Genomic DNA, 144,179 nt, shown 5'->3' with positions numbered 1-144,179 from the left:
TCCTCATTTTAAATCATTTTTCATCCGTTCTTTGAACGGCATGGACATCCCGAATCTAATTTCATTTCTAAACAGATTTGGCACAAAACAAAGATTCGTAGTCCAAGTTATGTCCCGTCAAAGTATGCCCAAAAACCATGTTTTTCATGCAAAACCACAAAGTGCCATTTTCAAAACAAGTCATTTTCAACTCTTTTCAAAATCAATCAAACATGCCAATTTCATCCCTTTTCTTTGAAATCAATCAAAATATATCAAATTCAATATCAAGCCTCCTCAACTCACACATTGAGACTTTACCACAATATACAAAATCACTATCCCATCATTTTAACCCACTTCACCCAAGTGGCTCAAACCCAAACACGTTGACATATCATATACTCTTCCTCATGCCAATTCTCAACAACACCAATTCCAATAAATCATCATGGTATACAATTAATATCATACTCACCATCAACATGGTTCAACCCACAATTCAACCATAACCAATCATCAAGCATACATCACAACATGCATATTTCTCATACATCATACCATCAAGGCATCATTAATCATCATCACATATATGACCACATCATATATCTCAATCATTCAACAACATCAACCATTCAATGCCTATCTTAGGGCCTCTAGCCTAAGTATTTCCTACCATATTACATATTAGATACGGGAAACGAAAACCATACCTTAGCCGATTTCCCAAGCTCAACCGGAGCACTTCCAAATCACTTATCCACAAGCTCTCAAGGCCTCAACACCTCCAAGAACAGATTTTTCACCACCAAATCCCTTTTTAAGCTTTTCAATATCACCAATCAAGCTCCATTATTCACACATACACAACCTAAGCCACAATCATCATACCCATACACAACATCTCAATACCCAAACATCATAGAATCAACAAATTATACTAAGGTTGAGAATCTTACCACACCCAAGGTCCAAGGAGACAAGATTAACCTTCTCCTTCAAGAGAGTTGGGTCCTATAACATCAAAGAGCCCAAAATCTCAATATTTTTTCCCATAAAACTCGAAAATAAGGCTGGAATTTCGAAGAGAAAAACATGACTTACCTCAAGATTAATTGTATGGGTTTTGTAGAGCTCTCCACAGTGAACACGTGGCCGCAAACGAAGCGACAATCGGAACTCTAGATCAAAAGTTATGGTGGTTTGAAGATCAAGTGAGAGATAGAAGGTTGAGAGAGTGTTCTTCCCCCATTCTCTCTAACTTTCAGCGTGTTTTGAGTGTTGTGAGGAGAGAGAGTGCTGAAAACTAGGGTTTTGGTTTAGTTATGTTGGGCCAAGGGCCCACTTTGGGTCCGGTTGGTCCGGTTTGGCCCGTTCGGTCCAATCTTGGTCCGAATTCTATAAAATTGGTACCAAAATTCTCGTCTCAATCTCCTCTATCACATTTAGCCATAAAAATCACATTTTAGGCTTTCTAAAATAAATTCTCATTTATAGGTTAATTAGCCGTTAATTAACCGATTTTTACAGATTCGGTCAGGGCATGATGGGTAAGGAATTGAACTGGTTGGTGGGAAAGAAGTGAGCTTGGGTTTAGGATTTTTAGATTTAATATTAAGAATTAAATTAATATAATTCGTAGTTAATGTTTTTGTATGTTGAGGTATGTAATTCATAGTTAATGTTTTTGTATGATGACCTATGTAATTCGTAGTTAATCTTTTGTATATTTACTTCGTAATTAATTCGTAATTAATCTTTTGTATAATATTAAGCTGATATTAACTGACAAAATGAAAATTTAAAAATACAAACATGACAAAAATAAAAATACAAAAGGCAAATTTAAAAATTCCAACAAAGACCTAGGTACCAGCATCGTCACCAGCAGCACTCGGTCCAGGACGCTGAGGACATCGACTCCGACTATGACCCTGAGCACTACAAAAACGGCATATCCGAGGACCACGCATGTCGCGTGAGTCCATTCCATTCAAGTATCGGGTCAATTTGGGACGACCTTTCAACGTTCGCCTCAAGGCGGGAATAGCGACCAATGTGGGTCCCTCATAAGCAGGCCATGTCTCGGGATCACCTAATAGTGTGAACTCAGATCTATATACCTTACGAATCTCTGTTATCTTGTACACATCATGTACATACAACTGCCAATCGAGACGCTGGTTAGCACAGCAAGTAATAACATGGCGACATGGTAGTCGTTCCACCTGAAAGTGTCCACAGTCACACGCCCGTCGCGTAAGATGAACAACTAACACCTTTCTGCTAATCATTTTGCATACTTCAAACACCTCATTTCGTCTATCAAACCGGTGCACAACTATATTCCCAGCCTGTTGCATATTTTCTTCGATCCGCTGCTATGCAAATACGGAGTAAGTAAATCCAGCATGCTTGCGTTCGTGAGTCTCGGCACTTTTCCGCGTAAAAAGTTCATTTAAGCGATAATATGTTGCTCGGACCAGCAGTACCAACACAGGTAGATTACGGGCACCCTTCAACACTGGGTTAATGCACTCGACAAGGTTCGTCGTCATATGGCCCCATTGATGTCCCTCGTCGAATGTCAATACCCAATGTCTGAGTCCAATGGCATCCAACCTCTTACAGTTGATGTTGTACTCCTCTACCGTTCTTGAATACCCTATATTGACAACAAGTTTTTGCAATTGAGGGACTTTAAATGCCCTTAGGAAGTTGCTGCCGATGTGCCTTCTACAAAACATCTACCATGCTCTTGGAGGTTGCTAGTCACCTCCGAAACGATTTACTGCTACCCGGATTGACTCATGTCGATCTGAGATCATACCCACACCATCTTTTCTAACAACATGCATTCACAGATTCTTGAGAAAGAAGTGCCACACATCAGCTGTCTCCCCTTCCACCAAGGCAAAAGCGATAGGCATAATGTTCTGATTCCCATCTTGTGCAACAGCAACCAGAAGTGTACCTTTATATTTTCCGTATAGGTGTGTGCCGTCAACCTGAACTAGAGGCTTGCAATGCCTGAACGCCCTAGTGCATGGATTGAAACTCCAAAATATGCAATAAAGTATTTTTACACCGTGCACCTCCTCATTCCCGTTGTACAGTGGTCGTGTTTCTATTTGGACAATTGAACCAGACATCTTCTGAACCATGACCAGAGCCACCATGGCAAACCTTGGTAAGAATCCTCCCAACCACCGAAAACTTTGGCTATAGATTTCACCTTGATGGATGGGTCAGTCTCGACTAATGGCCTTATAGCCTCACCTTGATGGATGGGTCAGCCTCGACTAATGGCCTTATGATCCTGTGAAATCGTTCTCATTGTGCACGTGTGCCTACCGTTGTATCTGCGTATCTCCCAACAACTTTTTTTTCGTATCAAGCTGGCTCGAATAAGCCAGTCGCACCCACGCCTATACATATTGTATTTTGCATAGAACGTCTGTGGCTCAGACTCATACACATTGTAGTCAACTCCTCTAAAGATAGTGTATCTTCTAATTACTGCGACGACTGACTTTCTAGAACTGTATTCCATTCCAATCCGGAACTCTCTGTCTTCAGGTTCAGCAACACCTACAGAAAGCAAAAATCATCGTTCATTAATCAATCCAAAGTATAAATTAACAGAAACATATTATTCAGTCATCACGTACCTATGTTTGCATATTCGGGAAATTTCGGTGCATGCATGGCATCGAGATCCAAGTCGCGCATAAACGGTGAAACGTTCATCGGTTGACTGCTCGAGGAATGAACCACTACATTCTTCACTACTGTCTCAACTCCCACATTACCATCCGCGTCTTCGTCGCTGGCTTCATAAGTGGCTTCGAAGTTCTCTTCATTATCACTATTCATTCCTTCGTACACTGCAGCTCTATCATCCTCTATATCTAAATCATTTTGAATCCCTTCTGCCTCTACATTTTCAAACTCAACATACAACCCAATCGTGGCTGTCGCATTTGAGTCTGCTAATGAATTTGGAACATATTCTACATACTCGCTTCGTCAGTGATTGACATGATATCAAACTGTATTAGACCACCAAAAACTACAATAGGATTCTGGTACATAATTCTGCTCACTCTCATTAACATACCATTCTCCATGCTTTGACAGAGACCGTTTTGAAGCTCCGTTAACGTCATGGTGCATGGAACCACAAATGAAAATGGATTCTGGCACACAAACCTCACTCCCTCATGAGTATTCCGTATTATCTCACCGTTGCAATACACTACCAAATTTGTGGTACCCTATATTACACTACCAACACTCAAAGACCACTCAAAGCACACTCTTCTTCGGAATGAAAATAGTACTGAGCTTTGCCTTATATAGAGGTGAGCATTCAACATTCCCCCATGTGCCGCCAGCTTTAACCAACCAGGCGTCTCCACGTATCAGCACGCCCTCTATGTGCTGCCTGGTTCAGCCAACCAGCCCTCGCCACGTGTGCTCCACGCCCCCTGCGTGATGTATGTAGCACACTCCCTGTGTGTTAGACCTGTCATCTGACATGTCCACCAAAATGTAAATACATTCTCTACTTCCATTTCTAATCAAAACATATGGAAGATGATGAGGAGAGGGGTATTATTGAAAAAAAATTGAGTTTGGATAGAAAAACAATATTGAAAATTTAAAAACGTTAAGGATGTGAACAAAATGATAATGGCATTAGAAACAATTAAAAAAAATCCAATCATTTTTCCGTTAAAGACAACAAATTATTCTTTCATTTTTTTGAAAATGAAATTAAGTGATAATGGTACAATCAAGGTTTTGAAAACTAGACCGGACCGGCTGGTCGAACCGGTTCAATCGGGAACCGACGGTGCATGCGGTCCGGTCCTCTCCTTGTAACCGTTCGAAAAAAATCGGTGGAAAACCGACAAATCGGCCAAGAACCGGTCGGTTGCACCGGACCGGTAACCGGCCGGTTCGGATAAAACGGCGCCGTTTTTTAATTTGTAAAAAAAAAAAAAGAAACGGATCCACCGATCCAGTGATCCCTCATGACCCAACCCCCCTTCCCCCAATCATTCATTCATCCATGTTTTTGAGAACTCTGAATGAAAGAAACCCTGGCCGTGTTGCCCTCCGCCTAGCCCTCCATCGTCGCCGCCTAACCCAGCTCCTTAGCGTCGCCGTTTAACCCAGCTCCTCTTCGGCTCTTCATCTTCACTGGCTTCTCGGCATGGACCCAGGTTAGTGGCTTCTCTTCTTCATCTTCACTTTGGTCTTCTTCTTCAATTTTTGCTCCATTTCTGATTTTTCTTTAAGTCTGCTTCGATCTTGGATCAACTCTGCTTCGGTCTTGGTTCAAGTCTTCTTCAATTTTTGAAGTTTTGTTTAAATCTGTCTTGTATTTGCCGATGGTTTGAAGTTTTGTTCTGAATGTTTAAAGGTTGATTCTGGATTTGTTGCTGTTGCTGATGGTCCTTGAAGTTTGGTTCTGAATGTTTTGTTATTCTATTTTCTAATTGCTGTGAATGTTTGAAATTTTGTTACTTTGAAAGTTTGGTTCTGGATCTGTTACTCTGATGGCTTGAAGTTTGCTATGAATGTTTGAAGTTTTGTTACTCTGATGGTTCTTTTAATTTTTTTCTGGTTACTGATGGCTCTGTTTAGTTTCTGAATGCTCGATTCTTCTTCTTACTTTTAATTTCTGAATTTTTTGTTCAAATAATGTTGCTAACGTTCTTCTTCTTCTTCCTTGCTAATGCTCTGTTTAATTTAGTGTCATCACTGTTGAGTCTGTTTCAGTGTTTTGAATGTCTGATACTGATTTGTGATTTTTGAATCTGAAATTAATTAAATCATTGATTTTGTATTGTTGAAATTGTTGATTAAAATGGATTTGTTATGTTGCTGTTGCCTTTTTTTAATTTTTAAGTATGATGTTTCTGAAATTTTTTTGAAATAGTTATTGATTTCAGGGTTTAGAGTAATTATTTATTGCTGGTATTTAACTTTTATTACTGCTTCTTTTTTCTTTCTGGTTTTGTTAAGTTCTATTAAGTTGCTATATTCAAACTTGTACATTGGCCTGTTCATCTTCACTTGCAATAACAAAAAGCTTCTCATTTGATGTTCCATTAACTACCTCATTTTCTGGTACCATTCCTTTTGTTATAGCTTTAGCTGAAGAAATTGGAGGGGCTGGATGAGGAGACATTGATGCCTCAAAAGACACCACCACCATCAACATATCCTTGTTACTTGAAAGATTTTTTAGCACAATAGGTGAAATCATAATCATAATTACATAATATGTTTAAATAATTATCCCAAAAAAAAAGAAACTCACAAGAACATCTTGAGGTTTTGATGATTGATAAATCTTTATGTTGACATTTAATATTTGATATTTCTTTAGAGCTTGTTTGGGTGAGCTTCTAAGAAGATCTTTTTTAGAGTTATCTTTTTTTAAAAGATCTTATTGAAAAGCAAAAGTAATTTTATGTTTGGATATCTCATGTAAAAAGGTCTTTTTATCTATCAATTATGTTTGGGTATAACAATATAAAAGTACTTTTTTGTTTATTTATTACATGAAAAACATCTTTTTTTTAAGGAAAAAAGATCTTTTAAAAAAAGATGTAAATTACAACTTCTCAAAAAAGATCTTTTTTTATTTTACTAGTGCTTTTACTTTTACTATTAGAAGTTTTCCAAACACGTTAAAAAATAAAAAAAGATATTTTTTCATAACAAAATAATGGCGCCCAAACATGCACTTATACTATTTAACTTGAGTTTGTATATTAATAAGATTATATGAATTTGATTGATGACATTTAATGTAGTTTTTTAAATTTGAAAATTATTTTAATATTTATATTATACTATAATTATATTTTAGGATGTTTATTTATAATTTACTTATTATTTTATTTTAAAACAGTTTTTTAGTTGAACCATCGGTTAGACCGATTAAACCAATAAATTAATAAACCAGTAACTAGAACGGTTTGATAATCTGTCCGGTTTTTCGAACCTTGGAACAATACTTTATTTGGAGAGAGGAAAATTTTCCCTATTTCTACATTCCTACGTGAATTTAGTTTGGAACTATTATTTTTATCCGTAGTAACATTACGAGAATAAAAATTATGTCAGTTTTATCCTGACATTATAAATTATGGCACAAAAAAATTTATACAATTAAATTACTTTTACAAAAAAGTTATAGGAGGCCAAAGTCACTGTCGACTAAGAAGACCAGAGTCTATGTAAATGAAAAAAATCAAATAATAAGATTTTTAGTTATTATTTTCATATGAAAGAGTTTAATTTTTTACTAATAATTAATTTTAACATTTGTTATCTAAAATTTGAAAGAATTTAATGTGTATACTTTTATATTTGATTAGGTGTTAAGTCTAGTTCAAAAATAGAAATAATTGTTTTTATGTTTACTATTTAAAAATAATAGAGAATGAGAGAGGAGAGAGAAAGATAAAGAAGAAGAATGAGAGAGAGAATTTGTTAATTTTGGTTGAAAAAAATTATTTTAATTATAATAAAAAATATCTGATGATATATTTTGATTTGTCAAATTACTAATATAAAATATAAATTATAAATTATATATAGAGTGGGACGGACAGAGAGAAATAGAAAAAGAAATAGATGTAAATAAGAGAATGTAAGAAGAGAGTCTACTAATTTTGGAGAAAAATATTTTCTCTCAATTTTAACAAAAGAGTGTGAGATGACACATTTTAGTTATTAAATTAATTAATAATATATAATATAATATATAATATAGCTATATTTAAATTTAAATTTTAATGTAAGTTGAATGCAATTAGAAAATATTATGTTATATATTTTAATTGTCAAATTTGTAATTAATAATTGATAATGATATATAAAAAAGATAGAGTAAGTGAAGAAATGGAAGACATAGATAAAAAGAGAGAGAGGAAAAAAAAACTTTTTAATTTAAAAAAAAATTAATTTTAATTACAATTAAAAAGTGATATGTATGTGACACATTTTAATTATAAAATTAATAATATATAATAAATGTAAAAGTAAAATGATTTTAGAAAAAGTAATTTTATTATACATTTAATTTGATTAAAAATTTTAAAATATTATCTTGTTAAAATCTCCTTTAGAATTTTAACAAGAAGAACACTCATTGCCAAAAGCTTATAGCTTATTAAGCCTTAGTTTATGAATACAAATTATCATGATTATCTGATCCAACCCAAATTTATTAAACGACATATTTTAAGACCAGAATAAACATAGTTTTATTTAGATTTAATTATTTTATCAATCTCAATAATTTTATCAAATTTTTAATTAAATTTTTATAATTTTTTTAAATTAAATTTTATATCATGTCAAATTTTATAATTAAATTTTTACTGTGACAAAAATATTAGATTGAAGTTAATAGAATATTATTTTATTAAACAAAATAGAATAATATTCAATTAAGTGTTAGACATATTTATTTTGTTATGCAGAATATTATTAATTCCAACGTTTTGTCACAATAAAGACTTAACTACAAATTAAAATCTAATATAGTTCAATGATTTAATCGAAAAAAAAGTATAAAAATCTAATTAAAAATTTAATAAAATTATAAAGATTGATAGAATAAATAAATTTTTATTTATATTAAATATATAATTATTTATATGTGTTTATTTAATAATTTAAACTTTTATGATCAGAATGTTTAAAATTTGATCGTTGTTATCTTTAAAAAAATTAATATAATACAAAAAGAAAAGAGACATATACAAAATTTATCTTTTTAACTTTCTAAAAAAAAATTTATATAAAAAATAATAACGTTAGATATATAACTATTTATATATTTTTACTTAATCATGTAAACTTTTAGATTTAGTGATTTGATAATAATTCAATACTTTATAAATATATAATATTTCCTTAAATATAAATATTAGATTTATATGTAATCTATCAAATGTAGCTGTTCTTCTTATTTCATAAAGTTGTAATTATATTCAAATTAAATATTACTCAAGAGATATTATGAGTTTCATACCTTATGTAAGATTTCGGTTTTGGATCAACTGATTTTTCGAACTATTTTATAATTTATTCTACAAAATGTTAAATCATGGCTCAACAGGAATTAGTGAGATAAGTTCAATGATAAAAAAGAAAAATAAAAAATGTTAATTAATAGGTTAAACTTTATTTTATAAGAGTAATTAATCTTTCTAAATTAAATTTGATTAGTAAAAAGTAAACACTTATTTATTATTAATTTATTTTTCTTACTAGAAACTTTTTGAGTTGGGATTTAGTGACGATTTTGTGGGCGTCTAAAAAAAAGTCAATAACCGAAAAATTTGAAATCGGTAGTAAAAAAATTTTTTACGTTGATAATTGTGTCTCAAGATTAATATTAGCCATCCATTTATAATTTATTTCTTTAAGAATAAATCTTAGTTATTGATTATTTTACCACACGGTAAAAGTTATTCCAAACTAAATTTCTGACTAGTATTCAGTAGACGACTCTTAGAGATCTCGAATCCTCTTACTTGTCATCCAAACAACTCATCCCTCTCTCTTAGCCTCTGAGTCGAGATTATCTCAGCCTCTCACCCTTCTCTACTGTGTTTTTAACCCTGAATAACTAACTATAGATAAGCTCGGTACGCAAACGCTGACCAAGTTTCCTCGTTTTCACGTCTCTTTTTCATTAATCCTCAGATCTTGACCACGAAATTCTCAGTCTCTTTTATCATCATAAATTCTTAGATCTTGACTATAATCACATTATTTTATTGTATATGTATCATTTTTCCCCACAAGTTTATGTACTAGTCATTCTACAAACATTTTATGATGAATAAAAATTTTTAAGAGTAAAATTATAAAAAAATAAATTTATTTAGAATAAAATTAATGTGATTCAGTGTAATTTACTTAGATGTGATTAAAAAAATTGAATAACTATGTACCGTAAAAAATTGATATTATTGAAGGATAAAATTAAAATTTATTTCTATGTATCGTTTTTGTCCTCAATGTATTTGTCCTATTTAAGTCCCTAACGTTTCAAAATCGTCTCAATTTTGTCCCGCCGTTAATTCCGTTAACAAATTCCTAACAGCAAGATAACATTGAGTCAATTTTAAAACGTCAGAAATTTAAATAAGACGATTCAAACATCAGAGACAACTTTAAAACTTATTACAAACATAGAAAACAAAAACGATACTTTACTCTTTATTTATTAAGATTGCTTAATTAATTCATTATGACATTAACACTAAATAAAAACTACCAACAAACCTAAAATCAGGTGTTATAAAAAATTTTAACCAACAAACTAAATTTTAATTATCCATTCTACTAACAAATACAATTAATAAATCTATAAAATAAATCTAATTATGTCATAATAAATATAATACTAATTATTATTCACAAGCAGATTAAGAAGATTATTATTATTATTATTATTAACAACGTAAACTAGATAACATTATAAATATATATATATGCATGTAAAACTAACAATCATCTGCATAATGTTAATATTATCATTTATTTACTATAAATAACATTAACTCACAAATATTATTAATTTTATATTTATTAACAAAAATTAAAAAATACTTACATAATTAGTTTGACTAAAATAGTCAACAACATAAAATTTAGGACGATCTACTTCTTTAATTTTTTTTTTAACATTGCGATTGATTTCTTGGATTAGTAAAGTAAAATGAGTTCTGGAAGTTGGGTTGCAGAAAGTGAAGAAAATAATGTTTAGAGGAATGAACAAGGAGAGAAGACAGAGAGGAGCGTGGCTCTAGTCCTTAACCCTTCTTCTGGGTGCATGTGCGACAAGTGGGGGTGGTCATAAATCTGAAAGTCAGATTTGCGGACCACTCTCTCGTCATTCGATCTTTATTGTTTTGTCTCTTTCCGTAGGATTGAAAGGGGTTTAAATTTGAGTCTTAGATTTGGCACCACCTTAATCACTGTTTGATTTTTTTTAATATCTGCTCTGCATTTACGTATTTGATTTGCGGATCCCATAATAATAATTAAAAATAAAATAAATATATAATATATTTATTTTAAGCATTTATAAATTATTTAGATTTTTAGTGTGTTATAGTGTTGCTATTTTATTTTAAACGGGACATTTAGTATTTCAATAAAATTTTATATTTAAGCAAAAAATTTAACTAAGTCTAACTAAGTTGTTATAACAACTTTTCAAATCATGCGCTTCCTTCTTCTTCTTCCTTCTCCTTCTCTGTTTCCTCCTCCTCCTCCTCTTCCAAATTCGCGCACGCAAGTTCTTCTTCTTCCCTTCTTCTTCTTCTTCTTCCTCCTCCTCTTCCTTCCAAATTCGCGCACGCAGATTTCTTCTTCTTCTTCCCTCTCCCCATCTTCTTCTTTTTTTTTCATTATCGTCATCACCAATAACACTAACATTTTGCTAACATATTTATTAGTTCTGATTTTCTTTGATGCCATTGTTAAATAATTTCGGTTCACTTCTTAGTTTATGTGTGTGTTAATTGAAGTTCACTTGATGCTGTCGATAAGTATTGACCAAATTTTTTATTCTTTAAGTAATTTCGGTTCATTTCTTAGTTTAATTGAGATTTATTTGGATCCAAAAATAAATTCGATATATTTTTGTTAATGATTGAGTCTTTTTAACTGTTTGTTCAAATCTAAACTAATTTCAGTTCATTTGTGTACTAATTGAGGTTCACTTGATGCTGCTGATAAGTATGAACCAAATTTTTAGCAAAGAAGAATGAAATTATTCATTATCACTTTATTCAATTGCATTAGATTTCACTCAATTCTATTCAATTAGTTTAGTTTTGAACAAGCAGTCAAAAAGACTCCATTATCAATAAAAACACATCGAATTTATTTCTGGATCCAAATGAACCTCAATAAACTAAGAAATGAATCGAAATTATTTAAGAAATAAAAAATTTGGTCAATACTTATTAGCAGTATCAGATGAACCTCAATTAACACACAAATGAACCGAAATTAGTTTAGTTTTGAACGAGCAGTAAAAAAAAGACTCAATCATTAACAAAAATACATACAATTTATTTCTGGATCCAAATGAATCTCAATTAAACTAAGAAATGAATCGAAATTACTTAAGAAATAAAAAATTTGGTCAATACTTACAGCAGCATCAAGTAAACCTCAATTAATTTACGAATGAACCGAAATTAGTTCGATTTTGAACAAACAGTAAAAAAGACTCAATCATCAATAAAAACACATTGAATTCATTTCTGAATCCAAATGAACCTCAATTAAAAGGAAGAAAAAAAAACGCAGCAACAACAATAGCAATAAAAAGAATGACGATTGAGAAAAAATACGCGAAGAAGAAGAAGGAACGCGAAGAAGAAGGAGGAAGAAAACGAAAAAGAAGAAGGAATAACTAAAAGACGAAGGAGGAGAAAGACGAAAAAGAAGAAGGAATAACGCAAAGAAGAAGAAGAAGCAGGAGGATGAGGAGGAGGAGGAGGAGGAGGAGATGGAGGAGGAGGAGGAGGAATGCAGAGGCGAAGAAGGAGGAAAACCAAGAAGAAGGAAAAACGCAAGTGCAAAAACGAAGACAAAGAAGGATTTGCATTATTGAAACGCGCGTATGTACACGCGGGTGTGATGAAAGTAGTTTTTATTGAGTTTGGACCAACTTAGTTGCCAAAAATACTTAGATGTGTAACTGGACTCTCAGTATTTGTTGTCTTCACTTATTATTAGAAGTGTTTGTTAGAATGTTTAGTATTATATTTACTGTATATTTTAGTTAGTAGTTATTATTCATATATTATATTGTTTTATTTTTGTTATTTAGAAAAAGTTTGTTTAAAAATATTTTAGGAATAAATAAATTTAAAAGTGTGAAAGAAACATTTTTATTAAAATTTTTACATAGAAATATAATTAAAAAAAGAATATTTAATTATGCGAATATATCCGATATCCGATCTAATCTGTGTACACTCTTAATTTGAATTTATGTTCTTTGCAAAAAAAATAAAAAAAACCGTTAAAAATATAAAAAAACAAGCTTATTAAAAAAAAAACAGACCATTTAAATTAAAAAAAAAAGAATTGACTGCAGTTGCCTACCTTATTGGTTCCTAGCGCCTAGCGGTACAGATAATCTCTTGTGCTTAATTTGATAAAATTTTTGTTTTTTAGAAGAAGCTTATAAATTAATTTTTAAAAAATTATAATATTTATGTATAATAAGTTAAATTAAAATAATGTTTAATAAATATAAGTAATAATAATTATTTTTGATGAAATAATTTTTAAAATTTAAAAATATTATAATAAATATAAATATAAATATTAAATTTAAAAATTAGTTAATATATTAGGTTATTTTAGATTTTTAAATTTTAAAAATATAAATTAATTTTAAAAAAATTATTTTAAGTGATTTCAAAAGTATTAAATTTTTTAAAAGTTATAAATATAAACATATTTTTTTTAAGAAAAATATAAGTAACCAACAATATTTTTTAACAATGTTTGAATAATGTAAATTAATAAAATTAAAAAAAATAAATTAATCTTAAATTTAATTAATAACATTAAATTATAATATAGTATGATTGATAATTGTTCATATTATTTAAGATAGCTAGCATTCTCTTTTTTTTATTTCCCAAACCAAATAGAAAAACTATGCCAAAGAGGCATCCAGCATGGAGAAGAAGCAGAAGAGCATTGACGATATCCTCCCTCATGACCTGATTCACAGAATCTTACTGAGAGTGCCTGCCAAGCATCTCGCTCGCCTCAGGTGCGTTTCGAAGCTCTGGTACTCTCTAATTTCCGATCCACAATTTGCGGAATTGCATTTTCATCACTCTCCCGCAGCCACCAACGCAACCATCTTCATAGACCACATAAACCGCACTGTGGCTTACTTCGTTTACTTAGAAGCACTCTTTAGTGACGACATTGATACATCACCCATAAAAGTGGTGCCTCCCCCTTTCAAGAAGAAAAAGCCACCTACTGATTTTGAGTTCCTGGGATCCTGCAGAGGCTTTGTTCTTTTACATCGAGACCCACATTTTCTTGTGGTATGGAACCCACTGACTGGATACAGCAAAAGAATATCCTACTCTCGTATTGCTTCTCGTTGTGTGTACAAGGACATTAGGCTTCCCTGCAAGTTTTATCTGTATGGATTTGGTTATGATGCTTCACAGGATGACTACGTAATTGTTGTAGCTTGGCAGGATAAGGATTACCATTATCACTTGGATTACTTGTCCTTGAGAACCAATTCATGGATTAATCTCGATGCTGCATTCTCCAAACCCTCGGGTGTTTTTGACATCAATTCTTGTGGGTTGTTCTTGAATGGTGCTATTCATTGGCTGCCTCACTCTCCTAAAACTTTTAGGGATGCTATTCTTATCTTTGATCTGAAGGAGAGGACTTTTTCAAGGATATCTGGGCCGGAACAACCTGTAAAGAGTGCATTCTCCTATTCAAATCTCGCCCTACTAGGAGGCTGCCTAGCCTTGTATTATCGCAATGATGTTAGCCATAACACTCACATATGGGTGATGAAAGAATATAAAGTGCACTCATCTTGGACTCTCTATGAGATTCCTTGCAACGTCTATCAGCTATTCTGCTTATCCAGTAATGGTGATATTATTGTAAGAGGTTATGATGAAGTAGAAGTAGGTTACTTCATATATAATGTCAGAGGAGACCTGCTCACACATTTTAAAGATCTTTATTATCCATTCCGAATAACGGATCCTGTGTATACAGAGAGTCTCTTGCCATTCCCTAGTGACATTAAGGATAAGGATAAGAAGAAGATGAAAAAGAAGAGGAAGGAAAACAGTATGTAACTATTCTTCTATGCTTTGCACCAAGTTATTCTTGTTAGTTTTCGTTGCATTGTGATTAATGAATAAGTGATGAGTAATATGTGTTTTGCATCAAATTCCAATCAAATGTGACTTTTGTCTATGGTTGGTGAAATTTGAATTTATCAATGCTTAGGGAATCATTGATCACTGTCTTGCTTCCTAAAGCCTAGTCTTGTGATAAGGGGTTTTAACTTTTAAGTTATTTCTTTTTTTTATTTATTTTCTCAGGTGTAATGCAATGGTGATCTTTTCTGTAGGCCAACAGAATCAGAAAGATGTCAAACAAGGAAAGAGAATTTAGAGAGAATGACTGAACAACAGAGACACTTAATTCTACTGTAAATGAAGTGTAGGATTGGCAAGTTGAGCTGGAAGAAGCTTTTAGAGAATTTTATTTTATTTTGCTTTTGCTTTAGAATATGATTTCCCTTCCAACTATGAATGTGAAAAACTGGAACATTTGAAGTGCAAATAGAGTTTCCCCTAGTTAAATCCAATGTCTTTTTTATATTAAATATAATACTAAATTCTCTTATATTATCTGCTTTATCTATATACAATACAGAATATCACACATCAGTGTGAGATTTAACATGTAAACTAATTGTTAATTTGTGAGTTCAATTTGGTCTTTAGTAGTAAGTATTTCAGTATTTTGTTTGTTGGGATTACAATTGGGATATTTGTGTTGCCCACTTGAATTCTTCATTGTTCATATAGCATGTGCTCACAAGTCTTTCTTTTATGGTAGGTTAAGTAAACCACGTTAAGTTTTCTATTTTCACCTTATTTTTTTGTTGTATCTGGTAATGAAACCCTGTAGCATGTTGATACAATTGCTATAGTGGTGTAAATTTTACATCTTTATGTATGTCCTTCAACTTGATTTTATTCAAGTATTTCCTAGTTTTAGGATTAGCTTTTAGATATATTTTTAAGCTGGTGTGTGGACACTAAGATATGCCATAACCTGCAATAATGTTGGTAATAGAACCCAATTGTGTTAACTTTTGAGTTGTTGAAAATTTGTTAAAAGAATTCTTTTCTTGTTTGATTCGGATATTTAGATGTATAACTATTAGGGAGCTACTCATATACGTCTAAAACGTCTTTTTTTAAAGATGTTTGAATTTCTACCGATTAAAATTATTTTCATTATTATTATTATTTATTTGGTTGAGAGCTGAATGTTTGCTGCAACACTGCGAACCTCAATATCTTATCCGTTTTCTACATGTTGAAACTTTTGCTTTATTGAAAATTACAGAAGGCTTACTTCTCCATATTGAATATCAATTAGGCCGTGGGTGGGTTTGTTTTCCAGGGAAATTTGTGGATTGGTGTGGCTGAGCAAACTCTCTTAGCTGCATTAGGCCAAGCAGCAGTACAGAGTGAAGAACATTCTAAACCACTTGCTGGTATTAAATCTCCTTTGGAAGAGGTAAGTTAATCTCATTGTTAGTTTGTTTTTGGTTTGGTGTTACATGGTGCAAGGAGTTAATCAGTATATACAACTCATTCTAAATACATCACAAGATATGGAGTTTACCTGTGAATAAAAGTTTGATGAGAGCATGTGCAGGTGACACTGTTATGTTCAAATTTTCTATTGTAATAACATTAACTTTATTGAAACAGATACATTACATGGAAGATGGATTTATAGTAGAAATGAGGAGCCGAATACTGGGAAGTTTCCTGATGTTACTGTTTTGGTCTTTCTATTATCAACACTCATTATTATGATTACAGATTACATTGAAATCATTGCACCAACTGCTTCTAATTCAACTTAATTGATTTTGTTATTTGCCTTCAATGAACAGGTTGAAGAAATCAAACCTGTTGAGAGTTTTGCTGATGGTTTCATTTTATTGTCTTCTTTTATCTTGTATTTTTAATATTAGTATAAGGTTAGATGAAGGTCTAACCCTATTTCGGATGAGTTTTTGTATGAATATGACATATTTGACAATTCACACGGACATATTATAGAATTATATTACAAAATTTATAAGTATTGACACAATTAAGGAAGAGAGTAAAATTGTTCTTTCGTAAGCAATGAACTCAATAATGAACTTTTTAAAATAAATATAAATAAGAATTAAGAATTATGTTGAAAATTTTAAGTATTTTTGGAAAAGAACTTTTAAATTAATGAAATTTTAAAAATTAAAAATTACTAAAAAAAATTCTTACAATTTATTTTATATTATTTTTTATACAATGTACAAAACACTAATATAATGTTCTTTATTATGTTTGGATAAATATAAACAAAACTAAAATATTATGCAAAATGATTAAATTAGTTTTGTGATTCTAAATTTCTTACATTAAGTATAAACTAATTTAATAGAAAATGAGAGTACGTGGGAGTAAAAGGAATTACAAGAAGAATTGATCTATAAACCAATAAGTTAAAAATGATATTGAAGTAATAAAATTAAGAATAAATAAATTATCAAATTGAGTGCATAATTCAAGGGATGCTTAAAGATGGCATCATTCAGCCAAGCCATATCCCCTTCTCATCGCCAATCTTTTTGGTCAAGAAAAAGAATGGCTCTTGGAGATTTTGTATTGACTACCTGCTTTGAATAGTAATATGGTCAAGGATCAATTTCCCATTCCCACCGTGAATAAACTTCTCGATGAGTTATTTGGAGAAATTTTTTTGTCAAAGTTGAATCTCAGATCAGGTTATCACCATATTTTGGTGAAGCCAGAGGATAGATACAATATCGTATTTTGCACACATCAAGAACATTATGGATAGCTAGTAATACTATTTGGATTAACAAATGCACCAGCCACCTTTCAACATCTCATGAACGATATTTTTCGGCCCTTCTTAAGAAAGTTTGTCCTTGTATTCTTCGATGACATATTGAAATACAGTCCTTTCACTTCTTAGCACTTAGAATATTTAGAGATTCCACTTCTCAGCACTTAGAATATTTAGAGATTGTGTTGCAAACATTACAGAAAGAATCCTTATTTGCTAATATGTCAAAATGCTTGTTTGCTGTATCTGAAATTAATTATCTGGGTCACACAATCACTGAAAAAGGTGTTCACATGGAGAAGGATAAAGTTTAGGCCGTAATAGCGTGGCCTACACCTGAGAACCTCAAACAACTTCGAGGGATTTCTTGGGTTGACAGGATACTATAGACCTTCATTAAAGGCTACGCTCCTCGTGCATCTCATCTCACGGATTTGTTGAAGTAAGATGCCCTTCATTGGAGCTCAGTTGCTGCTCATGCCTTCGAGTCATTAAAGCGGGCAATTACTTCTGTACCAGTTTTAGCTCTTCCCAACTTTGATAAACCTTTTATAGTGAAAACGGCTACTTCTAGTACGGGATTAAAGCAGTGGGATTGCAAGATAAACACCCCATTGCCTTCTTTTTTAAGAAATTATCTACTAACAAGCAATGCCAGTCAGCATATGGCCGGGAATTCTATGTTGTGACTGAAGTGATGGCCAAGTTCTGTCATTACTAATTGGGAAAGAAATTCATTATATGTACAGATCAGCAAAGCTTAAAAATTCTAGGAGATCAGACCTTGCACACCCCTGACCAGCAAAAGTGGATACACAAGCTCATGGGATATGACTATGAGATTCAATATAAACCTGATAAAGAGAACACTGTTGCTGATGCCCTTTCACGCAGCTTCATGGCTACTTGGTCTTGCCTGAAACCGGAATGGTTCAATACATTGAAGAGCGAAATTGAGGCTGACAACGAACTAAAGGAGCTTCAGGAGAATTATGAGAAAGGCTCACCTAAGAACCCCAATTATTCTGTTCAGAATAACGTGCTGCTATGGAGGAATAGGTTGGTGGTTCCAAAAGGGAGTTCATTGATGCAAACAATTTTGCACGAATACCATGATGGTGTGATTGAAGGTCATTCTGGCATTTCCAAGACTATGGAATGAATTTGCTCTGCCTTCTATTGGCCGAATATGCAGAGAGATATACGAGCTTATGTTCTTTCCTTCTCCACTTGCCAGCACACCAAAACAGAGGCCCGACTACCTGCAGGGCTGCTCCAACCTTTCCCAATACCATCACAGGTGTGGGAGGCTATTTGTATGGATTTCATCACTGCTCTTCCATAGTTTCATGGGTATACGGTCATTATGGTGGTCATTGATAGATTGACAAAATTTGCTCATTTTATACCCTTGAAACATAACTTTGACAGACGTTTAGTGGCAGAGACATTCATTAGGAATATTGTCAAACTCCACGGCTTTCCTAGATCCATTGTCTTGGATAGGGACCCGATCTTTATGAGTCACTTTTGGCGGAGATTATTTAAGTTGCAAGGCACTACTTTATCCATGAGCTCGGCATACCACCCACAAACGGATGGGCAAAATGAAGTAGTGAACAAGACATTGGAGATGTATCTTCGTTGCTTCTGTTTCGAGAATCCCAGGTTATGGTTCGATATGCTACCTTGGGCTCAGTATTGGTATAACACTTCTCATCACAGAAGCATCAAAATGTCCCCGTACATGGCTCTATATGGTCGTGCCCCCCAAGTCTCATTAGAGATGAATTCTCTCATGCTGACGAACCGTCATTACAAGAGTTGCAAACCAATTGGGACACGCTGATTGTACACCTTAAGGCCAATCTCAATCGTGCCCAATAATATATGAAGACGTTTGCAGATAATAATTGTCGCGATGTTGAATTTGAAGAGAATGATATGGTACTGGTTCGTTTACCGCCTTACTGCCAACACTCAGTGGCTTTGAGAAAAAATCAGAAGTTGGGAATGTGATACTTTGGACCATTTCACATTCTCAAGAAACTTAGCTCGGTGGCCTATAAAGTCGAACTTCCTCCAGAGGCTAAAATTCATAATGTATTCCATATTTCAGTGTTAAAGAGATTCCGCGGAGATAACGTTGATTAGTACTTGCCATTGCCTCTACAGACTAGTACCAAAGGTCCTTTACTTGATCCTTCTCGGGTTCTGGGATTTCGCACCATTCTTAAACATGGAAAACTAGAACACCAGGTCCATGTGGAGTGGGAAATCGGAGACACTGCAGAAACATCATGGGAACCAGTTGCGGACATGACTCGACTATATCCTGCTCTCAACCTTGAGGACAAGATTGATCTAAATGGAAAGGGTAATGTAAGAAAGAGAATAACAGAATTTGATAGGAGTGATCACTCTAATTCAAGTAATTCCACTAAGAGAAAGTTAGTTACAGAATAGAGACATCTGGTTACTGACCCTCCTCCTTTGGACGTGCGTAGAAATATGAAAGAACGCATCATAAATACTAAATGAAAGGATTATGCAGGATAACTTGAGCCTAGTATGGTGCCATTCTATCATTCTATTTCTCCCTTTTCTGGTTATATAGAATCCCTTGTATCTATTGTAATTAATTCTTCTCTTCGTTCAGGTCCTCATGCACTACGAGCATCGCTGCGTTTCTACTTCACTTTTTTTTCTTAATTCATACCACTGTTTTATTAGTATAATTTTTCTTCAAGTAAAATGTTACACGAGATTTTGAATTAATTCTCTATACTCAAATGACCTTAATTTAATCCAACCTCCCTGCTTGCCTCCTCCTTCGGTGGTAATCAAGCTCAATTGTGATGCTAGCAATTTGGAGAACCAACATGCAGCTTGTTTCGGCTCATACTCCTTCTAGTTTTTTTTCCTTTTGTTTCTTCAGACATTACAAAAATGTCCTTTTTCATAAATGTACTATGTTCAATTTTAAAAGTGTTTTTGCAGATAAAAAATTCCTTTAGTTAAATTTAAAGGATCTCGCTAGGGAGATAATGGACTATTTGTACAATGTGTACAATGGACTATTGGATTACAAAATGAACATCTCCCATACTATCTAGAATAACCATCCGAGTACTAGCGATAATAAACATCTTCTCAAAAGTTTAAATTGATTTTGGGATTTACTAAGGATCGAACTCTTAACCTTTTGGATCTAGTGTTCTAATACCATGTCATGATACCACTCATCCCAAAAGTTTCAACTAATTGAAAAAAGTAACACTAATGATTATATCTCTAATACTCTCTAAACCTCTATTGTACACATTGTACAAATATTCCATTAGCTCCTCGTACTTTCCCAAATTTAAAATATGTTAAAATGCACCACTATATGATTTGAAGTATATCATGAAGTATAGGACTATAGGTCAAGGATTTGTTGCCCCTCTCCAATGAAGGGGAACCAATAGCCCTCTTAAAAGTGTGTATAAAATTTATCTCATATCTTACTTTAATAAATTGCAATTTCTTCATATGCTTTTTTGTTTTTCAATCTTGAACTTCTCCTTCATTCACCAATTATTGTCCATTTTTTAAGGTTTTTGATCGACAAGCAAAAGTGGATAAAGAAGTCACAGCTAATTAATTAATTAATCAGTTAATTAAAGGAGGATGAAGAGATAGTTGATATGCCTGTTTGCACTTGCCACAACAAGCGAGTATGTCCATTTTTTAAAAAGGCATGGATCACAAATACACACTCTCAATCACAATAACAAGAGAACGACGGCACAATGATTGCAACAGGAACCTGAATACTTATACTATTCAAATATTCATTCACCTAATGATATAAATTTTAGAAAAAATTTTAAGTGTACCGTCGTACCGGTGTATCAGTGATTTTTAACTGTTGATCTTAATTATATATATTATATATTTTTTATAATTAAGACCAATAGTTAAAAATACACCGGTATGACGGTACACTTGAAAATCTTCTTAAATTTTATTTGATTTAGATCATTTTCACGTATAAGGCAATTAGGCTTCTTCAAACATCACTTTGTAGGATTATGGAGTTAACAAACAGGTTTCAATGAAAAGCAGAAGTGACGAGGACAGCAAACTACCACCTGCATTAAAAGAAGAGAAGTTTTATGGTGGCTACTGGCTTTAGTTTTGGTGAACGGTGACTAAAGATGGTATGAATTTGACTTGCAAATAAAACATTGACACATGAAAAAAAAAAATAAGGGATGCTTTCATAAAGTTGTAAAAAATGTCTTTCTTTGAAAGATGTTTTTTGATAATTAAAATTTAATACATATAATAATTTAAATTATGTTATTTTTGTTAAAATTATGTCAAATAAATTAATTTGATCGAAAAATAGTGAATCAAATTTTGAATTTGTCTAAATTAATATCATTTTTTATAAAAAAATGATTATATTACCCCTATTATATAAAATAACTAAAATACTCTTATTATATATATTAATTTTGAGAATCCTAAATTCTATCCCTTTTCTTTTCTATCGTTCTAGGATTAGAATTTAAAGTTTTCAAAATTAATATATATATATATATATATATATATATATAATAGGGATATTTTAGTTGTATTTTATAATTGAGATATTGTAGTAATTTTTTATAAAAATTATTAATTTATACCGGTTCAAAATTTAATTTATTAATTTTTTTGTTAATTAAACTAATTTGTCTAGTCTAATTTTAATAAAAATAATACAGTTTAATTGATTATATGTGTTAAATTTTAATTTTTAAAAAATATCCATAAAAAAAGACATTTTTTGCATCTTTATCTAAGTGGTTCCTAAAAAATAAAATCTAACATCAAAATGATTCTCTTTCTCTCTTATAATTTTTTATAATTATTTTTATCAAAATAATTTCAAAAAAAAACTAAAATAATTTTTTTAATTATATTTATAATTATTATTTTATTATTATTATTATTTTTAAAAATAATTTCTTATAATTATTTTCATGATTATTTTTATTAAAATAATTTTTATTTTTTAAATATTTTTTATTATTATTATTTTTAATAACTTCTAAAAATAAAATCAAAATTATTGTTTAATTATTTTTATTTTTAAAAAATCATTTCTTATAATTATTTTTATTATTATTTTTACCAAAATAAATTTTTTATAATGATTTTTTTTGTAATTTCAAAAAACTAATACCAAAATGATATTTTCTCTCTCTTATAATTTTTATGATTATTTTTATCAAAATAATTTTTTATAATTATTTTTATAAAATCATTTCAAAAAACTATCACCAAATAATTCTCTCTCTTATAATTTTTTATAATTATTTTTACCAAATAATTTCTTATGCTTTCCACTTGTCCAATCTTGACGAAAGTTGTAATTTCACAAATTTGTCTAAATATTTTCAATCTTATACTCAAAATGACAAATTATAGAGACAAATTTGTGAAATTACAACCTTCTTCAAGATCGGATAAGTGAAAAGTATAAAAAATTATTTTGATAAAAATAATTATAAAAAATTATGAGAGAGAGAATGATTTTGGTGTTAGTTTTTTAAAATTATTTTATAAAAACAATTATAAAAAATTATTTTGATAAAAATAATTATAAAAATTATAAGAGAGAGAGAGAAAATATCATTTTGGCATTAGTTTTTAGAAATTAAAAAAATCATTATAAAAAAATTATTTTGGTAAAAATAATAATAAAAATAATTATAAGAAATTATTTTTAAAAAATAAAAATAATAAAAAAATAATTTTGATTTTATTTTTAGAAATTATTAAAAAAAATAATAATAATAAATAATTAAAAAAAATAATTATAAAAAATAATAAAAAAATAATTTTGATTTTATTTTTAGAAATTATTAAAAAAATAATAATAATAAATAATTAAAAAATAATTATAAAAAATTATTTTAATAAAAATAATTATAAAAAAATTATTTTTAAAAATAAAAATAATAATAAAATAATAATTATAAATATAATTAAAAATTATTTTAGTGTTATTTTTTTAAAGTTATTTTGATAAAAATAATTATAAAAAATTGTAAAAAAAAAGATAATCATTTTGGTGTTATATTTGATTTTTTTATTATGTGTCAATATTTTATTTATAAATCAAATTTATACCATTTTTAATCACCAAAACTAAAACCATCATAGTACTCTCTTAAAGTACTCCCTTAAAAGAATTGATGAAAATGCTCTTCAATAAGGGAACATACAAGTTTTGATCTAATACCTCTTCATTTGTTGGCAAATATCTGATTCAATACTAATTCTTGGGCTTTATAGCGCTGTCTTGATGGGATTTGACATTGATATTTCCAACATGCCACTTGGGAAACTGAACAAAAGTAATATTAAAAAAGGTATCTACATGTGCATTCGTCTATCTCAATTAGCTATAGAAGTTTACTATTTTCTTTTATTTGGCAGCATCAAAGTAATAAATTTTTTACTTTATGTTGTTTTGGTTCTTCCTATAATTTGGGTTTGAAGTGTTGACAGATATACAGAATCTCCTAAAAACTAAGAATTCTGACTCATCAACTAGGGGAAGTTTGCTTATTGATGCCAGCAGTCGGTTCTTTACTTTGATCCCATGACACATATTATTAGAGATGAGGGTGATTTGAAGTCAAAAGTGTATATTACCTTCTTAATGATGTTTTAGATTGTGTTAGATAATAAATACATGATACATAAAGTTAGATTGATGTTATGATTTTTAAAAGTTTTGAATATATTCTATCTAACCATTTACATACACTAGAGTACCTAAAGAGTACCTAATATATAACCTTAATTACATGCATACTACATCATGAATAATAAGATGTATAAAATTAAAGTTAAGACATCTATAATAATTTTTCTCTGATTTTAGGATGACAAATTTTGTGGGTATTCTTAGCCAAGGACTTAGAATTGCACCTTCTGAGATCCAGTGACTGGCTACATTGATCGATTAATTACTCCCCATTTCTATTTATCTTATTTTTGTATTTTTATGCATATTATAAAATTATATTACAAAATTTATAAGTATTCACACAATTAGAGAAGCGGTTTTTTATTTAAATAAATTAAAATATTCAATAATTACTGATTATTTATTTAAATACGCCAATTTTTTATATATTTTGTATTTATTTAATTTACAGTAAAAAAATTATCTCATTTACGGTATAGATGAAATATATGTAGTTGTAAATATAAAAATATATTTTTAAAAATAATAAAAAATATTAATATAATAATCTAAATTTTTAGCATGTAATTAGTACTTAAAAAGGTTGGTGGAAGAGATTAAAATGGATATGTTTAATTAATTAGTACTAAAAAAGAGTACATACAAAATTTTAAATTAAACTATAAATCGAATTGAATTGGTTTAAATTTAAAAAATAAAAAACTCGTAGGAGTTTTCAAGTTTCACGATGAGAATAAATACATTAATATACACACTTCTAAAAATTGAAAGATGTAAAGCGTGAAATTAATGGATAAATAAAATGGAAAAAGAATAGAGAGATAACCGTTTTAATTGTGTATTAAGGAGATAAATAAAACAGACAAAGAGTAGGAGATAATGTTTGCCAATTGTTAGGAGAGGTTGATGGATAAATAAAACAAAAGAAAAGTAACCGTTTGTCAATTATTTTATTTATGGTACATCAACTTCATACCCCATCTTTTAATTGGTATAAGTTAGCACACCGTATTTATTAATATTTTAGTCGTGTTAACAGTGTTTCATTTTTAAAACGTACCGTCCATCTTTTCTATTATTTAAAATCTTTTATTTTTAAGAGTTTGATCCAATTTAAATTATTAATATTTTTTATTATTTTAAAAAATATATTTTTATATTTACAAATAGTCAAATACATATATCTTGTTTATATTGTAAACGAAATATATGAAAATTGAAAAAATACACATATCGATACATGTAAAATTATCTCGTTTACAATGTAAATGTGATATAAAAGGCTGGCGTATTTTTGTAATAATTTTTAAAATTATTTATTTCAGAAATTATTAAATATATTTAATTTATTTAAATAAAAAACCCTTAAAGAAGAGAGTAAAATTTTCTTTCTAAGCAATGAATTCAATAATGAACTTTTTTAAATAAATATAAATAAGAATTAAGAATTACGTTGAAAAATTTAAGCATTTTTTTAAAAGAACTTTTAAATCAATGAAACTTTAAAAATTAAAAATTACTAGGAAAAATTTCTTACAGTTTATTTTATATTATTTTGTTGACCGCAAATAAAGAAAAATAAAAGAACATAATAGTTAATTGAAAAATGATGGACTAAAAATCTTTATTATACTTTATATATATTATAATGTCATTACTTATATATGTATGAATGAGTAGTTAAAGCGGTGATATGAATGTATGAGTAGTTAAAGTGATAATATGATAAAATTTATTTTTTCTACTATTTGAATGTAATGTAAATTAAAATAGCATAATCATCCAAATGGACGCTCATATATAAAATACAACTAGTTTAATTTATTTCCTAAATTTACAGATTTAAATATTTTATTCCATATTTTTGTTATAACTTGACATGTACAGATAGATACAGCTGAATGAACAATGTATAAAAAAATGTGATTAAAATCAGAAGTATTAAATTTACGTTAAATAATAAAACAGAACAATTTTATTCAGAAAGACACACAATTCTAATCACAGGTATTATCGTTACTTTTTTTTACGGGATAATACAGGAAAATATATAATTTTTTTATTAAAAAATTAAACAAAAAATATATAGTAATTATCACTATAAATATTTTATAAAATTATAATTAAAATCAAAGTTTAACGATTTTTAATATTAAAAATATTAAAAATAATTAATATCTGTTTCAAGTAATTTTTGGTTGGTTGATCAGTCTTTTTATTCGTTTGTTTAAGTAAGTATTAGGATTTAAACTGTATCTTGTGTATGTAGTAATGTATTAGTTAATAGCAGACTCTTAAATAAAGTTTTAAACTACCGTAGATTAATTCTCAACTTGTCAAATTGAAAAATACCGTAAAAAAATAGTATTTATTTTTAAAGTTTGTCGAATTAGAAAATACCATAAAAATAGTATTTGTCTTAAAAAAAAAATTTTGGTGCAAGGACTCAATTAAAAGGAAAAAAGTATAGGAATCTAATTAAAAATTTCGCGAAACTATAGGAATCAATAGAGTAATTAAACTTATAATTTATTAATATAAAATTATAGATTATGTTCCTATTATTTGAGCCAGCTCGTGTGCTTTCGATGAGTCGAATTTGAATTTAAGAAATAGACTCGATTGTTAATGAGCCAAACCGTGAGTCGAGCTTGAGCTTGGTCTAGCTCGGCTCAGTTTGGCTCGTCTCGGCTCACTTCCAGTTTCAGCCCTAACTAGAACACCATCGTTGAGTATTAGTTTGTGTGAAGAGATCGAAACCATAACAACTTTTGTTATTCAATAATTTATTCCATTAAAAAATGTATTATTATCCTCTAGATTGATAAATACATTTTCTTTCAATTTCTTACACCATTTTATTTGAGTTAATAGTCAAAATCGTTCCTGAAAGATATCCCAAACTCCATTTTCGTCCCCAAAAGATAAATTTAATCAAAATCGTCATCAAAAGATTTAAAATTAATCACGTTAGTCCTTCTGTCTATTCTGTCCCTAACAACGTTAATTTTGCTAACGTGAGACGTTAGTTTTTTTGTCTTTTTGGTCATAGACTGTTAAGCCCAAGAAACAGAAATAGAACCCTAACTACCCAGAACTCCGACCCACCCGTACCCGCCCCGAAAATCCCTCCTCAACCCATCTGAGTAGCTTCAAGCCTCCATTCCCGTCCCGCTACAACACAACCCCGCAATGGTGGTTCTTCAAGCTTCACGCTGGGCACCGTCTCCAGGATTGCTCCAGCGCTCCACTGAGTTTCATGGCTGCAATTTCGTGCACCAATCTATTTTCTTCCTTTGGCGTCCAAGTGAACCCAAACCTATTATCCTCCCCCGCCAACTGTAAGATGTCCAAAAATATTGGATCAATGTCCCCAACCCTGCTCTTCGATTTCAAATTCTGCACTAGAGGTAAGTTATCTAACTTAATAAGCACTTTCTGTAACCCCAAATTGCTTGTAAGTATCATGACGTTTCTATTGCTTCTGCCTTTACTGCTAGGCTAGAGATTGCTCCAATTTTGGATGCTGACCCAACTTGAACACTCAGAGAGAGAGAGAGAGAGAGAGAGATGGTCAGTTTAGAATTTGGATTTGGGTGGGTTGGGGTATGGAAATAGATACTGATGAGAGCTAATGCGAAGGTGTCGATGTAGGTGACGGCGGGAACAATGACATCGACGAGGACTCAAGGAGTGGTAACATGTATCCTATCCGCGGGTACCCAACCCGACCCCACCCGGTTGGGTAGGGTTGCTAACCCGATCCGCAACGGGTAATGTAGGGTGCGGGTAGGGTTCTCGTGTGGGTAGGGTAGGGTACGGGTACATATATTATATACTTATATAAAAATATATTTTAAGTGGATGTTGAGCCAAAAACCTCTCACTAAATGCAAAAAATTCTTAGTCATTAAAAAAAGATCATTAATTGATAATTTAATAAATTTTTTTTTTTACATAAAAGTCAGTTCTATTTTAAATTATCATCAAGTTATATAATAATGTTGCATCTTTTTTTGTAACCCGCGGGTAGGATTGGGTATCCGCGGGTTAAGAGCGGGTAGGGTTAGGGTTGAGATATTCTCAACCCGCGGGTAGGGTTAGGGTTAGCTCCAAACCCTACCCTACCCATTGCCACCCCTAGACGAGGTGCCAGCAACTGTTGGAACTGGCATGGAGGCTGAGAAACGTAGAGGAGAAGGAGAGTTTGTAATTTTCGGGTCGGGTCGTTGGGTTGTGGCTCCAATTTTCTAATGGTTTAAACCTTGACAAAAAAAAACTAACGTGTCACGTCAGTAAAATTAACGTTGTTAGTGATAAAATAGACGGATGGACAAACGTGATTTAAATTTTTCAAGGATGATTTTGATTAAATTCATATTTCAGGAACGAAAATGGAGATCAGGTATCTTTCATGGACGATTTTGACGATTTTGCTAATAATTATCATAAAAAAAACCACATTTTGCTATAATATAATGTGCAAAGTAATTTTTTATTTTAAAAATAATTCTAGTTAGTGAGATAAAATTAAAAATAAATTTTTGAATCGTTTACTCAAATTTAAATTTAAATTATGAGTTGATTAATAATTTTTTTTAATTTTAATAACAAAAATAAAATTACAAAATATTTAATAATTAATTGATATAATTAATTTATTATAATTGATTGAATTTAAGAAATTAAAAAAATTAATTTTTTTTTTATAAAAACATGTAAGGTCAGTTTTATTATTAAGTATAAAATTTTAATTTTTATAATATATAATAAATAATAGATATATAACGACGGATAGATTTTTTTTTAATTCTAAAAAATGCTTTTACCTTCAACGTTTCACTTTCTATCCTTGTGTGTTTGGCACAATAAGATTGGCAATTTGCCTTCAAAAAGTAAAAATAAGAACTTTTTCTTTCTTTTAGTGCTGTATACTTTTCCTGAGGTGATATCTTAATCAAAACGGCACTCTTTTAGTTCGATACACGCTAATATTTTTGTCAAACCATTTACATTCAGTGTCTCTTAATAAATTTTAATCAATTTAACTAGAATTTAACTAATCTATTAATCTATCATAAGAATAATAGCTCAAATAAACTTGAAATTTTGATTTAAAAAAAATAAATTTTAAACTAATTAAACCAAACACCAACTTGATGTATGTTAAACTTCATGTAATATATCATAGAACAAAAGATTTTAGACACAAGGTTAATATTCACAATGGTAATGTTAAAATAATAGTATCTATAATTATATATTTATTATATTTAAAATTACATAATTATTTTAGTAATAATTAATGAATATTAAATAAAGTTATTTTAAACTATTTAGACTAATTTTTTATTATCTCTTAATATTAGTACATTCAGAAATATCTCTTAAAAGCGTTACAAAATAATATTAATTGTAAATTAAACATATATATGTATGCTATCAAGTGTAATTAGTTAAATAAATTTGTCACTTTTGTTTTATAAAAAACCCCATTATTTTTCAAAATAATTATACATACCAAGAAGGGTATTTTCTCTAAAAGAGTGCACTTTAAAATTTATTGTTTATTTCACCACATGGTTAATAATAATAGATGAATAGTCTGTTGAAGTTAGTATTTTTACTTTTTATTAGAGTTTTCATGTTAGAATTTCACCTTTACCTTTTCCGTAATTAAAATATGCTTCAATGTTCACTTTAATCAAAGTAATTAAAACTTTGAAGACTCATAAACTTCAATTTTTTTTATAATTAATCAATTATTTATTTTAGTGAAATTGTTATGATATTTTTTTTTTGTTTTTCACGGATCTAAACTCCATTTAAAGATTTATTATTAGCCAATAAATTATTACTTCATGCAGCAAGTGGGATTTAAATCTCCGATACTTGCTTAACTCAACTAACCCTGCTGCTATGATATTTTTTTTTACCGTAATTGTTATGATGTTTTAACAAGTTTTGCTAGCAAAAAAACGGTAATTGGGCCTGAAGATAGCCCAATTATTTTTGGACCTAAATTTTCATTGCATATATAATATAAGGGACCATATTAGTCCACATTACTTTAGTTATCATACATTCTGTTCACCTAAAAAACAAAGATATCAAACATTCTGACCCAAAGGAAAAAATATCATATATGAAAGTAATCGTTATTCATGACCAAAAACAAAAAAACAGTAATCGTTTTTGTTTTATTCTCCTTTAGAATTTTTAGTCCCGTCTCGATATTAAAAAAAAAAAAGAGAGAAGAATGAAGAGAGTGGTTCAAGTCTTCAAGTGATTAGGGAAGATGATGTGGAGAGGGGTATTATATATTGGGAAAAAATCGAGTTTGGATAGAAAAACATTATTGAAAATTTAAAAACGTTAAGGATGTGAACAAAATGATAATAGCATTAGAAACAATTTAAAAAAAAAAATCAATCATTTTTCCAGTTAAAGACAAAAAATTATTTTTAATTTTTTCTAAAAAGGAAATCAAGTGATAATGGTACAATACTTTATGTAATCTTAGATTATTTCGAGAGAGGAAAATTTTCCCTAATTCTACATTCCTACGTGAATTTAGTTTGGAATGTAAAAGTAGAATGGTTTTATAGAGAAAGTAATTTTGTTATACATTTAATATCATTAAAAATTTTGAAATATTATATTGTTAAAATCTACTTTACCACTCATTCTTGAGTTCATACTCTATCCCTGAATTCTTTTGTAACCTCACCAGCTTGAGGTATCTTGACCTGTCCAATTGTTATTTTGGTGGAAGACTTCCAATTATTTGAGTGCTTGATATGGTTATGTTCTTATTGAACTATATTGTTATGAAATTAGTTTGCTACGGTGTTATTAGATTTCATTTGGTTGCTAAAGCTAATTATTTTGTTCTAATGAAATATTAGAACACAACTTTTAGATTTAAGTATTTAATCGGCCAAAAAAACTAACTAAATGAGCACAATCAATTAGCAATTAATGCAATCTTTGTGGAGGTGTTATAGTATGCAAGAGTTATAACTAATAATCTTATTGCAATCAGTCAAAGCATCTATTGAGAGGTATAAGAAAGCCAGTTTAGATTCTTCTAATGGTGGATCCACTTCTGAGATTAATGCTCAGGTTATTAGTTATTAATTCATTATTAATCTGATCAGCATCATATATATATATAGCTTCTTCACTACATATATATATTGTTTCAGCATTACCAGCAAGAATCTGCAAAACTGCGAGTGCAAATCAGTAACTTTCAGAACCACAACAGGCAAGTTCAATGAATCAATTATTACTAAATAATTGAATCACAGAAAAATTGAACAGTTATTGCATGATGCAGGCAAATCTTGGGTGAGGCTTTGAGCAATATGGCTGTCAAGGATCTCAAAAACCTTGAGACCAAATTGGAAAGAGGGATTAGCAAAATTGTTCCAAGAAGGTATTTATATACATATATCTTTCTATTATTATTTTAGAAACTAAGAGTATATATATATTATTGCTTTCAAATTAATTAATTACTTCATGTTTGTTCTACATCAGAACGAGCTGCTGTTTGCAGAGATAGATTACATGCAGAAGAGGGTAAATGTTTATTTGTAACATTGATTATTATTATTATTTCTTTAGATTATATGGCTTTCAAACGAAAAGAAAAACTCACCATCACCTAATTTAGTAGATTACAAAGAAAAAATAACAGTAAATATGGAAGAATACTTTGTAATTAATGATCTTATTACAACAGTTGATGAACTCAAAGAACCTGAAACGCCATCAAAAATTAATAGTTATTTTGCTTTACATTTTGCCAAATAAAATATTTTACTATCACAAAGGATTAATAATTAGCATGTTCATTTTAATAATTCTATTCCAACTATTCAATTATAACTGTATCAAATGTAAGAATTATGTTTCAAGTGTTAGTACTTATGAATTACTATTTTAGTAATTCTATTTCTTATATGTCTTTTAGTAATTCTATTCCAACTATTCTGTTTCTTATATGTCTTTTAGTACATTTGTGGTGTTTGGTATGAAAGAGTGAAGTTGTACAAGATCACAAGAAAAGAATCACAACAGGTGCTTAGATTACATATGTGAGGTCTTAATAGCTTGGACACTTATGAACCTTGCATTTTGTGGAATCATTGGTGGAACTGTTGGAGGATTACTTAGTTCTGATGGTGGATTTGTTTTAGGCTCTCTTTTCTTGGAGATTGGTGTTTATATAATGAAATTTTTTTTCTTTGCTTATTTTTTGCATATATTTTGGATCATTGGCTATAAAATCATCAATGTACATTTGAATTGTGGATCACAAATTTGATGTATTTATGAATTTTGTTTCTTTTAATTTCTATATTTTGATATAGATATTATGAATATTTTTTATATTTATTGAAAAATTGATCTATGACTCTTTTTATATTTTGTTGAAATATAATTATTTAAAAAAATTAAGTTTTAATAGTGGTATGTGTGAAATTAGTAAAAATCTATAATTAGAAAATCAGTAATAGTGACCGATTTAGCTACCGATTATAGACTTTTAGATTAGCCCTCAGCGACCGATTTAGCAACCGATTTTATCAGCGATTGATTTAGCGACCGAAAAATTGGTCGCTATTTAGCGACCAATTTACTGACAAAAAAAGTCGTCGCCATTTAACGACCGATTTAGCGACCAATATCGTTTGATACTAGTTTGGTAGCATTAATATAAAATCGGTCGCTAAAATCAGTCACTAAAGGTTAGCGACCGAAGTTGGTCGCTATTTTTAAATTAGCGACCAAGGTTTTAACAACCACCAGAATCGGTCACTAAATTAGTCGCTATTCTGGTAATTTCTTGTAGTGTTTGCCACTAAGAGCACGAAAATTATGGTTAAAAAAAGTTAAAAAAATTAAAAAATTGTTTTAATTTTATGGAATAAGTAGGTAAAAATAAAATGGGTGTTATGGTCATTTTCGGATAAAAAGAGGATTAAAATGTGATTTAATTAAAAAAACTGTAAAATTCTGAAATTAATATTATTAGGGATAAAATAATAATTATATAAAATTATTTGGGTCAAAATTATAATTAAAATAAAGTTTTGGGTCTAAATAAAAAGTGTAGTAAAAATTAGAGTAAAATGGTAAAAAACAGTAACTAAAACTAATAAATAAATTAATAAAAGATAAAATGGTATTTTAGATCCTTAGGGGTAAAATTGATATTTATTAAAAATATTAGAGATAACTGGGTCATAGAAAAATATTAGGATAAATTCCATAAAGTTTTGACGCTAAATAAGGTTAAATGAAAAAATTAGAGCACTTAGAGATAAAATGGTAATTTTGGACATAAAATAAATATAAAAATGATTAATTAACTTAATAAGGATAAACAGATATGTTAGGAAAGATACGAGAGTAAAATGGTAAAATTATAACATTAGTGGTAAAAGCGCACTAAAAGCCTAAAGAAAACATAAAAAAAAGAAGTTATGTACAAAAGACAAACTTAAAATTATATAAAGATACTAGGATCAAAATTATTAAATGTGACAAGATTGAGACATTTTAAGTAAAGAGACCAGACACAAATTTTTATAAAAGAAGGACAGAGAAATTCCTTAGAGATAAAGTTTATTTGAAAAGTGTCGCGAAAAAAAAACTGTAAACCCTAGAGCTGCATTTTTTTGTGGACATGACAGAACATGACACTGAGATAGAGACAATAAAATAGAGACACTAAAAATTATTCTTTATGTATTGTGTTTGGATACAATGTATAGACACGAACAAGACTAAAATATTATGCGAAATGACTAAAATAGTCCTGTGATTCTAAATTTTTTGCATCAAGTAAAAACTAATTTAATAGAGAATGATAGTATGTGGGAGTATAGGAAATTACAAGAAGAATTGGTTTATGAACCAATAAGATAAAAATGGCATTGAAGTAACAAAATTAAGAATAAACAAAGTAACGTAAGTAGAAGAGTGAATTAAGCTTCCATTGAGTAAACCTACAGCATATCATAGAGAAGAGAATAGACAATAAGAAGGAAGGAATTATCAAGTTTAAGTAAGAAATTCTGCAAGAAGAAGAGAGCACTTGAAAAAAAAAGAGAAAAAAAAAGAACGCGGATAATTGAAAGGGTAGGGAGAAGAAAGTACCTTTCTGAAAACAACGATGCATAGAAGAGTCTCAAATTAGAAAAAATAAGAAGGGGTAATAGTAGAATAACAAAAAATTATCTATGGACAAAAAAAATTCATAAAAAATTCGTGTCCACCTTCTCAAATCTCGTGTCCATCATTGTCTTCATAAAAGAGTGGACACAAAAATAAAGAAAATTGTGCCGAAAATAATGTGTTCAGTGTCTATGTCTCTGCTCTCAAACACTTTTTAAATATCCACTGTCTATGTCTCTGTGTTTTGTCTTCAAAAACAAACGTAGCCCAAGGTGCTAAAAGATTATATGAGGAGGAAGAGTGTTTACTCTGACGGAATTAGAACATTGCTAAGAGATTATCTAGGAAGAAGGAGTTTCTACTCCGATGAAACCAGAATCATAAGATATGAGGATGTCCACTTTATGTTAAAACCTGTTTCTCCAACAGTTAGCATGCTATGACATCAAGCTCTGTGACAATTGCTAGTTGCCAGAATGCACGTGACTTTATCCATTAGACATGTATGCAGAACGTACGCAGTTGGAAAAACCATATCTAAGACTAGTTCCTAGGTAACGTCGGGTTGCAGGTAGTCAACTGACGCATGAGCTTATGGTCTGCATAGGATCAGACATGCATTATACTTGGTTGCTGCATTTTTTTGCTTATGATTGCTTACTATTATTCTATTGTATACTTGTGACTGTGCTTGCTTGTATGTTAATCACTGTTATAACTTTGCAAATACTTAGACTTAGGCTGCGGATCCTTTAGATTTTCCGTTTAGTACCCAGTTGGAGAACCTTAGGTTCTCACCTCCTCACTTTTTCCCGTTCTGCAAATGCAAATCAGCGAGATCTTCTTTGAGTTTTCAGCCTTCGGACGGGCGAGCAACAATAGCATCATTGATGGACTAGAGAGACTTCTTTTACTTCCACACAACACTTCCGTTTTTCTTCAGCTACCAGAAATCAATGACCAATAGTAGTAGTAATAGTAGCAGTAGTAGTAGTAATTTTTGCCTTCGCTCTGTATAGAATTTTAGAGGACTAGGTACTTTTGTAAATACCTATATAAATAAGTTAGAACATGTCCCAAACTAGGGTGGCTCTTGTTAGTCGGAGCCTGTTAGTATAAATAATGGAGTTTGTAGATATTTTTATGAATAAGTAATGACGTAACCAGGTGTAAACTATGATGTGCGAAATGAGTCTTCAGACATATATGTATAATATTATTATGTTTTCTGCGTTTTCTATGCTTTATGTAAATATTATCTATTTAACTATTATATATTCCATTATAGCTATATATCTGACACACGATTTCAACTAGCGTTACAGACTCATATGTATATATTTAATATAAGATATAGAATTTAAAAAAAAACCGTAAAAAAAGTCTGACAACTAACATTATTTAGTCATACCGTGTTAAAAATTGGATCGTTACAACTTAATTAATCAAATAGAGTTTGGTTGATCCTACCAACAAGTTATACCTGAAATCATTCGCATGAAAACATAAACATCAAAGTTGAACAAATTAACATGCCCGAACTTTAATGAATTTATGTCAATGTTTGATTTCGAATTGAATTATAATACTAAAGGCGTAAGCAGCTTCCATAAACTACGTACCTTAAATGATAAAACATAATAGGTAGCTACCAACACACATTGGCCTTTTGTCGGTAACTACCATAAGACTAAGAGTCTCTAACCCTCTGCATACATACACATGTCATCACATGCATAATAATAAATTAATAATGATAATAATATTGTCGAAAAAAGAAAAAAAATCTATTAATTAAATAATTGCATTATTGTGCTCTATGTAACATATTTTCAAACAATAAATCGATTCTCACTTGAGATTTATGTGTTCTGTGTGTAAACAATATGTAAAAACAACAATTCAACAAAACAAGCTAAGTAGTGTAATGTTGGCTTAATAATTGAGAATAATAATGCTAAACTTACAAATATTTTTTATAATTAAATCTAATTAAGTTAATATAAATTTTAAAAAAAAACTAATGTATATATATATATATATATATATATATATATATATATATATTATGCATTTAATTTTTTTTGTACTATTTCGTTAGCATAAAATTTTTGTTAGAAAACATATAAATTTATTGATGTATATATAATACAGAAATTTTTGTACATAATACAAAAATTTTTACACAAAATATATAAACTTATTGATATAATATAGATTTTTTTTACATAGCACAAAAACTTATCGATAAATTTTTGTAAATATCACATAAATTTTTATTGCGAATGTATTTTGTTGGTTGGAAGAGTCAATATTTTGAGTATGTAATTTTTAAAAAATTTCTATGTTATATACCAAAATTTTTGTATTGTGTATATTTTGTTGGTTGGATGTCAATATTTTAGACATGTGATTTTTTAAAAAATTTTGTGTTGTGCACCAAATTTTATTTATTGTGTTTTAAAATTTATGTATTGTGTATATTTTGTTGGTTGGGTATTGATATTTTGGTTATGTAGTCTTTCAAAAATTTATATACTATGCACCAAGATTTTTTGTGTTGTGTACTAAAATTTATGTGTTATATATAATTTATTAATTGGATGTCAAAATTCTAGTTATGTAATTTTTTAAAAAATTTGTGCTGTGTATTAAAATTTATGTGCTCAGTAGTTTTGCTAAACATGTATAAAAAGAAGAAGAAAAAATAGATAATAATAATAATGATAATTATAAAAGAGGATGAAGAGAAAAAAAAGAAGAAATCAAACAAAAAAATGATGAGAACTGAGAATATATGCATGTTACCTCCAATCCATGAGTGTTGTATTAGATTGAAATCAAGTTATTAGTTGTTAATTATGAAGCATGTTAACATTTATTATACACTACAAGCTAAGTCTACAACAAAATAACATTTTTGCGACGGTTGTTAAACTATCACTAATTCATTTAGTGCTTTCTTTTCAAATTTTCATTACTTCTTATGTTATTTTATTTTTATTTTTTTTTCTGTTACTCTTTTTGCAACAAATGGAAAAATATTAGAATATCAATATTTTTTTAATCAATATTAACCAATATTTTAAGTTAACATCTTATTTTTATACTATTAAGATTTAAGATTTAAAAAATATAACATTTAAAATTTAAAGTTGACCAATTATAATTAAAAATAATAAATTTTATTGATTGGTCATATAATATTGTTTATATTAAAATACAAATTTTAAATATTTATTACATAGAATAAAGTATCAAGGCACTACATAATTAAACACCAACATATTCATTCATGTCTAGCAAGTGCATTGCAAAAGAACGTTTAAATTAGCTGCATTACTCCATATAATCTGAAAAAATAAACAAAACAAATTTTTGAATAACGTATCATTAGAATGAATAGAAGGAACAAGATGACCAAAGTAAAATAATATATATATTAAAAAAGGTAGGGATATAGTCATATATCAAATTATCAATATTAAACTCCAAAAGGAAAATTGAAAGGAAAAAAGAATGGCTAGCAGACAACAATTTCAAAGGACATGACAAATCATTTGCTAGGAAAACTTTGAAATTTATGGAATTCTATATATGTCATGGTCATAGCTAGACTGTTTTTTATTTATGTTTTCTTTTTCTTTTTTCTCTTTTGCTCTTGCTTTATTTATGTTTTGAAAATTTGTAATTTTTACATTATTTAATAAGATTAATGGTCAAATTTATTTTTGAAAAATGGATTATTTGTCAAATTTATTTTTAAATGATTTTTTAATCAAATTAATTTTTAAAAAATTTAAAATTAATCACATTTATCTTTTTATTAATGAATGTATGCCATTAAAAAAAGTTCTAATGGTGATGTTTTGTGCTACAAAATGCGCTTGGTTGCTAAAGACTTCCACCAAATTAAAAGAGAGGATTTTGAACAGGTTTATAGTCTGGTTATTATGCCTACCGCTTTGAGAATTATCTTTTCTCTGGTTCTAACAAATGATTGGGTGATAAAATTAATTTGGGCTGGTCGAGTGGTCATCTCACTCGTCCGCTTAATCAAGTGTCGAGAATTCAAATCCCACCTTGTGCATGCAGCAATCCATTGGCCATCAATAAACCCTTAAATAGAGTTCCGATCCGCGACAGATTAGTTCTTGCCTATCGGGTTAAAGAATACTATGAACAACAAAAAAAAAATGATTGGGTGACAAGGCAGTTGGAATTTGATAATTCGTTTTTCAATGACAAATTGGATGAATGTCTATATGCACCAACCGAAGATTTTATTTCTACAAATTCAAATTTGGTGTTCAAATTGAATAAAGCAATTTATGGTTTGAAATAGACACTAGGGGCCTGGTTTCAAAATCTAGCTAAAACATTAAAATCACTCGGATTTGAAAGTACAAAATCTTATCATTCTTTATTTGTAAAATGTGCTAATTCTTCTGCAGATGATATTATGCTAATTGGAACTTTGAAGCTCTAAAACTGATTTTGATAATCTTATCAAAGAGCTCAGTGACATGTATGTTTCTAGTCAAGAATTTAGGTTAACTAAACTATATTTTTGGACTTTGAGGTTACTTATAATAGAAAGTTAGTTAGCTTTTCATTTATGTTCTAACTACTCGTAACATTAACTAACATCTAAACCAGCTTTTTCTCTAACAAGAGTAAACTAAACACATAAAACATAAAATTTAAGCAAGATTTAAATCGTAAAATCGTTCGATCTATTGGAATTTTTTTTAGAATTGATCGACTAATTCAAAGTCGTAATTTAAATTATTTTTAAGAGCTAAATCAAAATTCTTACTATTATAAAACTAATGATTACTAAACTAAATTTTAGTTCAAAATAAAAGCTAAAGTAAACTATCTGAAAATAATATATGAACATGTTATTCAGATCATTTTTAAATATTTTTTATATTTTATGGTCAATTCAACTGAATTTGAAGTTCAATACAAATTCTCCGATTAAATATATCTTTGTGAATTACTATACCGAAAAACTTATTAATTAATTTGCAAATCATCTTATAATTTATTTCAAGTATAAATGATATAATTTATGTACTATATATATCTAACATCATCTTTTATTAAGTTGGGTAATCCTAATAATTAGTTTATTAGTCCACGCTTAAATAAGTATTGAATATTTAAATTTTATTTTATATATATAATAATTTATTGACAAATAACAAATATTTAAATAAAATTCTGATTAATTCTTAATCTGTCATATTAAGATTAGGAAATAGTGTGAGAACCAAATTCCTTGTCATCCTGTTAAAAAATAATGTGGTTGTATGTCAAACAAAAATGGTGTCATAATCGGATGTTAGCTTGTGAGTTGTGACATTGGAAATTAAAGAGGAAAAGTTTAAAGAACTAGTAATTTTATTAAATTTTGGTTAGTATATAATTATTAAAAGAAAAATAAATAATTTTATATTATTAGATAAAATCTTATATCATTAAAAACATCATTGATAATTATTTGATAATTATAAATCACATAAATTGCTGACTCCTTAATAACACTCATCTTTTAAATATATATGGTACTTTCTAGACTAGTCTACACTTTTACAAAAGTGATGACTAGAAAACGAAATTGAAAGTCCATAAATAATAAATAATAGGTTGTTTGATTAATGGGCGCATGCATGTTTGAGTAATTTGACTGGAAAACTAGTTTCTATTATTATTTTTAAATTAAACTAATGAGATATATATAAACTCCACTAAAATTCAATTAGCAATGCAATTGATTTTCTACCAAAAAATGGTGCCGTTTTTTATTTTGAGAATCGACATTTATTATTTTTCTTCAAAGAAAAAAAATTAATAATTATCTCTTTAATAAATTTGCTTATTTATTTTCCATCCTATATATATTCATACAAAAAGCTTATCATATCATATTATAAAATTCAACTATTTTTAGGATCATATCCAAATTTTTGAGCCTATAAAACTTGTCATACTTAATAATTAAGAAGATTTAATCTTGACAATTTTCAAACACAGGTACAACTAACTTTTGCAAAAATACCGTCATGTTTGGGTGTTTGTAGTTTGTGCTACGTGGATATTTATTTCTCCAATTATTATTTACCATCTAGCTAGGCCCTAGTACGTTCATGTTCATATATTTCCATGTCTAGAATGTAGATTCCTATTTCCATTTTTTCAAACAATTTATTTTGCTTTAATAATAACATACCAATTATTTATTTACTGTATGTTGTCAATACATGTTTGTACTTTTACAAAATGATATGATTCTTTATTTCTTGTTCCGGTAAAGTTTGAGATATTTTGATTTCCTTTACATCATATTTGTCTCATTTTTTATTTTTCGAATAAAAATATTTTATTTTAAAATAATATAATTATCAAACGTGACCTAAAAGTTCTGGTGTGAGTTGGACCAGTTCCATGGGTCGAAATGATGGGTGGTCTCGGGTTTATTCTCCACCGCCACATTTTACAATAACTACAATGGTTACAGCATTTTGAAAAGGCGTGGTTAAAAATTAAAATAATATTTTTTATTTTTTAATAACATTTTATTTTTAATTTAAAAAATAAAAATATTATGAAAATATAAAAATATAATTTTAATTTTAACGATACTTATATAATTATCGAATCATCTTTATTTTGAATCTGCCTTTTATAATATCGCAATAAGTTACAATTACATAGAACTTAGGAGAATTCTTACCCGCTTTAATTAATAATTTGTTATCACATTTTATTCTTGACATAAAATAATTTAAATTGTAAACTTTCAAAAGAGTTTCGGACTAATGCCTTATAATGAGGAGTATTTTGAGAGTATTTATTAAAATTTTTAATAGTAATTTTTAATTATTTTTATATACTAAATATATTAATAACCTAGTTTTTTAAACCAATAACTTATAATTTAAAGTTTTCATAAATATATTACCAATACTTGTTTAAAACATGGTAATTAAACCAAAGTCCTAACGTGGAAATATTTTTTTACTATTAACTCATCACCTACTCACTCCATCGAAGACTTGCTTGAATACATTGTAATTTTTAAGGAAATATTCCTTTTTTACAATATCTATCTTAAAATAATTTTGTTATTGATATTTTAAAATAATTATTTAATTTTAATATCAAAATAGTACTAGTTATTTCTGTTGAAAGAATTTTAATTTAATTGTGACAATGAATAAATACTAATTGCATACAATTATTTACAAATAATTATGTATCTTCATATAGTTTTAAGTGCTCTTATTAACAAGATTTATTACTTTTTGAAGATACATACTTTTTACATTAAACAATTATTTTTAGAAATATAATAGAGAGAATAATAATAAACTAAAGATGCATGTTAATACATGGGTTAATTAATGTTCAAAATTGTTCATTAAAAATTACAATTGTGCTAATTTGATTTTTTTTTTTTAATCGCACTTGGTAGAATAGCCTTCATCTTTTTTTTTTTTAATTGTTGGGTCACAAATTCGATCTAAAGTGATGAGGAAAAAAGACATAAACAATGTCTAATCTTCAGTAATGATTTTTTTCGCATTGTCATCAAGGATAACGATCAATAATAAAATATCACTACTAATCTAAAGAAAATAACAACTAAAAAACCACACTTAATACAAAATCTTAACACCAAATTAAAATCAATAAGAGTTCTTTCATTCAACACTAGAACTACAATAACTCTTACTAGGATATCTCTACTCTTTAGTGCATCATACTATCACTAGTAGAATATATAAGACTACATGTCGTACATTATTGCCACGCTTGCACATCTACTTTATAATACATTTTTGGAAAATCAAATTAAAGCCTTGTTAAGAGCCCTGTGTATAATCACACGAAATACACACCATTCCAAAATTTTCATCATGACATATTTGGATCTAATCAATATTAACGTAGCCTTACTCCACTCAGTGACTTCACATAATTCATGAATGGTGAGTTCTATGGTATCTTTTATTATGGTGCCTAAATTGCCTAATTTTCTTTTAAAAGTAAAAAATAAAATGTTTAAAACAAAAAGTAAAATATTTAAAATTTATTAAATATTATCTATTTACCTTTTTTAGTAAGTTAGGCACAATATCAAAAGCACCATAGCATTCAGCTGAATGAATAACTAACTCTAGTAGCAAATACTAACCGTATAGGTGAAGTCCCATCGTGAACACCACTTTTAGACAATAAAATATAATATGTTTATTACATATCAGGGAGATATGGATCAGCACCACAAGACTTTATATACTACTCTCATTTTGTTTACCCACTATTTTTTTCCAATTATTGATGAATTTAAATTTCTCGCGTGAAGTACATTAAACCTTGATATTATTAAAATTTTAAAAGAAAAATTTCAATTTTTTTTTTAAATTTATCCCCCAATAATTGTCATTAGGAGTGGTAAAGCGGGCCGGCCTGTTCCACTCTGCATAGGTGCGCACTATAAATGGGACATACCATTAAAATAGGTTTAAAATGCTAGTCTGTCTCGCTTTATAGCGGATTGGCGGATCGACAAATTAGTCCGCTTGACTCTTTGTTTTTTTTTTTAAAAATAAAATTAATTAAAATTAACTAAAAAATAATAATTAAAAAATTAAATACAAATAAAAAATAGTCAAATTATAATGTTTTTATTATTTTTTTTAATTTTAATTTCAATAAAATTGTTCAAAATAATATTTGTCAATAGAACCATTTTTATTTTAAAAATAAGTTACATAATTTGAGCATATATACGAAATTGTAAAATAAAATAAATAAAGTTAATAACTAAAAGAAGAATAAAAATAAAAAATGAAAAGAAAAGTATTTAAAAATTATATAATCATTAATTTTGTAGTAATAATTACTCTTTTATTGAATAAAAAAATAAAATTAAAAATTTTTGGCTCGGCGAACCGTCCCACCCTGCCCTGCCAAAATCCGCAAATTTATCGGTGCGAATTTAACGAATTTTTTAAATTTGACGGATTCCAAATCCTAACCCGACCTATCTTTTTTAGCGAATTCAACAAATTCGACCCATTTTGCCACCCTTAATTATCACATTATCCTTTGGCCATCTCACTAAGTATACGTCATCAATTTTAAGAACCACCCACTCTAAACTCACACTATACTCTTCAAGCAAAAATTGGACAAATATTTTAATATACTCTACCAAAATATTAACTCTAAAATCTATATTTAAAAATACATAAAAGTACAATAATATTTTTTTCAATGTTCACAAAATAATCATCTATTGCTATATATTGTTTTGAAATAACATATTCACCACGAGTCTATCAGAAACATCCATTTTCAATGTTTATAGCGGACTATACTATTTGTAATCTCTTATTTAAGATGTGGAAAAATAATTTTGTAGTTAACGACTGATATAAACGCTGCTAAATCAAATATTGTGACTATTTGTGGTAGTGTATCAAATAATAAAAATGTTAAACAAATTAATAGTTTTTATGAAATAATAATTGTCAATTAGATGATAATGTATTAAGTGAAGGATTTATGAAATAATATATAGGAAGAAGGCAAGACGCAAAACCAACACAAAAGGTGACAAAGGCATGTGAGGTCATCCATTATTAATTTGTGTGCCAGGATTTATGGTTTACTATTCATTTCTGAAAAAAAAAAGAAAAAAAAATCACAAACTGCCTCGAAACTTGTGAAAAGCCTTTCCGTGTTTCTTTTAATAAGCCTACATTAATTGAATTATTATTGAAGTGCTATTTTAATTTAAAAAATCGTTTTAGATTTTATTAATAATCAATTCAAAATAATTAAAATTTCATTTTTAGTTATATGAAAGTATTTATCTCCGTCCTTTAATTAATATCATATATAATTAAGCCAAAGATGCAATAGCTGTATTTAGTAGAGGGTTATTATTTTAAGGCTAATTTGGATAACTTTTTTTTTTGTAAAAATAGTTTAAAATATAAGAATTTTTATTAATAGCAGTTTATAAATAAGTTACTTTGTTTTTGAAAAATTATTATGAAAGTATTTATTTTAAAGTTGTATATTAAATAGGAGTAATAAAATAGCTTTTAAAAAAAAAGAAGTCAAATTTTTTAACTTTTTCAAAAATCTAAAACAACTTTTTAAAAAGTTAAAAACATATCTAAAAAATTGTACTAAACATTATTAATGTAATTTTTTATAAATCAAAAGTAAAAAAAAATATCTTTTAAAAATTTTCAAACAGACTATTAGTCATTTAATAATCTTCTTTATAATAATACAGTGATGTAATATGTATAAGTTATTTTGTAATTAAATTTAATTAAATTGGTATAAGTTTAATAAAAAATACATATATATATCACCATTTTTTCGACTATAAGATTTATATCTAGTTGAGAAAATTTTTTAATAAAATTTTTTAAAAACTTTTAAAATATACTTTATTTATGACAATTTATAAAATTTTTTTTGATAGTTAATTCAATTAAAATTTAAACTTTCACTCAAAAAAAATTCTTCTTTTGAATTTTCAAAAACTGAGATTGAGGCAGAGAGAGGAGAATGGCGATAAAATTCTAAGTTCTTTACCGTCGGTATAGTTATCATTGCAGTTGTTATTTTTGCCGTTGTTACTGTCATAGTTGTCGCAAAAAGCTTTTCAATCGAGCCATCTTCTCTATTAACATTGTAGTTTTAGATTTGTTTATTCTGTAGTTACTGTTGTTGCTGTAATTTTCGCCATCGTATCTATTTTTTCGTGTCTATTTTTTTCGTTCTCCCTTCAATTATTATCAGCAAATTTACTGTCGGAGACTGAAATTCGTCACTATTAATTTGTCTTGACGAATTTAATGTCTAATTCACTGGTAAATTTATCGCTAATATTCAATATTAAATTTGACGGTATTTAATATTAATTGTTTGTAATAATTCCTTTACAAAGAAAAACATTTTCTTAATTGACACACCTTTTTAAAGAATTGAAATTACATTTTGTATGTCTTTTTAATTTTTAATTTTAATGTTTTTAACTCTTCCTTTTATGGATAAAAGATGGATACAATATATTTCATATATTTAGATTAGGAATAAAGTAACTACTTAAATGAAAATAATAAAAATATTTTTTATAAAAATATTTTGTTTAAAAATGTGATTTATTTATTTAGTCATATTTTAAATAAAGAGAACACTTTTATAATATATTAAATTTTAATTATATAATCTATTGTCTAAGAATCAAAAGAAAACATTTTCATATAAAAACATATAAAATTTTTTAGTAGTATCCACATAGGCATAATAATAACCTGCCCAAATTAACTCAAACGACAAAGGGCATTATATGAAAAGCCTATTACCATTAATGTAAATACGTAATCGAACATTTGGATTAGACGAAGAAAATTTTGTATTGTATAATTAGATATTTAGATTCAATTGGGTACAAATGTTGACTAATTACGTTAACTTTTTTATGCATAAATTAAAATATTGAGTTATTAACTTTTTTATATATGCATAAATCAAAATCGCCACTAAACTCATAAACCCATTACAATCAGTCGGAAATGTTATAGTGTAAATAGCTATTATATAAAAATTTTAAAAATAGTAACATGCTACATATTAAAATACATTTTTTATTTCATTGGTTATCGCAGCCATTCACTTTTTATTTATTTATTTCTTATTTAAAAAAAAATTAAACTTAGAAGCGAAACATCAATTGATTAAACATTCAGTAAAAGAAGAAAGTTAAAAACTTTATTTGATGTTAAATTTAAGAATAAATATTCAAATTGGTTGCAAATGAATTTCAGATAAAATATTTTGTTCTCTAACAAAACTTTACTATATATATTCTAAAAGTTATAATAAATTTTATTTTAAAACAACTAGGTACAAATAAATTATTTCCATTTAAAACAATGAAAAGACGGATCTGTTTCATGGAATAATTATAAAAAAATCTATAAAAAGAAAGTAAAAATTTATTTGAAAATAAAGTGTTCACTCTAAATTTTTTTAGAAACAAATTTAAATATTTATTATAAGATGATATATATAGCAATATATATTACGTCATGGTGATAGCAATGAATGAAGTCATGGTTACAACGTAAGCCTATTGAGATTAACAATGAAATGAATGAATGCCACTGCACCATATGCTACCTTATAATAATTTGCTTCCTTGTCCATATATAAATTTGAGAACCATATTCATCATCATTCAAAATTCATTCAACACAAAACACAAGCAAGAACTCCATCACATAAGAGATATTTTTCTTTTGTTGATACAAAGTTCAATTTGATTATAAATTTTTCTTCTTCAAATTAAATGGCAAACACCAAGCCATTACTCTTAGCTGACCAAGTCACAAATATGAAACATGTTCCTTTGAATTTCATTAGGCCCCTTAATGACCGTCCTAATCTTCAAAACCTTCAATCCTCCAATGATAACAATGAATCCATCCCCATCATTGATCTTCAAGGTTTAGATGAAGATAATGATGCCACCAACCGTTCTCAAATCATCCACAACATTGGCCAAGCTTGTCAAGATTATGGCTTCTTCCAAGTAAAACTCATATCAAATCCTTTTATTTTAACTTTGTTTATGTTAGGTGTAATTATTCCGCCAAGTCTCTATAATTTCACTAAATTTTCAATTAGGTTTTTATACTTTTTTTCTTTTTGATTGAGTCCTCATATCATATCAGATTTTGTAATTAAATTTCTGTCGTGATAAATAAATGTTAGAATTAACGGAATATTCTGTTAAACAAAACAAATATGCCTAATACTTGACTGAATATTCCTTATAGTTTAACAGAATATTCTGTTAATTTCAACGTTTTTGTCACGGTAGAAACTTAGTTATAAAATTTGATATGGTATAAGAACCCAATTAAAAAAAATATAGAGACCTAATTGAAAATTCGATGAAATTATAAGAACTGAAGGAGTAATTAAATCTCTTTAAATTATTATTCAATTCTATTATTATATTGTTGGAAGATTTTTTCAATAATTTTTTACATTTTTCTTTGTGTTTACGTGTCAACTTAGCCAAGATACACTAATTGTGTATTTGTTTCATATTTTCTTTATTTTTTTTCTTTGTCTAAAATTTTTTAGTTATGCTAGTTCTGATTCTATATCACAGAATTACTTATTCTAAAAATTTACATGAATATAAAAAAAATCACATGTATAAATAATTATGTCTCTAATGATATATAAAATTTAGTAGCCATTATTATTGTTATATACTTATATACGATATATCATTAGTTTCATAGGTGTTGTATTTAATCTTTGATTAATGAATATTATTTCTTTCTCTTCTTCTTAAGATTGTGAATCATGGGGTTCCGGAGGATGTTGTTGGGAAGATGATGAAAGTGGGAAAGGCATTCTTTGATTTGCCGGAGAGTGAGAGGATGAAAAATTATTCAGATGATCCTTCAAAGACAACGAGACTCTCAACAAGTTTTAATGTTAAGACTGAGAAAGTTGCAAATTGGAGAGATTTTTTGAGGCTCCATTGCCACCCTCTTGAAGATTACATTCAAGAATGGCCTACCAACCCTCCTTCTTTCAGGTTCTAAAAAAAAAAAAAAGATAACTTATTTTATTGATAATTCATATAATAGTTTACTAAAATAAAGTATATATATAGTTATAATAACTTTACATATATGTTTAAAAAAAACATTATATTGTTTTATTTAACCATCACTTAACTCAAAATTTTATTTGTTAGTAATTGTTATAGTAATAGTAATATTATGTGTATGTATGCATTTTCTACCCACATCAATCTTATAAATTGTCATTTTTTTGGGAGGGGGCTTGTCCCTCAAGTAATGTACTCATTTTTTTTTAAATTCTTATGTACATTATATAAAAAAATAATTTTTTTCATCAAATTAATTTTATCACTACAAAAATAGTTAAAGAAGAGAGTTGAAATATTATAAAAATAAATAAATAATTATCAATTAATATAAATAAAAATTATATACACCTCACATAGTTGAAAAATTAAAAAAAAATGTTAGAAAGAAGCACAGAAAAAAAGTAAATGAAGAGTTTGAATTTTGGAATAATGAGTATATGAATGATTCTCATGAATAAATAAAACAAACCTAATAAAGTTATTAATTTTTCTAGTTTTAAAGAGCTATAATTAAGAAAAATCAAAATACTTGTGCGTAAGAAAATAATATTTATATATCAACTTGGATATTTCATTTTAATTTTATACACTTATTCTAGGTTTAATTACCTTGTTAGTTTTTATAATTTCACTATTTTTTTTAAATTAAACCCTTGTAGTTTATGATTCATCTTACATTAAATACAAAAATAAATATTTTAAAAATAATTTATATTTTAAAAAAATAATAAAAATACATTATTAAAAATTTTTTAATATAAAAATTCAATTACAAATTTTTAAATTATAAAAACTTAATAAAAATATAAAAACCAAGAGAATAGTTAAACCTTTATTCTATTATTGGTTGTCTTTTAACATTTTTTTCCATCTTTATTAGATTGAAGGCTGAAGATGTTCTCTAAAATAAAAATACAAACAATAGAAGAAAATTTTTATCTTTAATTATCTTCAGAAGTAAACTTGTTTAATCCAAGCATAACATTAAGTTTGATAAATATTTGAATAATAAATTATTTGAATGTGTAACATTTATTACAGAGAAGATGTTGGTGAGTATAGCAAACACATGAGGAAATTATCATTGAAATTACTTGAAGCCATATCTGAAAGCTTAGAATTGGAGAAAGATTACATGGAAAAAGCACTTGGAAAACATGGACAACACATGGCAATAAACTACTATCCTCCATGTCCAGAGCCAGATCTAACATATGGTTTGCCAGCACATGCTGACCCAAATGCCATAACCATTTTGCTCCAAAATCATGTCCCTGGCTTGCAAGTTCTCAAGGATGGTCATTGGGTCACAGTCAAACATGTCCCTAACACATTCATTGTCAACATTGGTGACCAAATTCAGGTTCATATTTCTAAACTTTTCACTCAAGTCTTCAATTCCTATAGCTACCCTTTTGTGTGTTTGTCCAAATACAACTTTTTGATTTCATGAATTTTATAGTGCAAATAATTTGATGCTTACTATTTAATAAATAAGTTTGGCAACTTTACCTACTCATTGGTGGGTGTTAAGTCTATTATAGAAAACTATCTAAAAATGGGTCCAAAATGAGTTCATTGAATTATGAGTTATTATTAAATTCTTATGTTATTTTTATAAAAAAATGTTATTTGTATATTAAAATTAGCCACTAAAACCAGCCACCAATGTATTTTTGTATAAATATATGTATGTTTTAATTTATTTTCCATATGTATTTATATTCTAGCATGTATTTTATACTGGTGGCTGATTTTGGTGGCTGATTTTGATGTACACGTAGCATGACTCTATTTTTATTTATTATCTTATCTTTCTTTTGTTACACTTATCTTTTTCAAAGTTAGTTATGCTTATCTTTCTCTAATAGAATCATCTAGAGATTCTGGTTGTTTTATCTTATTTTAAAATTTAAAATTAATTTAGTAATTAATATAAATAGGTAGCATTGTTCTCTCATATACAGCAATTATCTTTTTCTAAAAATAAAATAAAAATTTAATAGTTATGAAAATACTTTTTACACAGAAGATATTGTATTTTTCATTAACTTAAAATAGTCTAAAATTATCTTCTTTTGCATTAATTTTTTATTTGGTATTTTTTAATTATTATTAAAATAATTTTAAATATAATAAATATATAATTATAAATACTACATTATAAAATTATTCAAATATATAGAAGATATAAAGGAAAATGAGATGATATATATATATATATATATATATATATATATATATATATATATATTAGAAAATTTTAAGGTATCATTATCATATAAAAAATTAAACAAAACTTCCTTATTATGGCATAATGTGTTAGATGAGATCAAATATCATACAAAGCAACATTCCTTATTTATATAGATTTTTTTTACAATAATTCATAAATATGAATTAATTTTGCATAATTTTATTTTTTAGGTGATTAGTAATGATAAATACAAGAGTGTGTTGCATAGAGCACTGGTAAACTGTGAAAAAGAAAGAATGTCCATTCCAACATTTTATTGTCCATCACCTGAAGCTTTGGTGGGCCCAGCACCTCAACTCATAGACCAACATAATAATCCTCCCAAGTACACAAATTTCACATATGCTGAATATTATCACAAGTTCTGGAACAGGGGACTTTCAAAGGAGACATGTGTGGATTTGTTCAAGCTTTAATTAAACTAGCTGCCTTGTAGTTAAGACCTAATTGAAATGTATATTATTATGATTTTTGGTTCAATTTGGATAAACAGTTTAATTAAGTTTTTTTTAAAAAAATAATTTAAACAGTAAATATTTATATTAAAAGTAATTTATATATAAGTTATTTTGTATTTAATTTTTTATTTTTAAAAATATTTATTTTAGAAAAAATATGATAAAAAAATTTTTATTATAAAAAAAGTCATTTTTTAATTTCTTTATATAACTATTTAAATAATTTTTTAAAAAATTACAATTTAATTTTAAAAATTAAACCAAATATTAATACTACTATTTTTTATAAATCAAAAATTTAAAAAATAACTTTTAAATCTTTTCAAACGAGTCCTTAATATATTGCAGTTAAGTTCAAAGTTTGACGATGCTAAGGTAGCGTTTGTTTTCGGAGACAGGACACAGAGACATGGACAGTACATGTCTAAAATATGTTTGGAAGTAGAGATATGGACACGGAACACATTGTCTCCGAGACAGTTTTTCATATTTTTGTGTCCACTCTTTTACGAAGGACAATGATGGACACGGGAATTGGAAAAGTGGACACGGACCTTTTTATAAATTTTGTTTTCCTTTTTGCCCATAGATATTTTCTATTATTCCACTATTATCCCTTCTTATTTTTCCTATAATTAGTCTTGAAATTTTTGAAAGATAAATATTATTAATGGTAAAATTGATCTTTTAAAATGCTAAAAATAATTTATAAGTTGTAATTGATTTTATATAATTTAAAGAAAAATCAGTTTTTAGATAAAAAAATTTGGTTTTCTAAATAAAAATAGAGTTTTATGTGCAAAAACTATTTTTTTTCATGTAAAAACGGATTCTTTTTTAAAACTGATTTTTTATTTAAAATTAATTTGTCTTATTAACCTAAACAAATTTTTTTATTAATCAGATCTATTTTTTTATTAATCTTAACCATATGTATTCTTACATATTAATAATAAATTTAAAAATAAAATAAATATATTTATAATTTTTATTTTAATATAAATACTATTATATATTTTTTTATTAAATTTTTGGTCTTTTCAAATATTTTTTCAAGTTTCATATGTACTCTTACGTACTCTCATTCTCTATTAAATTAGTTTGTACTTGATGTAAAAAATTTGGAATCATGGTTATTTTAGTCATTTCATATAATATTTTAGTCTTGTCCATGTGTATCCAAACATAATAATGGACATTACATTAGTGTCTTGTACATCGTATCCAAACACAATACACAAACAATAATTTTTAGTGTCTTCGTCTTATTGTCTCTGTCTCAGTGTCATGTTCTGTCCTGTCTCTGAAAACAAACGCAGCCTAAGTACAAACGCAGCCTAAGTGATGGATAAGAATTTTTAAAATATTGTGCGTGAATAAATAGCATAGCCAAAAAAAAAGCTACCTCTAAATAAAAACCCCCGACACTTGCTTAAGCGGACTAGTGAGCTAACCACTAGACCAACCCAACTTGGTTTCTATATTTTTATTTCTGTTGGTTACATTATGGATATGATATTTAATAACACTAGTTCAACATTTGCCATTTATTATTAATTATTGGGTCTTAATAAAAAAAATAAAAAAAATTTTTGTGGACATGACTAACGCAACTAAATATGTGTATGTGTCGTTTTGTTTGATTTTGTTCTTTTTACATACTTTTGATTTTTGAAATAAATTTAAAAATAATATATATTATTAATTAATAATTAAAAATATAAATTTGTTTTTGTAATTAAAAGAGAAATAAAAATATTAAAATAAGTTACTTTGTATTTTGATATAAAAAATATTGTTATAATTTATATAAAAAATACCTACTTTCTGTTTTATGGGCAATGGTAGTTTCTTCACTTTTTGGATTAATGTGAACTCCGGCCCTAAATATATGGGCCTAATTTGGGCCATAATTGATCCATCTATATGTAAGGTTTTTATCCATGCTCAAATTCTTTTGATTGGTGCATAACACCAACAAGAAAAAAAAATGGCAAAAACATTGTATTGGGTGAAAGAAATAAAGATTTCAGAAATTTTGTCTAGTGTTCTTGATGATTTGATATGATTAAGTAGTAATTACCTGCCTACTAATGGGTTTAAGCTTTTTTTTTTCTTTTAAAAGAAAAGCTCGCATAAAGTGGAGTAAAGAGGAAAACAACAAGATAAACCAAAAAAAAAAAAAATCAAAACGAAAAATAATAAATATTCCTTTGTCATGTTCGACAGAAATTTTTTTTATTGACTAAATGCAAAAATAATTGAGAAACATAAATTTATTGCATTAAATAAAAAATTACAAAGAAATAAAATTGACATGAAAAGTAGGTTGAGCACTTGATTTTTTATGTTTCTCTTTTGTGCCACTGATAATAAGATGTTTGAGAATTCTTCTTTTTTTTTTTCTAACATGAAAATCTTATTTTATACACGTATATATCTTAATTGAGATATATATTACACTTATGTGAAAAAATAACAATACCGATAATCATCTTTCGGCTAACTTAGCCTTTTCTGTCCTTCAGAATCAACAAAGGGTAGTACAAGAATATTCACTTATTGTCCATCGACTATGCCTTTCGACCTAATCTTAGACCTTAAGTCACCTTCCGTGGACGAACCTTGCGGAGGAACCCTAAGATTTTCGAGGCATTGGATTCTCACCAACGTTTGCGTTACTTAAGCCGACATTTTTGCTTTCGCTTTGTCCACCACTGCTCGCGCAAGTCCTTTCCTCTAAGGCGGAACGCTCCCCTACCGGCAATCGCCTGAATTTCAAGACGTTCTTCAAACCAATCATAGATTTTATTGAGATAGGTAAACCAAAGGAATTTTCTCTCTGAGAACCGTATATTTGAATTCTATAAAAATCCAATACTGGTTGTAACAGAAACGGATATGTTAAATTTAAAATATTTTCTAGTTACTATTATTGAGATAAATAGGACTTAGAATATATATTTTTTGACTAATAAGGTGTCTCCTATAATCGAAATAAAATCCATCGAGTATTAACTAGTAGAATTTCTCGATTAAAAATTAAGCGGATATAATTCTAATCGATTATTACAGAATAAAATACAAATTAAAACCTAAATCTAATGCCACGATTAAATAAATCAAATCAAATCCTAAACCTAAATTTGAATAGAAAAATGATTTGTTCTTTATCAATAAGAACTCCTGCACAAAAATTTTTTATTTTTAAAAAATGAAATATAGTCTACACACAACTCCACTTATATTTATACAAAAAATTTATTTTTTGTTTAAAAATATATAGAAGTACTAAATAAAAATCCAACTCTAAGTTATTTGATTATAAAGCCTCTAGTTTCTATGAATAATCTTTTTTGAAACTAGTTTTACTTGTATCTAATATATATGCTTCACCATTATTGGGTTTGATAATAATTGAATTCATCTTAATTTTTTTTACCTAGCTTTTGGTTGTCTAACTGTATCTCCCATTTTGGCAGATTAATAATTAATTTTTGCGAATTTAAATTTTATTTAAGAATCTGCTGTTAACTAATAAATTATTATATGCAAAAGACAAAATTTAAAATTTCAATACTTCCTTAACTGACTATTCCAGATTAGTTATTGCTTTACCTAGCTACCATGCCGTTTTTCGAAACCGCCACAAAATCAAATCTCCACCCCCTAATAAGCAACGCTTGTGGAACCGCTGAAATTTCATTTTGCGGCAGTTTAAAAGAACCGCCACTATTCAGCGTGTCCCTTTAGTGATAATACATATATATCATCATATACGGTGCCGGCCCGGTTTAGCAGCCACATTTTATTACCTTAGAAATTAGAATAATGCATAATAGATGGTACGTATGAAAGCTACTTCACAAGTCTTGTATCAAAATATTTCAATATTCTTGTGAGCAATGGTAGACAATCCAAAAACTTGAATCATTCATGAATTATAAGGAGGTGAATTCTAGTATAATTAAGTGTGGTTAAAATTAAAGTAATATTTTTTTAAAATACCGTAATCACTGCTAATTATCGTAGTATAGTCATATTAGAAGGACTTTTATAAAAAATATCTATAAAAGAATATAATGGTAATATAAATCGTTTTCCAGATATGACATATGGAATAATCAAAATATCTACATCTTGTTATGAAAAAAAGAAACTTATTTGTTTAACTATTTTTAGTGCCTCAAACTAATAAGTGTGTTTGACTATTTATCAACTCATGCATAAGATTACTTTTCTACATGTTGGTGTTTTAAAATTGTTTGGTGAATAAAGAATTGCCCTACCTAATCTTGAAGTCATGTTTCGCTACATTATTTATTTTTCATGCCACGAGGATTGACTATGTAATATGACGATTTTTCCAATGGACATTTGAATGCTATCACTTCTTTATTTGACTAATAATGTGATTATGCTGACTAGTAATAATAAAAGCAAAATTTGCTAATGAAGACAAAATAAACCAGGTAATTAAAATTTATTTGATACAAATCCTCCATTATATATATATAACCACACAATTCATGAATCAATTATTATTCAATTATAATATATAGATCATCTTTATATTCTATATATATCTAGGAATAACCCATTGCTATATCTATCAATTTTATGGCTCCATCATTAGAGAGCAATAAAAATGTTGTTATTGATGATGAATCCAGTAAGAATCTTCTTAAAGAAGAAGAAGAAGATGGAATGCTTTTTGCAATGGACTTGGGGGTTTTAGTGGCGTTTCCAATGGCTGTTAAGACTGCATTTGAGCTTGGAATCTTTGACATAATAGCCAAAGGTGGTGAACATGCAAAGTTCTCATCTGAAGACATTGCATCAAAGATTGGTAGCACAAATCCTAATGCACCATCAATGGTGGATCGTCTTCTTAGGCTACTTGCAAGTCATTCTTTGTTGTCTTGTTCATCACTTCCTCAAGGTATATACACGAATTTATACATTTATTTTACTCTCATTTCACTGCACCGCCATCGGCTTTTTGTGGCGGTTTTTTATTTTTATTTTGTGGTAGTTTTGATTTACCGCTTAATGATTTAGTGGTGCTTTCCGAAGCGCTATTCTTTAAGTGTCAGAAAATAGTTTTGCGATAATTTTTAACAACTATTAAAATAATCTTCACTAAACAAAAATTGATTTGCAATAGTTTATAACCGCTGCTATAGTCCGGAAGTAATTAGTGTAATACTTATTTATTATATTTGTTTTGTATTATCATAAAAATTACATAAAACTTTTTATTATGTATGTATTAAGAGTTAAGACTGTTAAATATGTTAACCTAATTTGTTTAAATCCATAGTTTAATTAAATAAAATAATGAGATTTATTTGTATCAACTTTATTAACTGAATTCAATTCTTTAAGAGAATTAAAAAGAGGAAAGATATCTTCATGCAAAAGTAAATAGGTTATTAGTATATATGTATGTATGATATTTAAATAAAAAACACTAATTTTACTTTTTTTTTGTCCAAATATAACTAACCAGTTTAAATAAATTTTATAACATCAAATATAAGTTAAACAATTAATTAAACTATTTTTTAATTAAAACTAAAATATTAAAAAACACATAAGATATAAACATAAAAGGATTAACGACAAACTAGATAGGTTTAGTAATTAATCTCAGAAGTTAAACCGTGTAGACCAATAAACTTAAATGTGCTTAATTTTTTTTAATAAAAAATCAATAGAATTAAAAAAAATAAAGGAGCTGGTCCCACGAATTTGATAAAAAAAAAAATACCCTAACTTTATATTATACTTACTCTTATTATTACCACATTTTATTTTCTGGATTCAGTCACCAAAGATGAAGATGATCAAGAACATGGGGTTATTGCATCTCCTCAGAAGACTGTGTATAGTCTTACAGCTGCTTCCAAATATTTTGTAACTGATGATGATGGTGTCAATTTTGGACACACTTTGAGCTTGATTCTGGACAAAGTTGTCTTGGAAAGCTGGTCAGTGTTACAAAAATAAATAAATAAATAAATGCAACGACTTTTATTATTATATACATACTATCATTTTCAGCAAAGGGTAAGAGAGTAGCGCACGTTATTCCTTTATCATAAATCTTGTGGTTAGGAATATAATGAATTATTAATAATTATATTCAGTAAGTTATTTTCAAGATTTCTTCCTTTTTTTTTCCCTCTTTTTGAAAATTTTCTTACATAAATAGAGATTTGAAATGTTATGAAAATTCTTATTTTCTCTTTGATCTATCTTTAAAATTTTTCTCTCACATTTTCCCTTTTTTCTTCCATCACTAAAACTAAAGTCAAAATTACCTTATGAAATAAGAATCTTTTGCATAATAGAAAATGAAAGAATATCTCTATATTCATAAAATAGGAAAAAGCATATTCTTTATTCTTAAGATTTGCAATTTTTTTCAAAAATATCTCTAACATTTAATTTTATTTAATTTTGTCCCTAATATTTTCGATTTATTCAATTTGTTTTAAAACTATTCCTAAGAGCTTGTTTGGAAATCATTTAACATGAGAAAAGAATTCTATTTCCTTTAAAAAAAGAATTCATTTCTATTTGAAATTCAATTTCATGATTTGGAATAACTATAATATATTAATGGAATAGAATTCAAGTTTAAAGAGTGTGAGAGTTGATTTGGAATTTATAAATGAAAGAAAAATGGGAATTAATTCTCAAAGGAATTCAAATCATTCATTTTTAGTTGTTCCAAAGCAAGAACCAGAATTCAACTCTTTAGTGAATTCTAATTCCTAGCATTCCAAACAAGCTCTAAACATTTTCAATTTTGTCTCCAATATTTCAAATGGAATTAACATCTAAGGATAATTTTGATACAAATAAAAAACGTTAGAGACAAAATTGAATATAATTAAATATTAGAAATATTTTAAAAAAAAATCACAAACGTTAAAGACAAAAAAACATATTTTACCCTCATAAAATATTAAATAATTGGGTGGAAATTTAAGTTGACTCGCCTATAAAATGTAGAGGTGTGTTTTTCTTTGTTCTTTTCCCACTTTATTTATTTTCAATTGACATAATGATATCGAATGATTTTTGAATTGAAATAAAGGAGTGAACTGAAAGGAGCAATATTGGAAGGAGGTGTGCCATTTGTTAGGGCTAATGGGATGCACACATTTGAGTACCCAAGTGTGGATCCAAGGTTCAATGATGTTTTCAACAAAGCTATGATAAGCCACACAACCATAGTGATGAAGAGGGTTCTTGAGTCCTATGAAGGTTTCAACAACATTAACACTCTAATTGATGTTGGTGGAGGTCTTGGTATCAATCTCAAAATGATCACTTCCAAATATCCAAATATCAATGCTATTAACTTTGACTTGCCTCATGTAATTCAACATGCCCTCACCTATCCCGGTATAATATATTATTATTATTATTATTATTATTATTATTATTATTATTATTATTATTATTATTAGATCTCATTGCCATTTTTATTTAATTATACAATCTAAAATGCATTATTTAAATTATGATTATATATTATTTTTATTCTTTTTTATTTTTTAATATACTTTTTTATATTTTGTAGGTGTGAAACATGTGGGAGGAGATATGTTTGAGAGTGTTCCTAACGGAGATGCCATTTTCATGAAGGTGATATATATAATATTATTCGATTTTTTTTTTTTAAGTTAAGAATGAGACTTAAATTTGAAATCTCTAGAATAAAAAAATTATACTATTTGAGTTATAGTTTATTGTTATAATATTATAATATTATTCAATTCTTTATGCTGGAATTCTCTATCTAAATTATTTTATTATTTTCTTATGAAAAATATTAAATTAGATATTTTTGTAGCAATTAAAATATTTTTTATCATGTGGTAAAATACTAAAACCAATTACATTTATTATATTAATAAGATAAGTATTTTGTCTTATTATAATAATTTATTATTATAATATTTTATCTAACTTATTACTTTATATAACCTACAAAAAAATAAGGAGCGGAAAAGACAAAATTATATATTTTTCTCATATTTTATATATGGACATGATATGACTTTATTTTTGAAATCAAAAATTTCAGTGGATACTTCATGATTGGAGTGATGAACATTGCTTGAAGGTGTTGAAGAATTGCCATAAAGCCATTCCTGAAGATGGAAAAGTGATTGTTGTGGACACAATGGTTCCGGTTTTGCCGGAGAATAAAACCGCCGCTAAGGTTGCTTTCAAAGCTGACTTATTGATGATGACTCAAAACATTGGAGGAAAAGAGAGAACCAAACATGACTTCATTCATTTGGCCACTCTTTCTGGATTTTCTTCCATCAAATTTGTATGCTCTGTCTCTGGATATTGGGTTATGGAGTTCTACAAGTAGAGACACATATGTATCTAGAGTCCTATATTATATTGGTGAGTGTCTCTGAATAAAAAAATATTAAGTAATTTAGATGTTTGGATACAGATAACATAGAAAAGTTATACATAAATAAAATACTAGATAAATTATCTTAACGCAAAGTCGTTTTGTATATATTCCATTCTCCCCTGTATTAACATATTATTGCCCGTACATATTTTTACTACCATACCACAAATATACTAAAAATTAGTCACAAAATCAAAACTCGCGCTGAACTCGTCATTTCTAACTACGTTTTGTTGGTAAGAAATCGAAACTCACGCTCTAGTTTCCTACCTTAAAAGTTTCATATTTTTTGTTCTAATTATTGAGTAGATTTTTGTATTTTGTTTATTTAGGAGTGATCTAGCATTGAAATATTATTGGATTTTACCCCGAATATACGATCATGAAATATGTCAATAATTAATAGTCAAATTCAATTGGCGAAAATTAAGTAGTATTTTTAATGTTAAATAACAAATGTACAAAATAAAAACTCAGAGATAAAATATTGTCAAACAAAGTAAAACAAAACCATAATTCTTACAGGTCCTGATAGTTATCGTTGCTGTCATCTCCCTGGTCCTATTAAGGTGGCAGTTTAGGTAATGATGTTGGTGCTTGTCATGGATCCTGTGCAAAGGACAAGGAGCTCCCTCCAGCAGTGACGCTACCACCAATACATATCTGGTCACAGTACACCGCCATCTGGTCTGCACTTGCTCAATTTACTCTAGCTCCTACCTGAGCTCCTACCTCAGGGACTCTGTCTCTGTATCGTGAGCATCCCTCGCTGCAATGTGTGCAAGGAACTTGTTATATCTCTCCTTAGCCAGATGCATCTGGTGACTCTGGTTCTAAAGGCTCTGAGTGAGGCTCTGAACCTACTCCTACAAATCGATGTCCTCGAGATTGGCAATGCTAGTGGCCGAGATAGATGAACCCCTCAAGGTGGAGGTGCTGAGGTTTCTCACAAAGAACAACCCCAACTCGTGGCATGATTCTTGTACGGCTCGGATGCGGTTTTGTGCCATACCGCATCAAGATCGACGAAAAAAGCAGAAGAGTTAGTTGTTGCCGCCCCCCCACTCTGTTGACATTGCTGGGTTGCGATCTCAAGTTCTGCGTATAGTATTTCTATACCATATTATATGCAAAAGTAATTAGGATGACAATTAATTGAAAACGAATATATGTTATGAAATAAACCATGACATTTACTCACATAATAATCTACAAATAGCTGATAGACAAATCTCTTCTTATTCTCCTTCAAAGTGTGAGTATACTTGAAGGTCTCTTCCATCACCGCCTCATGATCCAATGACTTAGACTGCACACGTTGAAACAATAGGTTAAATCAAGTGACAATTATTAAAAACCAAAGATAAAACGAACTTAACATACTAAAACAATAGGTATCAGTAACTTAGGTGTATTAACACAACTAAGAACAAAAGAGAGATCATAAAGGAAAAAAGAGAGAGAAACCGAGTCAGAGAAGTAATTGTGAAGTGAGTTGTACAATGAGAGAGGTGTTGCTTTATAGTTACAACAGATTCTAGAACCTAAGGGAACACTACAAGAAAAACGTTGAGTACCATCAGATTAAGTGTCGTAGAATAGTAGCGTCTTTACCGGCGGATTAAGCGTGGAATTCGTAGTGTCAAAAACCCACTTATTGGAATGCTACGTTTTGGTAACCCACAACATGTTACCGTTGGATTTATTCGCCAGAAAATCCGATGGTAATTATGCCTTAAATTCAAATAGTGAACCCTCTTCTCCCTCATTTGAATTTCTCTTTCTCTCTCTGACCCTCTCGCCTTCCACTCTCTCTCTACCCCTCTCATCTCTCTAGCAGCCCTCTCCTCTTCAGAAGCCCCCCCTCCGAGCCGGCTGGCAGCCTTTTCTTTGTCGGCGCTGTTCGTTACCGTTGCTTCTGCCACCACTTCTTCCGCCCTCTTTTTCTCGGCACTGGTGCTCAAGTAATACTTATAAACTTTCCTTTTGTGTTCGCTATTTGGTTTCTGATTTGTTCTTATAATTTTGTTTCTAATTTTTATTATAATTTTGTGTCTATTATTTTGGTTTTGATTTGTTATTATAATTGTGTTCGTTATTTGATTTCGATTTGTTATTATAAGTTTAGTTCTGATGTTATCATAATTTTGTGTTGGTTATTTGATTTTGATTTGTTATTATATGTTATTACAATTTCGGTTTTAATTTATTATCATCATTTTGTGTTCGTTATTTTGGTTCTGATTTGTTATTATAATTGTGTTTGTTATTTGATTCCGGTTTCTATTATAAGTTTGGTTCTGTTTTGTTATCATAATTTTATTTTCGTTATTTGACTCTGATTTGTTATTATAAGTTATTATAATTTTAGTTCTAATTTATTGTTATAATTGTGTTTGTTATTCAATTCTGATTTGTTATTATAAGTTTGGATCTGATTTGTTATCATAATTGTGTTCGTTATTTGGTTCAGATTTAATTTGTTATTATAAGTTATTAATTTTGGTTCTAATTTGTTATTCTGGTTCTGATTGTTATTATAATTGTCTTAGTTATTTGATTCCGATTTGTTATTATAAGTTTGGTTCTGATTTGTAATCATAAGTTTGGTTACGAACTAAACTAATTAGTTAACTGATTAAGTTATTTTGGATATGTTATGACTGTTTGTAAGTTTTAATTCATGACTGAGGTTGGTTGGATTTGTGTGTGTAACACCCCAGTTACCCTAGGCTTTACCCCTAGCCGTAAAGCAAAGGTTAATCAGAGGTTACGACAGTTCTAAGGCTTATACATATTTATATAGAAGGAAATAATATATTCTAGAAGTCTGATGAAGGATTAAGCTCAAAGACAGAATTAGAAAAGTGCAAAACGTTCATACGAAGCTAATGCACAGGATACAAGGTATAGATGCAAGAGAAAAGAACATATATAAATATAAGAATATAATAATCATAGGGAACTAGCCGCAACTTGCGGAGTTTAAGCCGACTAGTTATATACAGACATACGGAATTTGAAAGTTAAAACAGCTTATACAACTTATCTCTCAAGTAAGCCTCTAAGGTCATAAGGTTAAATATACAAAAGTGAGAGAATACTACGACGAAAGTAAAACAGAAATGTACAAGTAAAGAACCATACTCCACTCTGTCACCATGTCCGCAATTTCACCGAGGTGAATTACGACCTGCATCTGAAAAACAACAACAAAGTATAGAATGAGAACCGGAGGTTCTCAGTATGGTAACAGTGCCCAATGATGTAAGATGTAAGGCTCTGGGAGCCGAAGGCAATCCTAAAACTTCACATCACATACTGATATTCAAGCTTAGAACAAAAATAAAATAAATAAAGAACTTAAACCATAAACCGGGTTATCTAAACTTAGGAAAATTCTAACTAATACTAATCACACCGTTGTATCCCACAGTCCTCACCAACCTAACCTTCGTGCGATTCTATCGCCACCGCCTACCTAACCTCCTCAGCACCAAACACTCACAATTAATGCAAACAAGTAAGACACAGATAGTTTTCATATACAACAAGTAATTCAAGAAGCAAGTAGGCATGTTATACAATTAGGCAAACTCAAGTAATCAAAGCAAGCAAGCATATAGAAAATGCATATGATGAATGTCTATACTATTGGCTCGTGATATCACTTGTCGGTCTATGAATGCCAACCCGACACATTCTTTCGGATGTTGCCTTTCTGCCACGTCCGAGGATATAGCGCCTGGCACACTTTTGTTCCGAGAATATAGTGCCTGGCACACTATCGTTCCGAGGATATAGTTCCTGGCACACTTGTATGATCATTCCGAGGATATAATACCTGGTACACTCTTGCGGCAGAGAAGGAAAACAACAACAACATATATTTAATCATAAATAACTCCAAGGATATATTGCCTGGCACACTATCATTCCAAGGATATAGTACCTGGTACACTCTCAACATTCATCAGGATCATTCATTCCTTTTTGAGTCCTCAACTCATCACATCCATTATCAATTCATACTTTTCCATTCCGAACTCATCAGTTCATCAATTTCTCAATTCATTGTCAGAACTCACCAAGTTCACTACTCTTCCTTCTCTCTCAACCAAACTCATCCTCAATACACAAGAAATCTAGACCTTCGTTTGCTAACTTTTCAAAGAAAAACCAACTAAAGCTTCTAAAGGTCCTGCCCATGTTTCAATGCTCTAAAATAAGCCAAAAACTCATACCAATCACTACTTTAACCATTTTCCCAATCACACAACCTTCAAAACCATTCAATAATTCTAAATCCAACCCAATTCACATTCTCCAAATTTTCATTAACCTTATTAACATCAATATGACTTCTCACCATTTTCATCATTAGTCAACTATACCATATCCAATATTTAATATCTCAAATTATCAACTCCTTCAACACTCATCAATCCAAATATCAAATATAAAACACTATAATCAAGCCTCCACCAACACCTTCACCAATCATTATTCTTTCACTATCAATCTTCATCAACAACCTCATTCATGCTTTATACCAATAATCAACAATATACATTCATTCAAATTCAATATACATCATACCTCAACATCATTATTTAACAATATTTACAAAATTAATTCATCAAGCATCATCAACCAACCAACATCAATAACCACTACAAATCCTCATCAATTCCAACAATTATCACCAAACAATAACTAACATTAACTAACATTATAATACATCATTAGCACCAATAATCCTCAATAATCATCCTCAACCACAATAACCAACAATCAAAATCATCATCAACATCCCTCTTCTAATCTCAACACCCACCATCACAACTCATCAATAATCATCAACAATACCAACAACCCTCCACAACCATAACAAATCTCAACACTCATCATCAACCTTCATAAATCACTAAAATACCAACAATCATCATCAAATCATATAATCATTATCATTATTATTCCAATTCCTTCTACACAACACCACTACAACATCAATATCCATCATTATTCATCCACCATAACAACAACCCTCCTCAAAAACAATAAAATGAATAAATCACACATTCTTCAAAATTAAACTCTAATATATACAACTCATAAAATCTTCAACACCATTCACATGCCAAATTACATAATTCAATCCTATCTTAAGGTCAACTAGCCTAAGTGTCCAGAAACATTACATATTACAATAAAAGAACCGAAACCATACCTTGGCCGATTTCCAAACGCACCAGACACAAAAAACGAAGCCACCAAACTTGATCCAAAGCCTCAACCAACTCCAACAAACACCAAAGCTCAAACTAATAACACATATATCACCAAAATCAAAATCTAAGATACACAAAACAACTAAACACAAGAGTTTAGTGAAACCTTACCTTTTTCAATGATATTAGGTATAAAATCCATCAATTACCCGCTACTAGAGATCACTTAAACAAGCAAAACCGCAAAACTTGCTCAAAAACTAAACTAAAAAACACGCAGAACTCTAGAGCACCAAGTGAACATAGATTTATTACCAGGTTTCTTTAGATAGAAAGGAAGATCTCGTCAAGAGCTTCACGTGGCCGCAAACGGCTCGTCAATCGGAGCTCCGAATCAAAAGTTATGGCTCTCGGAAGGTGGAGGTGAATAGTAACCACTCCCTTCTTCCTCTCTTCTCTCATAACCGCGCCCCTCTTTTCTTTTGGGGAAGAAATGAGCTCAAATCTCATTTAATGAGCTTATATATGTTGGGCATTGGGTCCGGTTTGGGCCCGGTCCAACCCGTTAGCATTTTTGGTTCGTTTGGCCCACTTTGGGCTAAAACCTTTAAGATTAGTGTCTAGTTTTCGATTCTAAATTATTTTTATCCTTTCAAAACAATAAATCAACTTTCAAAACCTTATTTTCCAAAATATGTGGTACTGGACAGACTAGAGCTGGTACTGCCAGCTTAAGCGCTAGTATGCATTTTTACAAAAACTTTCAAAGAAGGTACATTTTCCAACTCAAAAAAATTCACTGAAATCAAATTTCACCTTTTTATTTTCAAATTAAAACTTCTAAATTTTGAATCTATTCCGGGCACTAAAACTATTATTTTTATAAAAACGGTTTTGCATGAAAAACTCGGGTTCTTACAGTGTGCACCGTAAAGGTGGATATATGTCAAACTTTAGGAGAGGTTATGCCAAATTTTTAAGAAAAATATAAATGTACACAAAATTTGTATTGTATTTGCTGATTTATGTTATTTAAAGTGTCTATGAATTTTATCTTTGCTATTACATTCTTTTTGTGACTAGTGTTAATTGATATTCTCTTTGCAGACATGACGAGAGGTAGAGGTATTACAGATCGACCACATGGTCGTGGTAGAGGGAGGGATTCTGCTGGAATCCCTGGGACTTCTCAGTTGTTCCACTCTACACCGACTACCCCTGTGACGTCACAGGCAATGGGTGCACAGGACTAACTGTTCATCATGGTCCCTAATCCTAAATACGTGGCTGTTATTGTTGCGCCACCCCTGCAGCCAGGAAGTCGTATGTCTATTTCATCAGATTGGACTCCTCCACTGACACTGCGCCGCTAGAATCCTCTCACAGTCTCACTGATCGCAGCCAGATACCCCTCCACCACCTCCCATCGTCTGTGATTTGGCTTGATGAGACTTCAGCGTGAGTACTATTTTAACTCTTTTATATGCAAACCATTTTAGTTAGTCAGTTTAATTTAGTTATACTCTTTTTTACTAGTTTTAGTAGACTTCGGTTGTTAGGGTAGGTTCGATTTAATTTAGTAGGTTTGAACTGCTTATTGTATTTGATAATTCTTTATTGTTGCTAGATGTTGCTATTTGTATGAATTGTTGATGGTTATAGTGGTTAGTGCATTCTAGTTATAGATGAAACTCTGCCGAAATTTCTAAAAAATCTAAGTTTTTCATTGATAGGCTTGCGTCAAATAACAATGCATGTACACAAGAGAGTGTACTAATGTGATCAAGATATGTACGACCACCCATGGCCGAGCTATAAGAAGATCCCAGCTGAGACCAGAGAGTGATGGTTTAGTGTTAGTTTATATCTTCTATTTTGTTTAATTATGTATTTAATTTTGATTAACTCGTGCTAAATGTTCTTTCTACAGGAGAAATTTATATGGGACAAGATTCACGATCTCATGATTAGGAAGATCTTTGACCATCAGATGGCTAGGCAGCTTCAGCAGATGTTAGAGGACGTACGTGAGCACTGTGACCACCTCACCATTTGGTTCTGTCTGGATATTAAGAAGTTACTATACGTCTATTGGGAGATTGATGAGGGGTTCAAGCATTGCCGTCTCACCAACAGAGCTAACAAGACATTGGCTAACTCATCGAAGTATACCGGTGGGTTAGCAATTTCATGAAGACTAAGGCCGGGCTGGTAAGTAACTTGTTTCATTTTGTTATTAAGTCCGTTTAGTATTAATATAATGTCACTATTACTTGACTTAACCTGTGATGTCAAAATGTGTAGTCTAAGTCGTTGGATCGTGAGGCGACGATGACGGAGGCCTTTAAGTATACCATACGTTGAAGGACAACAAGGAGAGATTTGCCGATCAGCAGGCCGCATATCATTACGTGAGTAAATATCACGTGATATACCATTTTTAAATTAATTGTAACCCTAATAATAAAATGTGTTACACAAAACTCCTACACATAGATATTAGAAGCCAGAACCTAACAATCCCAGCGTACAGAGACGAAGGCAGCAACTCCACGGCACCAGTCGTCAATCTTGATAGGGTTTGGTGTGAGGCCGTATCCGAGTCATACCAGAATTGCGTGTACGGACTGGGATCGTTCTTCGCCGACAACCTCTGCACATCCACGTTGAGACATTCATCCCCTCTGCCACCAGTCGGCCCGTCGATCCTGAAGACGGCATTGATTTGCGGAAGCAGGGGCGTTGCTCCTCACCCAGAGCCTTCACCAACAAGCTCAACAGCTACGGGAGTTTGAGGAGAGGTATCAAGCAATCCTCTCACGCATGACGGACACATATGATCTCAGGCTGGAATGGAGGCGGGAGCTGGAGTGGCTTCAACGGATGGAGTGGAACATGGCACTATACGACAATCAGATGCGCGCTGGTGGCAGCCACGCTACTCCTAGTGGCAGTGGCACTGCTGGAGGAGCACAAACATCACCGCCTAGGCCGCCGCCTTAGCAATAGGACCAGCAGAACGACGACGATAACGACGACTTTCAGTGACTAGGGTTTTTTATACACTGTATGATTGTATAATATCCTCTGTTATTTGAATTTTTATTTAATTCATGCACTTAATAATTTAACATATTTGGCTTCTATTATATAGAATTTGACTACTAATTGTGTAAAAGTTAAATTAAATAAAAAATTTAGAATTTCACTACTAATTTCATAAAAAAATATTAAAAAAATTGAACTTACCGTTAGGTTCTCTAGCGGAAATATCCGACGATAAATATGTGGGAACATAAAAAGTTTGGCGCCAAATTTATCGTCGGAAAAAATTTGCCGATTACTGACACCAGATATCACTACAACATTTTGGGTATATGGCCATGGTTTTTTTTGTCACGGTAAAAAACCGTGCCCATAGACCCTCTATGGTCATAGTTTTTTACCGTGATAAAAAAAAGCTACGGTCGCGGTTTTTGGGGGGTGACCTAAAGGGGTCTATGGTCACGGTTTTTTATCGTGACCAAAAAGGGTCTATGATCACGGTTTTTCAAAAAAGGGACCTAAAAGGGTCTATGGTCACGATTTTTTGAGGTGACCTAAAGGGGTCTATGGTCACGGTTTTTTGGGGTGACCTAAAGAGGTCTATGGTCACAGTTTTTCAAAAAAGGGTGACCTAAAAGGATTTATGGTCACGGTTTTGGGGGGTGACCTAAAGGGGTCTATGGTCACGGTTTTGGGGCTGGCCTAAAATGGTCTATGGTCACGATTTTGAGGGGTGACATAAAAGAGTCTATGGTCACGGTTTTTCAAAAAAAGGTGACCTAAAAGGGTTTATGGTCACGGTTTTTTGGGGTGACCTAAAGGGGTCTATGGTCACGGTTTTGGGGGTTGACCTTAAATGGTCTACGGTCACGATTTTTCAAAAAAAGGTTACCTAAAAGGGTTTATGATCACGGTTTTGGGAGGTGACCTAAAGGGGTCTATGGTCACGGTTTTGGGGGTGACCTAAAATGGTCTATGGTCACGATTTTTCACCGTGACCAAAAGACATCTATGGTCACGATTTTGAGAGGTGGCCTAAAAGAGTCTATGGTCACGTTTTATGAAAGAGTGACTAAAGGGGTCTATGGTCACGGTTTTTGGGGTTGACCTTAAATGGTCTAAGGTCACGGTTCTTCAAAAAAGGGTGACTTAAAAGGGTCTATGGTCACGGTTTTGGATGATGGCCTAAAGAGGTTTATGGTCTCGATTTTGGGAGGTGACCATAAACTACGGTTTTTCAATTTTTTTTTAAAACCCCTCCCCAATTCCCTCCCAAAATTCTCATTCCCTCACTCATCATTCTTCACTTAGGAGTAAAGGGTGAAGATAACACTTGGTCAGACCAAACTGTAATCCGGCTGGTCAAACTAAACCGAAACCCAGTCGGTTCAAATGAAACGATGCCGTATCGCTTAAAGAACATTCAGAAAGCATGCGTGTGCCCCTAGTCCCTAGAGCTTCCTTTCTCCCTTCTCCTTCCTTCTCCCCAGTCCCCAAAGAAAAACTGAAGCCCTAGCCTCTACCGCTGACGCATGCGTCGCGCTCAACCCTAGCCTCCATCGTCGCTGCCGTTCTTCTCACCACCACCGCCCCTAGTCCAGTTGTCTCTCCACTGTCCAACCGGTCACCTCCAACCCCTCTGTACACTCTCGAATCACAAGCTTTTCTGCATCGTTCATCGCATGTTGTAACAATCCGAATTTTTGTAAAATTAAATAATGAGTTAGCTATGATTTATTATATTTGTTGAAGATTTTAATTTTTTTAAAAAAATATTTTACTAAAAGTAATTAAATAGATTAGGAGATAAGCTGATTTTAGATCAATCAAGATTTTTATATAATTTTATTATAATTGAATATTTTACTAAATAGAGATTGAAATTTAGTAATAGAAGAACTATATGTAATTTAATTTAAGTAATTTTTATTATGAACAATTCATGATTTAATTTGAGTTTTTATTTTCAGAAAATAATTTATTAAAAATGACTAAATTGATTTTATAAGTACTTCAAATTTAAATTTAATTAATATTTTTGTCTAATTAATATATTTATTTTATAATATAAATTAAAAATAATTATTTTTACTCAATAGTATATTGATAAATAATATTCTTAAAATATTTTTAGTAAAATATATTTAATTTAAAATTATTATTCTATTCACTAATTTTCTCAAAATATCTATTTTATCCAAAATTTTTTATAAAATTCCTAATTTTTAATTTTAATTTTCAAATTGAAAATTACAAACCCTAAGTCTAATGCCCTAAATCCCTAATTTCCAAAATACAAACCCTCAAACCCCCGGCCCCTCTCTTCAACGTAACACAAGTACACACCCACAGAAACATAGAGAGAGAAAGGGAAAACAGAGAAGGGAAGAGAGGGGGGAAGAAGGAGACGGCGCCGGCGGGACAGGCAGTCGCCGTCACTGTCGATGCTCGCAAGGAAGAGAGGGAGAGTGAGGGCGATCGAGCTGAGGAGAAGCAGAGAGTGAGAAGAAACAAAGAGGAGGAGCCGTCCCGCACTACCACTGTATCACCGGCATTGTCATGCGATGGAGGAGAAAGTCGTCGCCGTCGCCATCGAGCACGAGGGAAAGAGAGAGGTTCGCGGTGGAGTGAGAGGGAGAGAGAGACAGGCGCGAGGGAGAAGGAAGCTCGCGACAGAGATGAGATGGACCTTCGTCATCACCATTGGTGTGGTCGGAGTCGTGGTCGTTGTTGTCGTCGATTGAAGGTACCGCCGTCGTAGTGGAAGAAGCCCAAAGAGAGAGATGAGCAAGGCCCGAAGAGAGTGAGCGTCGCTGCCACCGCCATTGGAGATGAACCCAGTTGTTCTCTTACTGTCGAAGGTATTGTTATCACTGCTCTGGCTCAATTATGTATCGTTACTATTGCTGTTTGGCTACTGCTGAGGTTTTCTACCATCACTGGAGCTGCCAGAGAACCACCGTGGTTGTTGCCTAGGAAACGGAACGAGTGTGGGGATTGCTAACGGAGCTGCCGTATTTGGCGATTTTCGCAATATTCGACATTGAGGTAGGGGATTTATTTTATGTCATTGGGGTTTACTTTGAAGTGTTTCATTCATCCATTAGTGAGATTTAATTTATATGGACATTGATGTTGTGTTGTTTGTAATTGGTGGGGCTTAATTGATCTATTTTAACAATGGACATCATTCTGTGTGTCTATCATGGTAGAAATTCCTTCTTTTATGAATTGATAAAATAGCAGGCTAGGCAGCTTCAATATGATCATGAGTCTTCTTACCATTCCTTTATGGCTGCACTGCCTAATGTTGCTTCATGATTCACTCAATTCAATTTGGGAGTTATGCTTTTGGGTTTTTAGATTAGATTTGTTTGTTTTCTGGTGATTTTTTTTTCAAGTTTACTATTATTCTTGTTGTTGATTGGAGAGAAAAGAAAAGAAAAAAAATTGGATATTTGGTTGACAGCTTTGTATATCTTTTAGGCAGTATTTCATTACTTTTACAGATTGTATATTGTTAATTTGTTATGGATCATTGAAGCTTTTTAATTTTTCAGTATGGAAGAGTTCCTTTTGCTTGGAGTAAATTTTTACAATAGTCTTTTAATTTTTATAAGCCAAATTATTCTCTAAAATTTTTATTAAACAAATAGGTGTGCTATACACTATATCAATTTAGTCTCCAGTTCATTTTTGTTTTATGGAAAATTTAATAGTCTAAATTAACAGAGGTCAAATAAAATAAAGATGTAAAATGAATTAGAGATTAACTTGATTCAATGAATATTTAATAGATAATTTGATCCTAAACCTTAAAATTTGAGGAAGTAATTTAAAATTTTAAAGTTTAAACTACTACTCTTTGCTACATGTGTATTTCTTCGGTTTAAATTTCCTTGTACTTTTTGGCTAGGGTGAAATCTTACTTTATACTGGTGCTTATAATTATTCTCATTTTCTTTCCTTGGCATTATTACACTATTACTAGTACTAGGGTGAAATCTTACTTTGAGCAAATTTCTAACAGAAAACATAGCCTGAAAGTTGAAGCTAATAATTTCATAATTTGCCATCATCCATTTTAAGTGTGGATGACTTGTTCAAATCACAAGATCCTCTAAGGTATGGGTTATGCAATGACGAGCCTTTATGTTTGGGAGAAAAATAATAAGGCTGTATAAATAAAGTGGAGTGGATCTTGCTCTTCATAATTATAGTGATAGTAGTACCGTCCTACAAGTTAGGCTAATAAGTAATAACCGAGTTGCTACAAAAGTTACTGTTTTCCTTTCTTCTATAACTAGCTCAGACTAATCCTTGATGCACTCTAGAATGTGCTGAGGAGATGTAGTAGCCTGCTGCTGTCAGGTAATGTATGGCATATTTGACACAACTTAATAAAATATAGTATTTAGATTTACTTTATCTGATATAATAACTACTATAAACTTGTTGGTTGTGATTATATATGAGACAGTAATTGATTTTGTTAAATGACAGAGTCGTTTAGAGCTTTAAATGAGAAATTCTAAGTCTACATGCTTTGGCGATTGGTAACTTCTTTTTTCTCAAAATAATGCAACCAATTTTTGCTTTGGATACAACTTTTAACGTATATATATTCATAGTTAAAACCTTCTTGGATTGTATACTTAATTATCATACAAAAACCATGACTTAACCAAAATTGAAATTGAAAAGAGATAATTTATAAAGGGGAGCAGATTCAACTCAGCCAAACATTTATTGAGTTTAAGGCATGTATACTAATTCTGAAAAATGTACCCAGGTAGTTGTTTTATTTTAAGTATATTTTAAATGAATAAGCCTTTTGAAAATAATCTGAAGTAATTACATGTTGCATTATGTTTATTTGCAAGTTATTCTTTCTATTAGGCCAAATGCACATAAAATGCAAAATAAAAAAATGCATTGTAGAGGATAAAAGTATTTTCCTATAGTGATATTTAGTTAACTTATAATTGATTTATAAAGTCAACTGCATTAGCATGTGTAGAGGCTGATGTGTTCTTCTATTATCCATCGATGTCTTATTTGTACGAAGGTGAGAACCCTGCAGAGGAAGCCAAGAAAAGCAACCACGTGCAGAGAAAAATCGAGAAATGCCAGAAAGATCGTAAGCTTGTTCCTCATGTTGAAGAGCAGTTTGGTGGTGGGAGATTGCTGGCTTACATTGCTTCTCGACCTGATCAATGTGGCAGGGATGACGGGTAATGCATATAACTATTGCTTGTTTGTGTTGCACTGAATTTTGTCTATTTATTCTTGATCTGTTACTTATTTCATTCCTTCTTGAATGCTGCAGCTATATTTTGGAAGGCAAGGAGCTTGAATTTTATATGAAGAAAATCCAGAAGAAGGGAAAGGGTGCTGCTTGATTATTCTATTCTCATACTTGTATTTTGGATGGGATGGAATAGGTCTCTTATAATGACTTTAGTTATCTACATGTAATATTTTGATGTGTTGTGTACTTTTTGTAAAGAGATTTTATCTGGTATTACATGTAATGGACAAATTATACTCTATTTTGATTTGTGTTGTTTGGATTAAAAACATATCTAGCTTATAATGAAACTTTTATGATTTAGATTTCTTGAATTTCTTATTTTTAGATTTATTTGGTGATTATCATTGTTTTGGGATGTGATTATGCTTTTAAAAAAAATTAAATCACATAAAACAAAACAGGCTATGGTTACGGTTTTCAGGTAGGGTGACCATAAATAGACTATGGTCACGGTGAAAACCGTGACCATAGATAAGACTATAGTCACGGTTTTAAGAAGGGGTGACTATAGAGGCTAATAACGTGACCATAGATAAGGCTATGGTCACGATTTTAAGGAGGGGTGACCATAGATAAGGCTATGGTCACGGTTTTAAGGAGGGATGACCATAGAAGCTATGGTTACGATAAAAACCGTAACCATAGATAAAGCTATGGTTACGGTTTTAAAGAGGGCTGACCATAGAGCTATGGTCACGATCAAAACCGTGACCATAGATAAGGCAGACTATAGTCACGGTTTTAAGGAGGGGTGACCATAGAGGTTATAGTCATGGTCAAAATCGTGACCGTAGATAAGGCTATGGTTACGGTTTTAAGGAGGGGTGACCATAAAGGTTATGGTCACGGTTATAAGGCTATAGTCACGGTGAAAAAACGTGGCCTAAAGTGTCAGAATTTGAAAATTGAAATCGTGACCATAGAAACCGTGACCATAGACCTATGGCCATAAGAGAATAGGCCACGGTAAAAAACCGTGACTATAGGTCCAAAACCGTGACTATAGATCTATGGTCACCCTTTTTACTAGTTATGGTCATGGTTTTTTACTATGACCATAGGCCTTTTTTTTGTAGTGATATTCGTAGTTTAAAAACTAAATCCGCTGCTAAGTTTGTCGGAAGTTACTGGCAAACAACAAAATCTTATAGTAAATATTTACTAGCGAAATTTATACAGTAGAATTAGAACTAACACAAAATCTGATGATAAATTCATTATCAGCAGATTAATTTTATTTTTTTGACGATACTCGACGTTTTTTTTTTTTTTTTTTTTGAAGTGGAAGCTTCCTACACCTAACAAACTCTTAACTGACTCCTAAACTAGAAAAGTAATAACCAACTTTAAAAACAGAAAGGTAAGCAAACAAGCTAACTACTTTTTATAACTAAGTCCGTAGAGACTAGCAATGATTTGAGACGTAAAACATCTACTATGCAATACTCATAACACACATAATACATATATCATCATATACGGTGCCGGCCCGGTTTAGCAGCCACATTTTATTACCTTCGAAATTGGAATAATGCATGATAGATGGTACGTATGAAAGCTACTTCACAAGTCTTGGATCAAAATATTTCAATATTCTTGTGAGCAATGATAGACAATCCAAAACTTGAATCATTCATGAATTATAAGGAGGTGAATTATTCTAGTATAATTAAGTTATGGTAATTAAGTATTGTTAAAATTAAAGTAATATTTTTTTAAATAATTTTTTAAGAAATATTGTTTAATAATAAAAAATATTATTTTAAATTTAATAATATTTTTTTAAAATACTGTAATCACTGCTAGTTATTGTAGTATAGTCATATTAGAAGCAAGGACTTTTATAAAAAATATCTATAAAAGAATATAATGGTAATATAAATCGTTTTCCAGATATGACATATGGAATAATCAAAATATCTACATCTTGTTATGAAAAAAAGTAACTTATTTGTTTAACTATTTTTAGTGCCTCAAACTAATAAGTGTGTTTAACTATTTATTAACTCATGCATAAGATTACTTTTCTACATGGTGTTTTAAAATTGTTTAATTTGGTGAATAAAGAATTGCCCTACCTAATCTTGAAGTCATCTTTCGCTACATTATTTGTTTTTCATGGCACGAGGATTGACTATGAAATATGACGATTTTTCTAATAGACATTTGAATGCTATCACTTCTTTATTTGGCTAATAATGTGATTATGCTGACTAGTAATTTTTGAATATCCGATTAATATATTATTAAAACAGCTAATTATTAAAAAAAAATACAAAGTTAAATGTAAGCAAAAACTTTTAAATAAAATTAATCAAAAATATTTAATAACAAAAAAATTAGTTAAAAATAATTTAAATTTATCTTATTTAATATTAATTAATTTTATTATAATTAATAATAAATATTAAAAAGACAAATTTAAACTGTTTAAATTAATTTTTTATTGTCTTAAGTAAAAGCAAAATTTGCGAATGAATACAAAAATAAATCAAGTAATTAAAATTTATTTGATACAAATCATCCATTATATATATATATATATATATATATATATATATATATATATATATATATATATATATATATATATATATATATATATATATATATATATATATATATATAACCACACAAGCCATGAATCAAAACTAACATACATTATTATTCAATTGTAATATATAGAACATCGTCATCTTCTATATATCTAGGAATAACCCATTGCTATATCTATCATTTTTATGGCTCCATCATTAGAGAGCAATAAAAATGTTGTTATTGATGATGAATCCAATAAGAATCTTCTTAAAGAAGAAGAAGAAGATGGAATGCTTTTTGCAATGGACTTGGGGGTTTTAGTGGCGCTTCCAATGGCTGTTAAGACTGCATTCGAGCTTGGAATCTTCGACATAATAGCCAAAGGTGGTGAACATGCAAAGCTCTCATCTGAAGACATTGCATCACAGATTGGTAGCATAAACCCTAATGCACCATCGATGGTGGATCGCCTTCTTAGGCTCCTTGCAAGTCATTCTTTGTTGTCTTGTTCATCACTTCCTCAAGGTATGTATATGTAGCGGCCATGTATTCCTTTTTAAAGCTTTTAGATTTTTGGATATACACGAATTTATACATTTTTTTTGAAAAATTCTAAACGGGGGTGGAGGTGCTAGGAAGGGAAGACGGGGGAAGGGGGAGGGGGGAGGGGTGGGGGTGGGGTGCTGGGAAGGGAAGACAGGGAGGGGGGTGACGCGGGGTGGGGTGGGGGTGTTGGGAAGGGAAGACGGGGAGGGGGAGGGGGAAAGGGAGGAGGGGGTGGGGGTGACGCGGGGTGGTGGTGGGGGTGCTGGGAAGGGAAGACGGGGAGGGGGTGATGCGGGGTGGGAGTGGGGGTGGGGGTGCGGGGAAGGGAAAACGAGGTAGGGGTGGGGGTGGGGGGAACGGGAGGCAGGGAGGGGGAGGGGGAAGGGGTATTTTTGTCCAAAAAAAATAGAAAGGTCGATTTTAATACGAATAAAAACGTTAAGGACAACTTTAAATCCAAATTAACAAGAGGGACGAATTCGATTCTGGCACAAAATGTTAGGAACCAAAATCGTACTTATCCCAAAAAAAATACACAATCTGGCTCCTAAACTTTACTTTTATGGAACTAATTAGTCCCTATATCAATGTTTTTGTTTTGGCACAAGAGCTAATCAGTCCCATAAAAGTAAAACTCAGAAGCCGGATTGAGTAATTTTATTTGTTAAGGACTCGTAGTTCTTTCAAAATAATTGTCAGGATCAGATTAGATATTCACTCTATTTATTTTACTCTCACTTCACTGCACCGCAGTCAGTATTTTTGTGGCATTTTTTTAATTTTGTGAGGGTCTTAAATTGCTGCTAAATTTAACAGCAATCAAGTTAATTTTTTTTTAAGAAGTTAAAAACTAATTTTGGGATAGTTTTTTAAAATTGTTAGAATAATCACCACTAAATAATTTGCAAAGGTTTATAACGGCGGCTATCTATTGGAATTGGTGTAGTGTTTATCTATTATATTTGTTTTGTATTAAGATAAAAATTACTTATAATTTTTTATTATGTATGTATTAAGAATGTTAAACATGTTAGCCTAATTCGTTTAAATACATAGTTCAATTAGTCTCACAAGTTAAATGAATGTGACCAATAATCTTAAATGTGCTTAATTTTTTTAATAAAAAAATTAATCGAATTATAAAAAATAAAAAGTTCCTAACTCATATATTTTATTTGCTCTTATTATTACCACATGTTTTCTGCATTCAGTCACCAAAAATGAAAATGATCAAGAACATGAGCTTATTGCATCTCCTCAGAAGATTGGGTATAGTCTTACAGCTGCTGCTTCCAAATATTTTGTGACTGATGATGATGGTGTCAATTTTGGACACAGTTTGAGCTTGATTCTGGATAAGGTTTTCTTGGAAAGCTGGTCAGTGTTACCAAAACTTTAACCAACTTTTATTATTACAGTGTTTTAAAAAATGTGACTAAAATTAAACTAACGTTTTTTTATTATTAAGTAATGTTTTTTAAAAATATTATTTTAATTTAATATTTATAATTATATATTTATTATATTTAATATTATTAAATTATTTTGGTAGTAATTAATAAAAATTAAACTAATTAATAATTAATAATTAATAAATATAAAATAAAATAATTTTAATTTTTTGATGGGTTAATTTTTATATTTTTTAAATATTTTTTTTATCATAAATATTAGTATATTACTCGTTCTATTATATATAGATATTAAGTCCCTAACAAATAAGAATCTTTTACATAATAGAAAAACGAAAAAATATCTTTATAGTCATAAAATATTAAAGAGTTTGGTGGAAATTTAAGTTGACCTCGCCAATAAGATGTAGATTGTGTTTTTTCTTTGTTCCTTTCCCACTTAGCTTTATTTATTTATTTTTAATTCGTATGAATTTTTAGGTGACATAATGATGTTGAATGATTATTTATTTTTAATTCGTATGAATTTTTAGGTGACATAATGATGTTGAATGATTTTTGAATGTATGGAAAAATATAGGATACTAATATATATGTGCTAATTTATTATTAATAATAATTAATTATTATATTTTAAACACATATATAAAGAGATACATTTAGAAAATATATTTATGAAGACATTTTTATTAGATACGATTATGAAAAAGATATTTTTATTAGACACATCTATAAAGACATTTTCATTAAACACAATTATAAACAAAAATTGACAGAAATTGATAAAATTTTTATTGGTAACGTAACGGAATTATTTTTGAATTGGAATAAAGGAGTGAACTGAAAGGAGCAATATTGGAAGGAGGTGTGCCATTTGTTAGGGTTAATGGGATGCATGCATTTGAGTACCCAAGTGTGGATCCAAGGTTCAATGATGTTTTCAACAAAGCTATGATAAGCCACACAACCATAGTGATGAAGAGGGTTCTTGAGTCCTATGAAGGTTTCAACAACATTAACACTCTAATTGATGTTGGTGGTGGTCTTGGTATCAATCTCAAAATGATCACTTCCAAATATCCAAATATCAATGCTATTAACTTTGACTTGTCTCATGTAATTCAACATGCCCCCACCTATCCCGGTATAATATATTATTATTATTATTATTATTATTATTATTATTATTATTATTATTATTATTATTATATATATATTTTTATATTTTGTAGGTGTAAAACATGTGGGAGGAGATATGTTTGAGAGTGTTCCTAATGGAGATGCCATTTTCATGAAGGTGATATATACAATATTATTCAATTCTTTATGCTGGAATTATCAAATTTTGGGATAAAAATATACTTTATTCTATAAAAAATTATTCATAATATATAATTTCAATTTTTTAAATGTTATATCGTTTATAGTGAAATATATGAAAAATATTAAATTAGATATTTTTGTAGCAATTAAAATATTTTTTATTATGTGGCTAAATACTAAAACCAATCACATTTGTTATATTAATAATAGAAGTATTTTATTTTTACTATTATAATATTTTATCTAACTTATTACTTTATATATAACATACAAAAATAAGGAGGGGAAAAGACAAAATTGTATATTTTTCTCATATTTTACATTTGGACATGTGACATGACTTTATTTTTGAAACCAAAAATTTCAGTGCATACTTCATGATTGGAGTGATGAACATTGCTTGAAGGTGTTGAAGAATTGCCATAAAGCCATTCCTGAAGATGGAAAATTGATTGTTGTAGACTTAATGGTTCCGGTTTTTCCGGAGAATAAAACCGCCGCTAAGGCTGCTTTCAAAGCTGACTTATTGATGATGACTCAAAACATTGGAGGAAAAGAGAGAACCAAACATGACTTCATTCATTTGGCCACTGCTTCTGGATTTTTTTCCATCAAATTTGTGTGCTCTGTCTCTGGATATTGGGTCATGGAGTTCTATAAGTAGACACACTTATGTATCTAGAGTCCTATATATATATTTTGGTGAGTGTATCTAAAAAAAAAAAACACTCACGTACAAATTAAAATAGTATATAATAAAATAAATGGATAAGTATAATTTTGGTCCATAACGTAAAGGCCGAAAATTTATTTTGTCCTTGGCCTTTTTTTTGCTACAAAATAGTCCCAAAAGTTTCAGTTTGTTTTAAAACAGTCCTTCAAACCAAAATGTCCCTATCATTTCTTCCCCAAAATTATGCAAAGCACCAGTAAAAACACAAACATAAGCACCACCACACCCACCACCACCCACCACCACCACCACCACCACCACCATCATCATCATTATCATAATGGAATCACCATCACCACCACCACCCCACAGAATTCACAGAACCACCACCACCACTCCCCACCCACTGCCACTCCATCACTATCTGCATCACACCAACCAAAACTCAGAAAATCAACATCATCATTGTCATCCTCATCAGAACCCAAAATTCAGATCCAGAACTCAAACTCAGACAATCAAAAACTCAACTTAGACAATCTTCATCATCATCAAGAACCCAGAATCAGCAACAACAATACTCCATATTCCACAACAAATTTCACAAAAAATCCAATTCACAGAATTCACAGAAGAAGAAGAAGAAGCGACGAGCGGCGGTAAGAAGAAGAAGAAGAAGAAGAAGCGGCGGACGACGGTGCGGCGGTGGGATCGGCGGGAAGAAGAAGAAGAAGAAGCGGCGGGCGACGGGCGGCGATGCAGCGGCGGGAAGAAGAAGAAGAAGAAGAAGAAGAAGCGGCGGGCGGTATGCTGCGGCGGTGCGGCGGTGCAGCGTCCCCCTTCTCTCCCCCCTTTTATTTTTTTCTCCCTCTTCCCACCCACCCTGCTTCTCTGTATCTCCCTTTCTTTCTTTTTCTTTTTATTTTATATTTATTTTATTTTAAAATTTTTTAATGAGGGATAATTTGGTAATAAAAAAATATAATTGGTAAAAAGGACGATTTTAAAACAAACTGAAGTATTGAGGATCATTTTATAGCAAAAAAAAGGCTAAAGACAAAATAAATTTTCAGCTTCTACATTATGACCAAAATCATACTTATCCCTAAAATAAAATACAAAAGCTAAGGCACTCCTTGAAAACAAAAACTCCCATATTAATTTCTCTCTCTTTCCGGATTTCCATATATACTTGTAATATGTGTAGAAATAAACACCGATAAAAAATATTGAATAATTTAGATGTTTGGATATAGATAAAATAAAAATAAATAGTTATATCTCTCTATTAGTAGATTATTTTAAAGATTTTAGTATATAAATAAAATATTAGATAAATTATCTTTAACACAAAGTTATTATCTATTTTTGTATTTATACTTTTATTGTTTTATATATATATTTAATACAACTAACAACTACTGTATTGAAAACCCAACAAAACCTCAAAATAAAGTTATTATCTATTTTTGTATTTATACTTTTATTGTTTTATATATATATTTAATACAACTAACAACTACTGGATTGAAAACCCAACAAAACCTCAAAATACCTTCTCTGGCAACATTAAATAGAATTTTTGGAAATAATAAAAAATTTAATATCAAAATTATATAATAATATTTTAATAAAATAAAATGTATACATTTTTTATTTTTAAAATTTATTACTGATATGACAATAAATAAATATTTTATAAATAAAATAATTAAATTATATTTATACCTTTTTAAACAAAAAATTAATGTAAATAACTAAATTATCCATAAGAAAGTCATCTTTTTTTCTTATCTTTTAACCTTATCTTTATTATTTTCACAAATTCCATCTATGCTATATTTGCGACATATATATGATTCCAAGTTCAGATAAAGAAGGAGAATTGTGTTAGACCTTCAAGAGTCAACATAAAAACTTAGTCGAATCTTCGTTCATGACATGGATTAAAGATATTATTGTGCTAAAACTAGGTCATTACTCGGAAGCAACGTGCTGTATGGCTCGCGTACAGTGTCAAATGAACAAGAGCTGCTGCATCGGTGCCCGGGTGTAGTGTTAAATGAGCAAGAGTTCCTGCGTGTTTGTGAATGGACGAGGGTAAATAAGCTAGTTCACAAAGAAAAAGATAAAGATAAAGGTCGGGGTGATATAAGGTTGAGATTTGGGACATGGTACATAGATACTTTAACAAAAAAAATCCATAGATGTGGTGAATACTATGACAAGGAGAAAGATTAACATTGTGTGCATACGAAAAACAAAAATGAGTCGGTGCGAAAGTTAGGGAGTTGGATACCTCCGGGTTCAAACTTTGGTATACAAAAAAGGTGAAAAATAAGAATGTAGTAGGTATTAGGGATGGCAACAGGTCCCCATAGGGGTGGGACATGCCCCCAGCCCCAATATCTGTCCCCGTCCCCGCCCCGTCCCCGCGACGGATGGTAGGGACTCCATATCCGCCGGGGACCTAGGTCTTCGCAGATATCCGCATATTTTTGTAAAAAATAATAAAAATTGAAAAAAATGAAAAAAAAGTAGAAAAAATAAAAAAAGATAATCCTCAATTGTCATTACAAACATAATTTCTATTTTTTTTAGAGACTTAAATAGCAATAACCAACAAACATAAACATCCAAACATATCCATAAAACAACCAAATATTTCATAAACAACTAAACATATCTATAAACAACCAAACAAAGTTCATCACATTGTAAAAACATAATTCTAAATCCTCCTTTCATCCGTAGTGATGGTAGATTTCGATTTACTTGAATCTTATATATAAAAAATAAATTTAAAGTTAAAATCGTATAATAACTCAACAAATACTTCAAAATCAAAATAAAAATTCCATAATCAGATTCAGCATAATCAATCAGCATAATCATAAATACAAATGCTTCAAAATAAAAATAAAACAAATAAAATAAAATCAAAATAAACTAGAAAAATTTCATAATCAGAATGAGCATAATCATAAACATAAATGCTTCAAAATCAAAATAAAAATTTCATAATTAGAATCAGCATAATCATAAACACAAATACTTCAAAATAAAAATAATAAAAAAATTTCATAAATAAAATCTGCATAATTATAAACACAATGCTTCAAAATCAGAATAAAACTTTCATAATCAGAATCAACATAATCAATCAGCATAATCATAAACACAAATTTTTCAAAATCAAAATAATCAAGAAAAATTTCATAAACAGAACCTGCATAATCATAAACACAATGCTTCAAAATCAGAATAAAAATTTCATAATCAGAATCATCATAATCATAAACACAAATGCTTCAACATAAAAATAAACAAGGAAAATTTCATAATCAGAATCAGACAAATGCTTCAAAATCAAAATAAATAATGAAAATAAACAATGAAAATCAGAGTTCTGTGACTTACCCGAGGAGAAGAGGCAACGACCAGTGAAGAGGTGATGACTGGCGAAGGCATGAAGACCGGTGAAGAGGCGACGAACTGTGAAGGCGCGATGACCGACAAACTTGCGACAACGGGAAGATGCGACGACGGCGAAGATGACAGACTCCCTGTTGGTTGTTGCGGTGTGCATGACGGTGACGCGTGACCTGACTGCGTGAGAGACTGAGAGGTGGTAGTGAGGGACTGAAGTGTGGGAAGTAGCGGTGAAGGACTGAGGGGTTAGGAGGTGGCGCTTGGCGGTGGTGATGGTGATAGTGAGACTGTGCCATTCAGCCACCATTCACGTGTCTAAGAGGACAGAGGCAGGGGGAGGTTTGAGGTTGAGGGAGTTCAGATTTGAGTTTACGAATTGTGAGTTGTTAGTACGGCTAGGGTTTTCAGTTTCCCTCATAAGATATATATATATATATATATATATATATATATATATATATATATATATATATATATATATATATATATATATATATATATATATATATATATATATATTAAGGGTATTATAGTCTTTTTACACATTCGGGGATTAAACAGGTCTCCACGGGACGAGGACCTCTATCTCCGTCCCCACCCCGTTTAATAAACGGGGTCCCATCCCCCGTCTCCGTGGGTGGAAAATCCTCCCCGTATCCGCTCCCGGTGTAAATCCCCGCGGATACCTGCTTTGCCGGGGGATTTTTGCCATCCCTAGTAGGTATTATCGTGGATAAGAAGTGAAAGAAGGATGTAGTGGATGTCAAGAGGGTGGGTGATCAGGTCATCTCTATCAAACTTGTGGTGGAAGGAGGTACTTTTCAGATGATTAGTGCATGCATCGTAAGTGAATCCGAACGAGCAATACAAGATAAGGTTTTGGGAGGATCTAGAGAGTTTGGTCCAAGACATACCATTGGAAAATAAAATTTTCTTAGGAGGAGATTTAAATGGCCATGTTGGAAGAGAAGTGAGTGGGTATGAAAGTATTCACAGAGACCATAGTTTCGGGGTGGTCAATACCGAGGATAAAACTATTTTGAAATTTTTCTCAACCTTTGACCTTCTCATCGCAAATACATGTTTTAAAAAGAGAAACGAACATCTTATAACCTATATGAGTGGCATGACAAGCTCTAAAATCAACTTTTTCTTATTGAGGAGATTCAACCGAAAATTTTGCATTAATTGTAAAATTATTACGGGAGAGAGTTTAACAACACAACATAGGATGCTCGTTATGGATTTTCGCGTTGAGCAAAAATTGAGAAAAAGATATTATACGAAAAACCCAAGGATGAGGTGGTGGCAGATGAAAGATAAGGAACAAATAAGCTTTCTAAGACGGGTAGGAGAAGAGACAAAGTGGGAAGGGGATGGAAGTGCAAAGAAGATGTGGAGGGAAATGGCAGAAGTTATTAGAAGAATAGAAAAAAGAAAGTTTTGGTGAATTTAGAGGGATATGACCAAGAGATAAGGAGTCCTGGTGGTGGCATACAAGTGTACAAAAAAAGATAAAGGTAAAAAGAGTGTGTTTTAAAGAGTGGTTTTTGTGCCGTAATATAAATAATTGAGAAAGATATAAGGCTGTTAAGAAATAGACAAAAGTGGCTACAAGTGAAGAAAAATAAGAGCATATGAGGGCCTTTACTAGTTTTTAGGCACGAAGAAAGGAGAAAAATGTATATATAGAATCGCAACGAACCGTGAAAGAAAAACGAGAGACTTGGATTAGGTTAAGTGCAAAGGATAAAAACGGAGAGGCTTTTGCTCAAGATGAAAAAATTAATAAAAGGTGGAGGATCTACTTCTACGAATTACTTAATGAAGGACAGAAGACTTTTCCAAGTCTTGGTCAGTTATGCACAAGGGAAGAAGATCAAAACTTCGACTACTATCGAAGGATTCGAGACTTCGAGGTAAAAGAGGCTCTAAAGCGGATGAAAAATGACAGGGCAGTAGGATCTGATAAAATTCTGATTGAAATTTGGAAGGGCCTTGGAGAGAAAGGCATTAGTTGGTTAACCAAGCTTTTTAATGAGATTTTAAGGTCAAAGAAGATACCATATGAGTAGAAAAAGAGCACTTTGGTACCTATCTACAAGAATAAGGAAATATACAGAGTTGCAAAAATTATAGAGGGATCAAACTCATGAGCCATATCATGAAGTTATGAGAAATGATGATAGAATGAAGGCTGAGACAAAAGACACAAGTAACATAGAACCAATTTAGTTTTATGCTATAGGCAGATCCACTACTGAAGCTACATACCTATTAAAAATGAATGATGGAGAGGTATCGTAGTAATAAAAGGAATCTACATATGATGTTTATTGATTTTGAAAAAGCATACGATAGAGTGACAAGGGAGGTCTTGTGGAAGGTTTTGGAAAGGAAGAGAGTAAGGATCGCATATATTCGTACAATTAAAGATATGTATGGCAGGGTTACAACTAGTGTGAAGACTCAATGTGGTGTAACAGAGAAATTTTTTATTGGTATAGGATTACACCAGGGATCATCTTTAAGTCCATATCTTTTCACATTAGTCTTGGAAGTACTCACAGAGCATATCTAAAAGTCTGTGCCATGGTGCATGCTTTTTACCGATGACATCGTCTTTATGGGAGAGTCAAAAGAATACTTAAATAAGAAGTTAGATTTATGGAGAGAAGTTCTAGAAGTGTATTGAAAATCCCGTTAAATTAGTAAATAATTAGTCAATAAATTAGTTTTTAATAAAGAAAATTAGAAATGCAAATATTATATTAAATTAGGATAAAGCTCATCAAAACGAGAATTTTGACACTAATTTCGAAAAAATGCTCCAAGATTAGACCGAACAGACAGAACCGGTTAAACCGGGCCCAAATCGGGCCCGTGGGCTCAACCGGACCAACCTTTAAATGAACCCAAGCCCCTTCTCTTCCTCATTTCAGCTGGAGCAACGTGAAAGCTTACAGGGAAGAGAAGAACCCTGAAAACCTTACGGTAAATTCAACATGCCGTAACTCCTCCGTCTGAGCTCTGATTGCCACACCGTTTGTGGCCACGCGACTACCACGTCGAACTCTACGTTTCTACCAGAACAATTTTATAGGTAACTCGCTTTATTGTTCTCAGGCACTTCTTCCCCCAATTTTCGAAAATTGAGTGGAGGTATTGAATTTCTTTGCTCTTTGATGTTTTAGGATCCAATTAGCTTGAGAAAAACGTTCACTCTTACTTATGTGAAGCTTGGGTAAGGTGAGGATACCATAATTCCATTTTAATTTTGCTAAATTTATGTTTCGGGTATTAAATTGGGTATATATGTGTTCTGAATGTGTATTAGGTTGTGAATAAATAATTGAAACTTGAAATTGTGAATATTGGAACTTGGAGAAAGCTGAGTCTAGTGTTTATTGAATTTTTGAGGGGCTATGTTTGTTTTAAATAAGTTTCCTTGATCACTACATGGGAATTGGCCAATGTGTGGTTTATGTTTCTTGCATTTAATATATAATGTTTTGTGAAAACTTAGGCTATATGACCATAGGATATGTTGGAATCTATGTGCATATATATTGTTTAGTAGCTAGCTAATGAATATGTTTAATTAGTACTGCTAAGTGGTTGATGGCTTAATGGATTATTGATTAGTCATTTGAGGTTATAAGCATATAAGCTTAGGAATAGTAAACTATGGTTTTGGTGGTTGAATTTGAGAAGTGTTTGTGTAATTGTGGTTGGTATGAGACATAATTTGTTATGGTGGTTGATGTGCTAATGAAGAAGGACATATTGTGTTGGAAAGTGTATGTTTGATGATTAATGACCTAGGAATTGTTTGGATTGAAAATAAGGTTTGAAGGTTGGCAAAAGTTGGTTTTTGGGCCGAATCTTGGCGGGCTATAACTTGACTTCCGGACCCTCAATTTGTTTCCAACTTGTTTTAAAGTGAAAATTAGGTTCGTGAAGTTTATGCCGTTCAAAGAATGGAAGAAAAATAATTTAAAATGATTGAGTTATACCCGTCAGAAATTTCGGTGTGGAATATGTAATTATGCAGGTTTCATTTCCTGATTGTGCAGCTTTCTGGTTGATCCTTTTTTTTGAAGAATGTATGTCCACGCGTACGCATGGCATGGGTTTTTGGTTATGCGTATGCGATTGGTCCTATGCGTACGCGTAAGGAGCTAGCAAGCATGTCCACGCGTACGCATGACCCTCGCGTACGCGTCACATGAGGTACTCACTTACGCGTACGCGTGACAAGGAAACGCGCGCGCGAGCTGCATTTTTACATTCCCACGCGTACGCGTGGCCCTTGTTCCATCAAACATGATTTTTGAGTTTCAAAGCCTATTTCAAACTTCTAAACCTCTATTTTCATTCCTTTAGTCATTAATAATAGTATTAGACCTGATAATCAGATGAAGTTAGGAAATAGGGATAACTTGAAGATGAAGTAAAGTTAAAAAGTGATGAATTGATTATGAAATGTTACGGATGATCATGTATGATACTTGGCTTGATAATCAAATGAATGATCATGTATGATACTAGGCTTGAATGATTAAATGATTTGAGATACAAGATTCCCTGGATAAAGTACCGTGGCTTGTCACCATGTGTACCGGGTTGAAAACTCGATATTCTGTCGACCCTACGACGTAAGGGTGACCGAGCACTTATAAATTTTCGGGAATGGTATCCCTATTGAGCGATTTGATATATATATGAGAAAAATATATGCATAGACTCATGGGGATGTGCATCAGGGGATAGTCCAATGGTTTAGCAAACCGGACTTGTCGGGTTGGCTGTATAACTGACAGATGAGCTCATTAGCCATAGGACAGGCATGCATTATGTGCATATTACTTGAATTACTTGTTTGTGCTCTAACTGGGTTTGCCTAAGTGCATTTACTATGTTAAGTGTATATTTGCTACTTGCAGTACTTGTAACCTTCTTGTGTTTGTTTTTATCTTATTATTTGTCTGTGAAATGCTGACGGAGATGGAGGTATGGAGGAATGGCAATATGGGACTTAGACTAAAGACTAAGTTAAGTTAGACTTAGATACTCTTAGAAAACTACCTTTTATGGCTTCTGTTTAATACTTTAAGCTCTATAATCTGAGTGTCGGCGTTCTAGGATTGCCTCTGGCACTCCCAAGAGCTTCTATCTTATGTGTGTGGCACATTTACCATACTGAGAACATATGGTTCACACCCCATATTATGTTGTTTTTCAGATGCAGGTCGAGAGGCACCTCGTTAGGCGTCTGGACTTCTGAAGCGAAGTGGTTATCCGGTTATTTTGTTGTATAGTGATGTATATATTTGTACTTAGCTTTCTCTCCGCATAGCTTGTTCCTTTTGATTCTCTTAGAGGCTTATGGAAAGACAAGATTTTGTTTATGTATATTTGGGTTTTGGATATGTATATATATACGTGTAAATATCCTCCGGCCAGCCTTGAATTTGCGGGTTGAGTTAGGAGCTTGTTATTCTGTATCTTTGGCACTCTATTCCTACTTTTATTATTTTATGTTTGATAATTATAGTTTTTTTTAGCACGCAAGTTAACTCGTTTCTTGAGCGTTGCACTTTTATTTCGCGATATTTATTTCATCTATTCTTCAAGACTCCTAGTATATTACAATCTTTTTCTGCTATTATATATATATATATATATATATATATATATATATATATATATATATATTATATTGTAGAGGTTGTAATACCACACTACCTTTGTTTTACGGCTTAAGCGTAAAGCTTAGTGTGGTAGGGTGTTACATGTATGGTGTGTGCATGAGCCGTAGTAAGACAGAATATATGAAATGTAAGTTTGGCTGCCGAAGGGAAAACCCTAATATAGAGGTAAAGATTAGAGAAAACATCATACAAAAAGTTAAAAGTTTTAAGTATCTTGGATGCATCATACATGATAATGGAGAGATTGAACATGATGTAAATAATAGGATCTAAGCAGGTTGGTCAAAATGGGGGAGTGCGTTTAGTTTTATATGTGACGAAAAAGTGCCTTTAAAATTTGAAGGTAAGTTCTATCACACTACTATCAAACTGATTGTGCTTTATGGTATAGAGTGTTGGGCGGCCAAAGGGAAGCACAAAAATAAGTTAAGTGTGACAGAGGTAAATATGTTGAGATGGATGAGTAGTCATACGCGATTGGATAGAATAAGGAACGAAGATATAAGAGAGAGAGTTGGAGTAGCACCTATTGTAGAAAAGATGGTAGAATCGCATCTCAGGTGGTTTGGACATGTGAGAATAAAACTGACAGCAGAGCACCCAGTTAGAAAGGTGGATGAGATGGAAGATGGATAAGGGGTGAAAGACAGAGAAAGACTTAGGAAGACTATTTATAAAGTGATCAAACGAAATCTACATGTAAATAGTCTCTCTAAAAATATGATACATAATAAAGTTCAATGACATCGTTTGACTCATGTAACCAATCCCACCTAATAAGACAGAACTTTGTTGTTGTTTGTTTATTGCTTTCACAATAAGAGTGATACTGAGATTTTCAAAAGCCTAAAGGAATCAATTAGCCATGCATTAACCAAAACCTATTCCACAGGGTCAAAATAAAAAAAAAAAGGTATTAAGTGAATGAAAAAAAGTGGAACTTAAACACAATTAACTCTGAGTTGATAGTGAAAAACTTTAGTCAATCAAACCGATCATATTATTTGGAGACGTACTACTATATATACTTGAGGAGATTAATGAGATTGTCTCAGAGAGTGGATTAATATTTATAAAAAGTTACACTCAATTTTTTTTCTGGACATATTACATTCCATATATAGGATAATGTATTTATTGGTCAGAAGCTTTTGGCCTCAAAAAGAAGAATCATGCTGACATCTTCAACAATGTGTTGCAAAGATTATTGAAGTCTTCCAAAGTCAACAGCATCTCAACAATAAACTCATCATCACATTTTAGTTGCTTCCAGTTATTTCTTCATATGTTTCTTTTATTTTCCTCACCAATGCCTCCCTGTTTAATTAGTCCAACAAACATGTTTAAAACACAGACAACTTTTATTCATTGCAAAGTTTTTTCCCCCCTTAAAAAAATAATCATTATATCAAGAAAAATAATACAATTAATCCTAGTTCAGATTTTATATTCTTAAAATGATCTGTATGTAAAATTGTCTTTATATAAAAATAATAGATAAAAAACATTAAATGATTTGATATGTTTGACTAAATTATCATTTAATAAAAATAACTTTTTATAAATAGTCACATATCATAACGATGGGTCAGAACTCAGAAGTGAAGAAGGTAATAAAGGCAAATTATTTTTGAAGTATTAAAATGTCAAATTTAGATGTATAAAAAGAATTTAAATTTATTTTAAACGTTAGAAATAAAAATAAAATTGAAATAAATTAAATATTAAAAATAATTTAAAAACTTTTAGTAAATATTAAAGATAAAAAATATACTTTATTCAAATGCTGCCTATAAACTTCTCTTCCAAAATTACTCTTGTTTTGTAAATAAAACAACACATCAAGAATAATTTGAGAGGAAAAAGAAAAGGTTAACAACATGTCTTTTTGCATTATTTAACAACTTCAAAGTGTTGAATTGCAAATTTTCAAAGTTTAGTATTGGCACATTGCACTTAAGTTAATCCATGCAACAAAGTGTAATATATTAATCAAGAAAAGAAGAATCAAGCTTACCTATCTGGCTTGAATACTAGATTCTTGTAAACAAACAACTGCCAAGAAAGAAATAGAGGATATGAATAACAGGTTTTCCAAATTAGTGAATCCAAAGTTATTATTCCATTTAACAATTCTTATTAATTTTCAATTGTTTAATTCCCTCTTTTTTTTTTTTTTTGGATACTCTGTTTCTGTCTTTAGTGATTTTCACTCTAAAAAGTGTCTTAGGATGTTTTCTTTTTTTTTTTTTTCCCTCTCTTGATTTTGTTGTTGAGTTATGCCTCATCCTGATTATTGAACTAAATTACATACTTCATTTTTTAATCACTTTAATTTGCACCCAAGAAAGTGTTAAAAAGATGGAATGGCACAAACCAAGGGTAAAATAGATTATAAAGTAACTAGAGTCTATATTTTTATTTGATTTGTTAACTGGAATAACAGAAAGAAATTAAAAAAAAAAAAAGGAGTGTATTTGACTTACCCCAGTGTAACCAATGCCTACAACCTCTAAAATCCCAGGGATCAAAGGAAGCTTATCAATTGCCTGACACAAATAATATATAATCATTACTTAGAAAAAAAAATTATCAATTAAATAATAACAAATAAATATTATGATTATTTGTGAATAATGAAATGAAAATAAACAAATAAATTCAAATTGAATTATTTAAATAACTTACTGAGACCAAACCAGTGGAGCCAACCAATGCAATCAAAGCAGCTACCCCTAGTGAACTCACTGCATACTTGTCTTCAACTTTATCCCACTATATATATTTATGCAACAAAAATCATAATTAAATAATAAATAATCACCTTTACCATCTTAGATAAATTACTTATAAAAGAACTAAATATTTGTTAATAGTGTCACACTCAAGAGATTAATGTCAAAACAAAATATATAAACAATAAAATTGCCCTAAAGTTCGTTTATGTATTTATTTGAAAAAAACAAAAAATAGGAACCAAATATTCTTACAGCTTCTTGAACAGTCTTAACAATTTCTGGAGTTTCAGTAGTGGCAATTTCTGATGGTGCCTCTCCTGTGGCCATTGCCATAACATTCCTAGCAATCTTACGGCCTAAAAATTCATCGTCAATTTGACAACATTACCATAAATTCTCCTATGCAAATAAAAAGAAAAATCGAAATTATTCGAATTAATAGATTAAATAAAAAAATATAACATGTTAAACACCCCCATCTTTTAGTATTTTACAGTATTTCTTAACTTCACAGCTCAAAAACTAATTCGTCGTAAAAATCGAAATTCGAACTCTTGACACTTATTTTAATGGACTAATAAACTAACTACTAAACCATATCTTATATAGACATTATTTATTTAATCCAAATTTAACCGACGTGAAACTTTACAAACCATACTTGAAACTTAATCAACATATAAATGTCACAATTCTATATATTTGTAACATTTTTAATTAGTGATTAACTTACAATAAGCATTGGGCTTCCATTGACGAATTTGAGCTTGCAAAGTTGGAGGAGGGAGAGTTGGAAGGCTCACACATTGTGGTGAAGTTGCTGAATTCCTTAGAGCTTTGCCATCAAAAATGGTGGAAGAAGATGATATTGTAAGAGTTGAGGAAGAAGTTGATGCCATTGTTGTTGCAATTTCCCAGTGAAACCTTTTTTTTTTTATTTGTTCTTAGACTATAATAATTTTACCGTGATATGAACAAAAACAATTATGAGTCCACTACTACTACTACTACTATTAGGGAATAATGACTTAATAATAAGATATTGGTATATTTTTCTATGTTTCTAAATTTTTCTTGGTTGGTCTAAAATTTAGTGTTTGATAATTTGTGAAATGAATGTGGAGATGCTTTTCCCACAATATGAAGCTGAAGCTGAACCATTCATTTGCTTTCATGAAGATAATAGTGTGCTGACGTGGCAGCAAGATAGGGCTTTAATGGTATTTCTAATGGATAGGAGTTTCATGGTTGGGCCTTTTTGAAACCCTAAAAATACTGAAAGGATCAAACATGTTCTAATTGCCAACCTTAATTTTTTGTAATTAGGGTTCAGTTTATTATTATTATTATTATTATTATTATTATTATTATTATTATTATTATTATTATTATTATTATTATTATTATTATTATTATTATTTTCCTGGGCCAGCAACCACCAAATGATTGGGCGGCAAGGATGTTTGGATGGGCATTGATGGAAATCTTATGGCCCAATAAGGAATTAGGTGATATCCGAAGTTCTTAACATAGCTCATTCAATTAATTGGGTTATTTATACCTTGTATATTGGGTACGCCTTTTAAATTTTCATTTATAGATGAAGTCCATCCAATCCATGGAACAAAAACTTTAGATTTTCTTTTAACAAGTCTACTGGTGCAATTGAGGCTTTAGTTCAAGTGGGATGACTCTTAATATATAAAAGAATAAAATAATAATTAGATCCTGGATTTCAACCTAAGACTAATAATTAGTTGTTGAAGAAAAAAAAAGTATTAATCAAATCTTCCGCAATAATAAATAGTGTATATCCTTTCGTTAATGGATAGTGCGAATTAGGATTGTTCATAGTTTTGGTTAATCCAAAAACTAAACCTGTTTTTGGTTAGCCAAAAATATAATTTGGTTAATTAACCAAATTGATTTTATGTAATAAAATGGGTTATTAACCGATTAGAAAATTTAAAAATCGGTTTTTAATCGATTATAAAAATAAAAACTAATTTTAAAAAATAACCCATTTTTTAAAAAAATCGGTTTTTTACATAAAAAATTGGATTTTTCAAAAAAAAAGAATTTAAAAATCGGTTTTTACAAAAAAATCCGTTAACTAATTTGAACACAAGAGTTGCATAAAATTTAGTTTTGGTTTTGGTTAACTGATTAAAAACCGATTTTTAAAATTTGGTTTTGGTTAACTACTTTTTAATAATATGGATATGATTTTTTAAAATATTTTATTAAATTGGTTAACCAAAATGTGGTTATAGTTTTTTAACCGGTTAACCACAATTTGGTTATTTTATGAACACCCCTAGTGCGAATAAAATGGAGTTGCCCATGTATTTGGTGCGTGTCATGTTGCTGTCACATGAGTATAAAAATGATATAATTTTGGACAATGAAATATTCATCGTTATCTTTTAAGTTTTCATATAATATTTATCAATTTATCACGAATCATACTAAAATAGGTGAAGTTTCATTCTAAAATTGTTATCTACATAACAATCTTTCATAAATAAATACGCCACAGTAGTTAATGGTACATATAAACACCACCATCAAATTTTACGTGATAAATTGATAAAAAGACATAACGTGTCCCTCATTTATTATCGTGGAGGACTGAATTGATATTTTTTTAGAAATTAATTAGTCTGAAATCAAAATTTTCAGAAACATAATTTTCACTTTTACTCTATATAAAAAAAATGCTTTTTTAGATGCTTCCTTGCTTACAGAAAATTGTATTCCACAAAACTCCACACAAAATATATAAAAATTTTATTAAATTTATTTGTAACTTAAGAAATTTTATTTTATCACAGATAAAAAAAGTTAAATTTCATATTATGGTTTTGTCGATTGTTTCTGTATTTACTAAAATTTTAGTTAATTAAATTTTATGTGGAATTTTTTTTTGGCCAAAATATCAACGAGCCACATAGGAAGTGGATAAGGTTAAAAAACAAATTTGACATAATATAAAAACATATCTTATCATCTAAACAATTTTGCAACTAAGATGAATTCATAGTTGGATTGGAATTAAGTTGTTAGTTAATGTAGACCAATAAAAAAAATTGTTACATTAATTGGGAACTAATAACAAACAAGGTTTCTTAACAATTGGCACACATAGTTAGAAAGCCCACAAAAATAGGCATAACTAACACTAAGAATTCACCAAAATTGGCATTAAGTTTTGCTACAAAAGCAGCAGACAAAAATTTCATATCAATACAAATTCACCTTCCACTATTTTTTCAAATATCAAAAATTGAATCTCCAACAAGGTACTTGTCTTTTTGACATGTGATGTGAATTTCAATTTCATATGTCTTATTCAAGTTCCACATGGTTTAATATTTTATTTGTCTTCCTTAACATGTTTTCCTAATTTATAAATATATGATTGATATTTCCATAGATTAACATATAAACATATGATGATTGATGATCATATAAATATGACGATTTGCAGGAAAACATGAAGTTTATACCTGAAGTGTTATTACTATCATTAACAATTATACTGTTGCAATCAAGCATCATATTCGCACGACAATATGAGAATTCAAATCATATCAAGACGGCTACTTTTTATAGTGAGCAATTTGTATTGGAACCAGGAAAGGTTACGATAACAGATTTATTCGATATTGAGTTTCCAAGAGGACACATCGGAATCAAGAACTTTCAAGCCGAGTTAGTTGATGAACATCGAAATTCTTTGCCATTATATGAAGCTTACCTGCACCATTATTTCGTTTTAAGATATTTTGAAAATGTCACCATGTCACGTCAAGCTAATCAAAGTCAGCCCATATACGGTAAGTATTTTAGAAGAAACGATGGAGTATGCCAGGGTAGTGTTAATTCATATTCCTGGGGGCTTGGAGTTGATGCACGAAAAACTAGCTTAGAACTACCAGATCCATTTAGAATAGAAGTAGGTACGCACCTGAGAATGTCCCAAAGGAGTAGAATGAAGAGAAATGGTTATTCAATATCATGGTTATTGACACACGTGGTACAGAAGACAAAAAAGGTTGCACCGAATGCAGATGTGACCATTATAATGTCAAAAGTGAAGACTTTGTAAGCAAAACCGGTATTGATGGGAAACCAATGTCTAGTGATTATAAAGGAGGAATTTTTTGTTGTGAAAAGACTTCTCAATGCAAATTACAACAAGGATATAATAACAGACAACAGAGAAAAGCTTCCCTTAAATATACAGTAACATGGGTTGATTGGGATCAATACCAAGTACCTATTAAGTTTTACATACTTGATGTTACTGATCAAGTGACATATAATGGCTCCGAACCAATTCATAATTGTATGGTAAGTGACAAGTATATTTCATTTCAATTGAATGCTAAAATGCATGATTCATGTATTTCACATGGTGACATAATTTATCATAGGTAATTAGATTAGCCAAAAAATAATTTTTATGAAATGAAGTGAGTATTAATCTCCTTTTTAGTTATATAGTAAATAATCGATAAGAACTCTTTTATTTGTTGCAGGTAGAGTATTCTATCACTCCGCAAAATACTGATATTGGACATTATCATATTAAAAGGACAAAGATCCCAATGAAAAAGGGTGGTAATCTAATTTACTCTACAGCTCACGTGCATCCAGGAATCGTTAATGCAACTTTATATAGGGAGGTAATTATCAATTTTTCATATATAGTCTTTACAAATATGTATAAATTATTTTGTTAGCTGACCATTCTATATTTGTTTATTAAGTAATATTATTTCTTAATTTTTCATCTTCTTAAGAAGTAAAATATTTTAAAATATTTTTGTCCTTATTTTTTTGCTTTTCTTCAGAATGGAATGGTATTATGTGCGGTTCAACCAACATACGGCACAGGAGAAGAGCCAGGAAATGAAAAAGGCTATGTTGTTGGAATGTCTGGTTGTTATCCGAAACCAGGCTCTATCAAGATTCAGGATGGCGAAATATTAACCGTTGAGTTCATACATGAAAACAAATATAATACTGGACTTATGGGACATTTCTACGTGTATTTGGCAGCAGAATTACCATAGTTGTCAGAATCGAACTGGTGGTCGAACCGGTTAAGTTACTGGGTTACTGGTTTAACCGGTGAGTCACTGGTTGAACTGGTTAACCTGGTATAATTAAATAATTGTATAAATTTTAATTATTTTTTCTTTATTATAAGTACTTTTATTTTGTTTTTATAAAAATAATTATCATTTTTAAATTTTAATACTTTATTAATTAGTTCATATTTATTTTATTATTATATTATTATAGGTGAAAACTCACATACAGTTGTTTTCATGTGAAATTGATATTTAAAAACAATTAGATGATTTGACAAGTTTGACTAAATATCATCTAACGATTTTCAAATATCAACTTCATATGAAGACAACTGCATGTGAGTCTTTACCTATTATTATATACTATAAGTATTTATTGAAAAAATAATATTAATAGATATCATATAATCATGAAAAGAAAAAATAAATTGTGAGTAATAATTTTTTTTGTTTATCTTTTGAATTTATATATATTTAAACAAATTTATGGTTAAATAAATATAATTGATTTAAAATGAGTAACTTTAAAATTAAAATAAATTGAATATAAGTAAAATAAAAGATTTCTATATGTATTATAATTTGTATATATATTGGTAACAAGCATTGCTAGCTTGGTGGTAAGAGTGTCCTTGCTGCAACTTTGGGTGGACTTGCAGAACCGTGGTGCGTCGTAGATTTGCCTTCAACTGGATTGAGCGGTTCGGTTTGGTCCAATTTGACCGGTTTTAGACGGTTCTCTGGGTTTGACCGATTCGTGACGGTTTTTTACTTTAAACGGTCCTAATCTTGGATCGGATCGGTATTGGATCTGGTTTACCAGTTTTTCGATTGAACCGGCCGATTCTGTCTGGTTTTAATCCATTATCTCTGTCACCATATTAATGAATAGAGAACCTTAAAATAAGGTTCACAAATCAAGTGTAACTATATGGTCAATTTGGTGTAGTGACAACAAACAACTCTATTGACTTTTTTTTATCCTTTTGATTTCGTTGATTTTAGTAAGATAAAATTTTTAGATAAATTTATAATTATTGTATATTATATATAATAAATTGGATAAATTATCCTTTTAAATTATTTGACTATCAATATTACTAAATTGTCCTATTTTGACTTTTGTTTTAAAAATGTCTTTATATAAATCGATCTAACTTAAAATGATTTACTATGAAATCATAATAAATCATTTCAAAATAAATTGCTTTACTCTGATAGTATGTTACCTAGTAAATCGGTATTACAGATCATAAAATATTAAAAGGCATGAACCATTATTTTTATATATTCATGGATATCTAGGGTCTTACACCCATTACTTCTCATTTATTTATTTATTTCACTGTTGAATAAGCAATCAAAAGAGTAACTATATGGTAGACAACTATATTGGTTTTCATAATACGAGGTTTTAGATGAATTTATGATGTAAATATTATAAAAAATTCATAAGAAATAATGAAATATTTAAAGACAAGAACCCTCATATTTAATTTCGGTAATACTAAAAAAAAGTCAAAACTTACCTTATTTAGCATTCATTAATTCTTTTTGTTACCAAATATTTCTATTTAATTTTATACATCTTGTAAGGTCCCACATCGGTTGGAAAGGAAAACGAAGCATGCCTTATAAGGGTGTGGATACCTCTCCCTAACTTGACGCGTTTTGACGAGTGAGTGTGGGGGATTTCGGCTATCATCCCTATCGTCAAAGGCAAAACCGTGAGACCTTGTGTGCCAAAGTGGACAATATTATGCTAGCGGGTGGTTTGGGCTATTACAGATGGTATCAGAGCTGGAGCCCAGATCGATGTGCCAGCGAGGGCACTGAGCTCCCTTAGGGGGGTGGATTGTAAGGCCCACATCAGTTAGGGAGGGAAACAAAGCATGCCTTATAAGAGTGAGTGTGGGGGCTTCGGCTATCATCCCCATCGTCAAAGGCAAAAACCGTGAGGCCTTGTGTGCCAAAGCGGACAATATCGTGCTAGTGAGTGATCTGGACTGTTACATATGGTATCAGAGTCGGAGCCCGGATCAATGTGCCAGCGAGGGCGCTGGGCTCCCTTAGGGGGGTGGATTGTAAGGTCCCATATCGGTTGGAGAGGGAAACGAAACATGCCTTATAAGGGTGTGGATACCTCTTCCTAACTTGACGCGTTTTGACGAGTGAGTGTGGAGGGCTTCGGCTATCATCCCTATCGTCAAAGGCAAAACCATGAGGCCATGTGTGCCAAAGCGGCCAATATCGTGCTAGTGGGTGGTGTGTGCTGTTATACATCTTACACATAAAAGTTAAAGTACATTGGAGTAATATAGCTCTATTTCAATATATTTGATGGATTTTTATAACAAACTAATATGCAATCATATATATACATCACAATTATGCCTTATATAAATTTCATTGTGTTTGACATTTCTGCTACATTTGTGATCATACAAACATTTTTAATATTGTATTAATATAGAGCGGACAAATCAACATTAGTGGTGTTCAATCAATTTAAAGATTTTTCGGTCCAAGTATTTTCATCCATTATCTGTGTTTCATGTTCAATGCATTTGCTATAAGTATTTTGGCCGTAGTGATGATTCAATTTTTTTATAGATCGGCACTACTTGAATAAGAAAGGGGCTATTAGCCTATTACTTTTCGGTGAGTGAGGAAATAACATCTTCAATTGTAATTTGATTTCTGTAATTACTTTTCGTTGGTCCAAAGCAATTTGGCACATGAGTAGTACGATGAACTTTTTAGTGTAGGAGATGGTATTAAACCTGTTACGCATTGCTAATTAATTGTTATAGTAGTATTTGTAATCTTCATTGTAATAAATTCTTTGCTTTATTCACCCTTTTAAGTTTAGAGGATTTCTCTTCTTTGACGAATTATCTTATAATTTTATATAAATTCTTTTTTTGCTGTTCTTTCTAAAGTGACTTTATTTTTTTCAATTGATTTTAATTTAATGTATTTAATTTACTCGCATTCTCTTAATTCTTGGTTTTTTGTATTGGTGTTTATGAATGCAATTCATTTTCTGTTAAAGTCTTGTTTAGTACTAAACATTCTTAGGCAACATCTTTTAGGATGAAGTTTAGGAACATATGCATTAATTCATGTAATAACGAACTATACTTTAGCTACATCTAAATATGGTTTAGGAATTATAAATCAACCATTTTTTTTTGTTTCTATTATTATTTTTCATTTTGGGATTGGAGGCCATTTCTCATTGTCATGCCTTACATTTTTCAACCGAACACAATTAATGGGAATAAAAAAAAAAGTTTATAGGATTGACTAGTTCAGCTAAAAATCTACTCATAGCAATAGACCAGAACTAATAGGATTAAATCCTTTGCATTGTAGGGTTAAAATTCATAGCCAAATTAGAATTATCGACATGAATTCCATATTAGCGAGTAAGAATTACTCTAACTGCTCGTGGATGACTTTGGAGGCTTTTCTCTACCTTCAAAACACATTCAATCATACATATAAGAACTTGTGCGTGAGTATGCATAAGAATAGATATCATGGTATATTAGGATTGTGTATTAATTTGGTTATTGCTGTGAGTAAATAATTGTAAGTTATATATGTAGGATATATAAATTTGGTAATTAGGATTCAATCCAAATAATATTGTTACAGGACAAATTAGCAATTTTTCCCCCCAAAACGACATGGACAGAATGAGAATATGCTTGTGTAAAACACATTGAAGAAAAGAAGACTAATAAAGTGTGAATCTATACATGATTGTTATTCTTTGTTTTAAGTAATATGGTTTTCTCTTATTTCTTTTATATTTTTACAGCTATGAAGAGAAGAAGGCTAATAAAGAAGTATCAAAGTCCTAAAAAATCCCTCAAAGATGCTAAAAATGCTAGATTTGTTTCATCCCCTAATGTAAGAGAAAATGCTCATATCTCAATTTTCAATTTTAACCAATTCTTAAAGTGCCATCCCCTAATATTATTTTCTCTTATTTTTTTAATATTATTGTATGTATTAAAAGTAGAAGGCTTGTACAATTTGAAGAGGAAGAAGATGAACATGTTGAACCGAATGTTGTATATGCTAGAGAAAATGTTCATCCCTTAAATGATGAAAATGGTAACTCTCTCCTCTTTTAGCATAGTAGATCTATTGTAGTTATTGCCTCTTTCATTAAGTTTCTAATCCTTTTACTTTGAAGTTATCTTGGTTCGAGAAAAAAACATCTTGCAAGTCATTCTAGGTCAACATCTTCTAAAGGCACGAGTCAAAAAGAGCATATAGCTCAAAGTTCATCTATTCAAAATGAAGTTCATAGTCATAGCCTATCAGATGTTGATTTTCTTAATGTTGAAGAGGTGGATGTGGTTGCTATTTCTCGAAAGAAGTGGAACACCACATGATCTGTTATTATTGTAGGTATATTATTTTTTCTTTTTTTATTTTACATACTTAGAATATTACAATGCCAACTAAAGTGATTCCCTTCTCTTTTATTTTCTCTTTAAATGAGCAATAAGTTAAAAAGAATATATATCTTAGGGTAAAGGATGTATTTTTCCTTTATCATAGTAAGAAACGAGTTCTTACAGAATGGAATGGAAGTGGTCAGCCAATTGGAGAATCTAGTGGACTCTTGGGAGGTGTTTTGGGGCTCATTACAAGTAATTTCAATAATTCATAATATACAAAACTTGGCATTAAGTTGGGATTTTTTGAATATACATCTTATGGGTTATGACTATATAACACCTGTAGAATTCAACTTTTGAAATACATTGTTGCCATTTTGTAAAATTTGTGGGATTGACTTTGGATTTATTTGAAATACAATGCCATTTTTGGAGAATTCAACTTTTGATAATAGAGATAAATTATTATTTTGTTGATAGATATATAAATTATTATATATAATAGAATTTTTTTGTAATAATTAATAAAAGAAAGCTTTGATGTTGGAGAGATAATGACAGTTTAAAACATTCATTAAATACAGAAAAAAAGTTGTCACAAGAATTAGTAATCTAGTGATGGTTCCAAATCGAAAAACTGTCACTAAAAAGCTATCCTAGAAACTAATTACTTAGTGACGGTTTTAAGTCGTCGCTAAAAATGTCATGACGGCTTACATCATGCAATATAAGAAAAAAGCTGTCATAGGATTTACTATTTTAATAACAGTTTCAAAACGTCACGAAATACAACATAAAAAATACTTTAACAAGTGTTACAACTTATTGACGATTTTATACTTCAAAAATCGTCACAAAATTAGCAACACTTTTTACCAACAATGGTCCAAAAATATCACTGTCAACCGTCGATGCTGAAATCTATGATGCTTTTTTTAACCATAGTGAAAACATTTATTGACGGTTAAAACTGTCACCAAGCATAAAAAAGGTCGCAAAAATGCTGTTTTGATATATAATTATTCTTTGATTGAACTGCTTGTCGAAAATCATAAACAGCCAAAACTTACTTTAATTATCAATCATTAATTATTGTAATAATTAATAAATACAAAATAAAACAAGTTCTGACTTTTGTTTTTGTCTTCCTAAAATTACATCGAACATATACATTGCCGGACGAAAAGAAAACAAAAAATATATTTTTTAAAAGTCTCCACTGTGCATACAATTGTTTTTTTCCCGTGTGATTTAACTTCTTCCCAAATCAACTCGTCTTCATGTGCTACATATAGTGCATTATCTCTTATCATAGTGGTATATATGCAAAATTTTAAAATATAAAAGTAAATATAACAAAAAGAATGAAAAAAAATATATTAAAATAAATTGTATCATTTTTCTCTTTCTAAATAATAATCTCTTTTATCTATTTAGAAAATATATATTCTCTTTTTCTCAAGGATTAAAATAACATATACTTCAATTTATTTTGCTAAAAATACCTATTAATAACCATTATAGTTATATATGTAAGTTGTAATAGTTATTTGGTTTATTTAAATAACAATAATAATATATAATTTAATATATATATATATATATATATATAGTTGTCATTAGTGTAATAAATTTTATTTGTTTTAATATTTTATCACATAGCTTAAAATATTTTAAGTCATCATAAAAATACCAATTTAAAGTTTTTATATATTCATGATTATTAATAAAATATTAAAAATAAATAAATTTATTACATTAGTCATGAAATATATATAAAAAATTGAATTAATTTTTTTTGTAATGAGTTAAATATTTAATAGCATGTAATAAGATATTAAAAGCAAATAAAAATTTAGTACAATAATAATAATAATAAAATAATAATAATAATAATAATAATAATAATAATAATAATAATAATAATAATAATAATAATAATAATAATATATTTTATATTATTATTTAAATTAATCAAATAGTTTTCACTTATAATAGGAGTTAAAATAGGTAATAATTAAGTAAGTAAAAATAGGCAATAGTTAAGTTCAAATATGTATATTTTAGTGCAAAAATTTTACACATCAAAATCCTAGACAATCAAGTCTCTTTTTAACTAAGTTCAACCAAGATAAATTTATATATGAGCATTTATGTTATCGTTATCGTTTTCATTCTCGTTGTTCTTCGTCCTCATCCTCCTCCTCTGTAACAGCCCAGACCACCCGCTAGCACGATATTGTTCGCTTTGGCACACAAGGCCTCACTGTTTTGTGTTTGACGATAGGGATGATAGCCAAAGCTCCCCACACTCACTCGTCAAAACGCATCATGTTAGGAGAGGTATCCACACCCTTATAAGGCATGCTGCGTTCCCCTCTCCAACCGATGTGGGACTTACAATCCACCCCCTAAGGGAGCCCAGCGCCCTCGCTGGCACATCGATCCGGGTTCTGACTCTGATACCATCTCAACATCTAGTAATCTTTGACTAACCATCGGCTCGGACTCCACGATCATTAAAACTTGTCGTGCTTCACAAATGATTCATACATATATTAATGATACGCAAGGTAGTTAAAAACTCTACTACTAGCTTATGGTTACCTCGGGTCTGAAGATCGGATTCGACTACACCCCGATTTTTCTTGTGTGGACAGTCTCGAGCTATATGCCCTGGCTTCCCGTACTTGCAACATACGCCTAGTCCAACTCTATGCGGCTCATCTGGAGTAGTCTCTCCATAGCCTTCCTGTAATATTGCTGACTTCATGGAGTAACGTTCTGCGAATTGACTTTTTATAACCAACTCAGGGAAATTGGTTAACCTTTGCGGACTCACGCAGTTGAAGATGTCTCTTCTAAGCCCTTTCTCATACTGAACACACTTCCACGCCTCATAGTCGGCTAGGTTTCCTTGACAAACTCTTGAGAGATGGCACAAGTTGTCAAATTCACGGGTATAGTCAGCAACAGACATATTTTCTTGCTTAAGTTGCATTAACTCCAATTCTTTTGCAATGCGAATCGCATGTAAGAAATATTTCCCGTAAAATTCCGTCTTGAATTTACTCCAAGGGATATTTGTTAACTCCATCTGCAAGGTGTGATATAACTCCTGCCACCATTCTTGAGCATCTCCCTCCAATATGTAAGTCACTATTTCCACCGACTGTACTTTCGGTACATACTGAGTGTATAAGAATCTCTCCACATCTCAAAACCACCGATCAGCCTCCAACGCATTGGCATTTCCGTTAAATTGGGATGGACCACTCTTAAGGAAATCAGTAAGGGGCATGGACCTATAGTATTGACCTATATTGCACGTACCAGCACCCGAGCTTCCATCTCGGGATCCTCGCATCGGTTCAGTCCTAGGATTTTCCCTCCAGTTACCTCGTTCGGATTCGCGAGTCGACATTTGGACCCTGTTCACACCAAACAATTGATATTAAGGTGATCAGTCTCAATATCTCAAGTTTAGTGCTTAAGAGTCTCAAATGCATGCTCACGAACATGTATGCTACTTATATCAGTTAGATATCCTACTAGCACATAGACACATACACAGAGAATGCACAATGGCATATTTAGTCCGTCCTCAGGCTCTATAGGAACGAACTGATCCTATACCATAATGTAACAGCCTAGACCACCCGCTAGCATGATATTGTCCGCTTTGGCACACAAGGCCTCACGGTTTTGTCTTTGACGATAGGGATGATAGCCGAAGCCCCCCACACTCACTCGTCAAAATGCATCATACTAGGGAGAGGTATCCACACCCTTATAAAGCATGCTTCATTCCCCTCTCCAACCGATGTGGGCCTTACATCCTCCCCCTTCATTATCATCATCATCATCATCATCATCATCATCATCATCATCATCATCATCATCATCATTGTCGTCATTGTCATCGTCGTCATCACCATTTCCTCCTTTACCACCACCTCATCCGATCCTCCTCCTTCTTACTCTTCCTTCATTATCATCATTATTGTCGTCATCATCTTCTTCTTCTTTGTTCAATATCACACCATTAGTTTAATAAAAACAAAAGTGATATATAAATTTTCAGTTAATGACACAAAAAATCTATTAAAAAAAGTTTAGACTTTTTAATCAGTAAAAGTAAAACGTGCTTTTTTTAGATGCCCCATTAGAGGAAATTGTACTTCATAAAGCTCCAAAAAAAAATAAAAATTTTATTAAAGTTATTTGTAACTTAGGAAATTTTATTTTATCATAAATAAAAAAATTTGAATTTCACATTATGGTTTTGCTGAACTATTGCCGTATAAAAGCAATACTCTAAATACTGAGCTAATAGGTCATTTTAAAAAAAAAACAAAGAAAATAGAAAGAGGGTATCCAGGTATCAGATTAAGAGATTATAAAAGGAATATTAAATAAACGCAATACCAAGATAGTATCGTATTTAATTTACTAAATAATTTTTATACTTTATTAAGTCTTTTAACTTTCAAATTTTGTGTTAGTTTAAACTATAACATAAATTCATATGGATTTGTTTTTGGCCAAAATATCAAAAGAGTCGCATAAGAAGAGGATAAGGTTAAAAAACAAATTTGACAAAATCTAAACAAATATCTTATTATCTAAACAATTTTGCAACTAAGATGAATTCATAGTTGAGTTGGAATTAAGTTGTTACTTAATGTATACCAAAAAAATAAAAAATATTGTTACATTAATTGGAACTAATAACAAACAAGGTTTTTTAACAAATGGCACACATAGTTAGAAAGCCCACCAAAAATAGGGATCTAGCATTGAGAATTCAACAAAATTGGCATTAGATTCTGCTATAAAAGCAGTAGATATACAAAATTTTCATATCAATACAAATTCACCTTCCACTATTTTTTCAAATATCAAAAATTGAATCTCCAACAAGGTACTTGTCTTTTTGACATGTGATGTGAATTTCAATTTCATATGTCTTATTCAAGTTCCACATGGTTTAATATTTTATTTGTCTTCCTTAACATGTTTTCCTAATATATAAATATATGATTCATATTTCCATAGATTAACATATAAACATATGATGATTGATGATCATATAAATATGACGATTTGCAGGAAAACATGAAGTTTATACCTGAAGTGTTATTACTATCATTAACAATTATACTGTTGCAATCAAGCATCATATTCGCACGACAATATGAGAATTCAAATCATATCAAGACGGCTACTTTTTATAGTGAGCAATTTGTATTGGAACCAGGAAAGGTTACGATAACAGATTTATTCGATATTGAGTTTCCAAGAGGACACATCGGAATCAAGAATTTTCAAGCCGAGTTAGTTGATGAACATCGAAATTCTTTGCCATTATATGAAGCTTACCTGCACCATTATTTTGTTTTAAGATATTTTGAAAATGTCACCATGTCACGTCAAGCTAATCAAAGTCAGCCCATATACGGTAAGTATTTTAGAAGAAACGATGGAGTATGCCAGGGTAGTGTTAATTCATATTCCTGGGGGCTTGGAGTTGATGCACAAAAAACTAGCTTAGAACTACCAGATCCATTTAGAATAGAAGTAGGTACGCACCCTGAGAATGTCCCAAAGGAGTATAATGAAGAGAAATGGTTATTCAATATCATGGTTATTGACACACGTGGTACAGAAGACAAAAAAGGTTGCACCGAATGCAGATGTGACCATTATAATGTCAAAAGTGAAGACTTTGTAAGCAAAACCGGTATTGATGGGAAACCAATGTCTAGTGATTATAAAGGAGGAATTTTTTGTTGTGAAAAGACTTCTCAATGCAAATTACAACAAGGATATAATAACAAACAACAGAGAAAAGCTTCCCTTAAATATATAGTAACATGGGTTGATTGGGATCAATACCAAGTACCTATTAAGTTTTACATACTTGATGTTACTGATCAAGTGACATATAATGGCTCCGAACCAATTCATAATTGTATGGTAAGTGACAAGTATATTTCATTTCAATTGAATGCTAAAATGCATGATTCATGTATTTCACATGGTGACATAATTTATCATAGGTAATTAGATTAGCCAAAAAATAATTTTTATGAAATGAAGTGAGTATTAATCTCTTTTTTAGTTATATAGTAAATAATCAATAAAAACTTTTTTATTTGTTGCAGGTAGAGTATTCTATCACTCCGCAAAATACTGATATTGGACATTATCATATTAAAAGGACAAAGATCCCAATGAAAAAGGGTGGTAATCTAATTTACTCTACAGCTCACGTGCATCCAGGAATCGTTAATGCAACTTTATATGGGGAGGTAATTATCAATTTTTCATATATAGTCTTTACAACTATGTATAAATTATTTTGTTAGCTGATCATTCTATATTTGTTTATTAAGTAATATTATTTCATAATTTTTCATCTTCTTAAGAAGTAAAATATTTTAAAATATTTTTGTCCTTATTTTTTTGCTTTTCTTCAGAATGGAAAGGTATTATGTGCGGTTCAACCAACATACGGCACAGGAGAAGAGCCAGGAAATGAAAAAGGCTATGTTGTTGGAATGTCTGGTTGTTATCCGAAACCAGGCTCTATCAAGATTCAGGATGGCGAAATATTAACTGTTGAGTTCATGCATGAAAACAAATATAATACTGGACTTATGGGACATTTCTACGTGTATTTGGCAGAAGAATTACTATAGTTGTCAGAACCAAACTGGTGATCGAACCGGTTAAGTTATTGGGTTACTGGTTTAACCGGTGAGTCACTGGTTGAACTGGTTAACCCGGAATAATTAAATAATTGTATAAATTTTAATTATGTTTTCTTTATTATAAGTACTTTTATTTTGTTTTTATAAAAATAATTATCATTTTTAAATTTTAATACTTTATTAATTAGTTTATATTTATTTTATTATTATATTATTATAGATGAAAACTCACATACAGTTGTTTTCATGTGAAGTTGATATTTAAAAACAATTAGATGATTTGACAAATTTGACTAAATATCATCTAACGATTTTCAACTATCAACTTCATATGAAGACAACTGCGTGTGAGTCTTTACCTATTATTATATACTATAAGTATTTATTGAAAAAATAATATTAATAGATATCATATAATCATGAAAAGAAAAAATAAATTGTGATTAATAATTTTTTTTGTTTATCTTTTGAATTTATATATATTTAAACAAATTTATAGTTAAATAAATATAATTGATTTAAAATGAGTAACTTTAAAATTAAAATAAATTGAATATAAGTAAAATAAAAGATTTCTATATGTATTATAATTTGTATATATATTGGTAACAAGCATTGCCAGCTTGGTGGTAAGAGTGTCCTTACTGCAACTTTGGGTGGACTTGCAGAACCGTGGTGCGTCGTAGATTTGCCTTCAACTGGATTGAGCGGTTCGATTTGGTCCAATTTGACCGGTTTTAGACGATTCTCCGGGTTTGACCGATTCGTGACGGTTTTCTACTTTAAACGGTCCTAATCTTGGATCGGATCGGTATTGGATCTGGTTTACCAGTTTTTCTATTGAACCGGCCGATTCTATCTGGTTTTAATTCATTATCTCTGTCACCATATTAATGAATAGAGAACCTTAAAATAAGGTTCACAAATCAAGTGTAACTATATAGTCAATTTGGTGTAGTGACAACAAACAACTCTATTGACTTTTTTTATCCTTTTGATTTCGTTGATTTTAGTAAGATAAAATTTTTAGATAAATTTATAATTATTGTATACTATATATAATAAATTGGATAAATTATCCTTTTAAATTATTTGACTATCAATATTACTAAATTGTCCTATTTTGACTTTTGTTTTAAAAATGTCTTTATATAAATCGATCTAACTTAAAATGATTTACTATGAAATCATAATAAATCATTTCAAAATAAATTGCTTTACTCTGATAGTATGTTACCTAGTAAATCGGTATTACAGATCATAAAATATTAAAAGGCATGAACCATTATTTTTATATATTCATGGATATCTAGGGTCTTACACCTATTACTTCTCATTTATTTATTTATTTCACTGTTGAATAAGCAATCAAAAGAGTAACTATATGGTAGACAACTATATTGGTTTTCATAATACGAGGTTTTAGACGAATTTATGATGTAAATATTATAAAAAATTCATAAGAAATAATGAAATATTTAAAGACAAGAACCCTCATATTTAATTTCGGTAATACTAAAAAAAAGTCAAAACTTACCTTATTTAGCATTCATTAATTCTTTTTGTTACCAAATATTTCTATTTAATTTTATACATCTTGTAAGGTCCCACATCGGTTGGAAAGGGAAACGAAGCATGCCTTATAAGGGTGTGGATATCTCTCCCTAGCTTGACGCGTTTTGACGAGTGAGTGTGGGGGATTTGGGCTATCATCCCTATCGTCAAAGGAAAAACTGTGAGGCCTTGTGTGCCAAAGTGGACAATATTGTGCTAGCGGGTGGTTTGGGCTATTACAGATGGTATCAGAGCTGGAGCCTGGATCGATGTGCCAGCGAGGGCGTTGAGCTCCTTTAGGGGTGGATTGTAAGGCCCACATCAGTTTGAGAGGGAAACGAAGCATGCCTTATAAGAGTGAGTGTGGGGGCTTCGGCTATCATCCCCATCGTCAAAAGCAAAAACCGTGAGGCCTTGTGTGCCAAAGCGGACAATATCATGCTAGCGAGTGGTCTGGACTGTTACATATGGTATCAGAGTCGAAGCCCGGATCAATGTGCCAGCGAGAGCGCTAGGCTCCCTTAGGAGGGTGGATTGTAAGGTCCCATATCGGTTGGGGAGAGGAACGAAGCATGCCTTATAAGGGTGTGGATACATCTCCCTAACTTGACGCGTTTTGACGAGTGAGTGTGGGGGGCTTCGGCTATCATCCCTATCGTCAAAGGCAAAACCATGAGGCCATGTGTGCCAAACCGGACAATATCGTGCTAGTGGGTGGTGTGTGCTGTTATACATCTTACACATAAAAGTTAAAGTACATTGGAGTAATATAGCTCTATTTCAATATATTTGATGGATTTTTATAACAAACTAATATGCAATCATATACATACATCACGATTATGCCTTATATAAATTTCATTGTGTTTGACATTTCTGCTACATTTGTGATCATACAAACATTTTTAATATTGTATTAATATAGAGCGGACAAATCAACATTAGTGGTGTTCAATCAATTTAAAGATTTTTCGGTCCAAGTATTTTCATCCATTATCTGTGTTTCATGTTCATTTGCTATAAGTATTTTGGCCGTAGTGATGATTCAATTTTTTTATAGATCGGCACTACTTGAATAAGAAAGGGGCTATTAGCCTATTACTTTTCGGCGAGTGAGGAAATAACATCTTCAATTGTAATTTTATTTCTGTAATTACTTTTCGTTGGTCCAAAGCAATTTGGCACATGAGTAGTACGATGAACTTTTTAGTGTAGGAGATGGTATTAAACCTGTTACGCATTGCTAATTAATTGTTATAGTAGTATTTGTAATCTTCATTGTAATAAATTCTTTGCTTTATTCACCCTTTTAAGTTTAGAGGATTTCTCTTCTTTGACGAATTATCTTATAATTTTATATAAATTCTTTTTTTGCTGTTCTTTCTAAAGTGACTTTATTTTTTTCAATTGATTTTAATTTAATGTATTTAATTTACTCGCATTCTCTTAATTCTTGGTTTTTTGTATTGGTGTTTATGGATGCAATTCATTTTCTGTTAAAGTCTTGTTTAGTACTAAACATTCTTAGGCAACATCTTTTAGGATGAAGTTTAGGAACATATGCATTAATTCATGTAATAACGAACTATACTTTAGCTACATCTAAATATGGTTAAGGAATTATAAATCAACCATTTTCTTTTTGTTTCTATTATTATTTTTCATTTTGGGATTGGAGGCCATTTCTCATTGTCATGCCTTACCTTTTTCAACCGAACACAATTAATGGGAATGAAAAAAAAAAGTTTATAGGATTGACTAGTTCAGCTAAAAATCTACTCATAGCAATAGACCAGAACTAATAGGATTAAATCCTCTGCATTGTAGGGTTAAAATTCATAGCCAAATTAGAATTATCGACATGAATTCCATATTAGCGAGTAAGAGTTACTCTAACTGCTCGTGGATGACTTTGGAGGCTTTTCTCTACCTTCAAAACACATTCAATCATACATATAAGAACTTGTGCGTGAGTATGCGTAAGAATAGATATCATGGTATATTAGGATTGTGTATTAATTTGGTTATTGCTGTGAGTAAATAATTGTAAGTTATATATGTAGGATATATAAATTTGGTAATTAGGATTCAATCCAAATAATATTGTTACAGGACAAATTAGCAATTTTCCCCCCAAAACGACATGGACAGAATGAGAATATGCTTGTGTAAAACACATTGAAGAAAAGAAGACTAATAAAGTGTGAATCTATGCATGATTGTTATTCTTTGTTTTAAGTAATATGGTTTTCTCTTATTTCTTTTATATTTTTACAGGTATGAAGAGAAGAAGGCTAATAAAGAAGTATCAAAGTCCTAAAAAATCCCTCAAAGATGCTAAAAATGCTAGATTAGTTTCATCCCCTAATGAAAGAGAAAATGCTCATATCTCAATTTTCAATTTTATCCAATTCTTAAAGTGCCATCCCCTAATATTATTTTCTCTTATTTTTTTTTAATATTATTGTATGTATTAAAAGTAGAAGGCTTGTACAATTTGAAGAGGAAGAAGATGAACATGTTGAACCGAATGTTGTATATGCTAGAGAAAATGGTCATCCCTTAAATGATGAAAATGGTAACTCTCTCCTCTTTTAGCATAGTAGATCTATTGTAGTTATTGCCTCTTTCATTAAGTTTCTAATCCTTTTACTTTGAAGTTATCTTGGTTCGAGAAAAAAACATCTTGCAAGTCATTCCAAGTCAACATCTTCTAAAGGCACGAGTCAAAAAGAGCATATAGCTCAAAGTTCATCTATTCAAAATGAAGTTCATAGTCATAGCCTATCAGATGTTGATTTTCTTAATGTTGAAGAGGTGGATGTGGTTGCTATTTCTCGAAAGAAGTGGAACACCACATGATCTGTTATTATTGTAGGTATATTATTTTTTCTTTATTTTTACATACTTAGAATATTACAATGCCAACTAAAGTGATTCCCTTCTCTTTTATTTTCTCTTTAAATGAGCAATAAGTTAAAAAGAATATACATCTTAGGGTAAAGGATGTATTTTTCCTTTATCATAGTAAGAAACGAGTTCTTACAGAATGGAATGGAAGTGGTCAGCCAATTGGAGAATCTGGTGGACTCTTGGGAGGTGTTTTGGGGCTCATTGCAAGTAATTTCAATAATTCATAATATACAAAACTTGGCATTAAGTTGGGATTTTTTGAATATACATCTTATGGGTTATGACTATATAACACCTGTAGAATTCAACTTTTGAAATACATTGTTGCCATTTTGTAAAATTTGTGGGATTGACTTTGGATTTATTTGAAATACAATGCCATTTTTGGAGAATTCAACTTTTGATAATAGAGATAAATTATTATTTTATTGATAGATATATAAATTATTATATATAATAGAATTTTTTTTGTAATAATTAATAAAAGAAAGCTTTGATGTTGGAGAGATAATGACAGTTTAAAACATTCACTAAATACAGAAAAAAAGTTGTCACAAGAATTAGTAATCTAGTGATGGTTCCAAATCGAAAAACTGTCACTAAAAAGCTATCCTAGAAACTAATTACTTAGTGACGGTTTTAAGTCGTCGCTAAAAATGTCATGACGGCTTACAACGGTCATGCAATATAAGAAAAAAGCTGTCATAGGATTTACTATTTTAATAACAGTTTCAAAACGTCACGAAATACAACATAAAAAATACTTTAACAAGTGTTACAACTTATTGACGATTTTATACTTCAAAAATCGTCACAAAATTAGCAACACTTTTTACCAACAATGGTCCAAAAATATCACTGTCAACGGTCGATGCTGAAATCTATGATGCTTTTTTTAACCATAGTGAAAACATTTATTGACGGTTAAAACCGTCACCAAGCATTAAAAAAGGTCGCAAAAATGCTGTTTTGATATATAATTATTCTTTGATTGAACTGCTTGTCGAAAATCATAAACAGCCAAATCTTACTTTAATTATCAATCATTAATTATTGTAATAATTAATAAATACAAAATAAAACAAGTTCTGACTTTTGTTTTTGGCTTCCTAAAATTACATTGAACATATACATTGCCGGAAGAAAAGGAAACAAAAAATACATTTTTTAAAAGTCCCCATTGTGCATACAATTGTTTTTTTCCCGTGTGATTTAACTTCTTCCCAAATCAACTCGTCTTCATGTGCTACATGTAGTGCATTATCTCTTATCATAGTGGTATATATGCAAAATTTTAAAATATAAAAGTAAATATAACAAAAAGAATGAAAAAAATATATTAAAATAAATTGTATCATTTTTCTCTTTCTAAATAATAATCTCTTTTATCTATTTAGAAAATATATATTCTCTTTTTTTCAAGGATTAAAAGAACTTATACTTCAATTTATTTTGCTAAAAATACCTATTAATAACCATTATAGTTATATATGTAAGTTGTAATAGTTATTTGGTTTATTTAAATAACAATAATAATATATAATTTAATATATATATATATATATATAGTTGTCATTAGTGTAATAAATTTTATTTGTTTTAATATTTTATCACATAGCTTAAAATATTTTAAGACATCATAAAAATACCAATTTAAAGTTTTTATATATTCATGATTATTAATAAAATATTAAAAATAAATAAATTTATTACATTAGTCATGAAATATATATAAAAAATTGAATTAAATTTTTTTGTAATGAGTTAAATATTTAATAGCATGTAATAAGATATTAAAAGCAAATAAAAATTTAGTACAATAATAATAATAATAATAATAATAATAATAATAATAATAATAATAATAATAATAATAATAATAATAATAATATATTTTATATTATTATTTAAATTAATCAAATAGTTTTCACTTATAATAGGAGTTAAAATAGGTAATAATTAAGTAAGTTAAAATAGGCAATAGTTAAGTTCAAATATGTATATTTTAGTGCGAAAATTTTACACATCAAAATCCTAGAGAATCAAGTCTCTTTTTAACTAAGTTCAACCAAGATAAATTTATATATGAGCGTTTATGTTATCGTTATCGTTTTCATTCTCGTTGTTCTTCGTTCTCATCCTCCTCCTCTGTAACAGCTCAGACCACCCGCTAGCACGATATTGTCCGTTTTGGCACACAAGACCTCACTGTTTTGTGTTTAACGATATGGATGATAGCTAAAACTCCCCACACTCACTCGTCAAAACGCGTCATGCTAGGGAGAGGTATCCTCACCCTTATAAGGCATGCTGCGTTTCCCTCTCCAACCGATGTGGGACTTACAATCCACCCCCTAAGGGAGCCTAGCGCCCTCGCTGGCACATTGATCCGGGTTCTGGCTCTGATACCATCTCAACATCTAGTAATCTTTGACTAACCATCGGCTCGGACTCCACGATCATCAAAACTTGTCGTGCTTCACAAATGGTTCATACATATATTAATGATACGCAAGGTAGTTAAAAACTCTACTACTAGCTTATGGTTACCTCGGGTCTGAAGATCGGATTCGACTGCATCCCGGTTTTTCTTGTGTGGACAGTCTCGAGCTATATGCCCTGGCTTCCCGCACTTGCAACATACGCCTAGTCTGGCTCTATGCGGCTCATCTGGAGTAGTCTCTCCATACTGTAATATTGCTGACTTCATGGAGTAACGTTCTGCGAATTAACTTTTTATAACCAACTCAAGGAAATTGGTTAACCTTTGCGGACCCACGCAGTTGAAGATGTCTCTTCTAAGTCCTTTCTCATACTGAACACACTTTCACGCCTCATAGTCGGCTGGGTTTCCTTGACAAACTCTTGAGAGATGACACAAGTTGTCAAATTCACGGGTATAGTCAGCAACTGACATATTTTCTTGCTTAAGTTGCATTAACTCCAATTCTTTTGCAATTCGAATCGCATGTAAGGAATATTTCCCGTAAAATTCCGTCTTGAATTTACTCCAAGGGATATTTGTTAACTCCATCTGCAAGGTGTGATATAACTCCTGCCACCATTCTTGAGCATCTCCCTCCAATATGTAAGTCACTATTTCCACCGACTGTACTTTCGGTACATACTGAGTGTATAAGAATCTCTCCACATCTCAAAACCACCGATCAGCCTCCAACGCATTGGCATTTCCATTAAACTGGGATGGACCACTCTTGAATAAATCAATAAGGGTCATGGACCTATAGTATTGACCTATATTGCACGTACCAGCACCCGAGCTTCCATCTCGGGATCCTCGCATCGGTTCAGTCCTAGGATTTTCCCTCCAGTTACCTCGTTCGGATTCGCGAGTCGACATTTGGACCCTGTTCACACCAAACAATTGATATTAAGGTGATCAGTCTCAATATCTCAAGTTTAGTGCTTAAGAGTCTCAAATGCATGCTCACGAACATGTATGCTACTTATATCAGTTAGATATCCTACTAGCACATAGACACATACACAGAGAATGCACAATGGCATATTTAGTCCGTCCTCAGGCTCTATAGGAACGAACTGCTCCTATACCATAATGTAACAGCCTAGACCACCCGCTAGCATGATATTGTCCGCTTTGGCACACAAGGCCTCACGGTTTTGTCTTTGACGATAGGGATGATAGCCGAAGCCCCCCACACTCACTCGTCAAAATGCATCATACTAGGGAGAGGTATCCACACCCTTATAAAGCATGCTTCATTCCCCTCTCCAACCGATGTGGGCCTTACATCCTCCCCTTCATTATCATCATCATCATCATCATCCTCATTGTCGTCATTGTCATCGTCGTCATCACCATTTCCTCCTTTACCACCACCTCCTCCGATCCTCCTCCTTCTTACTCTTCCTTCATTATCATCATTATTGTCGTCATCATCTTCTTCTTCTTTGTTCAATATCACACCATTAGTTTAATAAAAACAAAAGTGATATATAAATTTTCAGTTAATGACACAAAAAATCTATTAAAAAAAGTTTAGACTTTTTAATCAGTAAAAGTAAAACGTGCTTTTTTTAGATGCCCCATTAGAGGAAATTGTACTTCATAAAGCTCCAAAAAAAAATAAAAATTTTATTAAAGTTATTTGTAACTTAGGAAATTTTATTTTATCATAAATAAAAAAATTTGAATTTCACATTATGGTTTTGCTGAACTATTGCCGTATAAAAGCAATACTCTAAATACTGAGCTAATAGGTCATTTTAAAAAAAAACAAAGAAAATAGAAAGAGGGTATCCAGGTATCAGATTAAGAGATTATAAAAGGAATATTAAATAAACGCAATACCAAGATAGTATCGTATTTAATTTACTAAATAATTTTTATACTTTATTAAGTCTTTTAACTTTCAAATTTTGTGTTAGTTTAAACTATAACATAAATTCATGTGGATTTGTTTTTGGCCAAAATATCAAAAGAGTCGCATAAGAAGAGGATAAGGTTAAAAAACAAATTTGACAAAATCTAAACAAATATCTTATTATCTAAACAATTTTGCAACTAAGATGAATTCATAGTTGAGTTGGAATTAAGTTGTTACTTAATGTATACCAAAAAAATAAAAAATATTGTTACATTAATTGGAACTAATAACAAACAAGGTTTTTTAACAAATGGCACACATAGTTAGAAAGCCCACCAAAAATAGGGATCTAGCATTTGAGAATTCAACAAAATTGGCATTAGATTCTGCTATAAAAGCAGTAGATATACAAAATTTTCATATCAATACAAATTCACCTTCCACTATTTTTTCAAATATCAAAAATTGAATCTCCAACAAGGTACTTGTCTTTTTGACATGTGATGTGAATTTCAATTTCATATGTCTTATTCAAGTTCCACATGGTTTAATATTTTATTTGTCTTCCTTAACATGTTTTCCTAATATATAAATATATGATTCATATTTCCATAGATTAACATATAAACATATGATGATTGATGATCATATAAATATGACGATTTGCAGGAAAACATGAAGTTTATACTTGAAGTGTTATTACTATCATTAACAATTATACTGTTGCAATCAAGCATCATATTCGCACGACAATATGAGAATTCAAATCATATCAAGACGGCTACTTTTTATAGTGAGCAATTTGTATTGGAACCAGGAAAGGTTACGATAACAGATTTATTCGATATTGAGTTTCCAAGAGGACACATCGGAATCAAGAATTTTCAAGCCGAGTTAGTTGATGAACATCAAAATTCTTTGCCATTATATGAAGCTTACCTGCACCATTATTTCGTTTTAAGATATTTTGAAAATGTCACCATGTCACGTCAAGCTAATCAAAGTCAGCCCGTATACGGTAAGTATTTTAGAAGAAACGATGGAGTATGCCAAGGTAGTGTTAATTCATATTCCTGGGGGCTTGGAGTTGATGCACGAAAAACTAGCTTAGAACTACCAGATCCATTTAGAATAGAAGTAGGTACGCACCCTGAGAATGTCCCAAAGGAGTATAATGAAGAGAAATGGTTATTCAATATCATGGTTATTGACACACGTGGTACAGAAGACAAAAAAGGTTGCACCGAATGCAGATGTGACCATTATAATGTCAAAAGTGAAGACTTTTTAAGCAAAACCGGTATTGATGGGAAACCAATGTCTAGTGATTATAAAGGAGGAATTTTTTGTTGTGAAAAGACTTCTCAATGCAAATTACAACAAGGATATAATAACAGACAACAGAGAAAAGCTTCCCTTAAATATTCAGTAACATGGGTTGATTGGGATCAATACCAAGTACCTATTAAGTTTTACATACTTGATGTTACTGATCAAGTGACATATAATGGCTCCGAACCAATTCATAATTGTATGGTAAGTGACAAGTATATTTCATTTCAATTGAATGATAAAATGCATGATTCATGTATTTCACATGGTGACATAATTTATCATAGGTAATTAGATTAGCCAAAAAATAATTTTTATGAAATGAAGTGAGTATTAATCTCTTTTTTAGTTATATAGTAAATAATCGATAAAAACTTTTTTATTTGTTGCAGGTAGAGTATTCTATCACTCCGCAAAATACTGATATTGAACATTATCATATTAAAAGGACAAAGATCCCAATGAAAAAGGGTGGTAATCTAATTTACTCTACAGCTCACGTGCATCCAGGAATCGTTAATGCAACTTTATATGGGGAGGTAATTATCAATTTTTCATATATAGTCTTTACAACTATGTATATATTATTTTGTTAGCTGACCATTCTATATTTGTTTATTAAGTAATATTATTTCTTAATTTTTCATCTTCTTAAGAAGTAAAATATTTTAAAATATTTTTGTCCTTATTTTTTTAATTTTCTTCAGAATGGAAAGGTATTATGTGTGGTTCAACCAACATACGGCACAGGAGAAGAGCCAGGAAATGAAAAAGGCTATGTTATTGGAATGTCTGGTTGTTATCCGAAACCAGGCTCTATCAAGATTCAGGATGGCGAAATATTAACTGTTGAGTTCATACATGAAAACAAATATAATACTGGACTTATGGGACATTTCTACGTGTATTTGACAGAAGAATTACCATAGTTGTCAGAACTGAACTGGTGATCGAACCGGTTAAGTTACTGGGTTACTGGTTTAACCGGTGAGTCACTGGTTGAACTGGTTAACCCGGTATAATTAAATAATTGTATAAATTTTAATTATTTTTTCTTTATTATAAGTACTTTTATTTTGTTTTTATAAAAATAATGATCATTTTTAAATTTTAATACTTTATTAATTAGTTTATATTTATTTTATTATTATATTATTATAGGTGAAAACTCACGTACAGTTGTTTTCATGTGAAGTTGATATTTAAAAAAAATTAGATGATTTGACAAGTTTGACTAAATTTCATCTAACGATTTTCAACTATCAACTTCATATGAAGACAACTGCATGTGAGTCTTTACCTATTATTATATACTATAAGTATTTATTGAAAAAATAATATTAATAGATATCATATAATCATGAAAAGAAAAAATAAATTGTGATTAATAATTTTTTTGTTTATCTTTTTAATTTATATATATTTAATAAAATTTATAGTTAAATAAAATATAATTGATTTAAAAATGAGTGGCTTTAAAATTAAAATAAATTGAATATAAGTAAAATAAAAGATTTCTATATGTATTATAAGTTGTATATATATTGGTAACAAGTATTGCCAACTTGGTGGTAAGAGTGTCCTTGCTGCAACTTTGGGTGGACTTGCAGAACCGTAGTGCGTCGTAGATTTGCCTTCAACTGGATTGAGCGTTCGATTTGGTCCAATTTAACCAGTTTTGGCCGGTTCTCTCCGGGTTTGACCGATTCGTGACGATTTTCTACTTTAAACGTTCCTAATCTTGGATAACGATCGGTATTGAATCTGGTTTACCAGTTTTTCGATTGAACTGGCCGATTCTGTGCAGTTTTAATCCATTATCTCTGTCACCATATTAATTAATAGAGAACCTTAACATAAGGTTCACAAATCAAGTGTAACTATATGGTCAATTTAGTGTAGTGACAACAAACAACTCTATTGACTTTTTTTATCCTTTAGATTTCGTTGATTTTTGTAAGATAAAATTTTTAGATAAATTTATAATTATTGTATACTATATATAATAAATTGGATAAATTATCCTTTTAAATTATTTGACTATCAATATTACTAAATTGTCCTATTTTGACGTTTGTTTTAAAAATGTCTTTACATAAATCGATATAACTTAAAATGATTTACTATGAAATCATAATAAATCATTTCAAAATAAATTGCTTTACTCTGATAGTATATTACCTAGTAAATCGGTATTACAGATCATAAAATATTGAAAGGCATTAACCATTTTTTTTATATATTCATGGATATCTAGGGTCTTACACCCATTACTTCTCATTAATTTATTTACTTCACTGTTGAATAAGCAATCAAAAGAGCAACTATATGGTAGACAACTATATTGGTTTTCATAATACGAAAGTTTTAGGCAAATTTATGATGTAAATATTATAAAAATTTCATAAGAAATAATGAAATATTTAAAGACAAGAACCCTCATATTTAACTTCGGTAATACTAAAAAAAGTCAGAACTTACCTTACTAGCTCTTTTTGGTTAATTCTTTTTTGTTACCAAACATTTCTATTTAATTTTATACATCTTACTCATAAAAGTTAAAGTACATTGTAGTAATATAGCTCTATTTCAATATATTTCATGGATTTTTATAACAAACTAATATGCAATCATATACATAGATCACAATTATGCCTTATATATAAATTTCATTGTGTTTGACATTTTTGCTGCATTTGTGATCATACAAACATTTTTAATATTTTACTAACATAGAGCGGACAAATCAACATTAGTGGTGTTCAATCATTTTAAAGAGTTTTCCGGCCAAGTATTTTCATCCATTATCTGTGTTTCATGTAACATCCCAACTTTTTTACTCAAATCATTTCTTAATAACCAACTAATTAATTAAAATAGTATTAAGATTTGAATTTAAAATTTAAACATATGAAAATACTAGTGGTAGTAAATTTCTAACCGACAATAAACAACCTTTGAAAATATAGTCATAATTAATTCTACATTTATTCGATTTGAATGATATTTAGTTATATGAAAAGATAAGAATGATAGCTCTATTCCTTAAGTTTAGTATAAAATCAAATTAAATTAGGTAGATAAATCGGTTACAAGTTCATAGTAGAAAATCGCGCTCTTATCAGCCAGCCTGATATACTAACAGTATTTCGAAAATATATCAAGTTGTGGTTATCCGATTTACTTGGTTTAAGATTCGTTTTAAAGCTAATTCAATTCTCTATATATTTGTCGCTAATAGCTATTTACAAATTCCAAACGTAGAAAATGTTATAGGGCTCACAAAGTGACGATTCAGATTGAAGATTTTACCTAAATGCCTCCTAACATAATCTGCACATACCTGAGAGCTATTTGATCCTTCCTTTCTCATCCTATTCCCTTTTTCTATACAAAACATTCTAGTATACACAAAGTCTAGCTATACAACAAGTTTCTCTTCACTAACAAACCGCATTTATTTGCATCGGAATACCTATCGGAACTTTACTCGAGGTAGGGGATTTTGTGCTAATTTTTATATGTCATGTTTTAAATGTTTTCGAACATAGATGTTAGCTTTGCATGTCATGGTATAATGTCTCTTTCCTTCATACGCATTATGCAGTATAATAACAATCTTATGTGCATTAAAAAATCGAGGGAATGATTCTTCGGTAACGGAAAGTGACCCCCCAAAGACAAGATAATCGAGATGATCCTTCGGTAAGAGAAGGTGATCAGCAAACTTTTAGGAACCTTCGGTAAGGGAAGGAGACTTCCATCAATTTTATATAATAATATATCTTTGTTGATATGACTCCATTCTTGTGTATGTCTAAATAACCTTGATTGTAAATTGAACTGAGGGAATGATCCTTCGGTAAGGGAAGGTGACCCCTAAAGACAAGATATCAATATGATCATTCGGTAAGGGAAGGTGATCAATCAAGATGATCCTTTGGTAAGGGAAGGTGATCGTCAAAATGTTTGGGATAAGAACCTTCGGTAAAGGAAGGGGACTCCCACCTTTTATACCGGTTTGAGCTCAATACCTTCCATAAAAATTATGAGAAAAAGTAATGAAAAGTACAATGAAAAGTATGATCATGATTGTTCTTCTTTTATATTTTTTTATTTATGATTATGTTTATTATTTCATTCAAAGATCCTTCTTTTATCCAAAGTTCCTTTTTATTTGATGGGTGATATTGTTTAAGAACTTTATTTTATTCATATCTATTTTGTTTGACTTATCTATACCAATGTTAATATTCTTCTCTTATTTATTATTTATTTTGCCTTGCTTTATGGCCTATGAGGACATTATACCAAAGTTTATGAGTTTATATTTATATGTTTTAACGCTATAGGCATTTTGTATGCATCACACATGTCATAATATAAGTAAATGAGAAGCATCTAAAAGTCACACCACTCCGATTAACAAGGACTTTTGAAAATAATAATTGGACAACATTGCATTATCATTGTTTTTATTTTAAAACTCGGAGTGGCTGGGGATGGATACGATGACACCATATAGATAAACTACTGAAAAACTTTTGTTTCTCACCCCTCTCTCCATACCATCTTCAGGAACGATGCAGTACAAAGCAATACACTGCCCAGTTGAGGTGAAAAGACAAGCGCACTAGTAGAAGCTATCGAGGACGTAGATACAAAACATTAAGCTTTCCTTAAAAAGGAAGAATATGCGATTGTTTTAGCCATAGTTATACAAATTAAGAGAATTAGGATTTTCTGTGTGTCTTGTTTTATTTTATTGAGTGATTGCAAATTGTACCTATGATGTTTCTTGTTATAATTATTTTGTATGAGTAAAGCTTGTCATTGTTATGCCTTCATAGTTTAGCATGCCCATTTTTTTCATGTTAGTATTTCTAGATCCACTTATATTTTTCAACTAATAACTATTCTAATAAAAACTAGTTATTCAATATTTTTACACATGAAAATTATTTTATAAAAAGATTTCATATTTCTTTTAAAATTTCGCAAGGTTTTAAATATCAGCTACTAAATATAACCCAAGTAAAGCTTAACTCAGTTTAAAAGCATTAGGGTGTTACATTTCATGTTCAACGCATTTGCTATAAGTAGTTTGGCCGTAGTGATGATTCAATTTTTTTTACAGATCGGCACTACTTGAATAAGAAAGGGGCTATTAGCCTATTACTTTTCGGTGAGTGAGGAAATAATATCTTCAATTGTAATTTGATTTTTGTAATTACTTTTTTTTGGTCCAAAACAATTTGGAACATGAGTAGTACGATGAACTTTTTAGTGCAGGAGATGGTATTAAACCTGTTACGCATTGCTAATTAATTGTTATAGTAGTATTTGTAATCTTCATTGTAATAATTTCTTTGCTTTATTCACCCTTTTAAGTTTAGAGGATTTCTCTTCTTTGATGTATTATCTTATAATTTTATATAAATTCTTTTTTGCTGTTCTTTCTAAAGTGACTTTTTTTTCAATTGATTTTAATTTAATGTATTTAATTTACTCGCATTCTCTTCTTTCTTGGTTTTTTGTATTTGGTGTTTATGAATGCGATTCATTTTCTGTTAAAGTCTTGTTTAATACTAAACATTCTTAGGCAACATCTTTTAGGATGAAGTTAAGGAACATATGCATTAATTCAAGTAATAACGAACTATACTTCAGCTACATCTAAATATGGTTAAGGAATTATAAATCAACCATTTTCTTTTTGTTTCTATTATTATTTTTCATTTTGGGATTGGAGGCCATTTCTCATTGTCATGCCTTACCTTTTTCAACCGAACACAATTAATAAGAATGAAAAAAAAGTTTATAGGACTGACTAGTTCAGCTAAAAATCTACTCATAGCAACAGACCAGAGCCAATAGGATTAAATCCTCTACATTGTAGGGTTAAAATTCATAGCCAAATTAGAATTATCGACATGAATTCCATATTAGCGAGTAAGAATTACTCTAACTGCTCATGGATGACTTTGGAGGCTTTTCTCTACCTTCAAAACACATTCAATCATACATATAAGAACTTGTGCGTGAGTATGCGTAAAAATAGATATCATGGTATATTAGGATTGTGAATTAATTTGGTTATTGCTGTGAGTAAATAATTGTAAGTTATATATGTAGGATATATAAATTTGGTAATTAGGATTCAATCCAAATAATATTGTTACAGGACAAATTAGCAATTTTTCCCCAAAACGACATGGACAGAATGAGAATATGCTTGTGTAAAACACATTAAAGAAAAGAAGACTAATAAAGTGTGAATCTATACATGATTGTTATTCTTTGTTTTAAGTAATATGGTTTTCTCTTATTTCTTTTATATTTTTACAGGTATGAAGAGAAGAAGGCTAATAAAAAAGTATCAAAGTTCTAAAAAATCCCTCAAAGATGCTGAAAATACTAGATTAGTTTCATCTCCTAATGTAAGAGAAAATGCTCATATCTCAATTTTCAATTTTATCCAATTCTTAAAGTGTCATCCCCACTATACATACAATTGTTTTTTTCCCGTGTGATTTAACTTCTTCCCAAATCAACTCGTCTTCATGTGTTACATGTAGTGCATTATATCTTATCATAGTGGTATATAAGTAAATATAACAAAAAGAAAGAAAAAAATAATATCTTAAAATAAATTGTATCACTTTTTTCTTTCTAAATAATAATCTCTTTTATCTATTTAGAAAATATATATTCTCTTTTTCTCAAGGATTAAAATAACATATACTTCAATTTATTTTGCTAAAAATACCTATTAATAACCATTATAGTTATATATGTAAGTTGTAATAGTTATTTGGTTTATTTAAATAACAATAATAATATATAATTTAATATATATATATATATATATATATATATATATTTGTCATTAGTGTAATAAATTTTATTTGTTTTAATATTTTATCACATAGCTTAAAATATTTTAAGTCATCCTAAAAATATTAATTTAAAGTTTTTATATATTCATGATTATTAATAAAATATTAAAAATAAATAAATTTATTACATTAGTCATGAAATATATATAAAAATTGAATTAAATTTTTTTGTAATGAGTTAAATATTTAATAGCATGTAATAAGATATTAAAACAAATAAAAATTTAGTACAACAACAACAACAATAATAATAATATATTTTATATTATTATTTAAATTAATCAAATAGTTTCCACTTATAATAGGAGTTAAAATAGGTAATAATTAAGTAAGTAAAAATAGGCAGAAGTTAAGTTTAAATATGTATATTTTAGTGCAAAAATTTTACACATCAAAATTCTAGACAATCAAGTCTCTTTTTAACTAAGTTCAACCAAGTTAAATTTATATATGAGCGTTTATGTTACCGTTATCGTTTTCATTCTCGTTGTTCTTCGTCCTCATCCTCCTCCTCTGTAACAGCCCAGACCACCCGCTAGCACGATATTGTCCGCTTTGGCACACAAGGCCTCACGGTTTTGTCTTTGACGATAGGGATGATAGCCGAAGCCACCCACACTCACTCGTCAAAACACGTCATGCTAGGGAGAGGTATCCACACCCTTATAAGGCATGCTTTGCTCCCCTCTCCAACCGATGTGGGACTTACAATCCACCCCCCTAAGGGAGCCCAGCACCCTTGTTGGCACATCGATCCGGGTTCTGGCTCTGATACCATCTCAACATATACTAGTCTTTGACTAACCATCGGCTCGGACTCCACAATCATCAAAATTTGTCGTGCTTCACAAATGGTTCATACATATACTAATGATACACAAGGTAGTTAAAAACTCTACTGCTAGCTTATGGTTACCTCGAGTCTGAAGATCGGATTCGACAGCATCCCGACGTTTCTTGTGTGGACAGTCTCGAGCTATATGCCTCGGCTTCCCGCACTTGCAACATACGCCTAGTCCGGCTCTATGCGGCTCATCCGGAGTAGTCTCTCCATAGCCTTTCTGTAATATTGCTGACTTTATGGAGTAACGTTCTGCGAATTGACTTTTTGTAACCAACTCAGGGAAATTGGTTAACCTTTGCGGACTCACGCAATTGAAGATGTCTCTTCTAAGCCCTTTCTCATACTGAACACACTTCCACGCCTCATAGTCGGCTGGGTTTCCTTGACAAACTCTTGAGAGATGACACAAGTTGTCGAATTCACGGGTATAGTCAGCAACAAACATATTTTCTTGCTTAAGTTGCATTAACTCCAATTCTTTTGCAATGCGAATCGCATGTAAGAAATATTTCCCGTAAAATTCCGTCTTGAATTTACTCCAAGGAATATCTGTTAACTCCATCTGCAAGTTGTGATATAACTCCTGCCACCATTCCTGAGCATCTCCCTCCAACATGTGAGTCACTATTTCCACTAACTATACTTTCGATACGTACTGAGTGTATAAGAATCTCTCCACATCTAGAAACCACCGATCACCCTCCAACGCATTGGCATTTTTGTTAAAATGAGGTGGATCACTCTTGAGGAAATCAATAAGGGTCATGGACCTATAGTATTGTCCTATATTGCTCGTACCAGCACCCGAGCTTCCATCTCGGGATCCTCGCATCGGTTCGGTCCTAGGATTTTCCCTCCAGTTACCTCGTTCGTATCCACGAGTCGACATTTGGTCCCTATTCACACCAAACAATTGATATTAAGGTGATCAGTCTCAATATCTCAAGTTTAGTGCTTAAGAGTCTCAAATGCATGCTCACAAACATGTATGCTACTTATATCAGTTATATATCCTACTAGCACATAGACACATACACAGAGAATGCACAGTGGCATATTCAGTCTGTCCTCAGGCTCTATAGGAATGAACTACTCTGATACCATAATGTAACAGCCCAAATCACCCGCTAGCACGATATTGTCCGCTTTGGCACACAAGGCCTCACAGTTTTGTCTATGACGATAGGGATGATAGCCGAAGCCCCAACACTCACTCGACAAAACGCATTATGCTAGGGAGAGGTATCCACACCCTTATAAGGCATGCTACGTTCCCCTCTCCAACCGATGTGGGCCTTACATCCTCCCCCTTCATTATCATTATCATCATCATCATTATCATCATCATCATCGTCATCACCATCTCCTCCTTTACCACCACCTCCTCCGATCATCCTCCTTCTTACTCTTCCTTCATTATCATCATTATCGTCATCATCATCTTCTTCTTCTTTGTTCAATATCACACAATTAGCTTAATAAAAACAAAAGTGATATATAAATTTTCAGTTAATGACACAAAAAATCTATTAAAAAAAGTTTAGACTTTTTAATCAGTAAAAGTAAAACATGCTTTTTTTAGATGCCCCACTAGAGGAAATTGTACTTCATAAAGCTCCAAAAAAAAATAAATAAAAATTTTATTAAAGTTATTTGTAACTTTGGAAATTTTATTTTATCATAAATAAATAAAAATTGAAAGAGGGTATCCATCTATCAGATTAAGAGATTATAAAAGGAATATTAAATATACGCTATACCAAGATAGTATCGTATTTAATTTACTAAATAATTTTTATACTTTATTAAGTCTTTTAACTTTCAAATTTTGTGTTAGTTTGAACAATAACATAAATTCATGTGGATTTGTTTTTGGCCAAAATATCAAAAGAGTCGCATAAGAAGAGGATAAGGTTAAAAAACAAATTTGACAAAATCTAAACAAATATCTTATTATCTAAACAATTTTGCAACTAAGATGAATTCATAGTTGAGTTGGAATTAAGTTGTTACTTAATGTATACCAAAAAAATAAAAAATATTGTTACATTAATTGGGAACTAATAACAAACAAGGTTTTTTAACAAATGGCACACATAGTTAGAAAGCCCACCAAAAATAGGGATCTAGCATTGAGAATTCAACAAAATTGGCATTAGATTCTGCTATAAAAGCAGTAGATATACAAAATTTTCATATCAATACAAATTCACCTTCCACTATTTTTTCAAATATCAAAAATTGAATCTCCAACAAGGTACTTGTCTTTTTGACATGTGATGTGAATTTCAATTTCATATGTCTTATTCAAGTTCCACATGGTTTAATATTTTATTTGTCTTCCTTAACATGTTTTCCTAATATATAAATATATGATTCATATTTCCATAGATTAACATATAAACATATGATGATTGATGATCATATAAATATGACGATTTGCAGGAAAACATGAAGTTTATACCTGAAGTGTTATTACTATCATTAACAATTATATTGTTGCAATCAAGCATCATATTCGCACGACAATATGAGAATTCAAATCATATCAAGACGGCTACTTTTTATAGTGAGCAATTTGTATTGGAACCAGGAAAGGTTACGATAACAGATTTATTCGATATTGAGTTTCCAAGAGGACACATCGGAATCAAGAATTTTCAAGCCGAGTTAGTTGATGAACATCGAAATTCTTTGCCATTATATGAAGCTTACCTGCACCATTATTTCGTTTTAAGATATTTTGAAAATGTCACCATGTCACGTCAAGCTAATCAAAGTCAGCCCATATACGGTAAGTATTTTAGAAGAAACGATGGAGTATGCCAAGGTAGTGTTAATTCATATTCCTGGGGGCTTGGAGTTGATGCACGAAAAACTAGCTTAGAACTACCAGATCCATTTAGAATAGAAGTAGGTACGCACCCTGAGAATGTCCCAAAGGAGTATAATGAAGAGAAATGGTTATTCAATATCATGGTTATTGACACACGTGGTACAGAAGACAAAAAAGGTTGCACCGAATGCAGATGTGACCATTATAATGTCAAAAGTGAAGACTTTGTAAGCAAAACTGGTATTGATGGGAAACCAATGTCTAGTGATTATAAAGGAGGAATTTTTTGTTGTGAAAAGACTTCTCAATGCAAATTACAACAAGGATATAATAACAGACAACAGAGAAAAGCTTCCCTTAAATATACAGTAACATGGGTTGATTGGGATCAATACCAAGTGCCTATTAAATTTTACATACTTGATGTTACTGATCAAGTGACATATAATGGCTCCGAACCAATTCATAATTGTATGGTAAGTGACAAGTATATTTCATTTCAATTGAATGCTAAAATGCATGATTCATGTATTTCACATGGTGACATAATTTATCATAGGTAATTAGATTAGCCAAAAAATATTTTTTATGAAATGAAGTGAGTATTAATTTCTTTTTTAGTTATATAGTAAATGATCCATAAAAACTTTTTTATTTGTTGCAGGTAGAGTATTCTATCACTCCGCAAAATACTGATATTGGACATTATCATATTAAAAGGACAAAGATCCCAATGAAAAAGGGTGGTAATCTAATTTACTCTACAGCTCACGTGCATCCAGGAATCATTAATGCAACTTTATATGGGGAGGTAATTATCAATTTTTCATATATAGTCTTTACAACTATGTATAAATTATTTTGTTAGCTGACCATTCTATATTTGTTTATTAAGTAATATTATTTCTTAATTTTTCATCTTCTTAAGAAGTAAAATATTTTAAAATATCTTTGTCCTTATTTTTTTGCTTTTCTTCAGAATGGAAAGGTATTATGTGCGGTTCAACCAACATACGGCACAGGAGAAGAGCCAGGAAATGAAAAAGGCTATGTTGTTGGAATGTCTGGTTGTTATCCAAAACCAGGCTCTATCAAGATTCAGGATGACGAAATATTAACTGCTGAGTTCATACATGAAAACAAATATAATACTGGACTTATGGGACATTTTTACATGTATTTGGCAGAAGAATTACCATAGTTGTCAGAACCGAACCGGTGATCAAACTGGTAAGGTTACTGGGTCACTGGATTACTGGTTTAATCGGTGAGTCACTGGTCGAACCGGTTAACCCAGTATAATTAAATAATTATATAAATTTTAATTATTTTTTCTTTATTATAAGTACTTTTATTTTGTTTTTATAAAAATAATTATCATTTTTACATTTTAATACTTTATTATTTTGTTTATATTTATTTTATTATTATATTATTATAGGAGAATACTCACATACAGTTATTTTCATCTAAAGTTGATATTTAAAAACAGTTACATGATTTGACAAATTTGACTAAATATCATATAATGATTTTCAACTATCAACTTCATATGAAGACAACTACATGTGAGTTTTGTAAAATCCGGTCAAATCGTAATTAATTAAATAATAAATTAAATAGGAGCGAATATGGTTAGAAAATCTAGCAATTGGAATTTGATAATTTAAATATGATATTTGGACTCAGTAAATTTTTCTGAGTCGGAAAACATAGTTTTCTGAATAAAAATGCTCACTGAAAATTCGACCAGCAGTACCGGCGGTGATATGTCCGGTACTGTGGCTGAGGAATTTAATTAGAAGTGAATAATTTTAAGAAATAAGAATTTATAATTTGGGAAGATAGAAATATTTAAAATAGGATATAAAACTCTAATCTTAAAGGTTTTGACCCAAAATTGGGCCAACAGGCTAAAATAAGTGAACCGGGCCTAAGTGGACCCAAGCCCACATATATATAACATCATTAAGTACACCTTCAGCCACCATACTCCCCCATTTGTGAGAGAGATCCGAAATTTGAGAGGAGAGGGAAGAAGAGAGAAACCCTAGCCTCCTTGAAACTTCAAATTACCATAACTTTTTCTCCGGAACTCCGATTGACAAGCCGTTTGTGGCCATACATCGCTCTTCTCATCCTCTACAATTCTATCTAAGCATTATGGTGAGTATTCCATTGTCTTCTGCCCAATTTTTATTTTTCTCCTTAAATTCGAATTTGGTAATGGGTGTTGAGTGATTTTATGGTTTTGATTGTTTAGGAGTACTCTAGTATGAGCTATTGGTAAGTTCCATCAACCAATTTCATGGGTTAAGATAAGAAACCCTCTAACCCTTGTGATTTATCAATTTTATGAACCCTAGGTTGATTATAAGTGTGAAAATTGATTATGTTAGAGTATTTGGTGATTTTGGTGCACAATTGGCAGATTGATATTGCTTGTGGGGCTTTGGTGAGGCTTGGAGCTAAGGGTTGGTGGAGACTTCTAAGAAGAAGCTCAATTATTTTAGCTACAAGAGGTACGGTTTAAGTTTCATTTAAGTACCATGTGGTGTGATGAGAATTCATAGGCTAGATGCCCCTAAAATTAAGTTTGGATTGTATAAATGGTTGGTACTATTATGTATAGTTGATATGTAATGTGAATTAATGATTGGGTTGAGAATTGTGTGACCCCGTTTTCAGCAAAAATTATTTTTTGAGTTTTTAAAGCCGAATTTTCAGACTTCTAAGCCTCCATTTTCATCCTTTAAGTCTTAAATTTTTATAGTATGCCTAGTAATGAGAAGAAGTTAGGAAATGTGATAACTTGATGAAGAAAGACTTGGAGTAATGACTTGTGATTGAGGAAGTGCAGAAATGATGGTTGAAAATGAATGTGGCGTGTGACCTCGGGTAGTAGGTAGTGGCGTTGTCCACTTGCTCCGGGTATGAGATGGGGAAGGAGAATTATGATAAATCTAGTTTAATTATGGAGTTTTGAATGAATGTATGTCTGTGATACCTGGGTAGTAGCAGGGTTGTGGTTTTTTCTGCTTGCTTCGGGTCATTGTTTGAGAATTGGTAATAATGAAGAGTGATTATGAATGAATGTGTATTTATGATACCTGAGTAGTAGCAAGGGTCATGGTTCGTCCCGCTTGCTCCGGGTCATTGTTTGAGAATTGGTAATAATGAAGAGTGATTATGAATGAATGTGTATTTGTGATACCTGGGTAGTAGCAACGTTGTGGTTTGTTCCGCTTGCTCTAGGTTAATGTTTGAGATTTGATAACAATGATGATTGATTTTTTTTAAAACTGAATGAATGTATATTTTGAGATCTTGGACAGTAGCAAGGGTTGTGGTTCGTCCCACTTGCTCCAGGTCAGATATTGTGACCCCTGGATAGTAGCGGCAGCAGTGGTGATTTCACTCGCTCCAGGTTGAACTTTTAAACACCCACCTGGGTAGTAGCCGCAGTAGTGGTTGTTCCACTGGCTCTTGGTTAAGCGGGTAGCAGTAAAGGGGTTGTAGCTCAAGCCCACTTGCTCCGCATGGGACTTTTTGTCCATGGTTAGCTATCAGGACATGTCGGGTTGGCTATGTAACCGATAGATGATATCATCAGCCATAGGACAGGCATTCATCATTTGCATATGTTTGACTTGTTTGGGTTTGCCTATTTGTTTTGGATTTCCAAATCGTACATATATGATGTGCTACCTAATTAAATGCTACTTGCTTTACTTGTACTTTAATTGTGTATTATTTGTTTGTATTGCTTGTGTTTGTACAAGAGGTCCTTCATGCTGGTGTCGATTGATGCTGAGGGTTGTTCTTGTTGAGATGGAATAACAATATGATTAATTTAAAATGATGATTATCGAATGAGGTAATTTGAGTTCCCTGGGTAGACGCAGTGAAGTAATTTCACTTGCTCTAGGTGCAGATATGAGGTATTGACATAAAATTATTGAGATAAAATAGCAAGTGATGGTTTTGTTTAAGATTCTGATTTTGTTTTGTTGAAGATTTAGGATGTTGGGAAGTTTAAAAGAAAGATGAATTAGATTTAGTATTCCCTTAGGACAGTTGCCTATTTATGGATTAGCGAAAACATAGGATGAATATTTGATGAAAGGAAGTTTAGGATGCTTAGTGAGTTTTTATTATAGTGCATTGTATTTATTTGGCACTTTTACCGTACTGGGAACCAATGGGTCGGGATTCTCATTCCGTATATATCTCTTATTTTTCAGATACAGGTCCAGGTGCTCAGAAGTGAGTTGTGGTTCATCTGAGAGATGGCGAAGATCTTTATATTCTCTATTTTATATTTTGCTTAGAATCTCTCCACCTTTATTTTGAAAAGCCTATATTATGTATTGAGCTCTTTTGAACTTGCCTATAGAGGTTTTTATGTTTCTTTTGGGAGAGATTAGGAGATACTGTTGTCAACTACTATTATACTGTACCCTAGCCGGCCTAAACTTCGCAGGTCGCGACTAATGGCTATTTACTTATGTTATATATCTATATACTGTCCTTCTCTTATTCTCCTTTATGCCTTTATCTGTATATCGCTTTCGACTTCATGCTTTATCTTTTAGTTGTCGATACATGAGCGATACGAATTCGCGATTTTTATTTTACTCCTTTTCAGGCTTCTCGTTTAATACTTTCTTTCACTTTTACTTATAACTATATTATAATCCACCTGAAAGTTGTACCACCGTAATATCATTGACTTATGACTCGAGTATAAGGATATGAATATTAGGGGTTCCAAGTCTTTACCTATTATTATATACTATAAGTATTTATTGATAAATAATATTAATAGATATCATATAATCAAGAAAAGAAAAAATAAATTGTGATTAATAATTTTTTTTGTTTATCTTTTTAATTTTTATATATTTAATAAAATTTATAGTTAAATAAAATATAATTGCTTTAAAAATAAGTGACTTTAAAATTAAAATAAATTGAATATAAGTAAAATAAAAGATTGCTATATGTATACAAATTATGTATCATAATTTGTATATATATTGGTAACAAGCATTGCCAGCTTGGTGGTAAGAGAGTCCTTGCTGCAACTTTGGGTTAATGGGTTCGAAACCCATGTCAAGCACCTTAAAATTTTTTATAGAAATCACAAGCCTTGACACTTGGCAACGTTGGAGCATGGTGGACTTGTAGAACCGTGGTGCGTGTGTCGTAGATTTGCCTTCAACTGGACTGAGCAGTTCGATCCGGTCCAACTTGACCGGTTTTGGCCGGTTCACTCTAGGTTTGACCGGTTTGTGACGATTCTCTACTTTAAACGGTCCTAATCTTAGACCGAACCGATATTGGATTCGGTTTTTTGGTTGAACTTGCCGGTTCGGTCCTGTTTTAATCCATTATCTGTGTCACCATATTAATGAATACAGAACCTTAAAATAAGGTTCACAAATCAAGTGTGAAATAGAACTTGTAAAACTTATCATGTAATGTGCTCCTTGAGATATAGAAATAAGTGCCTTTTATAGGTATAGATTTGATGAATAGAGTTGATGTTGTGGTCATTGGTCATTAAGTTGGAATAATTGTTATTAAGATAGTCCTTTACAAACTTAGAATGAAGCAAATAAAATTGAGTTATGACTCATAATGCACAATAAAGGTCTAGCTATAAGGTAACGGATCATAGCCCCCAAGACTTGTCTATCAATCATATGATCCAGGCTAAGCTTCGAAATAAAAAGAATTATAACTCAGGAAAAAGATAAGCGAATAATGATATAGTGAGCCCTAAGCTTAGTTAGGTTCTTATGTCGGCACTTATAAAAATAAATAATTCTGCAATGAGTTTTATCTGCTCGACTTAACTATGAGATAGATACTTCGTCAACTTATAACAAGAGACCGATGATTATTTCTTGCTCATCTTTAATTTATGAGTATTGGCTTAACAAGAAATATGCAAAATAAATTATATGAATATGATAATAAATATACATAAATTGTAGAATAAAATAAATGAACCAAATACTTAATTATATGCCAAGTAGCAATATTTTAAATTAAGAAGTATGAATTAGCATGAAAATGTATAAAGTTTTTATAACAAAATTCATTATTAATAAATGCAAGCGTTATTGTAGATGGATGACTTTAATCTACCATCTTATTTTGTTTGCATTAATTTCAAATGCTATAGCATATAAATGAAATAATAATTCAATGAAAAGACATTGAAATATAATGTTTATAAACTACTATATTTAATGACTTTTGCTTCAATTCATTTCAAATAGGAACTCTTATGAATTGATATAGTAAACAGAAAAGAAATGATTAATCATGGTCTTATAGAGGATAGAAAATGCATAAAAAGAATTATTGGTAGAGCATATATAGCTCAAGAATAGTCCATAGATAGTAATTGAGGTCGAGTTTGTCCTTGTATAGATAATTTAGAGGGTGTGCTTGATAAGGTAGTCGACTTTGTTGTTATATTGGCTGAAAATCGAATTTGTTCTCGAATTCATTGATAGTCGAGTTTGTGCTCGGATTAATTGAAAATTGAATCTTTTTTTAGATTGATTGAAAGTCAAATTTGTTTCTAATTAGTTGAAAGTCGAGTTTGTTCTCGAATTGGTTGAAAGGCGAGCTAGTTTTTTCTCGGATCAATTGAAAGTCGAATTTGTTTTCGGATTGGTTGAAAGCCGAATTTCTTCTCAGATTGATTCATTGATCGATTATGACACGTAAAATGTTATAATATGTAAAAGTGAAGCAATTCGAATATATAAAGTACATACTTTATAAAAAGTTATGATAGAATAAAATTTGATAAAAAAAATTTATATAAGCAAACTAGTTTAGACATGGTTATACCGAAGTATAAATAACTTGGTAATTTGTTTTATTGAGGTCATTTGCCTTCGTTACCTGTAATGGTTAAACAAAAAATATCAAAATAAACAATAATCATGGAATTAATATAATTGCTTTGAGCTATTTTGCTGTTTGAATGAATCTATAGTTGTATGTCTTTTCAAATTCAAGAAAAAATGTTAGTCATTTAATTATCACTCTTGACGTAAAAAGAAAATCAAATACTACAAAAGAAGCAAAGGATAGATATTCTATATTAGTTAAAAATATCAAAGTTGATCTCTTTGTTATGAATGTTGGTTTTCTTAGAGTTCACCCCCTCCTCGTATTTGGTACCTGCTTGAACTTATAATAACAAATAATAATTTTGGCTTTGAGCCGTTATGATATTAGTAGAGGATGATCTCAAATTTTGCTCTCTGTATTGTTTGAATTTATTTTTATAAATATAAAATTAAATAGTAATGCAAAATATTAAAGATAAATTAACAACCGTTGACTCTTTATTTTGTAGATTTGGATCAAATAAGACTTAATGGAGGGCGCTAAAAATAATGATGGCGATTTGATCTACAAAAAACTCAGTTGGATAATGATAAAGTGATATGACAGGAATGGTGGTGTCGTTTTTCTGCACAAAGAACAAAAAAATAAAACAAATAAACTAATGGAACAAAAAATTTGAAATCATCGTAATGTTCTATTGTATGCAATTGTTTAGTGACATTATAAATCAAATAAAAGAACTTTATAATTTTGCATAAAGTTAAAGTAAAAAAAAAATGAGTGATAATTTTATAATTAAAAAAATCTTATAAAATAGATCAGAGTATGAGATCTATAATTTTTTAGAATATATAATAAATTTTCGTTTTAGTTTGATATCACCTAAATAGATGAGATCTTATTTATCATAGTTTGAGCATATGATTTTGTTAAATTTTTGAGAAAGAACATTGTTCATTTTGACTTCAAGAGAATTTGGATAATAAATTTATATGGCAATAATACAGAGAAAGATAAAGATGTAGGATTATGTCTGTGCAGTGTATACTTGCATTATTTATTAATTCTAAAAGATATTAAAAATTCTATAAGTTCTCAATAAAAAGCAATATAAAAAAGATAAAAGTAGTAATTTGTCTTGACATTAATCAGGTCATATACCAAATTATTGAATTAAATTTGTTCGTATAATATGATATTAAAAATTGATATAATAAATCTGTAAAAAATTACAGCATATATTAAATAATTAACATATAGTGTAAAAATAAACATATAAATACTCTCAAAGTTGATAATTTTGGAGAGGAAGCAATATGAATGTCATTTGAAATGATAAAATAATGACATTTAATTTGAATTATTGAATTTCATTTGTTTATGTTTCAATTTTATTTTGTAGTACCTGATGAGGAATTATATATATAAAAAAGAAATTGTAATAAATAAAAAAATTAAACTTTTAAGTTGAGCAATAATATGCATATATGATCAATGATTAATTGATATGTCTGCGTGTTTATAAAATAAAAAAAAACAATTAATATAAGTTAGTACAGATGAATGAGGCTCTTCTCTTAACTATCTCTTCTGAATTTGATATTTACTGAAAAATAGAAATAAAACTTGCTTGTTTGAAAAAATGGTTTACTTTGTATTTCTACAATACTCAAAAGATTAGTTATTAAACTTTCGGCCTAATGAATATTTTAGTGCAAAATCAAAAGAAAAAAATAAAAAGAACAATGTGTCAGTATGAAAGATAAAAATTTATAACTAAGAATTATTATTGTTTCACTATTGGACCAAGTTTTTATTTCTACTATTAATTTATAATTCCTCATCAAATAATTAATATGACACAAAATAGTAAGTAAATAAAATTTAATTGGAATAGTGGTTATATGCTCTTTTAGACTATTAGGTCATCAGTTTCGATTTATTTATATATCCCATCATAGGATACTTATTCTTCACTTTTTTTTTTAAACAATAATAATAAATCTAAGATGAATGATATCTAACAATAGAAATAAAAAAAATTATGGATATTGTCATGCAATAACCTAGAGAATAATCGAGATATAGAGGAAAAAACTGTATGCTATTTGTAAGAATAATTCAAAGCATATATTAAATTTTATATACGTGAATATATAAAATTTGAAGGGAAATTGTTCTTAATTCATTAAATATATTGACGAAAACCAAATTTATTTTTAAATAATTAACTTCTGCATTTATTAATAATTATCATAAATAAAACCTCAAATTTTTTAACATATTTAATTTATCTTTTCTGTTTGTATTTATTTTTATGTATAAACCACCAAAAATACACTCGAATAATTTTGCCATTGACAAAAATGTTCTTGAATTTTGTTATCGAGAAAAATGTTCTTAAATAATTTAAAAACGCGACAAAAATGTACAACATTAAATATGTATTCTCAAAAAATACTTTAAAAATTAAATTTTGATACGATTTTTTGCAAGCATAATAGAAAAATGAGATATTTTTTATCCTTAAAATTTAGTGATTTTTTGCTAAATATATACATTTTTAGTTTGTGATTTTTTTTGTCAACAATCAATAATACTCTTTTAAAAAAATAATATAGAGATCAAATTTTTGTTCCATTTTTTGTTTATATTTTTTAAACAGATATCTAAGTATTCCTATAAAATTTTGTATCAAATGCATAAACAAATTGTCAAATACAAAACTCATTTGCTACTTACAAAAAAAATAATATTCTTTTTGAATATTTTTGTAGTATTTTAAAATTATTTGAAATTATTTTTTTCGATAATAAAATTCGAGTGTATTTTTGTCAACAATACAATTATTCGAGTATAGTTTGATAATTTATCCTATTTTTATAATTGTTTTTTCCTTTTTTTAGAAAGCAGTGATTTTATAAGGTTGAAGCTAAGAGTCATGGGAGAGGTTGATTGAAAGGTTTGACATAAGAGCCAGAATGGATCTCTTTGGAATTTGAATCACCTAAAAAAAAAAAAACAAGCTAGGTTTGGTGGTGGTGGTTGTTGTTGTTGTAGGGTAGTGGTATATATAGTTATATACAACCAATGTTTTCCCGATTTTGCATCCATTTTTATAGCTTTGGAACTTAACAAGATTTTGGTAACTCTGTCAAAACACGTTTGAGTCATCAACAACAATTGCCGCTGTGTGTTGTCTATCTACCTTTTCTTCTTTTCCACCCAAACCTTCTCTTTTTCTCCTTTACTTCATTTGTACTTTACTAAAAATAAATAAATAAATAAAATTAAAGTTGCTAGAAAATTTTGTCATGCTAGGGAGACAAGCTAAGATTAGATATCACCAAAAAAAAAAAGATATGTCTTTAAATTTATTGAGCATTTATTGGTTGATGAGGTGTGTATAATAATGATTTTTCCTTAAATAAATTAAATAAAATCTTTATTTCCTAAATTAAACAAATCAAACATTATTAACCAAAATCCATTTTTTTAGATATAGGGTGGCAAATTGGGTTGGTTGGGTCAAATATTTTGTATAAATAAACTAATTCATAGATTCATAATTTGCGGTCAGTTATTTCACAAAGATACGATTATTCCACTCATTTTGTCTCATCGATCGGGAAAAAAAAAAGATTTTAGTTAATAATATTTTATTTCTTTACTTTAGAAAATTGGTTTTAAAATAATTTCTTGTGTTTAGATTTTAGCATGTATTTTTAAGTAGTATATTTAAAATTATTATTTATATAATTTAATATTTGATACCTGAGATTAAATTAGTAAAATCATTACAATTTAAGAATAATACATTAGTTTTTGAAATATTATTTTAAAATATTATTTTTGCTAAAAACTTTTTTTCTGAAAATTATTAGTTTTGATTATAATTTATTTTCATATTATTACTCAAATTAAACATGATCTTATTTTTCAAAAGACTATTTTGAACGAAAAAGTCTTTTATTTTTATGGTTCCAAAACATACTCTAAATTAATATTAATAATGTAATATAATCAAAAGACCGACCAAAATGACCTAATCTCATAAAAATTATCTATATATTATATAATAAAAGTAGGTGAATTTACAAAAAGTTTTAATTAGTATACCATTTAAACGTCTAATAAATATTATATAAATGTGAGAATAATTCTACACTTCCTAGATTAGAAAACACATTTTCAACCAAAGTAAAAGGCTCGAACTACGAAACCCACTAAAGACATTATAGAAGTCAAGATTCCTCGGAGACAAGTCCTGGACAAAAGATTTTTTCAATACATATAATCAGTAGTTTGATTAAGATTGACCCAATACATGTTTTAGGCTTTTAGTTCTTCTGTTAATGAATTTCCATTTTCCGTCATTGGATCATGGTACCTAAAAGGAATATTCTGCTGAGTTCACATAATTTGATTGTATTCTTACTTATTTTAGTATATTAATTAATATATGTTATGAATTTCATTAACGCATGTATTTAATTATAGGTGAAAACTCATGTGTAGTCGATTTCACGTGAAGTTGATAACTGAGAGCTGTTAGATGATTTGATTAATTTGACTAAATTTTCATCTAACAGCTCTTAACTATCAATTTCACGTGAAGTCGACTGCACCTGAGTTTTCACCTTAATTATATCATGGTTGTGGTAGTTGAGAAAAAAGGTTATTATTGTTTTTTCTTTCCCCCTTTCTGTATGAACCCGGAAATAACTATTATCGACTTTGAAAAACAGTCACTAGAAGAGAAAGATTTGGTGGCAAGAAGTACAAAGAAGCGTCTCCCTTTACATGGAGCAAGGGTAATATCAAAAGAAAGCATTTATCGAAACCTTGAATTTTGTAATCTTTTCTCTGACTTTAGTATTAGACACTTATCAAAACTCAAATCTGACCATCTTCCCATCTTACTAGACTTTCAGATGAATCATATGGATGGAAGTAATAGACCATTTAGATTCCTAGCTCCTTTACATGAAGATCATAATAATATGGTCAAGGAGGGTTGTACGAACCTAGAAGATTTGCTGCTGAATTTAGGCAACTTTATGGATAAAGTTAAAGTGTGAAATAGGGAGGGTTTCGGCCACATTTTTAAGAAGAAACAACATATCTTATCAAAGCTTGAGGGTATCAATAATAGACAGTCCTTTATTACCAACCCTTTCTTAGCTTGGGCATGCTTCAAAAAAACATGAAAAGATTACGAAGTTATAGCCATCTAAGAGAAGAGCTATTAGCCACAAATGTCAAGATGTAATTATATTAATTTTGGTGACAAAAATTCTAAATACTTCTATCAGAAAGAAACGGAAGAAGAGAAGGAATAAGATTACAGCATTAAAGAATGGAGATTGAGAATATATTGAAGATGCGATTACTTTTAAACATTGGAGATGAAATTTTTTTAAATTTCCTTATTGTTTCGATTTGGTTGTTAATCTTTTGTTATTATTACTAATAAGTTTTCTAAGCGAACGATTGTGTGACAATGGTGGAGGCCACGCGATCGCGATGGCGAGGGGAGCGACGGGGGACGAGTAAGTTTGAGGGAGAGGGAGGGAAAGGTGGTGGTGTGGAGAGGGAAAGGTTGAAGATGGGTTTTGGGTGGGTGAGGAGGGATCTTGGAATTTGGATTGAAGGGAGTGAGATTGTAGTGGCCGTGTGAAGTAACGTTATTATCGTTAGAGATGAGATGAGATTAGAGTTTAAGAGTGATTAGGTTAGAGTAAAGAGGCAATTTAAGAATTTTTGATAAATTATTAGAGTTTGGGTAGTTCTATCTATGAAATTTCATCTTTCATAGTTATAAGTTAGTTTTAGTTCTTTTATGATCAGATTTGTCAGCATTATAATATTTCATGGTCAGTTTGAGTACTTTATTCTTAAAAACAATAAATAAGAATCTATCACACAGTCACACTCTTAAGAGGAAGACTTAAAATTTCACATATTTGTTTTGTAGATGACTTGGTTTTGTTTGCAAAGACAGACTTAAAGCAGGTTTAAGGAAGCTCTCCAACACTTTTGTAACTACTTTGGGCCAAAAAACAGCTTCAAAAAGTTGTGTGTGATTTTTCCAGCAATGTGAATTTCGGGTGTTCAAAATCGATCCAAACCCAACAAAACTGACCAACCGAACCAAAAAATCATAAACCGAACAAACTAAAAACCAAAAAATTGAAAAAATGATTTTTGCTATTTTTCTGTGATTCGGTTCGGTTTTCAATTTTTCTAGTAAAAACTCTAATCGAACCGAACTGGACCGGTTTACTAAAAATCCCTAAATAAAACCAACCCCAACCCTAAGAAGATGACCAAGCCAACCTCACTTGAACCCCTAAATCACTCAGTAACTCTCTCCACTCTCCACACTCGACCACCCCACAATCTACAACAGTGTCAGAAAATCCTCTTCTCACCATTCCACAAAGCTGTCATCCTCTCAGCTCCTGACGTCGCCAGACATCACCCTTGCGGCGGCCCTTCCTCATCCACTATTAGAAAAATATTTATTACAAACAGATATTTCCATCAAATTTTATCCTACGGAAATACAGACAGATTTTGCGAGAGAATTTTTGTTGGAAACGAAAGAAAATGAATTAGCATAAATTACAGACGGAAAAGAGAATTTTCGATAATTTTGTCGGAAAAATTAATTTTTTTCGTGAGAAATTATTACCGACAGAAAATCTATCTGTATTTAAATGAACAAAAATATTGCATTCTGTTAAATTATTATAGACAAAAAATCTGTCTGTAATTTAAAATATTCTGTCGGAAAATTTGAGTTAAACGTAGCCTTCTCCTCCCCTATCCTATCGAGCTCCATTCACACCACACAAATCAAATAAGCTTGTTCCTCTCTCTGTTAACGAGCTACTTCTTCTCTCCGTCGCATGAGCTTCTTCTGCCGTTGCCGCCGCCGCTCGCGTCGCAAGAGCCCCTCCGCCGCCGCTCTTGTCGCGTTTGTTCCCTTTGTCGCCATCGTCGCAGAGCCTTCTCTGTCGCTCTCGTCGCGTATGCTCCCTTCATCGCCGTCGTCGCATAGCTCTCTCCGCCGCTGCTCTAATCCGAACACTAATTTTGTGATTCTGTTCCAAATCTGGCCATGTGCGAGTGTGTCGACAATTAGAAGGTAAAGACTTATATAATCAATCTCTGTTCTAGTTCTTGGAGGTATGAATTCATTGTTGTTTTTATTTTATTTTATGCTTGTATACTTGGAGTCAACATAAGTTGATTTTCATGTGTGTTCGATTGATGAAGTCTATATCTTATGAATTAGTAGTTAAGTTCTCAATTGTGAATTTTTCTAACTACGTGATTGCTTCCAGAGTTGGCGTGTTTGGAGAGTCTTGAGGTAGTTAGCAGCTTCATCAAGCATTGAAGCTATAACACCTTACCATACAAAACTTTACGCTTAAGCCGTAAAACAAAGGTGGTGTGGTATTACAACCTCTAAAACAAAATATATATATATATATATATACATAATAGTATCTGAAAAAGAGTAATCTACGAGGAGCCTTGGAAAATAGATAAAACAAAATCGCAAAATAAAAAGTGCAACGCTCAGGAAACGAGATTGATTGCGTGCTAAGACACCTAGAGATTATAGGTGTAACTAAGTAGAAAACGGTAATAGAGGGCCAAAAGTACAGAATAACAAGCTCCTAACTCAGCCTGTGAAGTTAAGGTTGGCCGGAGAATATTTACATATATACACATATTCCGAATTCCCAAAATACATAATTGAAAACTTAACTCTCCTCAACCCTCTAGAAGGGACAAAATAAACAAGTTTCTTGGAGAGAAAGTTAAGTACATATATATAAAGCTGTACAACAAAATAAACCCAGAGACTACTCCGCTTCAGAAGTCCAGACGCCTAGCGAGGAGCCTCCCGACCTACATCTGAAAACAACAATACAGTATGGAGTGAGAACCAGAGGTTCTCAGTATGGTGAAGGTACCATGCATATAATATATAAGGTTCTGGGAACGCCAGAGGCAATCCTAGACCACCGACACTCAGATTAAAAAAAGCCTTAAAGTATTAAATAGAAATCATAAAGGGGGTGGCTTTCTAGAGATATCCAAGCCTAACATAACTTAACCTTAGCCCTATTTCCTTTCCGACTTTCCTCGAAACCTCCATCTCTAATGGTACACTACACACAGTAAAACAGATAAAATCAGATACAAGAAATGTACAAATACTGCAGATAGCAATTATACAATTAGCATGGCAAATACGTTTAGGCACACTCATTTATTGCATAGACAAGTAATTCAAGTAATATGCATATGGTGCATGCCTCTCCTATGACTGATGAGTCTCATCCGTCAGTTATTAAGCCAACCTGACAAGTCCGGTTTGCTAAATCTTTGGACTGTCCCCCGACGCGCATCCGCAAGAGTCTATGCATAGCTTTTTCTCATATTATAAATTGCTCAATAGGGGTCAACCTTCTCGAGAATTTAGAGTGTCCGGTCACATTTACGTCACAGGGTCAACAGAGTATCGAGTCTCGACTTGGAACACGTGGTGGCAAGTCACAATACTTTACCCAGAGAAAACTGTATCTCAAATAATTTACATGTGTAAGCCTCATACATTTCATATTAATTATAGAAATCAAACATTCAAGCCTTAACATCTTCAATCATTCATGCATGCATCTCCTTTTTACATGATTTCATCATTCTTAACCTTTACTTCACCCTTAAGTTACCTTAATTTACAAACTCCACCTCATTACTAAGCTTCCTAACCAAGTTT

The 144,179-nt window shown here is 30.4% G+C and overlaps 7 protein-coding genes and 1 pseudogene across 8 annotated transcripts; 7 read left to right on the top strand and 1 right to left on the bottom strand.

Annotated features, from left to right (window-relative positions):
• The first annotated feature begins 13,688 nt into the window (after positions 1 to 13,688).
• Positions 13,689 to 15,551, top strand: LOC112734542 (F-box protein CPR1). 2 transcript variants are annotated; one of them, XM_025783890.3, is made up of 2 exons: positions 13,689 to 14,898; positions 15,185 to 15,551. In XM_025783890.3, the coding sequence occupies exons 1-2, from the start codon at positions 13,734 to 13,736 to the stop codon at positions 15,226 to 15,228; spliced, it is 1,209 nt and encodes a 402-aa protein (XP_025639675.1). In that variant the 5' UTR covers positions 13,689 to 13,733; the 3' UTR covers positions 15,229 to 15,551. The 2 variants fall into 2 exon arrangements, with proteins under 2 accessions (XP_025639675.1, XP_025639682.1); XM_025783897.3 differs by having other exon boundaries at positions 15,156 to 15,551.
• A 31,394-nt stretch (positions 15,552 to 46,945) lies between these two features.
• On the top strand, positions 46,946 to 51,138 carry LOC112734531 (protein DMR6-LIKE OXYGENASE 1). Its single transcript, XM_025783882.2, has 4 exons — positions 46,946 to 47,297; positions 48,076 to 48,323; positions 49,443 to 49,764; positions 50,829 to 51,138. The coding sequence occupies exons 1-4, from the start codon at positions 47,055 to 47,057 to the stop codon at positions 51,072 to 51,074; spliced, it is 1,059 nt and encodes a 352-aa protein (XP_025639667.1). The 5' UTR covers positions 46,946 to 47,054; the 3' UTR covers positions 51,075 to 51,138.
• A 4,514-nt stretch (positions 51,139 to 55,652) lies between these two features.
• On the top strand, positions 55,653 to 59,660 carry LOC112734520 (cathecol O-methyltransferase 1-like). Its single transcript, XM_025783873.3, has 5 exons — positions 55,653 to 56,058; positions 56,947 to 57,109; positions 58,225 to 58,535; positions 58,714 to 58,778; positions 59,221 to 59,660. Exons 1-5 carry the CDS (start codon positions 55,737 to 55,739, stop codon positions 59,515 to 59,517), a joined length of 1,158 nt encoding a protein of 385 aa, XP_025639658.1. The 5' UTR covers positions 55,653 to 55,736; the 3' UTR covers positions 59,518 to 59,660.
• A 13,054-nt stretch (positions 59,661 to 72,714) lies between these two features.
• Positions 72,715 to 73,463, top strand: LOC140178245 (small ribosomal subunit protein eS8-like). Its single transcript, XM_072213657.1, has 2 exons — positions 72,715 to 73,078; positions 73,174 to 73,463. Exons 1-2 carry the CDS (start codon positions 72,894 to 72,896, stop codon positions 73,244 to 73,246), a joined length of 258 nt encoding a protein of 85 aa, XP_072069758.1. The 5' UTR covers positions 72,715 to 72,893; the 3' UTR covers positions 73,247 to 73,463.
• A 2,334-nt stretch (positions 73,464 to 75,797) lies between these two features.
• Positions 75,798 to 79,979, top strand: LOC112734512 (cathecol O-methyltransferase 1). Its single transcript, XM_025783865.3, has 5 exons — positions 75,798 to 76,221; positions 77,454 to 77,619; positions 78,488 to 78,798; positions 78,887 to 78,951; positions 79,345 to 79,979. The coding sequence occupies exons 1-5, from the start codon at positions 75,900 to 75,902 to the stop codon at positions 79,639 to 79,641; spliced, it is 1,161 nt and encodes a 386-aa protein (XP_025639650.1). The 5' UTR covers positions 75,798 to 75,899; the 3' UTR covers positions 79,642 to 79,979.
• Positions 79,980 to 89,773: 9,794 nt separating this feature from the next.
• Positions 89,774 to 92,838, bottom strand: LOC112734503 (protein CURVATURE THYLAKOID 1B, chloroplastic). Its single transcript, XM_025783856.2, has 6 exons — positions 92,268 to 92,838; positions 91,787 to 91,890; positions 91,485 to 91,571; positions 91,283 to 91,345; positions 90,814 to 90,851; positions 89,774 to 90,113 (listed from the first exon to the last, which is right to left on the bottom strand). The coding sequence occupies exons 1-6, from the start codon at positions 92,431 to 92,433 to the stop codon at positions 90,056 to 90,058; spliced, it is 516 nt and encodes a 171-aa protein (XP_025639641.1). The 5' UTR covers positions 92,434 to 92,838; the 3' UTR covers positions 89,774 to 90,055.
• Positions 92,839 to 95,030: 2,192 nt separating this feature from the next.
• LOC112720955 (uncharacterized) lies at positions 95,031 to 107,678 on the top strand (annotated as a pseudogene).
• Positions 107,679 to 117,264: 9,586 nt separating this feature from the next.
• On the top strand, positions 117,265 to 129,618 carry LOC112720931 (uncharacterized). Its single transcript, XM_072205770.1, has 7 exons — positions 117,265 to 117,913; positions 118,019 to 118,125; positions 118,314 to 118,460; positions 118,629 to 118,716; positions 128,258 to 128,976; positions 129,165 to 129,311; positions 129,523 to 129,618. Exons 1-7 carry the CDS (start codon positions 117,265 to 117,267, stop codon positions 129,616 to 129,618), a joined length of 1,953 nt encoding a protein of 650 aa, XP_072061871.1.
• Positions 129,619 to 144,179: the final 14,561 nt, after the last annotated feature.

This window comes from Arachis hypogaea, chromosome 2 (assembly GCF_003086295.3).
Source record: "Arachis hypogaea cultivar Tifrunner chromosome 2, arahy.Tifrunner.gnm2.J5K5, whole genome shotgun sequence".
NCBI classification, from domain to species: Eukaryota; Viridiplantae; Streptophyta; class Magnoliopsida; order Fabales; family Fabaceae; genus Arachis; species Arachis hypogaea.
The sequence above is the reverse complement of the archived record's forward strand: the minus strand, read 5'-3'. Positions and strand labels throughout refer to the sequence as shown.

Coding starts and splice junctions, on each gene's coding strand:
- LOC112734531 (XM_025783882.2), top strand. CDS start 47,055: ATGGCAAACACCAAGCCATTACTCTTAGCTGACCAAGTCACAAATATG. Junction 48,324..49,442: donor ACCAACCCTCCTTCTTTCAG/GTTCTAAAAAAA, acceptor CATTTATTACAG/AGAAGATGTTGGTGAGTATA. Junction 49,765..50,828: donor ACATTGGTGACCAAATTCAG/GTTCATATTTCT, acceptor TTTATTTTTTAG/GTGATTAGTAATGATAAATA.
- LOC112734503 (XM_025783856.2), bottom strand. CDS start 92,433: ATGGCATCAACTTCTTCCTCAACTCTTACAATATCATCTTCTTCCACC. Junction 91,572..91,786: donor TTAAGACTGTTCAAGAAGCT/GTAAGAATATTT, acceptor AAATATATATAG/TGGGATAAAGTTGAAGACAA. Junction 90,852..91,282: donor TAGGCATTGGTTACACTGGG/GTAAGTCAAATA, acceptor CTTTCTTGGCAG/TTGTTTGTTTACAAGAATCT.
- LOC112734542 (XM_025783890.3), top strand. CDS start 13,734: ATGGAGAAGAAGCAGAAGAGCATTGACGATATCCTCCCTCATGACCTG. Junction 14,899..15,184: donor AAAGAAGAGGAAGGAAAACA/GTATGTAACTAT, acceptor TCTTTTCTGTAG/GCCAACAGAATCAGAAAGAT.
- LOC112734520 (XM_025783873.3), top strand. CDS start 55,737: ATGGCTCCATCATTAGAGAGCAATAAAAATGTTGTTATTGATGATGAA. Junction 57,110..58,224: donor AAAGTTGTCTTGGAAAGCTG/GTCAGTGTTACA, acceptor ATTGAAATAAAG/GAGTGAACTGAAAGGAGCAA. Junction 58,779..59,220: donor GAGATGCCATTTTCATGAAG/GTGATATATATA, acceptor CAAAAATTTCAG/TGGATACTTCATGATTGGAG.
- LOC140178245 (XM_072213657.1), top strand. CDS start 72,894: ATGTCTTATTTGTACGAAGGTGAGAACCCTGCAGAGGAAGCCAAGAAA. Junction 73,079..73,173: donor CAATGTGGCAGGGATGACGG/GTAATGCATATA, acceptor TGAATGCTGCAG/CTATATTTTGGAAGGCAAGG.
- LOC112734512 (XM_025783865.3), top strand. CDS start 75,900: ATGGCTCCATCATTAGAGAGCAATAAAAATGTTGTTATTGATGATGAA. Junction 76,222..77,453: donor TTGTTCATCACTTCCTCAAG/GTATGTATATGT, acceptor TTCTGCATTCAG/TCACCAAAAATGAAAATGAT. Junction 77,620..78,487: donor AAGGTTTTCTTGGAAAGCTG/GTCAGTGTTACC, acceptor ATTGGAATAAAG/GAGTGAACTGAAAGGAGCAA.
- LOC112720931 (XM_072205770.1), top strand. CDS start 117,265: ATGAAGTTTATACTTGAAGTGTTATTACTATCATTAACAATTATACTG. Junction 118,461..118,628: donor ATGCAACTTTATATGGGGAG/GTAATTATCAAT, acceptor AATTTTCTTCAG/AATGGAAAGGTATTATGTGT. Junction 129,312..129,522: donor ATGCAACTTTATATGGGGAG/GTAATTATCAAT, acceptor CATACGGCACAG/GAGAAGAGCCAGGAAATGAA.